The sequence below is a fragment of the Pituophis catenifer genome, unplaced genomic scaffold, assembly GCF_029215685.1.
Source record: "Pituophis catenifer annectens isolate HBS135680 unplaced genomic scaffold, rPitCat1.0.hap2 SCAF_2, whole genome shotgun sequence".
Classification (NCBI taxonomy): domain Eukaryota; kingdom Metazoa; phylum Chordata; class Lepidosauria; order Squamata; family Colubridae; genus Pituophis; species Pituophis catenifer.
Window position 1 is genome coordinate 263,437,800 of NW_027256882.1, and position 121,896 is coordinate 263,559,695.

General features: G+C 38.1%; 1 protein-coding gene across 1 annotated transcript; it reads right to left on the reverse strand.

Annotated features, from left to right (window-relative positions):
• Positions 1 to 47,907: 47,907 nt before the first annotated feature.
• Positions 47,908 to 121,258, reverse strand: ARSB (arylsulfatase B). Its single transcript, XM_070935839.1, has 8 exons — positions 120,992 to 121,258; positions 114,851 to 115,037; positions 113,286 to 113,476; positions 111,988 to 112,195; positions 93,407 to 93,650; positions 90,830 to 90,900; positions 50,898 to 51,023; positions 47,908 to 48,821 (listed from the first exon to the last, which is right to left on the reverse strand). Exons 1-8 carry the CDS (start codon positions 121,250 to 121,252, stop codon positions 48,556 to 48,558), a joined length of 1,554 nt encoding a protein of 517 aa, XP_070791940.1. The 5' UTR covers positions 121,253 to 121,258; the 3' UTR covers positions 47,908 to 48,555.
• Between the last annotated feature and the right edge of the window lie 638 nt (positions 121,259 to 121,896).

The window sequence follows — 121,896 nt, forward strand, 5'->3', positions numbered from 1 at the left end:
GGTGGCATATAAATTTATCAATAGCAATAGCACTTAGAATTATATACCGCTTCAAAGTGCTTTACAGCCCTCTCTAAGTGGTTTACAGAGTCCACATATTGCCCCCAACAATCTGGGTCCTCATTTTACACACCTCAGAAGGATGGAAGGCTGAGTCAACCTTGAGCCTGGTGAGATTTGAATTGCCAAATTGCAGGCAGCAGAAGTAGCCTGCAGTACTGCACTCTAATGGTATCAGTTCTGAACCTGCCTTTACTTTGAAACTGACTAGATTTAGTTTAAAGTCATGAACTTTATTCACACAAAAGTATAGCTGTGATTTAACAAAAGTATAGCTTTCAAACTCCTTGGCCAGCAGTGGAGAAAGAAAATGAACAAGCCCCAATGCTCATGGAAGCTTGAATATATTACAAAAAATCATGGTTAATGTTATTCGAATGCAGTCATGAGTAGGAGCCTCTAATCCTATGTGGCTTGTTGGAAATTTGGGAGGCCAAGTTACCCAAGCAGGTTATATAATATTTTCCTTAAAATATTACTTGAACAAACTTTGCAAATACTCGTTCATAGGTTTCAGTTCATCATGAAAATGTTGAAATAGTTTTCATGCCTTGGTTTTAGATACCTGTTTATTTTCAGTATGTACTTTAATGTTATCATGCTATGGAAGTAAAACATACATCTCAAAAAAGAGTTAACAAAACTGGCCACCCACGGTGCCTACAGAGATTTAAAAGTTATAATAAGATACCCACAGCCAAATCTTGCAAATAAACATTATTTCTCAAAAGAGCTATTGTAAGTTACAAACAGAGTTTAATTTACTGTCACCAAGTATACAAAACTTTTCATTATTAGTTATTTTTTTCCATCATGAAATCTAATGGGAGAAGCCCGGCAAGAGAAGCATATTTCCTATTGATCATTTAGACAGAACAGTTGCATCTGTCATTTATGCATATGGAGCTAATACCACCCTCCTAGTGTACTGGTTAAGGCCTAGGCTAGAAACCAGGAGACTATGAGTTTTAGGCATGAAAACCAGCAGGGTGAGTTGGGCCATTTAGTCTCTCAGACCAACCCAAGGATGTTTTTGTGGGGAAAAAGAGGAAAAGAAAGGAGTATTATGTTCAAACCACAGAGACAGAACTCATTCCCAACCTCTTGCTTGGAGTGACTTGCATGTGAAGTTACTTCAAGCAAGAGGTTGGGAAATGAATCCCTTTGAAATCTTGTATGAGAAGCCATACCCTATAGTGCAAATGATTGTTGTCCTCAACTAGAAGGAGCAACATCTGTTGCTGTTGTCTGCTGCTTTACATTCTCTTTCCAGATATGCCCAACACCACCAGTCAGTAGGATTGGACCAGCTTGTTCATCCATACAGAATTGAAGACGGAATTCTGTTAAAATCCTGGCTCTCTAGAGTCAAGTCCTGAGTGCATCATACACAAGTAAAAAGAGTTCCCTCTCTAGAGAAAGTCTAGTCAGCCACATAAAAGGCAGAACCATTTGAAAAACTAAATACTCTTTTTAAATTACAACCTCTGAGGCAGAGGTCTTCAAACTTGGCAGTTTTAAGACTTGTGGACTTCAACTCCCAGGATTCTCCAGCCAGCATAGTATAGCTGGCTGGAGAATCCTGGGAGTTGAAGTCCACAAGTCTTAAAACTGCCAAGTTTGAAGACCTCTGCTCTAGGGAAAAAAGGCCATTGTATTCACAAGTCAAGAGTACAGTACAGTAACTCACCACACCTATGAAGTCTTCTTCACAATCACATCCATAGACAATTGTTTGTGAAAGACTCTTTTCCTAGAGGTAATCCAAGTGGTGGGCCTCCACAAATTACACAGTTAACTGGAACTCAGATTCAATTCAAAATTATGGTGCTTGTTTCTCCTGCTATAACCAACCCAAGCTTGACTTGAGCTAACCACATATCTAGAAATAATTGGAATGTCCAGCAAATGATCAATACTCCAACTTTGAACTAGCCACATGAGCAGCCCACATTTAGCACCAAGAATAGACACATTTTTCTTCCATATCCTTCCATAGTTTATGAGACAGTCTTACATCTTGGTTGTCCAATCCTGAATAGTTGAAAATGCTAATTATAGCTATTTTATTCTTCATAAGTATGGCACTCATGAATCTGTTGTTGAATCCATTACCAACCTCTGATGAGCTTCTGTAGAGCTACAGCTTTGAAGAGATGTGCCCCATTTGGGGCCAAAATAAAGCACAAAAGGAGTGAAAAGTCAGACTACAGAAGCAATTGTGTGTCTGTTCAGAGATGTGTGTTAAAAAGGAAGAGAATACCCCTAAAATGAAAGTCTTTCAAATTATTTATTATTGAAGTTTGACACTTATCAAAGTGTATAAAAGTGTCATGAAAGGAGGGAGCTGAGGACCTGAGACTCCAACCTTGAAGCATGTGTAAAATATGTAAAAAAGGAACATTCTTTTCAGTTTTTTTCAGTCTGCTTTCGTCTTGTCTGCACAGAAACTCAGAACAGGAAGCTGCCAGAAGTTTAGCTAGACCAGAACAAGATCTGCACACTTGATAAGGACCACTGAAAGCCGACCCTACCAGAGAAACATAGCTAATACAAAGTATGCGGTTAGAACAGTACCTAGAAGCCTATTGTAGCTTGAGTTGATGGGCAAGCAGGGGTCTAGATGGTATAGGTCATGCTAAGAACATGCTAAGAACAACACAACGTATACATGTGCTTTCCACGCCGAATAGCATCACTTACTATAGACACATCAGGGGTGGGTTCTACTTACCTTTACTACCGGTTTGCAACAGGATCGCTCATGCGCATGCCTTGCTTCTGCGCATGCACATATCAGTGATGACGATATCCAGGGTGGTTGGCGGAGCCTCCTGCTGGTTTTACTACCGGTTCTTGTGAAACGGTCCAAACCAGGGGCAACCCACCACTGATACACATGCTGTATTAATAATAAATTTGTAAACAATTGTATTGCTGTTTTGAATTTCCAGCTTCCTGAGGTATAAAAACAGAATGCCAGTCCTGCTCAGTACTCCTCCCAGTTCCTTTGTTTGCTAATGGAGAGCCCCTTTGCTTCTAATCAGAAATAAACTGATAAATTTCCACTTTTCTCGACCCTGTATTATTGATTGGCTCTAGCGCCAGGTAAATGAATCACAGATTGGCTCTTGACCAACAATATGAAGGGTGCCAAGTTTAGGAAGCAAAGGAAAACAATACCATCAACACAAAAACCCAAGGGTGCCAAGGGGTCCACAAGACTGTCCACTGTCTAAAAGCAGCACATAAATGTAATAGCTAAGATTTTGTACAATTCGGTTTAAATTATTATTGTAGGCCTAAAAAGATATTTATACTGTCTCTGCATTCTAGTGCTTTAATAATGTATTGTGTGGTTTTATTTGCCTGCTTGTTTCTTGCTTTAAAAAGTTGGGTTGAAACATTATGAAAATTTGCTAACCTTAGTTTTGAGACAATGCAGAACTCATGCCAAATTTTGAAATCCACTAGGGAGAAATTTCTCTCTTGTTTAACTAAGTTTTTCCCCATCTTAAAAACTGTATTTCCTGCCTTTTTTAATTTTACAATAAACTTTCTGGTTGCTGAGGGGAAAGGTGACCAGAAGGTAAAATATCTTCTCTTCATAATGAATGCATAAGATTTCCTGTTGACTTCCACATATGCTTTTCTAAGGTTCTTAGAATGGGAAGTGAAAAAAATCCACGTTTAGAAGATTAAAAAAGCCACAAATTCCATAGCACAGATTTCCTAGCTTCAGGAGCATTCTACTTGTATATTGACCGCAATTTTTTACTCCCAGATGTTATCAAAAAGAATATAGCCTCTTAAAAACAGGGGAGGTGCAGGTAGATGAAAGTTGAAGTTGTAATATGAATCTCTCTAATAAGATCTGAAATTATGATTGCAAGAATTATGACGACACTTGTTAACATACAGTTCTCATTTTCAAAATTTCAAATGGCTGAATGTCTCCAGCAACCAGTTGTTGCTTATTCATGTTTCAAATGGCTTTTATTTTATTCATTGATCAAATTTATACCTACCTCACTATATAAGTCTCTCTGAGAGGCTCGCAAGTAAAAAAGAAATACATCTGTTTAAAACAATAGTTCCTAATTTTTCCTTCAATTAAACAATACATTATTAAGATTTTGAGAACTGCCACAAAATCTTAACATGCCCTTGGGCATCTTGAAACCTATATGGTTTGCTAGACCTCAAAATCAATTAAATTTTACAATTTTTATAAAGCAAATGGCTAGGATCTCTTGAGATGACCAAATTCCACAAGATTTTGATGCAGCCACTTGTAATCTTGTGATATTCACAAGCAGCAACATCCATATTCCCCAAGACATAAAGTGAGAATTTCAAAATTTGAAAATAATGGCCTATTTTTTTTACTGTGGTTCCTGTATCACAGACCGCATGTGATACTCTGCATGAATAATCAGTAGTCTTATACCCTAGATCAGAAACCATGAATTTAAATTAAGCATATATGTTATCCACTAAAATTACTTTGAAGAATTTAAAATGAATAAATAAAGCAATTACATATTTGATCTCTTCCAAAATACCAACTAATACACATAAACCAAAAATTCAGCAGAACTTAAACCTGATATTTCTGAGTTCACTAATCAGAAAATACCCTCTTATATTAAATATAGAAATGAAGTCCTGCAGACAAAACCTAAAATTACTGCATTATAACATCTCATTTTCTCAAAAAGACTAGATAAAATCTTTCCATTGCATTTTAATTGGTAAAATATTTAAGCAGCTTTAAGAGTTTTACTGGAAATGCAGAGCCTGGAGTTTAATCATTAACATTTGCAGACTCCAGTATTTAAGTTACACATATTTTTGAATCACTAGTACTTTTTTTCCACATGTTGCCACTTTTCTAGTGAGAAAAATTCTATCGACTACCTGATGTAAGAAATAGCTCCACACCAACATTGATACTTAAGATACTGAACAATTTAATGCAGAAATAAAATTGCACATTGAGCTACATGTACTGAAGGAGAAAAAAATTATGTGTTCATGGCAGAATAACAGAGTTGGAAGGGACCTTGGAGGTCTTCTAGTCCAACCCCCTGCTCAGGCAGGAGACTACATACCATTTCAGACAAATGGTTGTCCAATCTCTTCTTATAAACTTACGGCGTTGGAGCATTCACAACTTCTGCGGGCAAGTTGTTCCACTGACTCCAGTCCTTCTCTTCATTAAATCAGACATACCCAATTCCAGAAACCGTTCTTTATATGTTTTAGCCTACAATCCCCTAATCATTTTGTTGCTCTTCTCTGCCCTTTGTCTAGAGTCTCATCTTTTTTTATCTCGTGGCGACCAAAACTGGATGCAGTATTCCAAGTGTGGTGATTTAAAATATGCAAGTCTACAAATATAGATTCTGATGTCCAGGGATCAAATAATTGTGTCAACAGTCAAGACTGTAGGGGTTTGGAATTTAAACCTTATTTTCAAAAAATTATGGGGTCTTCCATCAAGACTAAATGGTGATGTTGTGAAATACCTATTAAGGAGAACAATGCTTGTAATATTGTAGAAGAATTGGGGAGGTAGCATCAACTACTTCCGTGTGGTTATTTAGACTACATGGTCCATCTAGCTGAATCTCTAGAGAGGATACACAGATGTCCATTTCATCACTTTTGCAAGGACAAAGGCCTCTCCCCAAAAAGTCTTCCTTTTAGGATCTTTAGATATCATGTCTCTACTTCATGTTCATGCATGTGCTATCTGTTGTTTTTAAAAGGATATGGTATTTTGAGATTAAGTATTGTTAATTGGTTTCATTTAACTGGTTTTTTTTATAAGAATCAAGAGACCAACAAAATTGTCCAGTGAACAGCAATATCAATTCAAATCCAGCTGAATTTACACATCAATGTGGTTTTCTAATATACCTGAAAAATGCTTCACAAATACTTTAATTATATTTTAATACATACTTTGATATACACTGAAACACAATAGATACAGTTGTGAAGTTGTGAGGCAACAAAAAAATACTGCACAGTCTAACCCCCTACAAAATACACTGAAAAGAACTGGATCGCCTATGAAAGGTGGCTAACCAGCTTCTTAAAATTTGCAAAGATGGAGAACCACAAGCTCCAGAGATTGACGTCTTCACTGCTGTACTGATTTTATGTTGAGGAAGTTTACTGCAATTTATAAAGCTACTAATTTGATTTATTAAGGCATTTTAAATGTTATTTATTTATAAAATTTATTTGCTGCCCATCTCACAGTTCAGATTTTTATTCCTTCCCACACTCATTTCTGCATTGAAGCTTGCCATACATCCTGTTTTCCTAAGGTGCTTATTGAAGGATGTAGTGGAATCTCTGGAAATTCTATTGTTCTTATGTGTATATTCTTTCTAAAATCGTATGAGTTGGAAGGAAGATAATATATTTCAATGTTATAAACTCAAGGTAGAATCCACAAGACCATCTCCAATAAATGACCATTTTTGAAGATCTGTAGTGAAATAGGATTCGCCACATGTTGCAGCCTGTTCTGCTGGCTGACAGTTCATACAATCAGGAAATAACTTCTGATGTCTAGCCTGAAGAAGCTCCGGTCTGAATTTACTGTTTCTGGTCCCACACTCTGGAACAATGGAGAATAAATTCACTTTTTTTTGTGTGACATCCAAGTTTATTTTAAATGAACAGCAAAATCTAACTACCGTACTTTATATAGTGGAAATGTTAAGTAGAAAAAGAACAGCCAGAAAAAGAAGAATTGTCTTTCTGAAATTATGAAGATTACTCACCCCCAGAAGTGACTAAAACAAAGATTCTACAGAAGCAGTTGCACTGTAATTTTGTTGACACTTAAAAATGTATTAATGCATGCATTTTGCAGCCAAATCTCATTACTCATCAACATTTGTCTTTAACTGCCATCTCTTCCAATTGTCTCCAGTGAACACTCTCGCCTACTTATTAATTACATGTTCCACATAATTTAGCAGGACAGCAGGAAACTGAAAAGCTGAAGGCATAATCCAGCTTCACTGGATATAGCAACAGTTCATTCTCAACACAATGTAAAGTGGAGCATTAGGAATGTATATAGGCAAGGGCATTTGATAATTCTGTAAAAGGTGAAAGAAAATAATCACAATACTGTAATTTCTATTAATTACCTGTAGAAATACAGCTGTATGTTTATAGCTTCATAATCTGAACGTTGTAGGTGCTCCCTCTATATTGACTTCATATATGTATAAAATTGATATAGTTCTATTCTAAGTAGATTCAGGGGGCTCAGGAACTGCCTCATCACCAGCATATTTGTTAGATTTTAAGCAAAACTGGGAATAAGATGAATGGATACAGACAGCTTCTGTTAGACTGTTTCAAGATTTATAGATGATCTGTACCTCAAAGAAAATCATGTTAAAATGTATAGGACCTTATTAAGGAAAGTCCCAATGGCATTTTGTTTAGATTTTTCAGGCAAACATGCTGAGTTCTCAGAAGAAACAAGAAAGAGGAAGTTGGTAACTAATAATAAATTAAAAGAGCTGAAGTAGACTGTCTATAAAATGTCATGAGGGATAAGAAGCAATGCCAAAATGTTTATACAGATAGACAGATACTGTCACATGTGCTTGCAAGAGACAAAGTAGAAAAAAAAATCCCGCAAAAGAACATTTGAGTATCTATGTATAAAGAAAATGGCAAATTGGAAAGGACAATATACAAATTTTGAATGAGAGATGCACTCAGGACAGAATAAGACCACTGCCCCAAGATAAATCAAACTTTCTGCTTTCCCTTCATCCCTCCATCAAATACTGTTTTGGAGATCTGTGAAGTATATTTTATCTTTTATTGATTTTATTTTTAATTTCAGATACTAACGGGCTGTCATATGAAAGTAGTGGGGTTGTTTTTTCTGGCTCAGGTAGCAGAAGCAGCAGATTGAAACCACAGGAAAATAAATTTGATCCAGATTAACAGGAAGAATTTCCTCACAGTAAGAGTTGTCAACCAGGAGAATGGAATATGAAGAATGTTCCCCTTCACTGAAACCTTCAAACAGAGGCTAGATATTGATCAATAAAACGGAATCAGGAAACATAGATAAAAGCAGGATATTTCAAAAGGCCTGAAAATGCAAAGATGATACTTTTAAACTTTTCAATCTATTTGCTAAAATGGGAAAAGTTGCCTTACATTATGAAGACCTTTAAAAGATAAGTAGCAACATTTGTACTTTTCTTCTGGAACACACTGCAGCTATCAAGCTGTTCCAAAGTTTCATAATGAACTAGTCCCAGTTACCAACTAAGACATAATCTTGAGCAAGACTGGAAGAGAAATGACAGATTCATCTCCAATGCTGATGACTCCCACAAGTCAGGACAAAAGGTGAAGGATGGAGGGAGGTTACCTATGAATTAGCTGTACTTGACATTCTTAAAACAGTTGGGGCAACCGATTCATTTCAAAGCTAGTGTTTACAGCTGAAGAAACACACTACCCTAAATATCTCATCTGCCATCACCAGAGAAAGAACAGAATAGCTTCTAGAACAGCCTCAGGCACTGAGGGAAGCTCCCCACTGCTCTTCTCCACCACATGTGGTCACATACCAATGCTGTATTCTCATTGCTCCCAGCCACCAATACTAGGAGTTGGATCGCATACTGTATAAAGTGGCTATGTTTTAAACTCCTTGAACCTCTAAAAGTGACATTTTTATTTGCCGACAATATTTGCAGGCAATTATTAAGGGCAAAAACACCCTCTCTACATTACAGAAGTAATTCTAGAAATAATATTACTCATATTATTGCATTTATTCCACATCTCTTCTGTGCAATTTTAAAATAGCTTATATATTATCTGTATCAGGTAAAGGTGAAATCTTCAAATTGAGCTTAAATATACAATAGTAAAACTTTAAAAGTGACCGTTATTAAATAAAATTAAAATCAACAAGTTATACCAGATAAAAGTAAAAGCATCAATTTATTTTCACTGTATTGATTTAATAGGTAGGCCCATTAGTTTTCTTAGCAACTGTTGCATGAGGGGGAGGAGCTGGGGTCCAAAGGCAGAGCTTTTATGTGATGGCCCCCACACTGTAGAACCATCTCATTCCAGAGTTTTGGATAGCACTCTGGAATCTTTTAGCAAAATTAAAATTATCAAGTTATACTAGATTCAAGTAAAATCTTCAAGACTTATTTTTACATTGGATAAACATAAAATCTTCGGGTTAATCTTCACTGATACACGAAGGGAGAGGAATTGGGTTTAAATTAACTGAAGTTATTGTCATCTTTTAAGGACACAGCAGGAATTTCAGGGAACAATACATTAATTATATTCTAATTTGAAATTCTGCTTTCATCTGAAATATTAAAAATTTATAATTTAAGGGATTATAATTTAAGGGATCTACTGCCATCTTCAGGAAATCATATATGGAACTTGTGCCAAATAACTGAATATTAAAAATATTGGATACATACATGATAGAGTATGTTATCATTAGAAATGCACAAAGATGTTTGAATGTTCTTAGGATTCACTTTCCATACCACAGAGTACTGGAGTATACGCATTTTATCTATCATTGCATGTCATTATCTTTCAGTGCATTAAAAAAATCCTTATGTGTTATTCACAATCATTTCTGGTCAGGGTGGATAAAAATCAATGATTTTTTTAAAAAATCAAAAAAATCAGATTTTTTTTAATTTAAATCAGATTTTTTTGATTTAAATTGGATTTTTTTGATTTTTATCGAATTTATTTTAATAAAAAACTTTTGGGGTAAAAATCTATCGTAAGATAGTTTTCTATTTAAGATACATAAATAATTTAGTTTATTCAGCATAAAATGGAGCTTAGTTATGTAGCATGAGGCTGTATATTCTGCAACACTGGGACTATCGGTGAGTCAACAGTGGGTCAAAGGAGTAGCAGAGATGACAGTTGCTCTTTAAAAATTATGATTTAAATCGAGTTGATTTAAATCAAGCCTTTTTACTAGTGATTTAAATCATGATTTAAATTGTGATTTAAATCAATTCGATTTAAATCAAATCCACCGTTTCTGGTGCCTGTAACTTTCCCTAAACTTTATTTTTATTTCAACTATACCCAAGATACTTTTTATACAATTACTTTTCTGTACTTTTTTCTGCTTTCCAGACAATGTTTTTTTGTAGGTGCACCTAGATGCATCCTTCTAAATATTTTTTGCATATTTTTCAATTATCTTTTTAAGAAGCTCAAGGAAGTAGATGAAATTGATAATTTACTTGACCTTTATGACCACAACTGTTATGCTCTTGAAAATCAGTTGTTTTTAAAGTCAAACTATTTTCTTCTGATCTTAAAATGAGATTAATACAACTGAGCATGTTGCTTCATGTATTCTGGGCACCTCAGCGAATGTTAGCAAGGCATGGTTTTAGTTAACTTTCTTCTAATGACACAATGCAGAAGTTGCAACATTATGATTTTTTTTTTTTTTAAATTTGATTTATATGCCGCCCTTCTCCGGAGACTCAGGGCGGCTTACAATGCGTTAAGCAATAGATCTAAGCATGTACCAGCTCTATTTTGTCTGAAATCCATAAAACTATCGACATGATGTGACAATTATTGCTATTAAGGATCCATATGTTCTTCTAGATAACAAATACTACTGTAGATCTAACATTTGAAATTTATCAATGTCAAGAATTATAGAAAACTTCTGATTTGTGAAGATTTATTGTATTTCTGCTTGTCATTATTGTTTCTTTTTCCTTAATATGCCATATATGTTTTTTGTAAGGTTCTGATATATCCAACTGCCAATCTCTATGGAGTTATAGTCATTCTTTACATATAAGGTAACATACGTAGCCTCCTTTATGAATGTATTTTTTCCTAACAAATTATTTATTTCCAGTACTAGGACACCAAGTTCTGATTGTTCTCCATACTTTGCAGTGGTATATACTGTAAGTATCTGAGCCCTTCAGAACTGTCCTTCTTAGGTTCACATGCTACCCCTTTCTTCTTATCACTTTGTTCCCTGTGAGGTTTACTATCTTAGGGCATATGCTTTCTTTAAATTTGTTTTTGTAGATGGTTTTCTCTGTATTTCTCTTTTTAAATTGCAGTGATTTTTTTGAAAAAAGTTCGCAAAACTAAAGTCTCTGCCCCCCTCATTCTCTTCTGTCTCCCAAATCTACCACACTCTCCACAACGGAAGAGTAAATCAAGAGAATGCTTTTCAGCAACCAATAATAATAAAGGAGAACAGCAAATAGAAGATACAGTCAGATCAGAATGCCTAATCAGACTTAGTTCTAAGTCTTTAAACAAACCAACTTGTATGGTCTAATTTGGATGTTTTAGGATGGTAAAAAAGAGAATTGTAATTTTCAGCAGACATAAACAAATTGGAACTTAAGTTACAAAGAAAATGAACTGAAGGCTTTTGTTTAGTAAATTAGAATATCTGTATATAGATCACAAGCTCTTTATAAAGGAGGCACAAGAAGAACTACAATTGTTATTCTGGATAATTTGTGTTTTATCAGATTGCTTCAATCCACATAGAGTTAACACATTTTGCCTTAAGATGAAAAAAGGTCTATTAAATATTCAGACATTCTTTTCCAAATAAAATATTCTGTAACAATCTTCTGCTATTATGGTGCCTTCCAGATGTCTTGGACTAACTTCTATAATTCTTAGCCAATATGGGTAAAAGCAGCAGGCTAAGGAAGGATGGTATCTCACTCAGTAAAGTCTTTGATTTTCCACAGTTAATTTGTACTGCAGTACTGTAGAACAGAATGCAAACACCAGTACAAAGTTCTTTGTACTTTTCAGGTATTATACAATTGCTGAAAAATCCCTAATTTGCATGCAGTTGGGTATTCAGAAGATTCACATCCTGATTGTTCATATCTTTTCCAGCGCAGCCCTATGTATTATATCCAGTTCCAGATAAAAATAAATACTTTTGTAAGCCTAGACTCATAACATTTAGAAATATTATATACTAATATCACAACTCTGTGCTTGTTTCCTCAGAAATAAGTCCCGTAACATTTAATGTGCGTTCATATCTATCATCTATTTGTTTCTCTATTTATCTATCAGAAGGTCTTAATTTTGAGTTTACAAGTATATATTATATTGTAAGATTCGGACATTTATATCACAGTATGACTAATATACAAAGTTAATATATTTACTGAGCATAGTCCAATCTCATCTCATTCATTTTACTCTCAAAACTACTTCAGGCTGCTTTTAGTCTTAGAAAACATTTCAAGAGGCTCAGAACTTAACATGGAAATTGTAGCACAGAACATTTTAAAATAGCCAACCATACAGATCAAAGCTTTTAAAGTATATCCAGATGTCATGATTCTTCTCTAAGAAATAATTGTTAAAGAGTTCCTAAACTCTAAAAGTCAAGTTGGCCAACTGCCTATGTAACAGCACCTACTTTTTTGCAGCTTTATTCCAGACCTCCCCTTTGCACTCTAGCTTTGCTTTATGCTCCAATTGTGGAAAGAGGTTCCAGGTAAAAAAATACACATTTTATAGCTCTGGTTTCTATGATTTCTCATATTTTTCATTGTGGGTTCAGCTATTTATTTTTTATATTCTATTAATATTAGATGTGACACAAAACATATTTGTAGGCATCTCTTTATCAAGTTGGTTGACCAGGACTGTCCAGATTTAAATTTATAGGCTGGCTAAAGACAAATCAATTCCAACTGCATTAAGTCATTGTAGGTCTTCAAAAAATAAAGGAGTATTACAGCTTCCCAGACATTACCAGCCCTAGGGATTAAAATGGGGCAAGATGAAATAAAAGGAAAGCAGCATTAAATAAAGACAATACTATGAACATCAAAAATATACAATGGATATAAAAAGTTAACACCCTATTAAAATGCCAGGTTTTTGACATGTAAAAAAAATCAGACCACTATAAATCATTTCAGAATTGTTTCCACCTTTAATGTAATGTAATGTTCAATTCAATTGAAAGGCACTTTGGGCCCTCTGCTGTGGCTCCCTGTTGGGTGATCCCACCATTTGTGGCTTGCCAGAGCTGGCAGCAGATTCAGATAGTGAGGTTAGGGAGGAACATGGGCCAGTCCTGCAGTCTGGGAAAGGCTTGGATGAGGGCTCTGAGTCGGAGGCAGAGAGGGGGCCAAGGCCATCTGGTAGTTCCTTGCTGCCTCCGGAGTCTCCAGAGTCTGACATCAGCACGGCAGAAGAACAGCGGAAGCCTGTTCCTAGTGTGCATATGCACAGAGCTGCCAGAAGACAGGAACAATTAAGAAAACAGGGTCGACTTGAAAGTAAGGCTTGGAGATGATTGGCCCCTCCCATAAGACATAAAAGAGAAGCGAACGGGACATGAGCTCTGCAGGACCAATTAGTACATCTGGTTGGTAAAAGCTTTGGAAAAGTTCTGTTTGACTCTATGCTAAATTTGGCCTTGCCCTGCGCGTGGCAATTAGTTCTCTGGCAGCATTCCAAGGGAGATAAGGTGGGTGTTTGTAAACACTCCCCTGAAAGACTGTTTGAGAAGCCTATTGGACTGAGAATGACAATAATTCACAACCATATGAATAAAAGAGGTTTGCCGGGACTAAGATTGTGCTATATACTTTCTCAGGAAGCCTAGGTCAGAACACTGGCCCCGCCCCTCGCCCTCCTCATCACTCCTTGCCTGACCTGAGAAGGGCAATGGCAGGGGATGGAGAAGCAGCCTCTCTTGCTGGAGCTTCTTCCAGCCCTTGTTGGTGCTGGGCGTGCCTCGGTCGCTTGAGGAGATGCACAACCTGCTCTCCACCCTGAGACACTAGCCCAACCCAGCCATGACTGATGCTGGCCTCGCTAACACGAGGGCTGGCAGGGTGGGAATGGGATCCTGGAGGAGGGATGACCGAAAAGTGGATGGGCCCACAGCACCCAGCTGTGGCTTTAAAACTTGCACAGGGGACTTTCGCCACCCAGAGGATGCTTTTCAATGAAAGCCACCAGCAGCACTGCTCCACTGGAGAAGTAAAGCAGCTCAGGGCAGTGGGAAAAAGGGGAGGCCCCACCGAACCTTGCATGCCCACCCCGGGGGTCAGGCTTGGAGAAAGCCGGAGTGCCCTCACCAAAGACGCTTGTCTGTCAGACGATTTCCCCCTCTCTGTATCTGTGTGTGTGTGTGTGTGTATATATATATGTATCTCTTCTCTCTCTCTCAGAAAGCCCCGGTGAGCTCTCCTTGGGGCTCTTTGCTACTCCTTTCTTCTTGGCAACTTTTTGGAAATCTGTGCTGGCTGAGGAATGAGCGCGAGCCTGAAGGAAGCTTCAATTTGGGCGACCCTCCTCCTCCTCTTGCGACCTCATCTGACTGTGGTGGGGCCAGGAGGGTGCGTACGAGCAGGGAGACCCACTCAAGCGAGCGGCTGCCTGCCCCATGCATGCCTTTTTTGCACTTTGGGCGAGCCCCCCTGCTCATGCACACCCTCCAGGCCCTGCCACAGCTAGACAGGGGGTTGCAAGAGGAGAAGGAGGAGGGTCGCCCGAAGCGAAGCCTCCGCCATGGCTCATGTTTGTCCTCAGCCAGCCCGGATTTCCAAAAAGTTGCCAAGAAGAAAGAAAAGGAGTAGTGAAGAGCCCCAAGGAGAGCTTGCCAGGGCTTTCCAAGAGAAGAGACACAGAGACAGAGAGAGACAGAGATACAGAGAGAGGGGGAGATAGAGAGGGAGAAAGGTGGAGAGAGAGAGAGATACAGAGTGGGGGAGAGAGAGACATAGTGAGAGATACAGAGATGGGAGATAGAAGGGGAGAGAGAGACACACACACAGAGGAAGATAGAGATACAGAGGGGAAAGAGACAGAGATAAGAGGGGGAGAGAGAGAGGGAGAGACATAGAGATATAGAGAGGGGGAGGGGGAGGAGGAGAGACACAGAGAGATACAGAGAGAGGGAGGAGAGAGAGGGAAGGAGAGACAGAGAGGGGGGAGAGAGAGAGAGAGAGAGAGAGAGAGAGAGAGAGAGAGAGAGAGAGAGAGAGAGAGAGAGAGATGTCAAAAGGCTTTTGGTGTTTTTAACAACCAGTTCTCTACCCTAATGACTGGCTGGATAGGCATGGCTGGGGGGGGGTTGTCATGTGACTAGGTGGGAGTAAGTGACATCGAGTTAGCCACGCCCACCCAGGTTTTGTGGCTCCTGGTGTTTTCTTTTCTGTGGGAAACGGATCCAAATGGCTCTTTTGAGTGTTTACGGTTGCAGACCCCTGTTCTAGGGGAAAAACATAAACAGGAAAAAATTACAACACCATTGCATAAATATGGAACTTAAAACTAGTACTTTATTGAAGCACCTTTTCATTTATGATAGCATTCAGTCTTTTGGGATAGGAACCGATCAGCATAGCACTTCTTCCCTTGAGAATCTTTACCCATTTTTCCTTGCAAAAACTCTCCAAATCTATCAAATTGTGATGGTATCTCCTGTGCACAACCCTCTTCAGATCACCTCATAGATTTTCAATTGTATTCAGGTCCAGGCTGTAGCTCGGCCATTCTAAAACTTTGATCTTCTTCTGGTGAAGCCATTATTTTGTTGATTTGGAGGTATGCTTTGGGGTCATTGTGGTGTTGAAAGGTGAAAGATCAAAGTTCTTCTTCTTTTTAGCAGAGGCCTGAAGGTTTTGTGCCAAAAGTGACATGATATATGGAAGTGTTAATAATTCCCTCCACCTTGACTAAAGTCTCAGTTCCAACTGAAGAAAAGCAGCCCCAAAGCTAATGCTGTCACCACCATTCTCCACTGTGGGTCTGGTGTACTTTTGGTGATTTGCATGTAGAATTTTTAAAAAATAAATAAGGTGTCCACAGTATATTTCACATTTACTGTACATGCAGCTCTTATTCAAATCCATGAGGTATCATAAAAATAAGTACTTTAGCACTCTCTTCCCATAAATAGAAAATGCTTGTTTTTCCTAAAACTAAATTTCACACATCCATATTAAAGTATCAAGCGAACTGTCTTGACTGATTAGCAATGAGTCATCCATACCTGTAAAGATTCAATGAAATCATTTTTACTGATTTATAAATGGGCACAGTGGTAAAATGGTTGGATAAATGTATTTTTAAACATCTATGTACTTAAGTTAAAGTAGACAACTCTGCTGACAAATAATTGTGATTATGTTATGCCTGTCCATAATTTTTTTCCTGTAAGATGTCACAATAAAATTGCAGTTGAGAACCAAGATAGAACTAACTGGGCTTTTTTATGTCAAGAGATCAAAACAAGATAAAATGAGTTACAATTATTTCAGACTTTTCAAACTAAAACTGTAGTTTTTTTATATGAAGATCTGGACCATAACGTGAGGGCAGAAGTTAAAAATTATCATCAAATATAAAGAAACCAATAAGTATTTGAATGAATAGGCATATACTATTATTACAAAAAAAGCTATGCTGTCAAACCTTAAAACATCTTGCATGAATTAAATAATGAGACTTGTGACCCCAGATCTCAAAAATATCCTTACGTTTTTCTTTTCTTTTAATTTAATTTAATTTAATTTAATTTAATTACTGCAACAAAATTATTGACATCTTTGGTATATTTGCTTAAAGACCATAGCAATATTTTCATGTATTTTTAAAAAAGAGTAAATTCACAATCCAAGCAAAGGAAAAGAGAAAGAATCTAACAATGAGATAAAACGTAGAATAATTATTTTAAGAAATGGCATTTAAGAAGCAAAACATGTTCCTAAAAGCACCAATCTGCTCACACCATCCAAAATTATAAATTCAGACAAATTTGGTAGGCATTACTTACGAATATCAAAACAGAAAATTGATTCTTTTATTGGATTTAAGTTGTACTGATTTAAGTTCAATGTTCTTTTAAGAGTTTATATAGATACTAAATGTTTTTGCTCTTTATACTGACAAAGTAGTTTAGTAGGCTTAGCAACAAAATGTTGAACTTGAAAACACATTCATGGACATACCACTCATTAGGAATCAAGAGGCATATAAGTTTAATAAATTATTATTAATATAGGTAGACCATGTTTATTTTTTTTCTTTAAAAACCATTTGATGTTAGTTAACAAAAGCTGTTGCAATCATGTTTATGATTGTTGGAGAGTCCCATGGTCACGATTGCCATTTTATAGCTTCTCAACCAGCTTCCAATAAGCAGAATTAATGGAGAACACAGAAGTAAAATTGCAAGCCGCAGTCATGTTGTCTTGCTTAATTATCGCAATGATTCACTTAGTGACAGAAACAGAAGTGATACCATAAGTCTAGCAGTCACATGATTTTCTGTTTAGTGACTATGGTGCTTAGCAATGGAGTTGCCACTCCTAACTGTAGTCGGTAAGTGAGGGATACCTGTATTATTATACACAACAGTGAAATTTCAGCTGCCAGTTCTTTTGTTGGCCTTCATAGGCATCAAGTTCTTCTCAAGAATTTAGGATGTCATAATGTTTTGATGTAGTATATGTGGTCTTTTGAAACTAACAAATGGAAATTTTGACAATGTACAGATTTTCTAAGTGCCATCCAATATTTTTTGCTATGGCACTCAATAACTACTGGGATCACCATGGTTGGTTTATCTTTCTATCTATATCTTTCTATCTATATTCATCTATGCCTTTCAATTTCAATTTTCAGATCTTGACACTTTGTATTATTTTCAAATTCTATTATCTCATGGTATTTCCACATCAATTATTTCCACTTTATTCTTTTCAATCAGTTAAATTTTATCATCTCGATTGCATTAGTTTTGAATAATTGTGGCTTGTTGTAGTCAGCCAGATGTTTAGACTGGATTTTGCATTTTTATCCACCTAGTGGGATAGGCAGATGTTCACATTTGAAGGTGTTCAAGGTATTGTCATAGGTTGAAAGCTGTTCCAAGTAAAGTTCCAATTGACTGATGATTTTGTCCATGCTATTATTACATTATTATCATTATAACAGATACAAAAGAATTAAGACACCTTTCTTGAGTTGCTGAAGATGAGGTTTTTGTTATTGTACTTGTGGGGCAATGGCTACAGTAGAGGGAATTAGAATTTTCCATGTTTTTCTAAGTAATTTGACTTTTTTCATTATATGAAGCCACCATACTAGGTTTACGTTTCAGTTTTTATGCATTCTATACCTATATAATGTTTGTACAGTGCCATGGTGGCACAGTGCTTAAGAGTGCAGTACTACAGGCTACTTCTGCTGACTGCCACTGACTGCAATTTGGCAGTTCAAATCTCACCAGACTCAAAGTTGACTCAGCCTTCCATCCTTCCGAGGTGGGTAAAATGAGGACCCAAATTGTTGGGGGCAATATGCAGACTCTGTAAACCACTTAGAGAGGGCTGTAAAGCACTGTAAAGCGGTATATAAGTCCAAATGCTATTGCTATTACTATACTAGTACACTCATAAAGAAAAAAGGATTTGAAGATCTAAGACACATTTAAAATTCAAATATTTGATTCAAATCTGTATTTTGAAATTCAAAGGGAGCAGGTTTTGACTTGAACAATTCAATATTCAATTTGATAAGTAATGTGACTTGTGTCTTTAATGGAGAGCATCAGTACAATTGTGGACTTTTAGATCATGGATGTCCAATCTTTCGGCTTTGAATTAAGAGGAATTATTTTGGGCAACAGAAAGTAAATAATTTATTTATAATTTATATTACTTATAATTTATAGTATCAACCTTGTGAACTCTCAAGTTATTTGGCATATTTTGGGGTAGGGCTTATATCGGGCGTATGTGTAAAATCAAGGTAGGGCTTATTTTTACAGAAACACGGTATAAAATCCTCTACCAAACCACCTGCTTTTGACCTGCCTCGCTTTGTCTTGTTGAAATTGTACAGAACTAGTTGTGATACTGGAAGAAGTTGTATCAGTGGGGATGGAAAGATTCCTCTTGTTGTGATTATGGTGCTGATATGCAAACTATTAAACATTTTGTGCAAAATTGCCCAAGATGTCTGTTTGCTTGTTCCCTAGAAGATCTACATGAAGCAACGCCAGAGGCGATCACCTAGATAGCTGAATTGGACATTCAGTTATGACGCCACTGCCAAACTGCCTAGAAGCTTTACTTATAATTACATGGACTGTGTATACTGTATATGTTTATTTCACTTCTGTCATATTCTCATCATGTGCTAAATAATAATAAGAAAATATAAAATCACATAATAATGTTAAAAGCCTTGGTGGAGCAGCGGACTAAAGTGCTGTTAAGTAACACTTAGCTGCCAGCTGCCTGCAATTACTGCAAGTGCAAATCTCACCAGGCTCAAGGTTGACTCAGCCTTCCATCCTTCCGAGGTAGGTAAAATGAGGACCCGGATTGTGGGGGCAATAAGCTGACTTTGTATAAAAAAGAACACCACTTAGGGGGGTCTGAAAGTCCTACTAAGCAGGTATATACAAAAGCATGAAGGCTATTGCTTAATGCATTGTAAGCCGCCCTGAGTCTCCGGAGAAGGACGGCATATAAATCGAATCAATCAATCAATCAATCAATCAATCAATAAAAGCTTAAGATCTTGTGGGGCCACATTACTAGCTGGTCAAGGCTGTATGCAGCCTGTGGGCCATGGCTTGGACATGCCTGCTTTAAATGATAGTTTCTTTATTAGACTAGCTTCCAAACATTGAGCTTAGATATGTTATGGTGAAAGTCCTTAAACTTCCAGGATCTCTTCCTGTCAAGCTAACCTCAAAGTTTGAAGCAATATCTCATCTAAGTTCTGACCAGGCTGAATATACTTCAATTCTGAGATTAACCAACATCCGTTAGTTACTATGGTACCAATAATATGCTAGTGACTAATAGGCAATTCTTTTATTTCATGACCTACCTAAGAAAATACAACCCGGAACATTTTTACTCATTGCATAAATGGAATGTTACCACAGCAGAACATAAAGGAAATTTCAAAGTTACTGGAAAGTTAGTTTATATTAATTAATTATTTATTTATTTATTTATTTATTTATTTATTTATTTATTTATTAATTAATTATTTGATTTCTATACCGCCCTACTCCCGAAGGACTCAGGGCGGTGCACAGCCAGACAATAAAAACACATACAATACAAAATTTAAAAAATAGAATAAAATCAAATTAAATAATTTTGGCCCCGACAAATTTAAAACCCCAAACTTTTAAAACCAATTTAAAATTGAATATATAAATACTAAAAGATATTTAAAATTTTAAAAATCTTTTATAAAGGAGGGGGAAAATTAGGCCAGGCCGGCCTGGTGAAATAGTAAGGTCTTTAAGGCGCGGCGGAAGGTGCGCAGATCCGGGATCCTCCGTATCTCTGGGGGGAGCTCGTTCCAGATAGTAGGTGCCCCCACAGAGAAGGCTCTCCCCCTGGGGGCCGCCAGTCGGCATTGTTTGGCTGACGGCACCCGGAGGAGCCCCTCTCTATGGGAGCGTACCGGCCGGTGGGAAGCTATTGGTGGTAGTAGGCGGTCCCGCAAGTACCCGGGTCCTAAGCCATGGAGCGCTTTAAAGGTGGTAACCAAAACCTTGAAGCGCACCCGGAAGACCACCGGGAGCCAGTGCAGCTCGCGCAGGAGAGGTGTTACATGGGAACGCCATGTCGCTCCCATTACCACCCGCGCGGCCGCACTCTGCACCAGTTGGAGCCTCCGGGTGCTCCTCAAGGGGAACCCCATGTAGAGAGCGTTGCAATAGTCCAGGCGGGAGGTGACAAGGGCATGAGTGACCGTGCGTAAAGAGTCCCGATCCAGAAAGGGACGCAACTGGCGAATCAGGCGAACCTGATGAAAAATCCTCCTGGTCACGGCCGTCAAGTGCTCTTCTAAAGACAGCCGTGAATCCAGGAGGACGCCCAAGTTGCGAGCCCTCTCCGTGGGGGCCAATGATTCGCCCCCAATAGTCAGTGATGGCGTCAACTGACTATATCGGGACATCGGAAACCACAGCCACTCAGTCTTGGATGGGTTGAGCCTGAGCCTGTTCCTCCCCATCCAGATCCGTACGGCCTCCAGGCACCGGGACATCACTTCAAGGGCATCGTTGGGGTGATCCGGGGTGGAGATGTACAGCTGGGTGTCGTCAGCGTACTGATGGTACTCCACCCCGAAACCACGGATGATCTCGCCCAGCGGCTTCACATAAATGTTGAACAGGAGAGGCGAGAGGACCGACCCTTGCGGCACCCCACATATGAGGGGCCTCGGGGTCGACCTCTGTCCCCCTGTCAACACAGACTGCGACCGGTCAGAGAGAAAGGAGGAGAACCACCGCAACACAGTGCCTCCCACCCCCAACTCTTCCAACCGGTGCAGCATGATACCATGGTCGATGGTATCAAAAGCCGCTGAGAGATCTAACAGGACCAGGACAGAGGAGCACCCCCTGTCCCGAGCCCTCCAGAGATCATCAACCAACGCGACCAATGCCGTTTCCGTGCTGTACCCGGGCCTGAAGCCCGACTGGAACGGATCCAGATACGTCGTTTCATCCAGGTGCTGGGGGAGCTGTTGCGCGACCACACTCTCAACAACCTTCGCAACAAAGCGAAGATTGGAGACCGGACGATAATTTACCAACATTGCCGGGTCCAGGGAAGGCTTCTTGAGGAGAGGCCTCACCACCGCCTCTTTCAAGGCGGCGGGAAAGTCACCCTCACTCAGCGAAGCGTTTATAATCCCCTGGAGCCAGCCTCGTGTCAGAGTTCATGCAGAGACAGATAATATTAACTGGAAGATCACATGTTTTGCATTATGAGTGTTTCTGATTTAGATCTGAGCAGCTGAAAAGATATCTGAATAAACTTTGATAAAAGCCCATCAAAGTGTTGTCAATAAAATCAGGTGAGGCACGGTTCTTTTGGCAGTTGCATTGGGGCATATTCTACAAATGCCCCTTCACTCTCCAAGGAAGTGGATCTGAAGGTTTGTGGATGAAAACAAAGGTGACTCAGCACTCATGACACACAGGAAATCCTCAACTTACAAGCATTTACTTAGTGACCACTCAAAGCATCTGCATAGTGACCCCTGTAACAGATCTCAAAAAGTGACTTATGACTGGTCCTCGTGCTTACAAACATCACAGTGTCACGTGTATGAAATTATGACATTGCAACATCCTGGGGACATGTGATCACTATTTGTGACCTTACCAGGGGGCTTCTGTCAAACAAAGTCAATAGGAGAAGCCATATTTGCTTAACAATCAGATGATTTGTTTAATAATGATAGCAAAAAAACTTTTCGTAAAATCAGGCACAATTCATGTAGTAACCACACTACTTAATGATGGTTCTCCACATTTCCATCCCTTCTCCACATTTCCATCCCAAATGTGGCCTTAAGTCAATGTGCTATATGTATTTATTTATGTACAGAACTTAGATGACTGTCTATCTCATATAATGATTATGAGCAACTTTTCAAAGAAACAAAGAGAAAAACAAAAATAGTCTCCCATCCCAGCCACCAGACCATCCCCCATGTTGAACCCTCATCCTAGCCCAACGCTTATGGAAAAAACAGATCTTCATGGTCATCCAGAAGACTAAAGGTCTGGTCTGGTGCAATTCTGGAATGCTCCTATCATTTAACACGATTGTACAATAATTTGTTTGTGCATGCTACAGGAATATATAAGTGTTTTTCACTGAGCGCAAAAGGAAGTCTAAAGATCCTATTTGGAGCCATAACTTCTAAATTTTTAACATTTTGACCAGTGCAGTGATCAATTTGGTTGGGGTGGGGGGATGGGAGAGAGAGAGAGGGAGGGAGGGAGAGAGAGAGGAAGAGAGAGAGATAGGAGTATATAATACTTCTCCATTTAATGTATTTTATATGGAATTTGGCAAATAATTTTTGCAAATGTACATTTTGAGTCTAAGATATCCATTCCGTGCATTCTTCTCTGAGAAAATAAATTGTATGCAATGGGCAATACATTCCACCATTCAGAAAAATACAAGTATAACATAATAAACAATTCAGAAAATAGATATAAAAATACAAACAAAGCGTTTTTCCAATGTGTCAGTTAACACTTAATGCCACTGTTTTACTTGACAGCAGTCCAATTTTCCCAACTTGGAAATACATTTTTTCTAGGGGTCATAACTGATTTTTCTAAATTTGTACTGAACAACAACTATTAATTGTGCTATCTTTCTCCATTTCCCTTCCTGACACAGCTGGCAAATTGGTATATATTAGAAGTCTAGAAAACAACAGTAGCACAATGCAGAAGAAAGGATCCAAGACAGGCTGTCCCTCTTCCATCATACAGTTCCAAAAATACAGTTGTAACAAGGTCAGGAAGTAGAAGTTGGTTTGAACAGTTATACTGCTTGAAGTAATAAAAGTTAACAAGTAATAGAAACACTAAATAACTGATACACTATAAGCTACAGCTTCAACCAGGACTGGTCTATTCATGGCTACTTCTGCTTAGGAAAAAAAGGTTAATGATCAAATTAAGTGCATATCAGGTACTCGATGCTTTCTAAAGACACTTTAGTGTCCTTGAAGAAGTTGTAAAGACATGGGTAAGATCTGCACCAAATCAAACTACAAGCAAACAGTGTCAAACAAAACACTGCAGTTATAAAGCTCTTGTTCTACAATTCCTTATTTGGCTTCATGTGCAACACAGCATCCCCAAACCTATTCTATAAGCCAACGTTTTTCCTGTAATAATTATACTGTTTATTATCCTGTTGTCAAAGTAGGTCTCCCACTTTCTCAAAACCAGGAAAAAGTACAGGGCCAAATAGAAAACAGAAGGTGGAGGAGGGGAAAGGATAAAGAAGGAAGAAAGCCCCAAAGTTTACATGGAGGCAGCTGGAGAGTCTCTTTCCTGCCAAATCAATGGAACAACCCCTGGACCTGCGGTTTTCCCCTTCAGGGCACTGCAGCCAGTCCAAAAGGAAAAACAAAAGCAGTTGGGAAGGTTTGGATGCAAGGCGTCTGGTAATTCCCCTTCCCCCTTTATAATTTATGTGTGCAAAAGGAACAAGAATGTTACAGTTCCCTGACACACAAAGAGGCGAGAAGGAAGAGGAGAGGATACCAGTATTCTGAAAGTGCTTTACTCCCAAAGAATGCATGTGCAAAAAAAACCACCAAGACAAACAAACGCCTCCTTCCCAGCCAGTCACCCAACCAGTAAGGGGTCCCATGCACGAACAATGCAAGCAGCCCCGCTTCCTTTCCGTGCTGGAAAAACTACAGCAGGAGGCCGAGCAATAAAAGGACTGGCAGATTTATCAGCCTGCTCACTTTGGGTTCAGGCAGATGGGAGGAAACGGCTTCTGCAAGAGCAAACGCGCCGCCTGGGAGAAGAACCGGGTTGGTACAAGACGGCGCAGTCCCAGCACCTTAGAAAGCCAGCTCGGTTACAGCTGCTAGGTTTGGGCTCAGGGGCTTATTCCGCAGAGGCGGAAAATCGTAAAGAGTAAAGTTGGTTTGGGTTGCAGAGACTGCATGTGGGTTTATGGTGTGTATTCCCTGTCGGTTAGGCAGAACTCCTGCGATCACCAACTGCCAAACCCCTTATCAGGATCCCAGCTTTTCTCTCCAACTGCTCCGATACGTAATCAGCCGGAGAAGGCTGCGTAATTTCATTGCCTTTTTCCTCTCTTGTTCCCACCCGGTCATCTAAATACCTGGAAGGCTGGAATTTGGGTCCGTGTTAAAACAGAACTTCTCAGACTGCAATACTACGCGGGGTTTCCTTAGAAACGAATCCCCCCGTTGAAATCAATGGGTAAACTCACTTTCTCTAAGAGGCGTCTGCCTGTGATTCTTCCTGCGGGAGCAACCTGCATGCTCTTAGGTTACCCGGCGTAGTACCCGTTTGCAAGTCACCCAAGCGAAGCAGAATCGATCCCACCCCGCATCTCGTCCCCCATTCGAAGTTGAATTACCCGGAGGAAAGTTGACTAAGCAAAAGCCGCCCGCAGTCTCCGTTCCTCCTCGCTCCCCAATTCCCCTCGATACAATGAATGGAAACGGCTGGCTTCCCCTTCTCGACTTACCCGCCGTCCACGCCGCTGCTCGCAGCCTCCCTCCCAGCCAGTCAATTCCCAGAGCCGGGAAGAAAGCGCCTCTAAGCGCGTCTCCGCGGAGCCCTTCGGGTCACCTCGGTCCCGCGCCTCTTCTCCGCCAGGCCTCGGCACGGCCAGTCCAGAAGGGCGGCTGCTGCTTCCCGCGGGAGGGAAGGAGCCGTGTAAAGCGAAGCTGCCTCGCTCTGCCCTGCCTTGCCCTGCCCTGGACCAGCCCACTCGGCACTGACGTCCCCCGCCTTCCCTCCCGGGCCCACCAAGATTAAAGCGATGAGGGTCGGCGGCGGGACGAGATGAAGGGAGGGCTCGGAAAGCGAAAAGGGGCGGGAGCCCCACGGAAGAGCCGACCCGGAGAGCGGGAGAGGGATCTCCCCACCGAAAGGCGAGGGAGGGGGCGGGCAGGACGCGGAAGAGGCCGGAGGTGGATCCGCGTAAAAGGAGGGCTCTCTGCTGGGCAGCGCTGCACCGTTCGGGCAAGTGCCGAGGCAACCGGGCGCTCCGGTGTTTTCCCGCTGGAGAGAGAGGGCTGCCCTCAGGGAACCTGGGGTGCGCCCAGACACAGAGGGAAGCCTTAGCGAGGAGAGGCGGCGGCCCCAGTTGGCCTGGAAGGCAGGGAGCGGGAGTCCTGAGGGAATAGTTAACAAAAGGGGAATTAAGGCGTCCGCAGAGGGAAACGGGGTGGCTCAATGAGTCTCGCAAGCGCCCCGCAAAGGCTGCTCCCGGCTGCGCCTAATTCCGGGGGCGAAGGGGTTCTTTTTCACGAATGGAGGCGAATGTACATGCGAATATACCGCACAGCTGGCCGATCAAACTTTAATGCGGGCCTGTTGAACGCAGCCCGCGGGATTGGTTTGTGACTGGTTGGGGGGGGGATCTAGAAATGTAGTTTACTTGCTTAAACCGAGGTTAAACTTAAGAATGGAGGAGGAGGGGGAAGAAGACAAAGCGGAGCTCTGCGAGATACATTGGGGTCCCATCTTTCAGAATAAACCTGGAGGTCCTGCGAATAATATTCCCAGCTCGCCCAGAGGGCACCAGGTTGAGGACAGACGGGAAGTTTTCTCACCGGATAGCAGCCACTCGAGGGTTGTTTTGCCAAGGCAGAGCAAAAGTGTGCAGCCTGGGCCCCTTAAGGTTGCATGGATGAGAGCGAGCACGCCTCTCTTCCTCCCTACCTAGGGGCTGGGGGTGGTGGTGGTGGTGGACGGAAACCACCCTGGGAAGGAGTTGTGGAAGGAGCAGCCGCCAGGCTCCCGTTCTTGGACCGGCGAGGCGGAGGACTGGCCGAAAATCAGGCCGTCCCCGCGGCGCAGTCCAAGCAGAATCTCGGGGGACGCAAAACGAGGTCAGCCGCTGCCTGTTGGTCGAGGGGAGGCCCCGCCAGGCGGGGAGGAGTGAGCGCAGCAGACACAATAAAGGGTTCATGCCTGGAGCAGAGCGCGGGAGAGGAAGGAGGGCTGGAGGCAGAAGAAGCGCTAAAGGGGTGGCGGAACTCCTGGGGCCCGGATCCCGCCGACGGTTAAGAGCGCGCAGGAGGGAGGGAGTCGCCTCTAGGCCGGCCTGGTGGGAAATTCAAGACGGGGGAGGCAGGAAGGGAAATTGCTGGTGTTGTTAACGAAGTTCCCGGCAACCCCGCGGTTACTTCTTATCCGCTTTCTGGGCGGGAGAGTGGGACGCGCGCGCGCGCACACGTTAATGGACCTGCCTAGGTGCCTCCCTGCCACGAAGGCTGCTAAGGATCACGTTGAGAGAATCTCCTGGAACTGGCTAATGGCTGCAATAGCAGGGAGCCCTTGAGATACAGAAGGATTCAATCAGGCCTGAGAGATCCACGATTCAGAGACCGTGATTCTTTTTTTTTTTTATGGCACCGCCATAAAATTGTTGATTTCTCATGCAAGACTAAATCATGGCTTGTTAAATAGGCCACAGTGTTGTGGTCTGCACAACTCAGCACAAATTTACAAATCATAATGTGCAAGAACGTGATCTTATGCTCGATGGTATTCTGTTACTGTTCTTTCGTTGGATGGTTGAGATTTATTTCCACCTTGTCTGGACTTTACTTGACTTGTTTTCAAACTTTAGCAGCCAGGAGTGTCATTGGTCCTGACCCTCTGACATCCGTGCTCTGTGGATCTGGCCATGGCAACACATGCCTAACCCTAATTTCAACAGGCCTGGATTGCTTTAATGCACTCTAGATAATGCTATCTTTGATAAGACAATAGTACTAAAAGAGTTCTTGCATTATCAATTCCTACTTTGGCTCTGTTGCAGCTATTCCAGGTCACTGCCAAATCATATTGTCCTGATTTGTTTGTGCACTAATCACTATAGACAAAGGAATTATTATTTTTTTCCTTTTGGGTTTGCTCATCTCCCACTTTGGCATATTAGAAAGCAGCAGGGAAAACATTCTGTGATATACCACAGGACAAATGGAGATGGTGGGGAGGTCTGTCCCTCCTCCCATTTCAGCATCTCCCAAATTAAAATAAACTGAAATAAGGAAACATGGGTAACACATTCAGAAAGAGTCCCAGAGAGGAGAAAAGAGCCTCTTGCCATGACTGGGCAACCAGCAGGTACTGAGGGGAAAGTGATTGAACCAGAGAATTACGGGGAGACTGACAAGCAAACCAGTGAAGTAAAATGAGGTTTAAACAATACAGCCAAAAGATGAACAGAGATAGATGCAAGCATTTCGTATTGACTCATGAGTACCTACGTTACAATAACACGGTTGAAGTCAGCCTCAAATATAAGACCTAGCAAGAGCATTAATTAAGCCTATAATGTATGCAGGAAAGCAACCAATGGCAAGCCTTACACCCACGGGAGGTGTAGATTGTCATAAAGCTGTTGTCAGGCTTGCCTCCATTCAGAACTCGAGAAAGAAAACCACCAACTCCATGTTTGTAGAGAAGAGGTACTTTTACTGAGTTTGAAATGATAGCAACGAAAGAAAAGCAAGATCTGAAGCAAAAGGCATGAAAGTTACCTATTGAAAGTTTCCCCAAATCCCTCCCCCCCCCCAAGGACCCAGGCTGAATGTCCAATCCCCATCCCATATGGTATCATGTAGGGCACATCTTCGGGTGTTTTTGTCCATCTGGTATTCCAGGACGGTTGACCTTGACTGGGCATAAACAACTCCAGTTGCGCACACAGGCCGTCTTCACTCCAGCTCACTTCCCCACCCAAATGCCAATCTGCCCCCCTCACCATTACTATGGCAGCCGATAGCAAGCAAGCATCAAAGAGGCTGACAGCTGTAATTATTGTAATGTAGGCACTGATGAGTCAATCCGAAATGCTTGCATCTACCTCTGTTCATCTTTTTGCTGCATTGTTTAAATTATTAAAAGGAACTAATTGTTTTTAAAATGAGGTTGATGGAATTGCCCCAATAACACCCTCTGCTTTGCCCTGAAGTAATGGATTGGAAATCTGATTGACTCTCTTCTACTTTGTAGGAAGCCTGGAGGGGAAAAAGTGATGCAAAAATATGTATAGGTAGTCCTCAACTTGTGACCACAATTGCAACCAAAATGTGGTTAAGTGAGCTGTTCCCCATGTTACCTATTGTTTTTGCCATGGTTGTTAAGTGAATCCCATGGTTGTTAAGTGAATCCAGCTTCCCCCATTAACTTTGCTTGTCAGAAGTTGGCTGGGAAGATCACAAGTTTGCACTCAAATTTTGATCACATGACCTTGAACATGCTGCAATGATCTTAACTGCAAGAACCAGCCATAAGTACTGTATTCCTGCATAGAATAAGAATCAAATGAAATGATAAGATTTTTTTTCTGTGAACACACTGGCATGCATTAAAAAATGAAATTCTGATGACAGCTCTCCAAAGAATATGAGTGTGTCTGTCTGTGTATGAATACACACACACATATACACACACACTCATACATGTACACATATATAATATGCTATGTATGTATGTATGTTAAATAGGCAACAATTTAATTAATCCACATAAACTGTGCTCCATATGTCTATAATCAAATTATATGGCTACTTTAGTAAACTTGTACTAAAACTATTACTTATTCTAAATCAAAATATATCATTTTTTATAACAGTGATCTCTTCGTTGTTTCATGTTGATGCTGCTATTAAATATTAACTCCTCAACCCACCTACCTCCATTCCCCTAATTCTATTGACCATTTATATAGCTCATTTTATAATTAGTCAATATATAGGCTCGCTTAATCAGCATAGTAACTCTTAGTGACCTGAAACAAAAGCATACATATTTTTGTTTGTACATCAGTACGGGCAGTCCTTGACTTATGACCACAACATTTCTGTTGCTAAGCAAGGCAGTTGTTAAGTTAGTTTTTTCTCATTTTATGACTTTTCCCCAGTTTATTTATTTTATTATTCATATTTCTATGCCGCCCACTCTCCAAGGACTCTGGGCGGCTTACACCAAAGACAGTATACTAAATAGCATATTGTCCCCAACAATCTGGGACCTCGTTTTACCCACCTCGGAAGGATGGAAGGCTGAGTCAACCTTGAGCCTGTTGAGATTTGATCCGCTGATCTGCTGAACTAGCAGTCAGCTGAAGTAGCTGCAGTACAGCACCCTAACCACTGCGCCACCTCGGCATCCTCGGCAGTTGTTAAGTGAATCATGTAGTCGTTAAGTAAATCTGGCTCTCCACATGGACTTTGCTTGTCGGAAGCCAGCTGGGAAGGTTACAAAGGTGATTGATTGCATGACCCCAGGACAGTGTAACTGTCATAAATACATGTCTGTTGCCAAGTGCCTGAATTCTGATCATGTGATGATGGGGATGCTGCAGCAAGCATAAGTGTGAAAACTTGTCATAAGTCACTTTTTTTTTGTGCTGGTAGCTTCGAATGATTACTAAACGAATGTTTGCAAGTCGAGGACTTTCTGTAATACAGTCGGGTTTCAAATAAACATTTCCATCCCCAGCCTCAATCTTGATGCTGCCTAAATAAAATATCCATTGGAGAGAGTTATTGCTCAATACAGATTGGTTAAGGTTCACCTCAAGACGTATGAGAAGTAGATATGATATTGCTGCCGCAAGTCAACATTTTCAGCAATAGTATTTATTTGGAACTGTCAAATTTAGATCTAACCAGAAATGAAATCTGAAACAAGTCTTATCTAGTTGATACAAATGATGGGTCAAATACAGAATACTGTAACATCTTTGTATCTCTAATATTATATCAAGTAGTATAAACCAATCTGTGCATCTTTTCTCAGAGTCAGTTTTCATGGAACCGCACTTGGGTTTATAGCCAGAACTAAGTTATTTCTGTGTTGTTTTTCACTTACAATCTATCAATTTACATATCCACACATGCTGTTAGGAATATTGGCTTTAGACTGTGATGCAAACTTGTAACTCTGCAGGACAACTAAGAAAGCCTTGAGATTGCATATCCCTCCTCTTGTGAGCTATCCTAATGTCATTTGTCTTAACAGAAAGAATGCAGTCAGGGAAGCAGCGTAAGAGAAAACATTGCACTGAATTTATGTATGAATTTACGTATTTATTTAACTTTATCAGCAACTCAACTCCATTACAATTCTGGACAGTATATAATATGAAAAATTTAAAACAGTCCACACAATGGAAATACACAAAAAGAATGACCAGAGATAACAATTATCTAACCAATCACAATAACCCCCAAGGTTGCAACCCACTCTAGGAGCCTGGGAAAACACAGAGGTCTTAAAGAACTTATCTAGATACAGTCAGGATGGGGTCATTGCATTGAAAGGTAAATTTAGTTAGCAATACATGGACTATAAAAGTTTCAGATATGAGAAGTAATATTTCTAGATACAGTTCCGTACACAATTTTGCCATGAATTACTTGTGGAACTCCCAAGGATAGTGTTCTATACTTTATAAACATAAAAGACTGCATAAAATAAAATTTAGATCAACCAAGATGCTAGGGTAGCATCTTATACTATACAAGGAATGAGAAAGCAGAATAGATTCCATGTTCAACACTCCCCTGCAACATTGTGTATTGTTTATTTGTATTCACTGCCTAATTGCTTCCCTCTGCCTTATGATAGGGAAAATTATTTCAGATTTTTTCTCTGCATGCATTAAATCCCTCTCAAATAAAGTGTTAAAACAGCATATGAGCCAATTCTATTTCTGTTTACTGAAGTATAAGTCCTGATAAAGTGGTAATTGGCTTCAGGTATACTTGCTCAGGATTTTGAAGTAGGTTTCTTGATTTAATTTGATGATTACAATGGGTTTTTTTTTTGAAGGTGCAAACGTATAGTTCCTACACATAATGTATAAATTCACTGCCAAAACAAATTATTTATTGATTGCCTTCACCTAATGTAAACCAATACTGTACAAAGCATTTACAAAGAAGAAATTAGGCTGAATTACTTATCCAAAGGTCAGGATGTTAAAACAAAATTAGCTTTTGGATAACACTAAAACATAGTGGTTCCAAAAATGATTCAATATGGCAAGAACTGCAATACCTTTTTAAACACTATTTGATTGATTTTATGAATGGTTGAATGAATCATGGTTGGCTGGGAATTCTGGGAGTTGAAGCCACACTTTTCTAGTCTCCAAGGTTAAGAAAGTGACCAAGACATAAATCAGAACAAAAGTAGACGTATAAGCAGGATTTACAACCTAGAACTCAAAGGCTTAGAATCTACAATTGTGTTAGCATGTGCATTTGGGGAAATTAATACATAAATAAATCTATAATTGTCACTGCAGAATCACACAGTAAAATTCTTCCAATATCCAAACAATGACACAACAGCTAGTATTTCAGACTTATCCAAAATTATTTGACTGATTGAAAGGACTGGAATGGAAAAAGCAATGTTTGGAGACTAGTTCAGAATCTTTGGAGGAGGCAGAGCATCTGTACAATGCTTATGAATGCTTTCAAAAGTGTTGCACACCACTTGTAAAATATTACTTTGCAAGTGGATTTACATTTTCCATTTCTAAATTTATTAACATGATGCACTATGAGGAAACTTGGATAATCTCCAAAATGTGATATCAGTTTAAACAGCTGATTCAAAATTATATATCTTCCCATATAAACCACACATTAAGTCAAGAAAAACAATAATAGTAAAATTAGGAGTTATAGGAGGCCTGTATGGAAAATAATTAGTCAGGAAATGCCTACAGATGCACATCAAAAATTATGCAAATGCTGATTTCCGCAAACATAAGACTGGGTTTTTTTCCTAAAGGGTTCCATAATGATGTTTGGCAAATCTAAAAGAAAGAGATAAAGAAAAAGCCCATATGCAGGGGTTAAAAATGGTGCAGCATCCATAGAAAACAGGCAGAGTTTTGATTGTACTATCAAACCTTGACTTTTTTTAACCATACCCTTGCCATATGCTTACTTTATTCCAAAGGTGAAATATCTTAAACCCAAATAAAATCTTGAAATAAGAAGGTAAGCAACCAAAATGCATTAATTCTCTGAGAGTTGGAAGTCCAAACATCTTAAAGCAGGGGTCCCCAACCCCCTATTACTGGGCCATGGCCTATTCGCAACTAGGTTCTGGGCCAGCATCAGTGGTGGGTTCCTCCCAGTTCGGGCCAGTTCCGCCGAGCCGGTAGCGGTGATGATATGACGTCACCGAACCGGTTCTGCCCCCCCACCCCCACCCCGCGTTATTCTTACCTTTTATTTGGCCCCACCCCCAATCTATTGCTGCCTCTTGAGTCCCAGTTAATGGGCTATAAGGAAAAACTGTTTAAACTCTTGCCGAGGGACTTCAAAGGGCCACCTACAGCTGATCAGTGGTAAAAGGCAGTTTGGTGGTAGACCAGTGCCTCCAAAAACAAATGAGTAGATCGGTGCCTACAAAAATAAATGGGTAGACCAGTGGCTGCAAAAATACATGAGTAGACCGGTACAGCTCTGCAAGCAGTTAAAAGCCTGGTAGACCAGTACCTCTGCTAAATTCTAAATAATTGTCACATGACCATCAAGCCATGCCCACAAAGTAAGCCACGCCCACAGAACCGGTAGTAAAAAAATTTAGAACCCACCCCTGACCAGTATACGTGTGCGTGAGCAGCTCAACTTATACAAGCAGTGGGTTGGTGTGCACAAGCATTCATATAACCTCAACTTGCACTTGAGTTGTGTGTGCGTGCATGCTGTCCCACCAACTCACACAAATTGAGCTACACATGTGCATGCATGCTGGCCTGCCACTCGCACGGCTGCCCTTCTGCAACTGGGCTGCCAAACCACAAAGGTTGGAGACTGTACCTGTGGGAAAAAAGAGGCCAGAGCAAGTGATGGAGGAACTAAGCAACTTATTTCCTCACTTTTGCTATTTGGCTCCAGCCTTCTTTGCACGCTTGCAGCTTGAGTGGAATGTCAACTAGGAGTATGTAATGCTTTTATTGAAGTGTTATTCTGGAACAAAATTGGATGGCTCTTTTGTGCATGCATGTCTGATACAGGTTTTCTATAACTATTAAAAGACAACGCAAATCCCTTATAGTGTTTAAGACGGCTAAAGAAGAAAAACTCCTAAAATAAACAATTCCTAGAGATAATACTAGCCCATTTCCTTTTACACATTTACTAACACAGCCAATAAATTAGAAGACAATTTGGAATTATTCCTAGGAAATGAGTCATCCATGAGAAAGAATAACAGCTATTATAATAACTAATAATATTTGGATAATACATTACAATTGAAGTTTGGATTGTGCACTTGTAATGATAGTACATTTTGCTCAGATATTGTACTACCTGAGTAAGTCAATGTTGTTTAGACATTTAACATGTTCTTTGTTGTAGAGATGTTGCCAATAGAGCAGGCAATTACAGAACTGTATAAATCTCAAGTTTTCCTTCTCTTGATAGCCAATCTTACGCTGAAATGTTTCATCATCTGTTTCAGCTGGTATCATATTCGAGATCACATTGTCACATAACAATAATAGTTTGAAATATTCACGTATTTGAACAACATAGTCAACTCCATGCCCATCAGTATTACAGCAACTTGTCATTTGAAAAATACAAAAAAAGAAGAAGTACCGTATTTTTTGGACTATAAGACGCTCTGGACTATAAGGCACACCTAGCTTTTGGGGAGGAAAACAAGAAAAAAAAAACTGCCTCTGCCTCCCAGCATCCATCTGGTATTCATCTGGCCTGTTTGCCGCTGCCCATTTGCCGCCGCCCATTTGCCACCGCTGCCTGTTCGTCACCGCTACCCATTTGGCGCCACCCATTCACCACCACCGCCTGCTCGCCACTGTTGCCGTGACCCGTTCGGAACAGCTGATCGGTGCCGTACCAACTCCCCTCCCCCCCTGCCGCAATATTCACTGTATAAGACGCACAGACTTTTCCACCCGCTTTTTTTGGGGGGGGGAAGTGCATTTTATACTCCGAAAAATACAGTAATGTGGTTTGTATGGGAATGATGTACTGTAGACTAAATTTCAGAATAGGCATTACTATAGAGATCAAAAGGTCAGGACAAAAATTTTAAAGGATTTTTTGTAGTGCTAAATACTGTTTCCCATCAAGTGTTGCAGTTTGTCTCATTGGTGGATACCGTTGACAGAGATCTCCATTGTTTGGAACATCTACTAATATGTCTACTAACCAACTGTAATTAAATGCACAAGTACCTCATTTTGAATGGGATAAATTATTATAATCCCAGATAATTGTCAACTCTGTAAAGACTGCTTGTACTAAAAACTGCACATTGGAATTCTGGTTAATAACCCCATCTGACCATATAGCTATCAGAGAAGAAACAAATCAAAAGAGAGTCTAGAAAGTCTTAGCTGTGAATAGACAATGGGGAGTCATAGCAGTGAGGCTTAGTTGGTGATAGCAATAGGTAGAAAATTTGATAAGAAACCAGGTTCTGCAAGAACTGACAAAAGGGTATAATCTGAACTTGAGGCATCATAAAGAGCAAGAGACAAACATAAAAACCAGGATTGGCAATAATAATGGCAATAAATAAAACATAAAGTCACAATATTAAAATCAGCAGATTTCTGCAAAGTTGAAGAGCTACACATTATTTTGTCACTTTGCAATGGGATTTATTCCTGAAGAAAATCTACCTGTGTGGTTGCTAAGAGCTAAGAGTGACTTGATGGCAAATAATAAAAAATAGATTGATAAGAGTTATGACCATAATACGGATTATTTTTATTTCAGCCAAAATGCAGTTGTTTTTAGCATGAATTAAGATGCTAAAATTGGCTTGAAAATTGGCTTTTGGGAAGTTATATAGGGATGGAGATAGGATATTTCATCATGTCATGGCATGGGCCCAGGGTATCTGCAGGATCACCTCCTACCGGCCTCCCACCGCCCAGTGCGCTCACATAGGGCTGCCCTCCTCTGGGTCCCCTCAGCTAGACAGTGTCGGCTGGCGGTCCCCAGGATGAGGGCATTCTCTGTGGTCGCACCGACCCTCTGGAATGGGTTGCCCACTGAGCTCCGGACGGCCCCCGACCTCCGCACCTTCCGCGCCAACCTAAAGACATGGCTTTTTCACCAACTTCCCTGATCTGTTGTGGATTTTAACTTGGGGACTGGGGATTTTAAATTGGTTTTAATATTATTTAATTCTTATTTATTGTCGGGTTGTTTTTATTGTTGTGAGCTGCCCCGAGTCCTGTGGGAGAAGGGCGGCATATAAATCTGACTATAAATAAATAAATAAATGTCCATGGAGCAAAGTACTTTGTAATATCCTGGTACTATTTATATTATGGTTTGTTGTACAAACAGTTTGTATTAATATTCTTGGCAGCCCTCCATGTACATAAACAGCTGGCAAAACCTGGTTGATTTTGTTAAAACAGGGTCAATCATGATTATCTTTTGGTTGGGAGTTCTTTAGGCTGAGAAGTAAAAAATATCTTAAAAGATGGAAATATAAAACACTATTATAAGTTAAAAAAGGCCTCCTTTTAAACTTGATATCAAGCAATAAATTACTGTCTGTATGGATGAACTACTAGACCACTTATCTAATCAAGACAAAATTATAAGTGTACATGGATTGAGACAGGCAATTAAAAGGTAACATATAGCCGTCTTAATAGATTCTCAGATAGATGCCCCTAGTATTCTGAGCAAGGAAAGACTGGGAACAATGTCAAAATGATAGAGATATTTGCACCCCACTTGTAAATAGTATTGTGATCTAAATATATATTTGTACCAGGTAGTTATGGTTAAATTTATTATGAGCTTATCAATATGGTGGATATGTGTGGAAGCTGGGGAAATTTGCCAGACTAATTTAATTGGATATGTGAAAGCTTCAACAACAAGAACTAAATCTTTTTCTGACTTTGTGAGCCATGTAAAATGCCAAAGACAGATACTTCAACACAACTGCTTTGAGCTGTTTCCATACTAAAATTGGGAGCAACTCCTGGCCTTCAAACAACAGATTTTTATGCAACAGATGGCCAGTGATGTAACTGAAAACACTTCATAAAATCCCAAGCTTCTCTTTGAGACAGTAAAAGCTTTCATGCTGGTTCTTAATTTAGCATGTATGACCATTCTGGAAATTATAATTTTGGACTATGTAAATCTTTATTTCTACTACACAGTATTCTAAAGAATTGTTAAAACAGCTTTTACCCTAAAGCAAATGTTAATGTGTTTCCTTTCCAATATATCGTTAAAAAAAATACGGAATGTGCTTTTCTGCCAATAGTATGGCATAACTGTCTTCAACTACATTCTTAATACACTTAAAAAGAGTCATTCTAATTTAGCAAGTCTTCTGTATCAGAAAGGGATTTCTGCATATAGAGTTGATAAGAATTGAGACTGCAAAGACTATCCCAGGTTTTTTGAAGAGTGTAAGCAAAAGCTAAGGAGAAAACAGTAATCATATCTACATAGGTGGGAGACAACCAAAATATTAGCTTAAGGGTAGCACATATCTTACATTTAAGCGATAAGGAGAACAGAACTCACAGTGGAAACCTTTCCAGGTATGAGATAACTATGATGGTTTCATTCCAAACTCAAGTTGCTTCTCACCAGCTCTATGACACATAGTAAAACACAATAGCCAAGTGATTATAAAGCAAGTACAATATGCACACTTCGTACATATGGGAGAAGTAGTATATGCTAGAAATTTTTGAAGAGCAGCAACATAGCAATTTTCAGGTGTTTTGAAAAGAAAATAAATCTTACAATCCCTCAGAGCAGTGGTTGTCAATCTCTGGTCTACAGACCCCTGGAGGGCCACAAGGTTGACCCGGGGGTCCACAAAGGCTTGAAGAAATGTTATGATTTAAATCTTGAGTTAAGTCTTGGGGGTTCATGGCCATGGTTCGTGATCACAAAAGGTATTTAAAGAGGGTCCATGAAGAAAAGGTTGAGTACCACTGCCTCAGAGGAAGCAGAGCTTGGGGTACAATGTCCTCCCCGGCCCCACCCAATTTGACTAGGCATTTCAGAAGCTTACTTTATCAGTTAACCCAGATTTAACCCACCCCCTAGTTAATGTCAACAATGATTCCCTAGCCTAATTTTCACATTTTACACCAGAATGTATCCTCACCAAGCTCCAGTTGACAAATAATGCAGCTCTTATAGTAACACACTTTTGAAATTAATTGAAGTCATCAAGTTGCAATGAACCTAAATCTATCATAGAAGAGGAGGAGGAAAAATCATACAGCTTTCAGGGACAGTAGCATCATAAAGTGTGCTTATGATTTTTTTGAGAGAGAATATTGGCACACTGATGAGATCTGATGTTTATATCAGTCCACATGATATTGTGTTCCTCATTAGTTGTGCCAGAATGCCTGCAATATTTGAAAGATGTTTTGCATTTAGATGATAGCACTTCTTAATATCTGAATGTGGAGAGATGGCTGGCTAGGGAAGTTGCTCAGGGAAAGCAGGGAAGTAGCCAAACACTTCTTGTTGCCCCAAGCCTAGGAAAGTGTCATTCTGAGTCAGACAACTAGTCTGTCTCGGGCTTGTAACTTTCTTGAGGTTGGGAAACTGTTCTTTTAATTTCGTTCCAAAGATTGCAGGGAGTGGAGCTGGATACATAATCGAACTTTTTTTTTTGGGGGGGGTGTCAACATCTTTGGCCTTTTTTATATTACTAATAGGTTTAGGGATAGTATGAATGTAATCTGCAAGGCTTTAAGACGTCTTTAAGATTGGCCCAAATCAAACTCCTAAAAATGAGCTAAATCTGGAAATGCAGTGATGTTGATGATTGGGGCTGCAGGTTGCATATTCTTGGTTTCTCTGGTCTGATATGGTCAACGCTGAGTGGCAGTGGCTGTTCAATTCTTCCAGCCCTACCTACAGGTGTCAAAGGTAGAACTGGAAATAACTCCTCTTTTTCTCCAAGCTACAAAAGGGCACATCCACACATATGCTACATGATACATTACAACACCCTAGGTTTTTTGGAAGAATTCAATGCATATGAAGGCCAACACTGGCCAAAGAATTGGCAACTGTGACTTCAAATTATTGTGTATAGATAATAGTTATTATTAGTTAGCCTTGGGAAAATATTATTGGAAAGGATACCTTTCATTTTGCTTAAATCATCATTGGGTACACATGAAGGTATTGGATTCTCTGAATAACCAATTTGTTAAGTGTTTCTGAAATAGGAAGTTGCAACCTTAGAAATCACCATGCAGATTAATCGATGTTGAATTCTGGATTCCAAGCTTGCAGAATCCAAAGAAGAAACATAGAGCCATAGCTAAGTCTGTTTATTTATTTGTTTATTTCTTAATTTTTTTGGCCGCCCATCTTACTACAAGGTAACTCTGGGCGGCTTACAAAGATAAAAATGTGCATATATGTTAAATAATACCCACAAACACAATGATCCATTGGGGCCCCAAGCTAACTGGCAGAACCAGTTGGGGCCAACCTCACTATGGGCAAGATGTTCCAGAGGTCAGGTGCAACAGCAGAAAAGGCCCTTTTCCTGGACCCTGCCAAGCGGCCTGAAAATCCCATGTTAAAAAGTATTTAGTTTATTCTTTTTCCTTAATTTTGAGTGTTAATCTATCAATTTCTGCACATTCTAATATTTTTTTAATTACATTTTCCTCTGTAGGGATCTCTTCATTTTTCCACTTTTGTGCAAACACAATTGTTAACACATGTAAAATTAAATATATATTCCCTTTATTGTATTTTTCTGGTAGGATACCCAGCAAAAATATTTATGATTTTAGATCTATGTGCTGCTTTACCATTTTTTCTAACCATGTATGTATTTTTGTCCAATATTTTTTGCCTTTGGGCATGTCCACCACATATGATAATACAAACCCAGTGTCTGATTACATTTCCAACATTTAGCGGACATGTCCTTAAACATCTTTGCCAGTCTTGCAGGTGGAAAGTACCATCTATAAAACATTTCATATAGGTTTTCTTTATCTGCAGTTGACATTGTTAATTTATAATTCCTATGCCACAATTTCTGTCATTTATCTAACTCTATAGTATAACCAAAGGAAATGTGGTGGTTCCTGTTACTTGTCCCAGCTTCTGCCACCCTAGCAGTTCGAAAGCATGTAAAAAATGCAAGTAGAAAAATAGGGACACCTTTGGTGGGAAGGTAACAGCGTTCCATGCATCTTTGGCATTTAGTCATGCCGGCCACACGAGCATGGAGACGTCTTCAGACAGCGCTGGCTCTTCAGCTTTGAAACGGAGATGAGCACCGCCCCTAGAATCGGGAACGACTAGCACATACAGTATGTGCGAGGGGAACCTTTACCTTTATAGTATAACCAAAATTTGTAGCCTATACTATCATTGTTTCCTTTACTTGCTCTTCTTCCATGCAACTGGACAGTTTCAATGATTAACTGGACACCTAGTTGGAACAGTAATGGAATGGAGTAAATTAGGCACATTTTACTAGATTACATTTTTCTGTCTAGAAGGATGTCATTTATGAGCTGGCAAGCAATCAACATGTGAAATAAAGGGGAAATCCTGAAGCCACACCACATTTCTCTTTTGCTTTTGAATCTGATTCTCCCCTTGTTAGTTGAGCAAGTCTGTATTTAACCATTAATTATATTCTGTAATTTATCTCTAGCTGATGTGTTTTCATGGGCTAATACAAAAAAATCCTTCATGCTGAATAGATTCCCAGGGATTGTGTTACACTCTTAACTTTTTGTTTGATTCGATAACAATTGAGAGTTGAAGCCAGATACACTTGGTCAACATTAGCGTTGGGCTAATGTTGCACTAGAACAAGAGAGAATCAGGTGCAAATTCCTATTGAGTCATGAAATCCCGACCACTTTTGCCTAAGCTCCCTGATGTGGCTGCTATGCGAATAAAATTAGAGGAGGGATACTATGTTTATGAAAGCCAGTTTGGTGTAGTGGTTAAAGTGTCAGGATAGAAACCAGGAAACCATGAGTTCTAGTCCCAGCTTAGGCACAAAGCAGCTGGATGTTCTTGGGCCAGTCAGTCTCTCCCAGCCCCAAGAAGCAGGCATGGCAAACCATTTCTGTGATCTTGCCAAGAAAACAGCAGGGACTTGCCAGGAGTCAACATCTCTCTCTCTCTCTCTCTCTCTCTCTCACACACACACACACACACACACACACACACACACCCCAAATAAAATTTACTGAATAAAGGTGCATGAGGTCTGAGTGCACAAACCTAAACCTTTATTCTTAACAGATATATCAAGTGTTCATCATACCGCATTATTTCCTGCATCAGTGATGTATAGATGCAAGAACTAAAAAGAAGAAGAAAACATTTACTAGAAGAAATAAAACAAAACACTAAACATCAGCATTTTTTTAAAAAAAGGAAGCTCTCCACTCTGCTACTTATCCTTTCTTCTGTTTGGACCTGTGGTATAAAACATGGTGTGTTTTGTCTGCATAGCTATAGTTAGAATAAGTACAGTCAAGAAGGAACACTAGATTTAGATGTAAAGAACATACACTTTAAAAACCACAACGAGCAAGGCTTGCAAAGCCGCATGGGTTCACTGTGGGCACATGTTGGCATCTCAAGCTATGACAAAAATACGGGGTTGATTTTTACAAAGGGCCTTTAATTCTTAAAATATCTGAAGGTTTTTTTTATAAAGTTATGACTTGTATTACAGTCCTCTGTGCAATGCTGAATCTCTCTGATGGGGCTTGAATGCTTATTTTGATTTTAGTACATATTGCTTTGTTTTTCCTGTATTCTATTTTAGCAATCAGCTCTGACATTCAACATGACAAGGAAGTTATACTTTTAAAAAAATCAGATGCTTGTTTAAAGATTGCATTTGCCAGTTAAACTGAACAAACAAACCTATAAGCATAACTCACCTTGACTCTTCTATGCTACCGCCTACTGATGAAATACAGGTAGTCCTTGGTTTATACCATGTGATTGTTCAAAGCTACAATGGCACTGAAAAAATGGGCACGCAACCAGTCCCTGAAATTCCAGCCATCGCAGCACTGTGGTTATGTCGCAGGGAGTCGTGTATGCTGCCTTCCTTGGCAGCATTTCAACTTCTCCCCTCGTGACGCTGCTATAAGGCATTGCATGCCAAAACAACTAGACATAAAGATAGTTTCCCACCCCCATGCCATCACTGTTAAACACCTAATCCCCACAGCACTGTCTTATGCCTAAAGATATTTACCCATGTAGAAGAGGGCTGTATTGCTTTTAACCTCATCTTCTGTACAGGTACAGTATATGTGGTACCTTGTTCAATAATAGTAACTGTGAGAGGGATCTTGGGAGTCCTAGTGGACAACCACTTAAGTATGAGCCAGCAGTGTGCAGCAGCTGCCAAAAAAGCCAACACAGTTCTAGGCTGCATAAACAGAGGGATAGAATCAAGATCACGTGAAGTGTTAATAAATACCATTTGGTAATGCCTTGGTAAGGCCACAGTTGGAATACTGCATCTAGTTTTGGTCGTCACGATGTAAAAAAGATGTTGAGACTCTAGAAAGAGTGTAGAGAAGAGCAATAAAGATGATTAGGGGACTGGAGGCTAAAACATATAAAGAACAGTGGCTGGAACTGGATATGTCTAGTTTGATGAAAAGAAGGACTAGGAATGATATGATAGCAGTTTTCCAATATCTCAGGGGCTGCCACAAAGGAGAGGGAGTCAAGCTATTCTCCAAAGCACCTGAGGGCAGGACAAGAAGCAATGGGTGGAAATTAATCCACGAGAGAAGCAACCTAGAACTAAGGAGAAATTTCCTGTCAGAAATTTCCTGACAGAACAATTAATCAGTGGAACAACTTGCCTCCAGAAGTTGTAAATGCTCCCAACACTGGGAGTTTTTAAGAAGAGATTGGATAACCATTTGTCTGAAATGGTGTAGGGTTTCCTGCCTAAGCGGGGGGTGGACTAGAAGACCTCCAAGGTCCCTTCCAACTCTGTTATTCTATTCTATTCTATTCTATTCTATTCTATTCTATTCTATTCTATTCTATTCTATTCTATTCTATTCTATTCTATTCTATTCTATTCATCTTTCCTGCTACCTTTTCCTTTTGGTATCTTATAATTTATCACTTGTTGTTTGTGTCTTATGATTTATGATCTATGACTTATCACTTTGTTGTCTGTATGTACACTGAAATTCCTTATGTGTCCAATCACAATTAGCGAATATTCCAATTCCAAATTCCAAAGGCAATGGGGAAGTTGGCAGGAAAGGTCACAAGTCAGTCCTGTAAATTGCATGCAGCACCCCATACACATTTCCAGGCCTCTCCACACTATGATATCCCCTTTTTTAAAAAAAAAACATGGGACTCCTGTCACTCCCTTTTTAATGACCTGCACATCTTAGGGTTACAATGGCATTGGAACTGCTAGAATTGCCATGGCTAAGTGATAAAGAGCCTTGGTGGCACAGCAGACTAAAGCACTGTTAAGTAACACCAGCTGCCTGCAATTACTGCAAGTTCAAATCTCACCAGGCTCAAGGTTGACTCACCCTTCCATCTTTTCGAGGTAGGTAAAATGAGGACTCGGTTTGTGGGGGAAATAAGCTGACTTTGTATAAAAAAGAACACCGTTTTGGGGAGGCCGAAAGCCCTACTAAGCAGGTATATACAAAAGTATGAAGGCTGTTGCTTAACGCATTGTAAGACGCCCTGAGTCTCCGGAAAAGGGCGGCATATAAAATCGAACCAAGAAATAAATAAAATCATGGGACAGTTACACTTTACAACCTCATTATTAGGTACCAATTGACATACTAACCTGAAAATACTGTAAATGACCTAAATAAAGTAATTTAACAAACAATTTTATAATTTATAATAAAATCTAAGGTTTAAAATCTAAAAGGTAGAAGTTGAGGAAAGAGTTTCACCAAAACAGTATTAAATGCTAAATGATCTTTTAAATCAATTAGGTCTTTGACAAAACCTTTTTTTTTGGGGAACTATCATCCAAAAGTCTATTTTTCAAATATCACTAGAGTATGAAAACAATGCAAAAATTATATGTTATAGGAATAATTTGCTTTCAGAGAGTGTATTATGGTAGATAGCTTTGATATAATTTTGACTTCTAAGATTATGGTACAAAAGAACTGATAAAAAATAATTGCCTGTTTACAATATGCCCTTTGCCTTAATTTCCTGCTAAAATATATTCATATTTCTAAAGAAATTATATCAGCAAAAATGTAAGATTTAAAAATATTGGTTTAAGATTTTCAAGATATTTTATTACTAATGTTTCCAAGTTAGATTACATTATTGGCAAGGCACTGAATCAGAGAAAAACATACAAAGCTTACATAGTAAATCAAAAACTTTAGCTGGAAAATGTATTGGTTAATAGTACTACTTTTTGATAATATGCAATTTTAATATTGAGGTAATTATTCACTTGGGGTGGGATTATGAATGGCACTGTATGTCTTATCTAAAGCCTCAGAAGAAGTGATTTTTAAAAAATTACGTTGCCAAGCACTATTTGAAGTGATTTAAAAGAATTATGTTGCTGGGCACTAATAATTACATTCCAGAGAACCCTTAAACATTCAATTTCTCTTCTGAAACATGCTAATCTGACAAGAAATAGGGGTGGTCCACAAGGAGTAATGGAACATTCCAGAATTCTCCAGAACATTTTATTTCTTGGAGTAGGTTTACACATCCCGTTAGAATTGCTAACTGTAATAAGAGGCCTAATTGATCAGACAGGTCAAAGCCAAATTTAGATCTGTGTTTTATTCCCAGAGTGGTGAGTCTAACAAAAACAGGAAGCCTTTAACAAGACATTCTTGCTTCCCTAATTTCAGATGCATATGTACTTAAGATAGGCTAAGTTGTTTTGTCTCGTATGGCATGAAATCTCATAGGTGCATCTCACCAACTGAAAAAACAACGTTATAGTACTAAGAACTTGATTGCCTTTTTATGACATCCAAAATCAATTGCCTGAAATAGCTTCCTCACAGCCTAATGGCAGGAAGCGCCTTGGCCCTCAATTATTGGATGCTGGATCTGAATTTCCAGCATTTCTTTGTTGCTACCTACTGGTTATCCAGATTTTTGTAGTTCAAATCTGATAGCCTGATTCAAGACAGACAGAGCAACAGTTTTTCCAATTAATTTGCTCAGTAACTGATATTCAGAGTCATCTTATGTATCCTTGCAAAGTTTTAACGTCCATGAATTCAACCAATCTTTTGAAAACTGACCAACTTGGGGATTTACACTTTCCTAACTGGTTGTAATTTCTACAAGTTTTTGTGTGAAAAACCATTCCATTTGTCTGTCCTGAATTTTCCCTTATCCCATTTCATTCACGAACTTGGGATTTGGATATTTTATGTAATGATTGCATAGGTAATTGCATCCACTACATACTTCCTAAGACTCAGTTTCATTTATCTTAAAAACAAGCAATTAAAATAACAACAGTAACAATTTCACTTGCCTGATAGAGAATCCTTTCAATGTGCCCTCTCTTGAAGAATATGTATGTAGTGCTAAATTTAGCTGGGAAAAGTATAGGCAACTTTACTAACAGGCATTTGGGTGCCAAGCCACAAAGGACTTTGAAGATAAACATCAACACTTTGAAATGGATCCAGAACTTAATGCAGCGACTGCAGCATATATGTAAACATTGGGAAATCTATTTCTAATTAGTTGGTGGGAGATAGCATTATGGTTCAGCTGAAGCTTCTTCAAAAATACGCTACATACATGTATAGCAGGGGTGTCAAAATCAAGGGCCGCAGACCAGATCCGGGGCGCTTAAATCTGGCCCACAATAGCAAAGGGCTGGCCTGCAGTGCCTTTGGCAGCCAAAATGGGGCCCCGTTTTTGGCCTAGACGGCTTCCTGAAGCACTCTGCCAGCCAAAATGGGGAGCAAAGTGCTGCAGGAGGCATCCGTTCCGTCTCCCCGTCCTCCCCCACCTCTGGCCCATGGAGAACTACAATGTCCTCGAAGAAATCCAGTTTGACACCCCTGATGTATAGTGTGCTGCAATATAGTGATGAGGACATGGATCATTGTTGTCAAAAACCCTTGATCCAAAAAGTCCTTCAACTGCTGCACCAACCGAAACTGAAAAAAAGTCCTCCTTACTCATGACCCCCATCTTCTCTACCAGGAGTTGTGAATTCAGGAGGACCTACCTGCTTCTTTAAGAAGAGCACAACTCACAGTTAAACATGGAATCAAAATCAAGCTAGATCGATCACCATAAATAGTACCCCCATCTTGCAAGGATTTAATTTGAGCTCCATTAGATCAATTCAGGCCTTCACAGACTTCAAAGATCAAGACAAGATTGTGACTATCTCTCGTCCAATCTGGGGTAGTACTGTACAACTGAGTATTGGAAACATTCTACTATCTCACTCCAAATTGACAAATGACTTCCCCAAGTGGGAAATCCTGTGAAATTCCACATTGGAGTAACCATGGATATGATCGCTATTTTCATATGCACACCAACATGCTTAGGAAGAAGTGGAACCACTGTAAGACAGTCTCTGTATGCTACAACACTGAGAAGGACACCATGGTTGGCGATTCTGAATCTCATTCTAATGAACCCTAGCTCTCAATTTATCTTTTATAGACGTTTTCCACGTTGGGTCAGTTTAATATACAGTCCTTGATTTAAAACCATTTGTTTAGCCACTATTTGAAGCTACAAGAGCACTGAAAAATTATTTACAACTAGTCCTCACTTACAACCATAGTAGCATCCTCTTGGTCACAGGGCCAAAATTCAGGTTCTTGGCAACTGGCATGTGTTTACAATGTTTGCATCGTGTGGGTCATGTGATCACTATTTGTGACCTTGCCTGGTGTCTTCTGACAAACTAAGCCAATGGGAGAACCAATACTTGCTTAACAACTGCATGCTTCACTTAACAACCATGCCAAAAAAGTCATAAAATCAGATGTGACTCACTTAAAGCAACCTTGCTTAGCAACAGAAATTCTGGTTCCAGTTGTGATAGAAGGTTGAGGACTATCTGTACTAAGTAGCAGAACTCTAGGAACTTTTAATAGACCATGACTTCAAGTTTAGACTATATCCATGATGGTAAACCTATGGCACGCGGAGCCATATTGGTGGGCACGCGAGCGTTGCCCTAGCTCAGCTCCAGCAAACGTGTGCGCTGGCCAGCTGATTTTTGGGACTTCTGGGCCCACCGGAAGTCAGCAAACGGGCTGTTTCCGGCCTCTGGAGGGCCTCCGGGGGTGGGGAAGGCTGTTTTTGCCCTCCTCAGACTCCTAGAAAGCCTCTGGAGCCTGGGGAGGGTGAAAAATGGGTCTACTGGGTCCACCGTGCCATCACATGCCAAAAGCAGGGGGAGCATGGAAGGGGTCACACGCATGTGTGTGTGGGGGGCAGGGCACATAGAATTATCAGTGTGGGCATGCACGTACGCAACCACCCAGCACCCCCCCCCCCACTTTTGGCATGCAATGGCAAAAAGGTTAGCCATCACTGGACTATATCAATGTATATGCAAAGTCAAAGTTTCTATATCATTTTGTCTTCATATTTTGAACATATTATCAACTACTTATTTTGGACAGATTTTCTTGATAATTATTTTTATACCATCTCCTAAAATTATTGGATGTTATCAACAATTTGTCTTCTTTGCATTTCATTACTAATTCTAAGTAATTATGTAGAAATTTAAAAAAATTCTTATAGCAGGAGAGATTGTCCCAGGATATTAGTTCTTATTTCCCTATGTTGTGATAACTGCTAATTGTATCTGAGTTTTTTTAAACCAGTTATTGGTCCATGAGAAAGCCTGTAGTCTTGTTCCAAATCTGAAGTTTAAATAAATATGTAAAGATTGCCCTGTTCAAACTGCAGAATTTAGAGACAGACTTTAAATGAAGGCTGTACAAGCAAAGACCCTGTAAATTATAGGTAGGACAGGAGTGTATGACCTCTCTTCAACCTATGAGCCATACTTTGCCTCTGAAAGTCCGATTCCACAAAGTTAACAAGGCCAGGTTTAAAACATGAAATCAGAAAAAAAGATTATTGGAATTAAAATAGGATTTAATAAGTTCTTACAGTTTGGCAGCAGTTTCTAAAGAGGTTCTGTGAATTTCTAGGATAAGACATTGTACTCATGAGAAAATTGGAATGTTCTTCTAATTGGGAAGATAAAGGTGAATGAAGAAATGCCAATACAGTGCAATAATCTGCTTCTTCACTTTTTCTTCTCAATTCCTTCAGCATCCTCCCTCACCCCCACTAATGCTGACTGCTTCAGGCAAATATTGAAATCCAGGATCTGACTTCAAATGTGAAGGAATTTAGAAGCCCCTATCATCCCACCACCACCCATGACTCAGAGCTTTCCAAATGAAATAATGTTTCCCAGCTGCTGCCCAGAAATTTTGGAAAGGCAGCATCTTTACCCTCTGCTTTGAACAAAAACTAACTTCCAAATTACAGACTTGTGATTTCGGTAGAACTTCAAGACCAATCAAATGTGAAATTAAAATTGCCCAGATTCATTGAGTAAGGAATATATCCAAATGTCTGAAATTGAAACTGTCAAGGTACAATAAAAGGATCCCAGAGTTCTTTACTTGTATCCCTAAGTTTATGGAATGGTTGTCATTATCATTATGCAAGAACACATACATCTGATGTGACACAAATGGAGCATGGCAAGCCATTTTTCAATTCCACTGCATGACATAATAATGTTTGCTGTGCAAGTTCCTACAACCAAGGCCCCCAAGCAGCTTGTGCAGATGGATCACAGCGCGGATCCTCTTCTGGGTAGAACACAGGGACAGAGTTCTTATAGTAATGCCGGAGTCGCAACAGCAGTTTTTTCACAATGTCAGGATACTGTTCTGATAAATCATTTCTTTCTTCAGCATCATGGACAACATCAAACAGCCAAAGTTTCTTCGTGGATGGATCTAATGACAAAGTATTTGACTCATTGAATAAAGACGGTGGTGGAAACCAATGGCTGCAGCCTATAAAGAGAAAATCAAAGGTTAGCTGGGAAAGTATTTGCCTCATAATTGGAATCCAATGTGTTTGCAGATCTAGGTTCTTCAATTATATTGACATAGAACTGAATTTGTCACTTAGAATTGATTCTATTGTGGTGGTAATAGGTCAGTTCAGATCCGTTAAATCAGGGGTGTCAAACTCGATTGCACTGAAGGCTGCATCAGGGTTGTGTTTGACCTCGGGGGGGTGGGAGCGCGTGGCCAGGGTGGGCATGGCCAGCTCAACCTCATTCGTGTTGGAAGCACTTGTGTGGCCCGGGCAGGCCTGGTGGGATCCTCCTGCAGCTCTCTGCCAGCGAAAAGGGAGCCTGAGCTCCATTTTCACTGATAGAGGCATCTCAGGCTGGTCCTATTTCAAGGTGGCCCCGCAGGCCAGATCTAAGCATCGCCTGGGCTGGCCACAGCCCCCGGGCCTTGAGTTTGACAAGAAAGCATCAGGTACTGTGAAGAGAAATTAAACATTAATAAAAGATAGGATTCCTGATATAACATGTATAAAAATATGCATATGACAAAGCCACTTGGCCGCAGTTCATTACTTTTTGGCTTGTTTTGGTATTTTCCTTTATATTTCACTATACCTCATTCATTCCCTGTGTGTGTACAGGAAAAAAAAAAGTCATAAGACAGAGGAAATATTTTTCAAGATACAAAAAAATGAACTTAAGTTCCACCAAGTGCATAGTCTCCCCATTAAACTGTATACTAGCGTAACTTTCCCCCTTTTCAGACTGCTACGAGTATCAATATTCAAAAGCGATGGGTTTTCCATTGATGTTGTTCTACATTATTTTTGTCTTCTCCACTTGAGATTCTTTCTTCAAATCTCAAGCTTTTTAGATGAAATCAGTTTTTTTTAAGAGATTTGATGGAAACAAGAAGATATATTTAAAGATTGGAACAAGAGAGCTTCTATTTGGCTATCTGAATTAGTTTTGAAATTCTGGCAAATTTTGAATTGAAGACAGCTTTTTAATCATATAGTTGTACTTTATATTGAATTATCATGGAATAATTGGAATACTGAAAGAATAATGTATTAATGCTTTAAGTCAGTATTTCTCAACCTTGGCAGCTTTAAGATATGTGGATTTGAAGTCCCTATTCTACTTCATCAAGCTGCTAAGATTGTGAAACACTCAATCAAGTAGGCCCAATCCGAATTCTTACATCTTCCAGTTTTTTTCCATTCTATGCATCTACACAGGAATTGATTGGGAAAGAAGAAGCTGACCTACCTTTTTTTGTGGCTAAAAATGTGTCCTTCAATTTTTCTTTCTTTTTTTTAAAAAAGGCACCCATGTAAAAACTCGTATTAGCTTTTATTCCTCCTGTATTTTCATTCAATAATTATGATCTTGTCAAGCATAGCTTCTGCATAATCAGATACTCTGAAAATACAGACTGAAGGAGAGCCCTGCACTAATACAACTATGCATGCAAGCTGTTGGGGTTGTTTTGTTGGTTGTGATTTCTGAGTAAAAGAAAGCATGAAAGATGAGTTAAAAGAAAACAATGAGTTTCAAAACAACATGGCATAAATAAGAGACTTTCTTGCAAGTATATTTGGTAATTCCAGTCCAAGCTTGGTGCTTGAAATAGAAAAAGTGGTAGCTACACTGAGCAAACATGCTTACAATCATAATCTCCTGCGGTTTTAATGGACAGAAGAAAGATATATCCATTGGCAGAAGAAGAAAATGTTCCATCTAGATTTGCCTTGTTGTCAAGGCAAGTGATCACACCTTCTGAAAGAATGGTTGGCTACAACAACGGTTGTGAGGTCTAGGCAGGGCCTAGATGCATTTTTACAAAGACCATGCTAAGGGCTGGTACTTTGTTTTAATCAACTTTAAATTTGTTAAGTAAAATAATCTTTTTTAAAAAATCATCTTAGGAAAGACAGAGAATCCGGCAGGAGCAAAACAGGATTTCAAAGGATCTCCACATTGCAAGTCCTGCTTTGAAGCATCAATTGCTTTCAAAATGAAAACTCAGTGCTCAACAAACATTTTCCAAATACCGCTAGAAATTTACCAGGATTGCCTGTGAGTAGTTTCCATTTTCCATGTCGAACTGCAGCATGTATGGAGGTATTGAAAATGGAATCTTCCCATGAAAAATAATTATTCTGTGATGAAATTTTGTGGCTGCTGATAGCACCTAAAAGGAGAAGGGAAAACTAGGTAAGGATGATTCTGCAAACATGCTATGTAGATTCAGATGAAAATTAGGTAACAATCATATTGAGTACTTCAATCTTATTTGGTATTTTGAAAGAAACACTTCAAAGTGTTCACAGATACATTTTTGCCTAAGGACAGAAGAAACATTTGTACAATGTTCAAAGCAAGCCTTCCCTACCTTGGCACCTTTAGAGGGATTAACAATATCAGATTTCCAAACCAGTCACTCTGATGATGGTTAACTGTATTCTTAAAGTTTAGTCAACTAGCTTCATCTTGAAGCCTGAATAATTTCCTCATATGTACAAATGTACTGTATATGCAAATGTGAGAAGTGGAAGCATATTAAAGATCAGTGAATAATGCACTCTTTGGACAATCTAATTTACAAGATTTATAGGGAAAATGTGTCCAGCCATATGAGAGGTTTGAGAATATTTTTCAGCTTTTAATTTGGCCCTGGCAATAATGTAAATATTATAATGAACATCTGTTCCAAGCCTTTCAGACTAAGGAGATGGATGCAACCTGGGCTAATTGCAATCCAATAATACTAGAAAAAATGTACAGTAATAATTTAAACAATTCTCAATTGTTTCTCAACCCTATTTTTCCCAGGTTTCCAACGGGCTGCTCAAAGTAGCTTGAAACTTATAATTATTCTGTCCAACCTTTCAAAATTCCAAAAATGAACTTCAAAATCCAACTAATGAAAAAGCAGAGAATTAAATCTTAAGAAGATAATGTGTCTTTGAATTCCAAGATTATCACTTTTTACCGCAGCTAATTCTTATTTTACAACCCATTTGTTCAACAATCATTCGAAATTATGATGGCACAGAAGGGATTTATGAAGTTATGGCTATTGCTGTGCCTCTGTAGTTACATGATCAACATTAGTGCACTTGGCAATCAAGTGCCAATCTCCTCAATCTGTGTCCTTTCCCCCCCCCCACTTCCCGGCCATCTTGCATTGCCCCAGCTGACTTTCGCCTTATTGCTACTGCTGCTGATGAAGCATGTCTGTTCTGGCTGCTGGGCTGTATGGCTTTGCTCTGTAAAAAAGGGGGAGAAAGCTGAAAGAAGCCTATTCATTCATTCTCTTTTTCACAGCATTAAAACAGCCCCATATAGTCCAATAGTCAGGCCAGATACATCTCGTCATCATTGGAAGCGAGAAGATGATGGCGAAAGTCAGCTGGGGCAGCAGAAGTCTCGAAGCGCAGGGTGGTGAAGGCAAGTGGGATTGGACTGGGGTGGCTGCAGCTTCCTGGGGAATTTCAAGTAGTCCCAGAGCTGCACTGTTCTGGGGCTGCTTACTGCCCTGCAATGAAGAGTGGACGGCAGTCGATAAAGCAGAGATGGGAGGGACACAGGTTGGTGGGAGTGCCTTTCCTCAGTTTTAGCAATATTCCAATAAGCTTTGATTAAATGAAACTTTCATTTAAATTATTTTAGGGTATCCTACAAATAACTCTTTTGAAGACAATCTGAAAACCATATTTGAATCAAAATGCAAAGCTTCTAGGGTACTGCGAGGAAAAGAATGAAGGGTGGAATATATTAAAGTGATCCTGAGAAAGCTGCATTAATTAATTTGGGGTCAAATTTAAGATCGTTGTATTGAATGGTGATCTCTGTATAGTAGCCTGTGTACTTAAATCTGTCAGGATGTGATGATCTTCCAGAATCCAAAATCAAACTAGATCATATCCCAAATTAACTTAATTTTTCATATGAAACAGAAGATTCTATCAGTGCAAATTTCACCTGATAGTAAGACGGATATATAAATAGAAAAAGAAACAATTTGCTGTCCTTTCATAATATTTAGAACTTGTTCGATCAACCCCACTGATATTTTATCACCTGGATAGATACTCCTACTTTCTTCAAGTATTCATGAATGTAATAAATATATTGAAATCTTATTTTCTTTAGGGTTGGATGTATTGGGATTAGCCAGCTTTTTAAAAATGTTTTTACTATTAGTGGTTTTATATTATTATGCCCTGTTTTTAAGGAAAGATGGGCTACAAATAGAAACATAAATGAATAAAAAACAAACCATACTATAAAATGCAGAGAAGCCAGTTGAAAATAAATATTCAACATTTGAGCCAAAGCAAAAGCTAAAGAAAAATTACTTCAACAGCAGGCAGAGATCAGCAAAGCAGGGACAGTTTTCAATTCCCCTAGGAAAGGCAGTTCTGCAGAGTGGAAATTCTTGTGTCTGGAAGCCTTCCACCCCTCCTGCGCGAGCTGCACTGGCCAGTGGTCTTCCGGGTGCGATTCAAGGTGCTGGTTACCACCTTTAAAGCGCTCCATGGCATAGGACCCGGATACCTTCGAGACCGACTTCTGCCACCAGTAGCCTCCCACCGGCCAGTCCGCTCCCACAGAGAGGGTCTCCTCAGGGTGCCATCGGCCAAATTATGTCAGCTGGCGACACCCAGGGGGAGGGCCTTCTCTGTGGGAGCCCCAGCCCTGTGGAATGAACTGCCCCCGGAAATACGTAAGATCTTCGACCTCCGGGTGTTTCGTTGCGCATTGAAGACCCTGTTGTTCCGCCAGGCCGGGCTATCAACATAATGATTTTAAATTGGGGTATTTTAAATTTTTGGGGTTTTAAACCAGCCAAATCTATTTAATTATTTTAATTTTTAATCATTGTTGTGTCTTGTGTTTTTAAATTGGCTGTACACCGCCCTGAATCCTTCGGGAAAAGGGCGGTATAGAAATAAAATTATTATTATTATTATTAATTATTATTATTATTATTATTATTATTATTATTATTATTATTATTAAATATAAAAATCTAGGTTCAGACTATATTTTGTCAATATAGACTTTTATTTAAGTTCTTTTTTTGCATATAGCTAAAGATAGTGTGCTATTCTTCCTTCTGAATTTCACTCATCATGTCACTGTATTCCACTCCATCCTGGAGTGGAAGAATCCTATGCTTAGCCCAGAATATTCTTAATCTTGTCCAAGATCAAAGAATGGGTCAACGAATTATGAAAACAATAGGTAGTTCATAACTGAGATATCTCTTTCATTCTCAACAAATACATCATGATTAGGGTAAGATACATAAAAGGGCTAGTTTGAATAACTTTTGAGAACTTTTATGAAAGGAATGACAATATTGATTACTTAAATGCCGTAGAACTGAAACTCCAATCATTTCCAGCCAGTATGACTAAAGATAGGGAAGCTATAGTTCATATAGTCCTCTAAAATAGCTAGCCTTATTAATCTGATCAATGGAAGCATGATGGAATGCCTATGGGCAGGATTTTTTTTTGTCACTTAGACTTAACAAGCCAAAACTTAATAGTACAGCTAGTTTACAAAATTTAATAATAAGACTTCTATACATTAATAAGGGTACACAGGGGAAACATTTGAAGCTAATTTAATGCTCCCTGCTAAGACTATACTATATAACTGTAAACTAGCCTTATTATTAAGCTTTGTACTTCTCAGTGGCTAAGTCGCTGAGCTTGTTGATCGAATCCCTAGTGCCACGTAATGGGGTGAGCTCCCGTTACTTGTCCTAGCTTTTGCCAACCTAGCAGTCCGAAAGCATGTAAAAAATGCAAATAGAAAAATAGGGACCACCTTTGGTGGGAAGGTAACAGCGTTCCATGCACCTTTGGTGTTTAGTCGTGCTGGCCACATGACCACAGAGACATCTTCGGACAGCGCTGGCTCTTCGGCTTTGAAACGGAGATGAGCACTGCCCCCTAGAGACGGGAATGACTAGCACATATGTGCGAGGGGAACCTTTATCTTTACCTTACTTTTTTACTATTATTTTTATTACAATAGTAATATCAGTAACATTACAGGTAGTCCTCAACTTATAATCATTTTTTTAGTGACCATGTGTTCTGCCCCAGCTCCGGATTCCCAAGGATTGTGACACACACCAACGGTCCTTATCAAAGTTATAATGTACCAAGAATAAACAAAGTCCAGCAAAGATTGGCAACCAGTCCAGAAAACAAGATACGATAAGACACTCACTCTCCAAAATGCTCTGTAATAATTACACGTTGTTTCCAGCAAGAAATTACTAACTGCGTGCGACTTAAATAGGCTAAGGGAGTGGCCAATTATCCTCAAACCTTACTCTCGAGGAGACCTTCTCCTCCTGAGTAGCTACTCCTGCCTTTTGGCAGCCCTGCGTGCTTGAGCATTGAGGAGAGGCTCCTCCACTTCTCTCTCTCCACTTGAAGGAGCCTCTGGAGGTTCTGAAGGCCCAGGCTGAGTCTCTGCCTCTGGCACCACATCCTCTTCAGCCTCCTCGCTGTCCGACGCGCAGGCTGCTGGCGCGACCCACACCAGCCTCGTCGTCAGGATCAGCCACGATCCGTGCAGGCTGCTGGCGGGCCACAACACCATGTGAAGTTACAACACCACTCAAAAAAGTGACTTGCAACTGTTCCTCACACTTATTATCAGCACAGCATCCCCACGAAAAATCTGGGTGCTTGTCAACCAGCACACATGTATGACGGTTGCAGAATCCTGGAATCATGTGATTGCCATTGATGACTTTCCCAGCTAGCAAGCAAACAAAGTCAGTGGAGGAAACCAGATTCACTTAATTATCACGATTCACTAAAGTGCAGTGATTCATGATAACTATGCTTGCTGGGAATCATGGCAGTAGTAGTCTAATATATTTGGAAGGCCATCATAACAACACTGGAGTGTTGAATTGGAGAGGTGACTTGTCCCAGGCTAGTTTAGAAGAGGGTTGAATTTCTCCATTCTGACTGAAAGCAATCTATCTCTGTCTTCATATACAGTGTTTCATTAGGTGGTGTGTGAAATCTTTGGTGAAAAAGTTCCTTTTCTGAAGAGTACTGGCTAATAAACAATTCCATGAGATTTGATACGTTCTTCTAGAACAGGCACTTTCCCACAGTTTTTAAATATAAAATAAAGCCAGTCCAGTTCATCCTAAAGTTTCAAGCTAAATTATGTTGGTTTATGCTTTTTCCTTGATCTCTGCAAATTTCATTATGCTTTTAACAGTTTTCTTGCTCTTCTTTTAACACAGAATAGGAAAGAAGGGAAAATAGTGCCAGATTTAGAAAAATCAGCAACAGTAAAACAACACATGGTATTTATTAACAACGCCAGAGAAGTCAGATCTTCCATCGTTTTGCATACATTCCATATGGCTTGTTGCAAAGTGATTGAAACTTTCTCATTTGCAGTGTGGAAAATCAAACATTATATAGACCATTGTTTCCCAACCTTTGCAACTTTAAGAGGTCTGGACTTCCAACTCCCAGAATTCCCCAGCTACTCAAGACTTACTCAGAATCACTCTTTAGATGGCTGTCTTCTTTCATCTGGTACTCTCCAAACTACAATGCTATTGTACAGGAATTATCAATACTTCCTATTTTTTATTTACTTGTTTGTTTGTTTGTTTGTATCTGACCTTTATTATTTTTACAAAGAACTCAAGGCAGCAAACATATCCAATACCCCCCCTCCTATTTTTCTCACAACAACAATCCTGTGAGGTGAGAGAGTGACTGGCCAAAAGTCACCGGCTGGCATTCATGGCTAAGGTGGGACTTGAATTCACAGACTCTTGGTTTGCAGCTATAACCTCAACAAAGGGGATAGAATAAAACTTTGGGGTTTTTTTTTTACCTTTATAAGAACTGGAAAATTAAATCAAATAAGTAAGTCAAGCAAGTAAGAATATGACGTACCCATTTTCTTTAGACTGCATTTCTTTGTGGAAACTCATGCAAACATTTTATGCCTAGTTGTTTGCATTTGCTGCTGAATTTTAGTGATATGATCTGCAGAGTTCCAGAGGTCAAATCAATATGTCTATGGAGCTCTCCAGATTAGGAATGGCTATTTTAGGGACTGAAATTAGTCGCAGCATTGAGTGATAGTTTTCACTTTTCTTATTTACACACCCACCATGCGAAATCCAGCAGTACAGAAACATCTGTTTTCCCTGCCTCTTCCCCTTCATTGCTTCTTACATGTGGCTTCAAAAGCTGGGATCTGGTGCAGTAGTGGGTTTCAAATCCCTTTGCTACCGGTTCGCTTGTGGATGAGTGTGTGCTTACACGACGCTTCTGTGCATGTGCAGAGACATCCGGGCGGGTGGGCGGAGCCTCCCGCTGCTGCTGCTACCAGTTCACCTGATCCAGAGTGAACCAGTAGCAACCCACCACTGATCTGGGGGGTGGGATCCCATTTTAAGGCTACCTAAGCATAAAATCATGGTCCCATCCAATTAAAGTAACTTCTGACTCTTCAAGGATTCTGGGAAGGCAAACTTCCTCTGACAGTGCAGTGACCAGATTCAAAGGCAAAAAAGTGATAGCACAGCACGTATGGGCATGCAGGTTGTACCTGTCAATAACTGAGTAAAGAAGTCATGTTTCCCCTCCACCCCCCAGGTTCATCCGACTGTTAAATAACTGCAGCCTCCTCTCCCTCTTGGCCCATCATTCCCTTGGCAGCATCTTTTCCCTTCGTCCTTCAAAATCATTCCCTCATATCATTACAGTGTCATTCTTGTAGCTTATCTTTCTGAATCCATATTCAAATCAATTTCAATCTTGTCTGATATATCTTGTTCTTCTTCTGTAATATCATTTATACATCATCTATCTATGATGTTATTCTTAAAATTAACTTTTGTGACCATTGCTCACAAATAGCAATAGCACTTAGACTTATATATTGCTTCATAGAGCTTTTACAGCCCTCTCTAAGCGGTTTACAGAGTCAGCCTATTGCCCCCAACAATCTGGATCGTCATTTTACCCACTTTGGAAGGATGGAAGGGTGAGTCAACCTTGAGCCTGGTGAGATTTGAACTGCTGAACTGCAGCTAGCAGTCAGCTGAAATAGCCTGCAGTACTGCACTCTAACCACTGCGCCACCTCGGCTCTTTTTTGTTCAAAATATCCAATGTTAAAGTATTTTGCTCCATTTTGTGTTAACGAGTTGATTTTAAGTATTCTTCTCCTTTAATTGTAATCTTCAGTTTCTTCTAGATCCCTCTGGTATTTTTGAAGTCTCATCCCATCATATATTTTCCTAAGGAATCCAAAAACCCAGCAATTTCCCACAGGAAAGGATTCTTATATTTAATTTCAAAGTCTTACTTCAAATTCATCTGGACCCTTAGTCAGTTTTTAACTTTCCAAAATCAGCGCTCTAAATATCTTTCCTTTTTATTCCAAAAAGTATTTTTTTCTAAATCCTTAGATTATTTTATTATTATTATTATTATTATTATTATTATTATTATTATTATTATCATCATCATCATCATCATCATCATCATCATCATCATCATCATTATTTTTGGTAAGGAGAAGGAGACTCACATGGTGAATATTATAAAAAGTTACCATTCAGAAAGTACTTAGTATTTGAAAAGTAAATTCTAAACTGATTAAGAAATCAGGTTCATTTGAGCTTTGTGCCCATAAAGGCTACCTTACAATTATGAATTTTGATGGTTGCTTATGAGTCAAGCAATTCTCAGTCCTTGACTCATAACCGGATTGTAAAAATCTCAGTTCTTGTAGTCTATTCAGGAGAAGAAGCTGTCTGGAGAAGATGTATGAAATCGCATGATCTCATCTTTCTCTTGCTGGCCATGATACAGCATCTGGCCACCAATAGCACCAGCAATTAACACTGAGACTTATATATCGCTTCACAGTGCTTTACAGCCCTCTCTAAGCGGTTTACGGAGTCAGCAAATTGCCCCCAACAATCTGGGTCCTCATTTTACCCACCTCGGAAGGATGGAAGGCTGAGTCAACCTTGAGCCTGGTGAGATTTGATCTGCCAAACTACTGGCAGCCGGTGATCAGCAAAACTAGCCTGCAGTACTGCACTCTAACCACTGCGCCACGGCAGCTCAATCCCTCATAAACACTGTCCCCAGTCTTGCATTTGTCGGACTACAACTTCAAGACCAAAAGCCCTTGCCATGCTATCTGGCAATTCTGGGAGTTGAAAATTGCAGGAATGCCAGCTTAGCAAACACCGAGTTACAGTTTAACAATTGCAGCATTTACTTCCAAGGCTCATTATTTATTTTACTCACGTTCATTCACTCAAAACTCCAACATTATTACTGGTACAGCCAATAAAAGAGATGAGATATAAATAGATACTCAGTATGTAAGAAAAGAAAAAGAAGAATGGAAGATAACCAAATACATTCTTTAGTCTGTGATTAAAATGATGAGAGAGAACTAGGCGGAGAGGGATTTCTTTCCTCCTCCTCTGTGGCAAGTGATCAAAGGGCACATGATTTTGGTGTAATTTAGTAAAAACTCAACCACAAAAGTTAAGGCATTCTGTATTACAGGAGGTTTGTGTTCTCTTCTTCCAATGAGTGGACAGTATATTTTGGGGCTTGAAGAAAACTGAAAAAAACAATAAAACCATATAAATGGAATACTTTGTTTGGAGGCAGAGCTATGCTCAAACATCTTTCCACAATGCATTTCATACGAACAGAATTTCCATATTTTCTCTTTAGATTTGCTTGCTGGCTACCTCCCACTTCATGGAAATGGTGGTAAGGAAAGAGTTTGTTACTAGTATAGATTATTACATGATTGCAACTGCCAAAGTATTATAGCTAACCAAAAGAGGCCATTGATCTACAAACTCTAAATAGCTCAGTTTATTTTGCAATCTTGCAAATAGTATTGGTCCAAGCATGTCATAATAGTTTACAACCTTTTTGGTTGCTTTTGGTGGAGAATGTTTGTGTGTCAATGGCTAGGACTATAAGGGAACAATTTTGTAGTTTCTGAGCATGTCTTTATGTGGGAAACAGATGAGCTATCTATTTATTTTATTTTTATTGTTCAAATTTATATACCGCCCTTCTCCCGAAGGACTCAGGGCGGTGAACAACCAAAGATAAAAATACATAGAATACAAAATTTAAAAATAGTTTAAAACAAATTAAATAGTATTGGCCCACGACAATTAAAACACCCCCAATTTAAAATCAAATTAAGAACTAAATTACTCAATTAAAAGAGTTAGGCCAGCCCGGCTTGTTGGAATAGGTCTTGAGGGCGCGGCGGAAGGTGCGTAGATCTGGAATCCTCCTTATCTCCGGGGGCAATTCGTTCCATAGGGCAGATGCCCCACAGAGAAGGCTCTCCCCCTGGGGGCTGCCAGCCAACACTGTTTGACCAACGGCACCCCGAGGAGCCCCTCTCTGTGGAAGCGTACTGGCCAGCGGGAGGCTCTTGGTGGCAGAAGGCGGTCTGGAAGATAATCTAGCATTATCTTCTAGCTAGCATAATCTCATGCTAGCTGAGATTTTAAGGAATTCTATAAAAAATGTATTAACACTTGCCAGTTTACCTGTAAATCATCTCTAATATTTGTTCACCAATCAGGACTGCTGAATGCATCCAAAAATTGTAGATGGCTTATCTAAGTAATTAGCCAATTAACTAAGAGACTGATACATTGAAAAATAACTCACTTTCAAAGCATTGCATTTATTTGTGTCAGCATTTTACATTTTCTTGGTGTTCAATTTAGTTATCCTAACTTACTCAGACTTCACTGAAAGTAGTCAAAATGAATACATGACAATTACAAATATTGATTACCACAATATATACAATTATTTTACAATAATAATGATATAACCAGGATTGGATCCTGTAAACAGGAAGTATACATCTTTATTTGTTCAAAGGGCTGCAACAGGCTTAAAATGGCATATAAGGGAGCATGATTACCAAAAGAGAGTGGGGCCACACCAAAAAGATAAACAGAGGAAGCTTGACAAAAATTTGAATAAGTATCTAAATATATGAATGGTACATATAAACATATAAATAACTAATTATATATAAATAAATATAACAACATGAGTATTGTTGCATAGGCTGGAAGGAAGACTTGAGAATGCAGGATGAGCATGGAGTTAAAGGGGTGATGAAGATAATGGAGTTGGCTGCCTGAGAAGACAGTAAGTGACAGAATGTGGCAATGGAGGATGTGGCAATGAGAAGATGATACAGAGAGGCTGCCATGGAAGGTTAAAGTGAAGAGTGAAGAAGGATGCTATAGAGCACTGCACACCAGAACAACAGTTTTTTCCTGAATGCCATCACTCTGCTAAACAAATAATTTCCTCAACATTGTCAAACTATTTACTAAGTCTGCACTACTATTAATCTTCTCATCGTTTCTATCACCCATCTCCTCCCACTTATGACTGTATGACTGTAACCTTGTTGCTGGTATCCTTACGATTTATATTGACTGTTTCCTAATATGATTTGATTGCTTATTTATATCCTATGACTATCATTAAGTGTTGTACCTTATGATTCTTCCGTCGGCCAGGCAGTGTCATCTGGCGACTCCTAGGAAACGGGCTTTCTCTGTGGGCGCACCTACCTTATGGAATCAACTCCCCCTGGAGCCCCGGGTGGCCCCTGACTTGCGCTCTTTCTGCCGTGACCTTAAGACATGGTTCGCCAGGCCGGATTGGACTAAAGGATTTTTTTAAGGGGAGTTTTAGTGGTTTTTAACATTTAATATTGATTTTATCTGTTTTTTTTATTGCTGTTAGCCGCCCTGAGTCCTTTCCGGAGAGAGGGCGGCATATAAGCTTAATAAATAAATAAATAATAAATAATTCTTGACTAATGTATCTTTTCTTTTATGTACACCGAGATCATATGCACCAAGACAAATTCCTTGTGTGTCCAATCACACTTGGCCAATAAAGAATTCTATCAGAGATGGCAGAAGTGACAGTATGCATAAATGACCTCAAAACAAAGTAGTACAATCTAAGTCATGTCAATGGATCACACTTGAAATCTCTGTAAGGTCGCATGTGGGGCCTCAGGCCATGCACCTATGCTTGCGGAATATGCAAATACATATTTTTAGCTGAAAAGGGAAACACTATGGACCCAATATATAGACAGAAATGAGCAGCAGCTTGCTCACAGCAATGATAATACAATTTTTACAGAAAATAGGATCTTTAACCGAGGCCTTCTCCTCTAGAGTCTAGTGGAGAAATCTAGAAATGCTGTCAGTCTGGCCACTTGGACATTTTCATCCTGATAATATTTAGTGGACTAGGGAAGGTAGCATGTTCTCTTTTTCCAGGGTGTCTCTTTTACTACGAAAATAATACATAACGTCACTTTGAGCTCCATTTTTTTATCTCTTAAATTCCTAGATTTCATTAATTCTATGCCTCACATAGATTAATGGTATGAACAGTATTCATAATAGGAATTCCACAGCAATCTTCCTATTCCTTGTTTGACAAAAACAAATTCTATCCCATTTTCTTTACTGATTATATTAGAAAGAGTGTGACAGACTGGCATATTAAGCATCTTTCTTTTGTGTAACATACTTCCTGGTAAAATATTATGCTACTTTAAACTTTGCTATTGTATTAATTTCACCTTTTTGTCTCTTTTCTGTGGGTAATGTGTGGGCATTAATATTCCATGTTTTTCAGTAATATGCAGATCAGTTCATGCAAGTGTTAAAAAGGATGGAGAGTAGCAGCAAGCAACGCATTAAATATACAAGATATATTTGATGCAAACATCAATTATCTGAACAAAAAGGACCTACTAAGACTTACCAGTTCAATATTTAATAACGGAAAGCCATTCTTAAAATGTCTTTTTTCCATAATATCTAATCATATGTATTATCTTAGTCATTTATTCCATACTTCTTAAATCAACTCTCTAGCTTAAATCACTTAATGTTTTAGTTTAGTTTACCATTCAAAAGCTATTATTAGTTTCTAATTCTGCTTTATTTATTAACGTACTAAAAAGATTCCAAAGGATTTAATGGGAACGTGGTCAACTACATTGAATGTATATAGTCTGTATGTATATGTATGTGGAGTCCTTGGTATTTTCTGGGGTTGGTTGTTTGCTTGCAGACTTTTCGTTAACCAGAATACATAATATCTTTGGTACCAGATGGGAGTGCAATTTGGTCTCTGTTTATATTCAATAGCGTGTCCTGTCACTGTTGATGGGAATTTTCTTTTCACCTTGATAGTTCCTTGATTAGGCTGTTGTTAAATGATTAATTGTTGATTGTTGATTGTTTGTCTGGTTTAAATTCTGCTCTTAATCCCTGCTTATCTGGTGTTGATTGCTGGAGTGGAGGTATTTTGATATTTTTGTTATCTTTTAAACTTTATTGTCTATGAATAGTGTATAAATAGTGTATCCATGTGCCCATTGATAACTGATTTGTCCGAGTGACAGGCTTCCACAAATTCTCCAGCATTTTTGGATTTAGCTTGGTTTAGGATTGTCAGAGTTTCTCAGTTGAAACTATGGTTAAGTCTGTCCATATGCTATGAAATTAAGCAGTTTTCATTGTATCTGAATTGATTGATAGTTGATCTTTATGAATGTGCTTTGCTAGTCTTGTGTCTGTCCTAAATAGTGGCTCAGCTTTACAATATATGTTGTAGATGACTTCTGTTTTATCTTCTTTTAGTTTACTTAAATGTTTTGGAGGGCTTTGGTTGGTTTGTGTGCCATGGTGATGCTATGTGGTTGTATTAGTTTGTTGGTTGTTTCTGAGATTTTTTTAATGTATGGCAATGTTATCCTTTTCATAGCTTATGTTGGTTGTGCTGCAGTGGGTTGAATAAGGCATGCACCTTTTGATAAAATTGCATGGGTATCCATTTTGTTGGGAGATGTTGTGTAGTGATCTGTTTCCTTTTTCTGGTGTTCTCGGTTGTTGCAGTGCATTTGTAGTTATCTCAATAATGTTCTTACACAGTTCCTCTTATGAAAAGTTGCATTGTTACTTTGGTGCTTCAAGAGGAGCACTTGGCTCATTTTTCAATAGACATGTATTTCTAGTTTGCTGCCATTTCCTTTGTTGATGAGGATTATCCAGAATGCATTATACGTTGTTTTCTTCTTCCCTTGTGAATTTTATTTCTTTGAAAATTTGTTTCTTTTGTCTTTAGTTGTTCCTTATTATGACAAAAGTATCATCTACACATTGGATTCATATTTTTGGTTGTACGTGTGAGAGTACCATAGTTTCTAGATGCTACATCACAGTCTGTGCTATAAGTTCTGAGAGTGGAGATCCCATGGTTATTACTCTGATTTGTTGGTATATTTGTCCATCAAATTTGAAAGTAGATAGTGAGGCAAAGGTGAGATCCATGATTCTGGGTATTTTGATCTTAGTAATTTTGGTAATGTTGGGTGTATTATTGCTGCTATGGATTCCTTTGCTAGTTCTGTTCCGTGTATTTAAAGAGCGCTGTGACATTGAATGAAATCATAATCTTATCTTCTACTATTATTAGGTCTTTGATTTTCTGGAGGCATTGTACTGGGGAGTTCATAGAACATTCACTCCCCTTTGCGAGATGTCCAAGCTTTTTAAATAATTTCTTTAATTATGTTGGGGTCCCTGGTAGTGATACAATTGGATGAAGAGGTTTGTCAGGTTTAGACATCCACAAAAGGTGGGAGGATACAAACACACCAAAAAATTAATATCAAAAACTTGGAAGCACAAAATCTACTTTATAGATTCTTAATGTAGCAAATGGAAAGCAACTATTTAGTTATATTCTAATCCAAAGGAAAAGAAGAGAGTTTCAAGTTCAAAAGCTGGTAAAATTATGTTATTTTGAGTGGTGCTTACAAAAGTATGCATGTTCCACACTCTTACACATGGCCTTGATGTTATGAGAGCTCTTTCTCATTTTTTAAAAAACTTCAGAAATTTCATGAAGTTCCTTTTTATAAGACAGTTTAATTGAGAGCAGGAGGTATGAATGGGCTAAAAAATTAAATACATTCGTTCACTGGCTAATTAAAAACATTCAAATGTATTACTTATTTAAGCTAAAGATAATGTAAACAAAAAGCCTTATATGTACAAAGGATAGAGTAGTGGGACAATTAATACAGGCTGCTTAACTGTAGCAATAGACTTATATACTGCACTTAGACTTATATACTGCTCTATAGTGCTTTACAAATGTCAGCATATTGACCCCAACAATCTGCATTCTCATTTTACTGACCTCAGAAGGATGGAAGGCTGATTTGACCTTGAGCCAGTTAGGATCAAACTTTTGGCTGTGGGCAGTTAGCCTGCAATACTGCATTCTAATCACTGTGCCACTACGCAGGTTATTTGATCAACTGATTTCATTCTTATATGTCTGTTGCTTACTAAGATCATCAGATGGTATCTTACTGTGTGGGCCAAGGTTGGCAGACAAATACCTTATGCTATTCAGCTTTCTCTAATGCTATCTCCCTCCTGTGATGCCCTCCTCCCTGAAATTCATAAGGAATTATATTGTATACATAGTTTTGTATGTTATGGGTGACTTTCACTGAGGCTTTCTTTGTAAACCTATTGAATGAAATGTTATCTTTCTTATTGGCAGTTGTTAAGTCTGGGATGTTATGTGGCAGGTGCTTATCTGTTTGAATTCTAAAGTCCCAGAGCACTTTAGTTTCTTTATTTTCTATGACTGCTTTGTGGTCCCACCAGTTCTTGCTTGCAGACAAATGATAATTCTTGCAGATATTCCAATGCACCAATGTGCTACTTCGGCATGCCAGTGTTTGTAGTCAGTCTGTGTGATCTTCTTGCAGCATCTAACTAGGTGGTCCATTGCTTCCTCAGCTTCTTTGCAGACACATCATTTGCTGTCTGTTGCTCTCCTCTCTGTTCTGACTTTTTATGCATTTGTTCTGAAGGCTTGATATTGTGCAGCCACCAGAATTAGCCCTTATGTCTCCTTCTTCAACTTTCCTGTTCTTAGCCATTGCCAGGTCTTGTTGTTATCTGCTTTGCCTGCTATTTTGTTTTAATTTACTGGTCATATGATACTTTGCCTTGCCATGTCTCCTTTCTGTTTCTCATTTGGTGTTCATGACATACTAGCTTCAGTGCCTCCTGCTCCTCCTTCTCCTCCATTCAATAGAGTTTTAAACTCTATCCTTGTGTTAAAATTACACCATCATTTAGCAGTTAAATTAAGATTACCCTTTAATCAGTGGTGGGTTGCCCCTGGTTTGCACCGGTTCTATAAAACCGGTAGTAAAACTGGTGGTAGGCTCCGCCCACCGAGCCCGACATCATCATAACACTTCTGTGCATGCGCAGAAGAGCATGCGCATGCACGAGCGAAGCAAGCATGCATGCAAGGCCCTATTGCAAACCAGTAGTAAAGGTAAGTAGAACCCACCCCTGCCTTTAATGCATTACAACAGTTTTTCCCACCTGGTGCACACCAAATGTTTTTGACTACAATTCCCATCATCCCAATTCTGGTATCAGGAAAGGTTAGATAGATACAGATTAACAGAGTTGGAAGAGACCTTGTAGGTCATCTAGTCCAACCCCCTGCCCAAGCAGGAGACCCTACATAATTTCTGGCAGATGGCAGCCCAGTCTCTTCTTGAAAGCTTCCAGTGATGAAGCTGTTGCTGCTTCAGCTTAATGGCTCTCAATGCAAGCATTGGTTTGTTTCAATGTTGGCTTCACATCAGATATACATAGCTTAAAGCACATCAAGTAAAAAAATGGAGGGGGGAGAAAAGGAATAAGCATGCAATCAGACAAGTACTGCAGTCCAGACAGATATTAAAAATAAGAGGTTTTATGAAATGCTGATGGATTGCCATATACTGTTGGTGGATTAATTTTTCCTAGATGATTTGGATAGAATTACCTACTTGCCAATTTGGATTTCTTATTTTTCCAGCCTTAAGCATAGTTCATTCTATTTCCCCATCTGAGATTTAAAGCAAAAATTACATTCGTGTATACTTTTAGATGAATTTCCCCCTAATATAAGCAGTTTTGTATGTTATTATCTCAAGTATAAGAATATTTTCAAGGTCTGACAATGCTTTTCTTTGCAGCATTGCCCAAACCAGAAAAAGTGAATGTAAGGCGCATTTGAAGACAGTCATACAAATGTACAAACATACACACAGATAACTAAAAAGATACCATTTCCCATCTTATAATTTATACACCAAAACAGGTTGGGATTGGGGAAAAGCCAGGAAAATTATGCTTCCTCTGCAAACTACTGTATTTTCTCCAGGGATAAGTGGCCCAACATGTTTGCATCAACAGTTATTATGTATTCAAAGTAGTAACTTCTACAACCAATTAAAAACACACATAAATCAATATCAGAAACTTCACAAGTTTCAATTTCAGAAACTACAAGCACAATCCTTTCCATTGTATTGTAAACACTCCCCAAATATTGGTGATCTTAAAAAAATGCTTAAAACTCATGATTCCATGACCATCTGAGTTCTAAGAAATATTGGTGCCTCAGATATTCTGAACAGACATTTAGAAATAAGAGGAAAGCAAAAAAAATAACAGAAAACCTTTGTAAAATAATTGCTTCCAGAATGTTTCCATTCATTAGTTCAAGATTTCAGCTGTGCTCTGCCAACAACAGTTTTCCTGTTCCAGTTACATTTGTATAAAAGGATGAAATATTCATCCTTTATTCCCCCCTTTTATACATCTAATAAACTCTTGAAAAAGAAACTAGAGAAAACGAAGATCATAGTATAACATGCTAGTTCACATGAAATACAAATAGTCCTCGACTTACGATCACAATTGAGCCCAACGTTTTTGTTCCCAAGCAAGACATTTGTTAAATGAGTTTTGCTCCATTTTACTTCCTTTTTTTGTCACAGTTGTTAGTTATTAGGTGAATCACTGCAGTTGTTAAATTAGTTGTTAAATGAATCTGGCTTCCCCATTGACTTTGCTTATCAGAAGATTGCAAAAGGGGATCACATGATCCTGGGACATTGCAATCGTCATAAGTCAGTTGCCAAGCATCTGAAGTTTGATAACATGGCCATGGGGATACTGCAACGGTTGTAATTGTGAAAAATAGTCATAAGTCAATTTTTTTCAGTGCCACTTTGTAACTTCAAATGGCCACTAAATGAACTGTTGTAAATGGAGGACTACTTGTATTATCCTCCATTCTACGACTTCAAATATCAGATTGTAAAGTTATATAATCTCATAAGTCAGAAAATCAAAAAGCTGTTTATTTAAAAGAAGAATCAAACCAATATTCTGTTTCAATTTTGTAAGTCAAAAAAGTGACTCCTCACACTTGTGACAGAAACAAGGTCAATGGGGAGAGCTGGATTCGGTTAATGATTGTATGATTCACTTAACAACTATAGCAATATACTTAGCAATTGCAGCAAAACAAAAATCATAAAAGTTGGCACAACACATTTAACTACTGCCTCACTTAGTGACAAACATTCTGGCCCAACTATGTTCTAAGTTGAGGACTACTCGTATAACTTTTGTGGCAGGATGATGTTGCCACTTTGATTATGCTTTTGAATTGCATCTGAGATTACACCAGAATTTGCACATGGATTTCCATATTCTCCAGAAAATTTCAGAATTAATATCTGTAGCTGAAAGTGATTATACTGCCCATAGCATAAACATTACAATAACAGAAACATCCTGGCATTATCCTTCTTGCTAGCATAAAGAGGAAGTTCAAACTACCAACGATCTACAGCAGAGAAATGCATTGAATTTATCAATATATCTGTTCATGTTCTCTTTCCACAGGCTGGCACCATAATAGAGCCATGACTGTGTTTAGTGCATGACAGGTTTCCCTAGAAGACAGATCTGCAAATAGTAATACCAGTATGAGAGATTACAAGTGTAATTCCTGCCCTTTCATAGGAAAAAGAAGAGTCTCTGGCAAATTATTTCTTTATCCACAGTTGATTTAAAATAAACATCTCCATCTTTTTTACTGGAACAATTCAAGGAGAGTAATAATATTAGCACACAATAAGGCCAATAAAACAGAAAAAAGCCAAGTAAAATGACATAAATGAAAATAATCAGACAAAACACCAATAAAACTACAGAAGAAATAAGAAGATTTTATACCAGTAATGAGAAACTCATGCAGTTGAGAGAGCAGTTTCTCGAGGCCCAAAACTGCTATGAAAAGGACTTACTGCTGAGTCAAAAGCCAATCAGCAGAAAACTAAAAAAATCTAGCTAGAGTTTAGTCAAAAACCTTCCTACACAGTGTGGATGGAGTTGAACATGTAATTTCCAAGTAAAATTTCAGATGCAAAGTGCAGAGCAAACAATTGCAAAGTAGATTGTAGAAGTATAAATGGCAAATCCAATGGCTTGCCTGGAAAAGAAACTAAGAATACCGTAACCAAATTGAAAAATCATATATCATCAGCTTTACCAGCTCACCTTCTAAAATATTTCCATAAAGCTATGAAAATCTGATTATATTCTCAAAACACCTGGCAATTTTCTTCATAAAGAAGAAATCTGCCATTTTAAAAGTTTACAATAATAAGTCTAAAAGAGAAATGGAAAGCACGACCTAGTATTAATAACGATATAATATTAATTGGTAATTGATTATTTGAAGAATGTGTATTCAAACAAAAGTCTCATAGGGATGATGACTCATTGGGAATCAGTCAGCCTATAAATTTAAATTAAAAATAGTTATTTATTCATTTATGGACCAAGTCACAAAAGTTCATTAAAAATGAAGCACATTATTAAAACATATATAAATAACATACATAAGTAATAGCACATACATATGTAAAAGAAGAAACCCTATAAAGTTAACATTTCATTGAAAAGACCAAATGGTTCTATAAGCTAGTGGTTCTTCTTAGTCTTTTTTCTTCTCAGGGTCCTCCCCCACTTTTAAAAATTATGGAAAATCCACAAAAAGCTTTTTTTTTTTTTACTGGTTATATTTACTGATACTGTAAGGACCTGCTTTAGCTACTCCCTCAGGAAAGAATGACTCTTGAAACAATTAGTTATCAAAAGGAACTTTTACTGAGTGAAAGTGATTGCAGAGATGTCAGGCAGAATCTGAAGTTCCTGTGCAAAGCGTTAAACTATTCTTCCCAATTCAAACCCCACTCTCCTTCACCAGTCCACCATTAGCCAATACAATGCCACATAGGTGTTTTGAGAACTTTGAGGCGTTAGCTTGATAACAGTTCATCCCCAGGATGCAGCGACCTTGGTGTCAGCTAGAACTGGCTGGGAGGAAGCCTATCTGTCTTCAAGATAGCCCCCCCCTCCCTTAATCCCATGCAAAAGGGAAAGCATGTAGAGAAGGCAACCCCAATAGCCTCCTTCCCTCAATTCCATTGCAATGGCAGCGTTCCAGCAGGGGACGTGACAGATATTTACCATATTAAAATTAATGTAGCCATTGTTGCTACTTCTTCTCACAATTGTTTTAGATTTTAATACTGTCTTATTTTTCAAATAATTTTGATTTTGGTTACCCGAGAGAGTCTTGGGTCACCCCCATGGGTCCTAGGACAACACTTTAAGAAACACTGCTATAAGCGAAGACTATATTTTTTTTTTAAATGCTACATCTGGCTATTGGTCATTTAATAAGAATGAGTTGGCACATTAACTTCTAAGGCTTTCATAATCATCAAAAATAAGATTTATTTATTTAATCAAAACATTTATGTAGCCACCCATCTTATACAAATTTCTGGGCGCCTTCCAATCAGGCTATCAATAACTTTATGCTCATAGATAAAATACAGGAAGCTACTAAATCCATTAAACCAATACTGCCTGGAAATTATGCTTCAAGTTGTCAAACACATCTTACAACACATTCTATCTGAAAAAGGAAGATATCATAATTGAACTTGGAATTCTACATGAGTGTATTCTACAATCAACTGCAGTTCTCAAGAATTTAACCAAATATTAATTTGAAAGTAATATTGAGCAAGCCTTAAGCACCTGTTGTCCCACAGACATTTCTGCTGCCTCTAGAATTTAAAACTATGCTGTTGAAATAGTGGTAATGTTTGAAGATACAATGTTTTATTTTCTCTCTCCTTTCCTCCCTCAACTACATCCGAAAGTTGATTGGTCAAATCTCTGGTACAGTTTTTTTTTTTATCAGTGTCCTACAATACAGTACAATAGGGGCGTGATGGCTTAGTGGTTAAAGACACTGAGCTTGTCAGCTGTCGAACTGACAGCCCAGGTTTGAGACCCGAGCTCCGCACAACCGGGTGAGCTCCCACTACTTGCCCCAGCTCCTGTCCACCTAGCAGTTCGAAAGCATGCATACACAAATAGATTAATATGTACCACTTCAGTGGGAAAGTTAACAGTGTTCCATGCGCCTTTGGCATATAGCCATGCTGACCACATGATCAAGGAGATTGTTTTTGGACAATGCTGGCTCCCTCGGTCAAGAAACGGAGATGATTACCATGCCCTACAGTCAGGCACAACTGATAGGGAAACCTTTACCTTTTACCTACACTCTCTTCAGATACATTACCACCACATTCCTTGAAACTATTGATGGCCTAAATAATAAAATATAAGAAAAAATATTGTGAGTGACTAGAGAAAAATTCTCCATTTCGATACAGATAGTCAACTAGAAGCACTTGGTTATCCTATATTGGAAGCAAAATGATGGTATAACTAAACAGTAATTCTAATCTAGAAAGGAAAATATTACAGTATGTGAGTCCAGAAAATTATTCCAAGTGTCTTGCATACTGTATATGTATTGGGAGAGATCTCGTAGATCCAACTACCAATTTTGCACAAAGAGATGCAAAAAGCAGCCATGACAGCATGGCAGGTGAGGAACTTAAGAACAAAAGGTAATACAGATGATCCTTAGACCAGAAAGGTTTGTGTTTATTTTTCACTAATTTTTCTGTCATTTTTCTAAATCATGATATATGAAAACAATTATTTCCCCTGAAGGAGGAAGATGCTGAAATGTCAAAAGCTCCTTTAGGCTCTACTGTAATAATAAAGTATTGGAGAAATAAAAAAAAAAAATTTTTTTTTGCTCCTTTAGTGAAGAAAGACATTTTGTGACCTTTTGCAGCTTTATGGCGATAATGAATTTTCTGCAGGACTCAGACAATTTCAGTTACTCTATTAAAATAAGAATGCTTGAGGAATAGCTGTGACCTTGACCTTTGAAAAAAATTAATGGAAAACTGATTTTGAAGGAACTGATAAAAATCTATTATCTTGACTGTGATTCATTACTGTTATGGCAATAATGCACAGATAACATCTGATAAATATTTTTTACAAAAACCAAACAATGTTATTCAACCTTCTTCACTCCTGAGTTGAACTATTAACAACTGATATTTAGATATAAACCCTCTACTGATTTTTTTTTCATGGTGACAGTATCAGTTTTATATAAGGATGTTTTTGTTCAAGTTGAAAGATTTTGCAAATCAGAAAAGTAACAGTAACAACTTGAACAGGATTAGTTCCAGGCCTTTTAATTCAAGTAAACTATAAAATAACCAGGATTTGTCCTTAGCAAAACCTTATCTCGTTCAAATTTCCAATTAGTATTTAACTATTATTTTAAAAGATCAGTTTAAAAAAAAACACAAAATTTTATCATTAGAGGGGCTATTGTGTTGTATTACAACACTATTTTAGAGCTTATAATTGTTTTAATTATTTGATTTTGTAAGCCCCCACCCCTGAGGTCTACTGGAATGAATGGCTACAATAAATTTAGTAAAATATGTAAATAAATCAATTTCTATTTCAAGATCACAGTGAGCTGTTTCCCAAACCTTAAACTTTATTAGAAATTTTATTTTCTAAAAGAAAAGAGAGAGAGAGAGAGGGAAAAAAAAAACACTACCAATTTATTAGTTTCTGGCTGTGCTACATAGAAACCTGAAAGAAAGTTACAGTGAAGAAAATTATACATATAAATCAAGGCAGAAATAAGATCTAGTTAAGAACATCATTCCCTCTGAGGTAAGATTAGTCCCTATAGGCCAGTGATGGAGAACCTTTTAGAGACTGAGTGCCCAAACTGCAACCCAAAACTCACTTATTTATCTCAAAGTGCCAACACGGCAATTTAACCTGAATAATGAGGTATTACTACCTAAAATAACGATAAATAAGGATGAGTTCAGCTAATTGTTCTAAGAAAAACATGATAATTGCACTTTTATGCTCCTTCAATTTTTTTCTGCTTTTGAAATATTACGTTTAGCAACAATAAAAAAGAAAAACTTTTGTAATATCATTTCTCTCTTTCTCTCCCTCTTTTTACCCCTTTCCCTCATTCTCTTTCCCTCGCCCCTCTTTCCCTCCCTCCCTCCCTCTCTCTCTCTCTGTTTCTCTCTCTCTTTCTCCCCCCCTCTTTCAAACCCCAACAAAGCCAGTGAACTCTTCTTAGAAAGATCTACTCAGGCAATTGGAGGACAAACTGAACTTTTGAGAGCGACTGCAAACTGAAGAGAAGGGAAGCAAGCTGAGTCTCTCTTGCACACACACACTCAGTCTTTCTCACTCTCTCTCACATACACACGCACACACCACCCCCATGATGGTTCCACCGTCCTCTTTCCTGCACTGGGTAAGCCAAGCCCTTCTGGCGAGAGAAGGTCTCAGCATTTGCTGGGTTCCCACTGCTGCCCTCCCCTACCCAGGCCAGATCTTTTCCAGACACTCTGTCAAAGTGCCTGGGTAGCCCATCTCCCTTTACCTGTTGCTGCCGCTGGTGTGGGGAGCGGGGGGACGGGTAAGAGGAGGCAGCACAGCCCTGTTTTGCCCATCGCTTGTTTCAGTGCAAGTCCAGCTGCGTTTAGTCTGTGCTGGGGCAACTGCGTGTGCCCACACAGAGGGCTCTGCATGCCACCTGTGGCACGTGTGCCATAGGTTCACCACCACAGCTATAGGCTTTCCAAAAATTTCTTAAAATATGGCTTTTCCATCAAATTTGGGGATCCCATGGAAACAGAGAGCCTGTGAGATGGTTACATTGTGTGTAGGATGTTGATCTATTCTCTGGCAGTCTTAATTCTTTTTATGTATGATTGTTTTTAATGGTTGCTTCAGACTTGTTTTTAAGTGTTTATTGCATGCTGCTTAGAGTTACATTTGTGAGACAGGCGGCAGGCAGGCAGGCAGTATCTGTCCATATAGCAGTGGTGGGATTCAAATTTTTTTACTACCGGTTCTGTGGGCATGATGTGGCTTGATGGGCGTGGCTTGGTGGGCATGGCAGGGGAAGGATACTGTAAAATCCCCATTTCCTCCCTACTCCAGGGGAAAGATACTGTAAAATCCCCATTTCCTTCCGATCAGCTGGGACTCGGGAGGCAGATGGGAGCGGGGCAGATGGGAGCGGGGTCAAGAGGTGGTATTTACCGGTTCTCCGAACTACTCAAAATTTCCGCTACCGGTTCTCCAGAACTGGTCCGAACCTGCTGAATACCACCTCTGCCATATACCTAGGCCTCTCTAATTCTTGAGAAAAAAATTCTTGGAACAATATTTAAATTTAATCTATTTGATTTAATGTGTGTAGTCAAATCTGCACAAATGGAGAAAAATCTCTCTCCCCATTATTCCTATGTTTTTCAAATCTGCTCTTAAGGCTTGCAGTACATTTAGAAAAAATTTGGTAGCTTTAGGATGAAAAAGAAGACTTTTGCAACTGTAATGAAGTTTTATTGACCTCCCCATTCTGTGATCTTATTGATGCATTATTTTCCCAAGACTAAACATAAAGCAAAGTACAGGAAATATGATAAATAAAAGAAAATTGAAACATATTAATAATGTGGAGATATCAAGAGGTTTCTAAAAAACATAGCTTTCAATAGGAATTTGCCACCTTCTTAGAAGTTTCTGACAAATGATCATATACAAGAAGAGCAGTAATCTTCTAATCCTCTCTTTCCCAGCACAGATAAGTATGACTTTTGTACAGAAGATTACATTTTATTGATTGCTAATTCATTGATTCCTAATTGGAAGTTCCCCAATTTATACCAGAGTAAAAAGCTTCCTCTGAAGAGCATATAAACTATTTAACAAAATAATTAAGGGAAGCCCCAGGAGGGGAGGGAGCAATTATCCTCTAGAAATGATGAAAAATATCAACCTCTTTCCCAAGCTTATATTTTGTAATGAGCTAATGGGAAAAAGTGATCTATTAAGGAAAGCAGGAGGAAACATCCTAGGATTTCAGTCCATAGGAGACACCCAGGTGTGAATGCCATTCAACTGCACTGCTGGTATTGGTTTACCAGCACAATGCACTGATTACAACTCAAATTCCCCAGTATTTGTATTATAAATTTATATTTTAATAAATATATTTAAATTTATAACATTTGAATATCTGAGAAAAATTTCAACCCAACTCTCCCTCCTCCCAAAATAGTCAGAAGATGAGGATAAGAGGAAACTTGGGCCTCTCCTATAGGTATGATGTGGCCTTGCCCATTTTCCACTGTTGTCTCATCCTCTGCAGTCCTCAGCCTTTCACCATTCAGCACCCCCTTGGTCATCCAAAATTTTGGATGCTCTGCAATACACATTTAATACAAAATTATCAGACACAGCCCCACTAATGAAAAAAGGAGATAGGAATTAAATTTATTATTTTGCAAAGACAAAAATGAGGCATTTATAAGGAACTAGACAGCTCGCAACCTGATGGGTCATCATTTCAGAGATATTTCCTTACCTAAACAGAGAAACAGAATGACCAAAGGAAAAAAAAGCAGTGAGAATGGGAGCGACTTCCTGCAGGCTTCTCTATTGCATTTCCATGAGGGAAGCTGGCAGAAAGCAATAGGAGCAGGAGCAATTTCCATTTTACAGCTGAAATGATTCCAGCAGCTGATAGTGGAGCTGTTTATAATATTTGGTCCTCCTGGGCTTCGTTTTCGCTGGCAGAGGGCTGCAGGAGACTGTCGCAGCCAAAAACGGAGCCCGGGAGGACCATGCACAGTCCTTGTGAGCTCCGTTTTTGCTGTCAGAGGCATTACGGGCCGGTCCTTCACTGTTTCCAGGGTGGCCTCACGGGCCAGATCTAAGCACCCTGCGGGATGGATCCAGCTCACAGGCCTTGAGTTTGACACCCCTGGTCTATAGGCATAATCTATTTCTGGGATCTCTAATCTTCTGGAGCTGTTGAGAATATCTGCCATAATAAGAATGTCTTGCCATGGAGCTGAGCCTTACCATCCACAAGATGTCCATGGAAGACCAAACCAATCACAGACTACCAAACCACTAGAATAAGTCAACTCTTGCTCTAACTCAAAAGCCACAGCACTATCCTTTACCTCTGCTTATCTTTGTTCTTTTTCTGGAGATAATTTTTAAACATATGTACATTTAAAAGAATAGGTACAAATTACTTTTATTTTCTAAAATAAATTTTATGAGATGCTTTGGGACCCAGAGACATTTTTGGAAATAGAAATGAAACTGGATTTTGACACTTTGCTTTGCAAAATACCAGCACCACATTTTTAACATTAAAATATTTTAATCATGTAAAATAAAATTTCAAAGGGAGCTGTGCAGATTCACTGGTTAGGCAGTAGAATGTAAGAATCAGCTACTTCCTTCAGTATCCTTAAAAACAGTACATATACCAAGTGATACTGCTAATCTACCTACCAGTATGATCCCACTAGAAAATAAGGGGGATCTAAAGGGGGATAAGTATTTAGAATTTTATGCTTATATAGTAAAATTTACTGCTGCCATACAAGAATATTATAAACTACCATGTTTCCCCGAAAATAAGATCCTGTCTTATATTTTTTTGAACCCTGAAATAAGCGCTTGGTCTTATGGCCATGCGCTCAAAAGCCCAATTGGGCTTATTATCACGGGATGTCTTATTTTGGGGAAAACACGGTATTTCTTCGTTTCCCACACATAACTTGATAAAGTTGTAGTTTACTGAACACTTTTTTAGTAGAACATCATGATCAAGTGTAAAGATAAACAATTTTCTTATGGAAGTTTTGGATTAGACAACTTATGTGTACTTGACAAGTTTAAATGCACTAAGTTAATAATAGGAGATCACTTATGGGACTTACAAGTTTTGTTAACTTTTTTCCCTCAAACAATGTTATCTGCCTGAGCATACAGAAAAATATTTGCTTCTTTTTAAGAGGCTACATAAGTGCACTCAATCCAAAAGCAGTTCATTCCATTTCCTTACACTGCATGTTTGTTCTCTTTATATCAATTTTATATTCTTCTAATATTGAAAAAGAAGTATGAATGGCACAAATCAACCTAGCTGTACAATAACTCATAGAATCATGTCTAGCTCTTGTGCACTGGATGAAAGATGGAGCCCAAAGGGGCTAAGTGTCCAATAATCAAGACAAATTCTTCTAGTATTCTTGCAGATGCAATATATAATGTCACTGGAATTCAAATGTGATTTATTATAAACTAAATACAGTACTCACATATTATAAAATATTACTTCAAAAGGTAATGGGCAATTCCATAGGAAAAAAAAAATACTGATTCAGCGGAATATAGATATGCATAAATACCATACCACAGAAACTATATTAAGATATTATTAAACACGTTTACCCCCAAAATGAATACAATTGTTAAATTATTCATTTTGGTAACTCCACAGACTTTTGATTTAATTGCTGTTGTAGAGGGTTTGTCTATTTCCCTCTTTCTCTCTAATAACCGATACTGTCTCTGAACGTCAATTAGTGGTTATCACCAACATCTGATAATAAGTTATGGGTGCTAAAATCTTATAGAAATGAATGAAACTATAAGCAAATAACTGAAAATAAAATTGTAGCCAATGCATTCTGCATTTTGCCAATATACAATGATTGTGTATATGTTTATGTATGCGCGCAAAGCAAAAGCAACTTTTCCACACACACCGAACCTACTACGAGGTTATTTATTTTAGCAGTTGTTGAGGTATTGATCTTATAGATGTCACAGTCAGTGAAGGAATTTAAATTAAATTAGTTTTTAAGTTTAAAATAGGCATAATGGATAGTGTCTCTTTTATTACAGTGTCATAGATCTATGGCTTAAAATGCAAATTTGTCCAAGTTGCAATCAGTAGACATCCAAATATATCAGATTTTTCATATAGCATCTTTTATCTTTATTTTATTACATTTTTATTTTTGTGAGCTGCCGAAGAGTCATTTAGAATAGGATGATGTATAAATTTAATATATTATATTATTCTTATTATCTCTTCTATTCATTAAACATGAAACTCAGTCAAGTGAACATTTAAAAATGTGTCACAAATACGACTGACTGGTGCTAATGGTTGACATGGGTTGCTGCCAGCGTCCTAGGTATCAACCAAGTATCTTCTTCAGCAGGGGTGAAATGCTACCGGTTCGCTCTGGTAATCCTGCTTTCTAGCTTTCTAGCGAAGCTAAATCATGCGCCACAGCTGATCCCCCCCTCGCTTCTACTTACCTTTCCAAGCCTCCTTTTGGTGAGTATTACGCATGCGTGCACACAGAGCACACGTTTGGTGCACACTGCACATGCACATGCAGCACATGTTTGGCACGCAGTGCGCATGCACGGCCAGCAAACTGGTTCGGATTTCACCACTGTTCTTAAGATGTACGATGTTCCGAGTAGCACAGTTTTTTGCAGTTCCGCTGGTGTTATTGCAGGAAGCTGCAATTTCCTGATTTTTTTTATAAAATTCTTGGACATGGTACCAAGTGTCCCAATGACAATGGGTATCACTGTTACATGTTTCATCCATAGCTGTATAGTTTCGATGGCCAGGTCGTGATATTTCGTGATTTTTTCCAGTTCCTTTTCTTCGACTCTGGCATCTCCTGGTACAGCGATATCAATAAACTGTACACTTCGGCCCTCAACAACCGTGATATCTGGTGTATTATGTTCCAAATGACGATCCGTCTGTATTCGAAAGTCCCACAAGATCTTCACTGTCTCATTTTCGATAACTTTTTCCACTTTGTGCTCCCATGACTTTTCAGATACAGGTATGTCGTATTTTTTACAAAATGACCAGTGGACTAATTTAGCAACTCGATCATGTCTAGCTTTGTAATCAGTTTGCATAATTTTGCTGCACTCACATATTAAGTGTGAAACAGTTTCAACTTTGTTGTTGCAAAGTCTGCAGTTTGGATTGCCAATGGATTTTTGTATCTTCGCTTTCATGGCATTAGTTTGTAGTGCTTGTTCTTGAGCAGCAAGTATTAAACCTTCCATTTCTTTCTTGATGGTTCCTCTCTTAAGCCATATCCATGTCAAGTTGTTATCACACTTTCCTTCAATGTTTTTCAAGTGCTGTCCATGCAGAACTTTGGTTTTCCATCCATTTAATCTGTCAACCAACTGTTTTTCGTTATATTCTGCCTTTGTTTCTGTTGTTTTTATAATGCTCTCTGTTTTCACAGCCTGCAGCAATCTTTCTGTGCTTTGGTTCACATAATCATTCAAACTTCGTTTTTCTTCTTCTACAGTTTGATGGATTTGCAATAGCCCTCTGCCCCCTATTCTTCTTGGCAGGTATAACCTGTCGGTGTCACTTCGTGGATGTAAAGCGTGGTACATATTCAAAAGTTTACACGTTTTCCGGTCCAGGTTTTCCAGTTCAGCCACAGTCCAGTTGATGATTCCAACTGGGTAGCGTATTACTGGAACTGCCCATGTATTAATGACTTTAATTATGTTTCCAGCATTCAGTTTTTATTTAAATATTTTGCGGACCCTCCTGATGTATTCCTTTCGCGTTGATGCTTTTGACTTTTCCATTCAAAATGTTATCTGCTTCCAATATGCCTAGGTATTTGTAACCGTCATCCTTTGCTAATGCTTTCATGATGTTTCCATCATCATTATTATTATTATTATTATTATTATTATTATTATTATTATTATTATTATTATATCATCATCATCATCATCATCTCTTTTATTCATTAAACATGAAACTCAGTCAACTAAACATTTAAAAATATATCACAAATGTCATTGACTGGCACTGATGGTTGATACGGGTTGCTTGCAGCATCCTAGGTATCAACCAAGTATCTTCTTAAAATGTACGCTGTTTTGAGTAGCACAGTTTTTTGCAGTTCCGCTGGTGTTATTGCAGGAAGCTGCAATTTCTTTATGTATTTTGTAAAATTCTTGGACATGGTATCAAGTGCCCTGATGACCATGAGTATCACTGTTACATGTTTCATCCATAATTGCGTATTATTATTATTATTATTATTAGTAGTAGTAGTAGTAGTAGTAGTAGTAGTAGTAATATAAAATTTAGAATAGAGAATGTTTCTTCCTGAAAAATATGCAAATAGCACTTTTTTCTGAGTTTAGTATTCAGCATTAGATGTATTTGATAAAAATCCTATTTAAAATTTTCTTAATTTTTTTACCGCTGTTATTAATAAGCTAAAATGATAACTATATAGACAAATTCTGATTAACAACCATCAGTGCCAAGGATTCAATTATTTTTATCATCATTCAATTCAGATTATGCAAAAATAAAATTGGATACAGTAGAACACAAAGTTTGAGGGTTTGTATGTGACAGGCCATAGAGCAAAGTCTGTGTGGTTAGGAATATGTTTGGTTTAGCAGTTAAGGGAATTTTGATTCAAAGCCAGCTGGTTTTTAATTCAGCTGAATCACTGAAACTTGATGAAATGCCATAAGACAATCTAAAAGAAAGCAGATCCTTCACAATGGAAGAGCTGACGTCACCCTCAAAGCTGCCAAGCCATCAATAATAACTTGCAGAGCTGTTTTTGAAAAGGAAAGATGCAAAGTTGTACCAAATGTGTATATTACATTTTGAAATATTGTTCCAATCCATATAAGTCACTTAATTTGAAACATATATTTTGTGAGTCCTTAGTATGGTTAATTTAGTATATCACCAGGGAACAGTTTGTCTTTAATTTGATGTTCGGTTTGAAATTCTGACTAAACAGAAGATCAAGAAAGCCTGAAAATATATAGATTATTGATCAAGAAAAAAAGATTTCAGTAACAGTTCTGAGTAGTTAACAACTTTCATAATCTTGATTGCTTCCAGACGTTTTAGACTTCAATTATAATGCTGACAGGACAATGTAGGTAAATTGGTAAATTTTATTGCATATAAATGAAATTCGGTCTTTAATTTTAATTTGTGAATTGTTTTCTGGTAAATCCATGTTAAAATTTGGATGTATTCTACTGTATATTTTTCAAACATATTTACTTACAATTTTGTCAATGAACAAACTTTTAAAAAATAATTTTCTCTGATATGATGCATATTAGATTGTGCCAAAGATGTGCTATGTGCAGAAACTGAGTAATTTTCAGTTTTTGATACTCATGGTACTATCATATTTCTGAAATGTCTTATTCCAGCTCTTTTATCTTTGATATTTTGCTGCTGCTTTATTCATTAATAATGTGCTGTGTTGCATTTATTGTTTTTATTGCTGTAAGTTACTGTGGATGCCACTGCTGGAAAACCAAGTCCTTATTTCTAAATTGCAATCTTACGTACGTCATCTGGATGAGAACTGTTTCCACTGAATCCCAAGTAACTTAATTCTGAACAGACATACACAAGAGTAATGTGTAGGTGTGTGAAATTCTTAAATGTGTTTTATAAGTAATGTACGGTAAATATGCAAGTTGTCAGAGTTCCAATATTTTTCATTATGTTTTGCTAACTTATTAGAACTTTCAGAAAATACAATCCAAATACAGCAGTTAATCTGCTAAAATCAAGATAGCTACTAGACAGAAGAAACTCTCTTTGCTGTTATTTTTTTTAAAAAAAATTGATTTATATGCCGCCCTTCTCCGGAGACTCAGGGAGGCTTACAATGCATTAAGCAATAGCCTTCATACTTTTGTATATTTATACAAAGTCAGCTTATTGCCCCCACAAACTGGGTCCTCATTTTACCTACCTTAGAAAGGATGGAAGGCTGAGTCAACCTTGCTGGCTAAAATGATTTAGCCATCATTTAAATGTTTGAAGTGGCAGAGAGGCAGCTCTGATTCATCAATTAAATTTGTGAACCCCTCCAATTCCAATTTGATTTAGCACGGGGTTCAGTTGCATATTGTAGAACAGATCAGGAACAAATTTTCATCTTTCAGTTAGCCTAATGGAACAGCTTTCTGTCTAGAGTTTTGGATGCTCTATGCTGGAGATTTTCAAGAAAAGACTGAATATTAATTTCTCCAGGAGGATGGTATAAGGATTCCTGCCTTGGGTTGATTGGAAGATCTCCAAGGTTCCTTCCAGCCCTGTAATTCTATAATTCTCCTACTAAGGAGCCAGGTGTCTGTGATGCTGTCATTATTTATTAAACATACAAACAGGAAAAACTATCCAAGTTTAAATAATGAGCCAAAGGTGTCTAAAGGAAAATCTGTTCATGATGCAACTGAATATTACAACTGGACCACTTAAGATAATATTATATATGGCTGTGTGCTTGTGTGTGTGTTTGTTGGCTACAAGTCACCATGCTTAGCATAATAGCCCTGGTTCACTGTTTGTACGCCATAAACTTTTGTTTGTAAACCATAGTTGTGTTCATGAAACACAACATGGTTCATTTGAGCTTAATGTGTTTCAAGAAGACAACTGTGATTTACAAATAAAAGTTTATGGCATACAAAGAATGAGCAGGCCGTTATGCGTTAACCATGGTTATGCATAAACCTTACTGGTTTTTTAAATATTTAAAACAATATCATAATAAATTGGAACTGAGGAATAATAGAATACTTTTTACAGTGGATAGCTGTGTTACACTTTTGCAGTGAAAACAGCAACTAAGATTAGATGCACAAACAATTATCCAAAAATAAATGTGTTATTCTTGAAGATAACACAAAACTGTTGTTTTTACTAGAAAAAAAATAAACTATGAGGAAATACTACTTACTGGGCAAGCACTTCAGAAAATGAGCCTATAGTATTAAAAAGGGTACAATTTCTTACATTGTGATTGCTGAAACATGTTATACAGGATGCTGCATTTTTCCATCCATGCTATCATTTTTATTGTCATTATAAAACTGACATCTCTAAATAGGGAATCCATGTCTTTCCCCCCTTTTTTTTTGCAGCTTAAAAAATTTGCTTTTTTTTTAACCTGAAAAGGACAGAAGCAGCCTTCTTCATGTCCTATCAGTCATAGTTTTCTCAAGTTATAAAAAATAAGTGTATAAAACATAACAGCCCTTATTTTGTAAGTTGGGCATCTGTTTTAAAGGAAAATGTTTGGCAATATGTGTTTGTAATTCTTCAAGAACCAATGTTCTTTTCAAGAGAAATTATATTGAGAAAATCACCAGTGTTGGATCCTCTAATCTAAACACATGTTTCGGAAGTAATAATTAATTCTAGCAATGTTTAAAACTCAATATTTGCAAGATATTTAATCTTTCAGACAAACCGTTCCAATTCTCAGCATTCAAACAAAGATAATCAACACATTTGCATATAAAATAGGGTAAATGGGAATATTTCCAGACAAATGTTTTTGCATCACTTCATAATTGTTCACATGACGTTATCTGTTTTGAAGCTCAGTTGATTTATTCCTGACTCTTCACTGGCTTATTGGAAATTACAGCAACAGTGGCTTTTGAATTCATTTTGGAGAGCTTTTCCCACAATTCTGCAGAACATGTGGGTGGTCCATTTTCCACTGCAGGAAATTCTCACCTCATCCTGCTTTGGGGTCTCAAATCAGCCAGTGCACATCAATTCCCCTTCACAGAGCTTCAATATCTTGTTCCTGAAGCCTGTTTCTATATGCATAGTTTAGAATTTATCTTCTTTCACTCCACTCCCCTCATTCACTCAACACAATAGCATCCAATCATGATAATACCCTAACAGAAAAAATGCTTATTTGCAAAATTGCAACTATTATGTCACTTTCACAAATTTCAGAGGATTTTAAAGCAGCAATCAACTAGAACGAGACGAACAAGAACACTTTAGTAGCTTTCAGTAAATTTATTGTTTTTTAATAGTCTACCTTTTCCTGCATAGGCCCCTCTTTGCTGAAACCTCTCAAATGCTTTTGCAAAATACAAACAATCTAGGAAAGTAAGGCAAAAATCTGAGTTTGATTCCTGGCAGCTTCATGGACACACTCATGTTGCTTTCTCAACATTAACACAAAGGGGCTTGGCATTGCCTTCTTCCAAGATATTTTATCAATTTTCCAAGATTGTCTACCACTCTGATATTTCCTGGTGGTCTCCCACAAAAATATTATCCAGTGTGAGTCTTCTTAGCTTTCTTTTACTAATTTTTAAACATTGGGTGGCACTATTAGCAATTTATTTTATTTATTTTTACTATTTGTTACTCCAAGTTCTAGAACATATCAGGAAACAGTGCACTTATTTGGGACTGGTTGAACATCCTAAAACTTCTAGCACAACCTTCTTTTGGCCCATAACTCTATAACTTCAGAAAAAAGAGACTGTTACTCTTGTACAGGTAACTATGAATACAAGTATTTGAGTGCACAGATACAAATCATCAGGGTCCAGTGCATTTTAAATAATATCAATAGCCAATAGCAGTAGCACTTAGCTATGAGGGCCGAGATTGTTGGGGGCAATATGCTGACTCTGTAAATAACTTAGAGAGGTGTCTTACAGCCCTCTCTAAGTTAATTACAGAGTCAACATATTGCCCCCAACAATCTGGGTCCTCATTTTACCAACCTCAGAAAGATGGAAGGCTGAGTCAACCCTGAGCTGGTGAAAATCGAACTGTTGCCAGTCGGCAGAATTAGCCAGCAATATTGCATTCTAACCACTGCACCACCATGGCTCTGTAAATATTACTTTGCATTCCTCTGACCCAATCTAACAGGAAAAAATACAGTGGTGCTTAAAGGTTTGTAACCTTTTTGAATTTTCAATATTTCTGCATGAATATAACCTAAAATGTGACCAGTTTACCACACAAATAATAAAACTAGATACAGGTAGTCCTTGACTTATGTTCGTTTAGTGATCATTCAAAGTACAACGGCATTGTAAAAAGTGACTTATGAATGTTTTTCACACTACTGTTGAAGCGTCCCTGAGGTCATGTGATCAAAATTTGGACACTTGGCAACTGGTTAAATTTATGACAGTTGCAGTGTCCTAGGGTCATGTGATCACCTTTTGCAAACTTCTGACAAGCAAAGGCAATGAGGAAGCCAGATTCACTTAACAACAGTGCCAGTAACACAATAACTGCAGTGATTCACTTAACAATTGGGGAAAGAAGGGGAATAAAATGGGGGCAACAAAAGAAATTTTAGGCTCAATTGTGGTTGTAAATTCAATACTACCTGTAGAGATAATTCTATTAAGCAAATGTGTCAAAAATATTAGACTTGTTCATTTATTGATTGAGGGAAATAGTCCTGGAGAAAGGTAAATAATGAAATCCTTTCATAACAATGAAGTAGACTTTGTTTTCAAGTGACGGTATGTCTTGGAAGACATGAATATATTGTTTCTGCAGAAATGTTACAGTGACTTGAAATGTATTCTATTAAGCAAAATTAAAATAGAAGGAGTAATTTTTACAATTATTTCTTGCCAATAATGTTAATAGAAATATCTTGTAGTAAATGTACTGAAAAAAGTATGGCCAGTTTGAGCGCAACTGAATAAATGCTAAGAGCAAATATTCGCACACCTGATCTTCATATCCACCAGCTCTGAACTCCCTGTCTTCCATAACAGAGTACATATTTAAGTTGCTCCTATATTGAGAAACAGCCATTCTGTGCCAATAGGTTTTGTTTTTGTTTTAATTGTGGTAGACATCTAAAAGAGAGCCAGTTTGTTGTAGTGGTTAAGACACCAGGCTAAAAACCAGGATTCTGTGAGTTCTAGTCCTGCTGCCTTAGACACGTACTCTCTGAGTCCTAGCAAGAAGGCAATGGCAAACCACTTCCAACGACACCAAGAAAACTGCTGTGATTAGTCCATTGCCAAGAGTCAAGAATGACTCAAAATCACACACACACACAAAATCTAAACAACTAGCAGTCATAGTGAGAAGATGATGGCTTGAGAAAATTTAAATCAAATCCCCATTCAAATATGAAACTCACTGATAACCAGCCACTTTTTCTCAGCCTTCATTCATAGAGTCATTGTGAAATAAATGTGATAGTCGGGTAAGAGAACCATATACACTTCACTGGGCATCTAGAGGAAAGCTGAAATAAATGCAATTACTAATAACCAAATCAGAGCCTTGGTGGTGCAGCAGACTAAAGTGCTGTTAAGTAGCACTTAGCTGCCAGCTGCCTGCAATTACCGAGAGTTCAAATCTCATCAGGCTCAAAATTGACTCAGCCTTCCATCCTTCCGAGGTAGGTAAAATGAGGACCCGGATTGTGGGGGCAATAAGCTGACTTTGTATAAAAAAGAACACCGCTTGGGGGGGCCGAAAGCCCTACTAAGCAGGTATATACAAAAGTATGAAAGCTATTGCTTAACGCATTATAAGCCGCCCTGAGTCTCCGGAGAAGAGCGGCATATAAAGCGAACCAATCAATCAATCAATCAATCAATCAATCAATCATCATCAATCAATCAATCAATCAATCAATAAATCACACCTTCTAGTTTAGGGATATCTTCATCCTAGAGGCATGAGTTTGTTGTAGAAGTCAGATGTTAATAAAATGTATTTTATATACTTAGAGCTAAGTAGCCGTAGCACTAAAAAGTGGCTCTGGAACCAAGGCTTTATCAAATCTGGCTCATATTAGGCACAGCATAAAGAATCTCAAGTATCTCCCACAATGACTTCCAATTTATTAATCAGCTACAAAGGAGGTCCTTTATCTAAATTAACTATTCTCTGCAGAGTAGCTATGTTCAAAGAACTAATGTACAAAATTAGCAGAAAAACTGCCATCCACATGAGCACATATTGAAAGCTGTTTCATTGTCAACATGGATTAGTATGCCTTATTACAATGTATTTAAGATAGTTCAGGACTGGATGGTCCACAGCACTTTATATGCCCATCCACCATTAAAATAACAAATTAAAAATTATTCATCCATGCTCACTAAATCTTAGGCTTTAGTCTCCCTTTTATAATCCTATCTAAAGTCTCATAATACTGTATATTGAGAATGCCCAAATCTGACAAAACTGCAAAATTTACTGAGAACATCAAAATCTTAGGATCTCGTGTAAGAACTCAATGAGATCATAAAAATCTCAGAATATTTGACCATCTTATTAAATACTAGATGACTTTATGTGGCTTACATGCTAAAATTGCAAGTAAGACCATGCTGGTCGGAGTTTAGGTAGGCAAATCCTATGCATGCCACTTTTAGTTACAGACACTAGAAACAAAATAGATATGTTTGGAGAAAACCAAAACCTTAATTCATCGGGCAGCTGTCTTTATCTCCTCCAGAGCAACTGCTTTTCTTCATAACAAATGATTTTAGGGACTCTGTGCACTATCTGGAATATACCAAATTCAAAGCAACTGTTTTATACAACACATGGCTCCCTGGTTATATACAGTACATTAATTAGCTGACATACTACCTCATAAAACTTTTTTAGACTTCCAGAAAGACCAAAATATATGCCTGGAATGCTCTCTATGACCTTGATTGTGATGTCCTTCTTGTTCTTCCACTCCTTTATCTACTTTCTCTCACGCCTGCACAATTATTTATCTTCTATCCATCTTGCACAGTTGTTTTGGGAAGAAGGAAAAAAAGCAGAGGCCATCCTGATTCTGCCCCCCCCCCCCAACATTTCTTTCTTTCTTGCACATACAGTCAGGAGTGCTGTTGACTGCACCTTTGTGCATTACGTGGTAGCTGTGGCTTCCCATATTTTATTCTCCTTTTCTTCTATAGGGCATGTGCACAAAGTAGCAACTGGATGCGCTGCTTCCTCTATCATTACTATCCCTTGGCACCCTCCATGTCATGGAACCACAACTTGCACACCTGCTTGTGGTGGGTCTGCTTTCAATTTTCTAGCAATGGGAAGATTAAAAAAGCAGCATAAACCCACAACCCTGCACGGAGGTGTCCTCTGTAGTTTTGGATACCTTTTTTCTTATTACATGTTAATTTCATTAAGAAATCTAGAGAGAATGCAAAAGTGACATGTTCCAATGAAAATTTTCTTAAAATCATTCCCATCTTGAAAAGCTTAGTGTCTGGCAAAGAAAAAAAAAAACCTGGAGAGAGTTTTGGAATAGACAATGTTTACTGGAAAAAAGATCGGGTGGAATCTCCAAATCATATTGTTACAATGCAAAAGCAACCAGAGTACTTGGAACTTCAGAGACAGAAATGGGCTCCGGCTTCCCCTAGCCCCCTCCCTTTTCTAAAGGCCAACAAAGAAACTTGATTGCATATGAAAGAGTCCGTGTATCTATCAGAGAAAACAACTATCAGAACAAAACCACTACATTTTATTTCATTTCTGGGCATTACAGGACACCCCAATCTGTTGCAACTCTAGCATATAGAAGGGCAGCATATCGAATACAAAATAAAAACAAAAGTTTTTAAAAAGGAATTACATCAGGGGTGAAATACTCCCGGTTCGGACCGGATCTCCTGATCCGGTAGCGATGGCGGCGGGTGGTTCAGAGAACCAGTAGCAAAAATCCCTGCACCTCCCCCCCCCATGCCCAGCTGAGCCGTGCGATCATCAGAGGCTTTTTTTTAACTTTTAAAAGCATTTTTTCTACAACCTTTTCGGCTGAAAAAATGCTTTTAAAAGTAAAAAAAAAAGCCTCTGACGATTGCGCAGCGCAGCTGGGATCGTCAGAGGCTTTTAAAAGCATTTTTTTTCTGCAACCTCTTTGGCTGAAGAGATTGTAGAAAAAAATGCTTTTAAAAGCCTCTGACGATCCCAGCTGAGTTGCCTGATTGTCAAAGGCTTTTAAAAGCATTTTTTTCTGCAACCTCTTTGGCCGAAGAGATTGTAGAAAAAAATGCTTTTAAAAGCCTCTGATGATCCCAGCTGAGTTGCCTGATAGTCAAAGGCTTTTAAAAGCATTTTTTCTGCAACCTCTTCGGCTGAAGAGGTTGTAGAAAAAATGCTTTTAAAAGAGTTTTTTAAAAAAAGTTGGCCACGCCCACCCAGTCACATTACCCCCCCCCCACCAAGCCACGCCCACAGAACCGGTAGTAACAAATTTTACATTTCACCACTGAATTACATCCTTAGAATGAGAAAGTCCATAAAAAGATTCCTACCATTCACAGTACCACAACATCACACAAGGTGTTCATCACTCACTCTGACCCAGGCCTGACAACAGAGCAGGTTTTAAGAGATAGTTTAAATAGGGTTGGAGGAGGTGGTTATACCTTTGGCCTGAAGTGTGTACAGGTACTCCTTGACTTACAACCATAATTGAGCCCCAAATTTCTGATGTTAAGTAAGACATTTTTGAAATGAATTTTGCTCCCGTTTACAACCTTTCTTGCCTCATTGTTAAGTGAATCACTGCAGTTGATAAGTTAGTAACCCAGTTGTTAAGTGAATCTGGCTTTCCCATTGATTTTGCTTGTCAGAAGGTTGCAAAAGATCAGATGACCCCAGGACATTGGAATTGTCATAAATATGAGTCAGTTGCCAAGAGTCTGAATTTTGATCACTTGACCAAGGGGTTGCTGGAATGGTCTTAACTGTGAAAAATGGTCATAACTCACTTTTTTCAATGCCATTGTAACCTTGAATGGTCATTAAATGAACTGTTGTAAATCGAGGATTATCTGTATCTGGGACACGTAGCTATTTATCTGCTCCACACTGTGAATTACATTTACGTTTGAGTAACTTAAGTGCACTAGTTAGGATTATAATTTCTGGGAATGGTTAGAGTGGTTAACAGTATGCAACAAGGATGAAATTACTATAATAGTTTAATGACAAAGAGATAGAATAGTTTGTACCCAGCCGTATAGGTTCTTCCCAATGGAGGGGGGAACAGAATAACAGAGTTGGAAGGGACTTTGGAAGTCTTCTAGTCCAATGTCCTGCTCAAGCAGGAGACTCTATACAAGTGATAGTTAACCTTTTTGCCGTCGTATGCCAAAAGCGGGAGGAGTGCAGGGAGGTCGCATGTGTATGTTCCCACACCCATAATTAATGCCCCCCATGCCCCGCCCCCTGTGCATGTGTGCGCGACACCCCCCTCCCCATGCTTCTCCCACTTTTGACATACAACAGCAAAAAGGTTACTGGTGGGTCCGGTAGGCCTGTTTTTTGCCCTCCCCAGGCTCCAGAGGCTTTTCTGGAGTCTGGGGAGGGTGAAAACAGCCTTCCCCACTCCCCTGGAGGCCCTCCAGAGGCCAGAAACACCCAATTTCCCAACTTCCGGTGGGCCCGGAAGGCCCAAAAATCAGCTGGCCGGTGCGCGCATGCAAGCTGCAGCTGACTTAGGGCAATGCTCATGTGCCCACAGATATGACTCCGCGTGCCACCTGTGACACACTTGCCATAGGTTCGCCATCACGGCCCTATACCATTCCAGACAAATGGCTGACCAATCTCTTCTTAATTTCTGAAGGCAAGCCATTCCACTGATTAATTGTTCTCACTGTCACAGGAGATCCTCACTTGGTCTTCAGGAGGATTCAAATAACACTCGTAGTTGGGAACCTGTCCCACTAAACTCAACAAGACTCATCTTAGTACATCTGCACAGATTTGTAAAAAGATCCAGCAATTAATGTCAGACTTACATGGAGATGTATCCACGAAAAGTGGATCTATGTTATGAAGTAGCTCCTTCCTGGGTGATGGTTTTCCTTCACTGAAATAAAAATTATTATAAAAGGATTCAATATCCTTCCATAGTTCAATAGAATCCCATTCCTCCCACTTCAATGTTTCCTTTTGAAGAAATAAAGGAATGCTTGTTAACCAATCACATTTGCAAAGTTGCTCTAAAATAAGTTTAAAATAGTGGATGCCCCTTTCATTGCACTGGGAAAAACTTTACCTAGTTTATTTCTTTATTTTAGGAAGTATGTCTGGTTTCCTTATATGAAATGAAAATCAAAGAGATTTGCATCAATCTCTTGTAATACAGTAAGCCAATTCAAGAAATTAAAAAAGCAGTTCTGGTTCATATCACACACTAAGTTATTGTGCGAGATTTAAACATACTTTGTTCAATAACTTAACATAACCAAACCACTACACTACGAGAGCTGTGGTGACGCAGTGGTTAGAATGCAGTATTGCGGGCTAATGCTGACTGCCAGCAGTTCGATTCAGAACGGCTCAAGGTTGACTCAGCCTTCCATCCTTCCAAGTCGATAAAATGAGGACCCAGATTGTTGGCGGCAATATGCTGACTCTGTAAACTGCCTAGAGAGGGCTGTAAAGCACTATGGAGTATAAGTCTAAGTGCTATTACTATCTAGAAATAAGAAAAATCATAGGAACATGATTGTTTATTTGATTAAATGATAACTAGACTTTCTTCAAGGAGCTCAAGGTGGTACGTGTTGCATTCTCTCCTTTATTTTTTCTCAGTACAATCCTGTAGAGTAACATAGGATGAGATAAAGTGACTTGCCCAAATTCTGGTTTTCTTCAATCCCTAATCCCACAGATTAACAACTACGGCAGACTAGCCCAACCCACTCTTTCTTCTCATTACATTTTCAGCTGCAAAATTGCCCTTCAGCAATCCAGGTCTCTTTCTAAGAACATCATTGGTGAGCTGGGCCTGTGGTTCAGACTCTAGGGGAGGTGCTATGGCAGATGGGCAACCAAGCTATTCTTTAGAACAGAAGTGGCCCTAGTATACACATTCACTATGCCCCTAAGTAGAAACATGGAGCAAGTCTACGTGCTATTGCTATTGCTATATATTAGCATTTTGCGTTAAACCCTATTCATGATTTATAAACCACAATGGCTAGCTTCCTACAGCATAATAATCTAAAATTGGAAACTATTAATGCAATACATCAATTCATTTTGAAGAGCTACAAGATGAAATTAAACACACACCATAAAACAAATCAACAAACCAAGACCTGGCTTCATATTTAAAAGCTGTTTTCTAAATAGTTCAAGGAAGAATCTTAGAAGACTTTTTATGGGAAAAAGCTCCAAAGTTCCTGTGCCACTTACTGAAAAAATGTCTTATCCATGTTTTGCCTTACTGACTAGACTTCTCTTTCTGACTCTCAATCCACCAAGGGCTAATCATACAAAAGATGTTCCAGCAGGTACCTAATGTATTCTCATTCTGGCTCCCTTTCCCAAACACTGCTGGAAATAGTGCGTCATAAGACTGTGGCTCAGCATATGTGAGATTTAGTTTTACAGTACTCAGTTTATACAACATTGGTTGCTATGGTGTAATTTTATTTAGACAGCCTTGTCAGATCAGAATCTTTGTTGGTCTACTGCACTTAGAAAAGTTCAGGGACACCAGCTGCCAGAGAATGCCCAATCATTCATAAAATATCATCCTTGTTTCAGATACAGAGTACCTAAAACATCCCCAGAGATGGTTGTCTGACCAAAGAGAATAACAAAAATCTTACCCTGGGGCAAGCAAAATAGTTTAAATAACTCTAATAGAAAGCTGTTGTAAGTAACTGATGCATGACAGAATCAAGCAGGAAGTAGAGTGTGGTCAATTTCATGTACTTGGCCATAATGCAAAACTGTAAGGGCAACAGATTTCTTTTCCCATGGAGGGGTGTCTCCCAATAATCCCATATCCAAAATACATCTATATGTTTAAAAACTACCTATTAAAACTCAGCCATTATATTTCAACGTTTTTGTTGAAATAATGTTAGGACTGCAAATCATTTTATGTTGCTGATAGCTTATTAAGTAATTATCATGTCTACACATTTACTTCACAATTCTGAAAACCAGTTACTTTTCTACTATGACAGAATTAATCAGGTTACATTTTTAAAATTATAAGCTCTCAGGAGAAATCTGTTCGCCCTGTAAAGTGTTATAAAGAGGAAATGTGAAAGTGAATACTTTTTCATTATTGTCATTGTCATCATCATCATCATCATTGTCATCATCATGCCATTTTCAAGATACTTTGTTTTCCCCACATTTGCTGTTTAAAAGTTCTGATGAACAGTTTTCCTTCATGTCCCATCCAATTTTGTTCAACATCTCTTTTTTGCTTTAACAATGTATTAACATTTTATGAATAGACTTTTTAACAAATTTACTTTAAAAAAACTCCTTTCATATTATAATAATATATATTTTAGAAGCATACTTTGCTTCTTGGGCTTCATGAAATTCTGCTTCAAGCATATTACCTGAGTGTTTTCCAGACATCAAAGCCATCTAAAGGCTTTGTGCCATTGGTATGTCCTCCAGCAAGCTTCACCAAAGTTGGCAGCCAATCAGAAATATGGATCAGGTCATGGCTTTCGACTCCTTTGCGTTTCAATAAAGGACTGGCAACAAATCCAACTCCTCTCACTCCTCCTTCCCATAATGTCCACTTTCTTCCTCTTAAGGGCCAGTTGTTTCCACCTCCCAGAGTTTGGCCTCCATTATCTGAAATAATTTAACAACATATGTGACTGAGCCTGAAAACATTTTCTCATATACTGTACATTTATGTAATATTTTGTATATGAAGCAGAAGGTTGGACTTGACAGCCAACTTACTCCATCTAATTCTATGATTCAGTGTAAATATTATTACTATATTAGATCAATGTTTTCAATAGGAAAATAGAAGGCTGTATTTTAATAGGGAGGGCCTAGAGTTTAACATTGGGTCACATATTGGGTCACATATTGCTCTATTGCAAATGAGTATTACTTTTGGTTTTGTTTGATAGTCTAAACCCAGAAGCTATGGTTTGTACATCACAGTTTATAGCTTAGTTTTATAATAACAATCCACTGCTGTGTAATCAATAAACCATAGTTAAATAATGGCTAATACAATATGAATCAAACAGATAACATGGAATAGTAAAGAAAGGATCAGTCCTCAGAATCTCCAGTGAAAGAAAAAATTCCTGCCTTCAATTTCATAAGCAGTTATCATCCAAATAAACAGTTGTAACTCAGAATAATAGAATAACAGAATACCTCTTGGGATTATAAAGTAGGGAGCAAGACTAAAACCTTGGATAGGTGCTCTGGATCTATATAAACAATATAATGTAAACTAAATGGATTAATTGCCTGACTGGATAAGGACTGTGTCCCTTGTGTGGCAACTATGGGTACCAATGTGTTGACATCTCTCTACCATGCCCATCATCTTTTGTGTTTCACTTCTAATGCACACTTACATTCTTTAAATTTAAAACAAAAATTAAACATAAAATTGTTTGCATTTCAGTTTAGACTCAAAACTACTTAAAATTAGTTGTTCTGTTCTGGAGGATAGATTGGCTCCATTCCTGTCAGCCTATTATAAGGTCTTAAAGACATAGTTGTGTCATTAAACCTGTAGAACTGGATGAATGGCAGAATCTTTGCAGTATTTATGTTGATTTATTAGTTGTTTTTTAACCTCTGCTCCTGAATACGTGTGTAATGTTTTATTGCTATATTTTTAATGATTTTTTTAAGTTGTTAGCTACCAAGAGTCATGAAATTGAAATATGCAGAAATATAGATTGAAATAATAATCTATCCACATATCCAAGCCAGCTCCATTAAGATTTATATTGTTCCCTTTTCCTTTAGCTTTAGAAATACACAATGCATCCATTGTTTCATACATTAACTAATGCTTTTACCATTTATTCCTCTTATTTTCCAAGTCACAATACTCTCCCTATGTTGTGGTTGCCAACAGAGGAGCCTGCAAAGCTTTGGTCAATTGAGGCTTGCACAAAATGATTTTTAATATATTAAACGGGAGAAGAATTTAAGATATTAGCTTTAGTAGTACTCATGTCATATGCCCATTCTCTGCTGCTGCTAGGGATCATTTTACTTTTGTCATTTTATCAGAAGGAACATTCAAACATTTACACAAGCATTTATGTAACCTACTATCTTAAATCTAAAGCCAACCTCCTATTGTTCTGATCTCATCAACTGGAAATGAATGCAGAAATCAAATATCATATTTACTTATCAATAGATACAAATATTATGATAAAAGATAAATATCTCATGATATGGTCCAAATCAGTCACCTTGAAAACTGTAAAGAGGCATTTCATCTGACTAACTGGCCATCACCGCCATTTGCTTGAGTTTGTGTATAGCACTAAGCCATAATTTGCTTAATTTGATGAATAAACAACATTAGACTGGGTTTACAAAATACATTAAGCAATCCCTCTGGTCTGCAAGCCATTATGGTGGGATTTTCAAATCATACTATAAACCAAATTATGGAGCAGTTCAATGTAAGAGCAATTCAAACCTATAAGTATGCATTTGTTGAGCTTTTCTCCAGGGCTTATTATGCTTTTTACAGTGCCATGTTGAATGTCTGATAGTTAAACTGTGGGGTGAAGATACCTACAGATTTTGGCTCCATATGGCAATTTCAGAGTTTCTGTTTCAATACATAACCAAGGAGTCTTTTATTTTAATATGCAGTAACAGAAGAAATGAAAATCATTCTTTCTTTGGCTATTGCAGGAATAAGAATTGCTGATGCATTAGCTCTGTCAGCTGAGTATAATTCAGTACAAACTATGTGCACACAATGTACTGAGGAACACTGGATGAATAATAATCACACTGACTTGGACAGCCAACTTTCACAGTTAGGATTACTGCTATTGCAAGTTTACTGTACTTTATGAAATTATTGAGAAACGACTTGTAAATCTTTCAAGCAGAAAGTCTCCTCTAAAATATTCCTAAATATTATCCTATGATGGAAAGGCAGAGGCTTAACATGAGACAAAAATTGTATTCATGTCTTAATCTTAAACACATTAGCTGGTACAAATATCCACTGATGACGTGTGAAAAAACCAGCAACTTTCATATTCACTGTATGTGATTAGTTTTGTGTAAAAGAAAAAAAAAGCTTCTGTGGGCAACTTGATTTTCTCATGCCACGTTCTTCTGCACAGTGCATGAATGAGGCAAATTTATTTATTTGATTAATTTATATAGCTGCTCTACATATAATAGCTGTTTTTTGAGCGTAGAAGTACAAGTCAACCAAATTTTTGGAAGGAAAGTCCACTGATTTCAATGGAATTTACTATCACATGTTTATTTAGGAATGGAGCCAAAGTCTTGTATTTGTTGCCAAAACCTTGTATCTACTGAACAAACACTCAAATGCTGCAAAATTGTGTCTGGTGTGTGTGTATATGTGTATAGACACTAAAGGAAGTTTATCTTGAATACACTGTTTGGGCATTCCCCAAAGCCTTTTGAAACATTATGTTCTTTTAGAACAGGATTTACTCATCTGATTTTTTTTAACTTAAGGATCTAATTGAGATGTATATTTATAACATCTTCAAAAGGGCCAAGGAGGAAATGAGGCTACTCTTATATACTTTTGCAGATGTTAGGTAGGAACTTCAAACAAACAAAGAAACCTCACTATCTTACACTCATAGCAACCTGAGGGGGAAAAAACTAGTCACAATTAAAAAGTCAGCTGGACAGATACAATTTTTGTCAAGGCTGAGGAAAATCCAGAACCTCTTTTGCTGTAACAGTGGTGACAACTATGCCTTTCCTGTTTGTAGATCAATGTCAGTATTGCTGCTTTCATTTTACATATGAGAAAAAAAAAAGTCAAATTGGTGGCCACAACTGCATATCTAAAGCCCTGACCTGCTTTATGTGCATCATATGCACAACACAGGTTAAAAGAAAAAGTCCAGCCATAGCCACCAGATTGATTTCCTCGGTTTAACATTAAGATGGGCAACAGAAGGTTCACTTCCAATTGCGGCCAAACAGGGCCTTCCAGGAATGAGCCTGATTCCTTAGCAAGGCAGCACTGCAGGACAGCAGTTCCTTTAAAATAAATAAACAAACATAAGCCCACTTACTATTCCTTCCATCCAAATATACTTTGGTCTGGTAAGGCTTGGTAAGGTGGGAGGGGAGAGAGGGGAGAAGAGAGATGGAAAAAGGACCATCTCTACAATTGTACTTAGGGCTTGGGAATGGCTACCGTCCCTCTCCCCAATTTACTTGAGGTGGCAGGCTGGGGCTGCACATTGTTGCCTATATGACACAAAATAAACAAAGCAATCTGGAGCTAATTCGAGCAGGATCAGGATATGGCTGGAAAGGCTTTACGGTGGGGGGAGAGAGAATGGGGAGTGAAAGGGGGGAGGAGGCTCAGGGGGCAAACAATGGCTCTGTGAAGCTGAACAGCAGCTTGGACAGGAAGGCTCTGCAGACAGGCTGGCAGACAGCTGTCAGCCATTCCAACAACATTTCCTGCAGCCAATGAAAACTGGCCAGGATCTAACCTCCCGAGCCAGCTCAGGAACACCAACAAAGGATTAAACGTTTCAGCATTAGCGGCCTGAGTGTCATGGACATAATTCAGTGTCAGGGATATTCTGACTGCACGTGGCTTCTTTTTCCCCTTCCTCTCCTTGCCCTCCCCCATTCACAAATAAAGAGCAGCTGCAATTAAAGTACCGTATCTGCAAAACACAGGCCCAAAGCCAATACGCTGGCTTTATTTACCGTGAATTGCAACTGAGTTCAGGCAGTCAGAGGTACAGTATCTACATCTGTTTTGCAAATCAGTCCTCTCCCCAGAGTGACATGTATTTTTAACCATTAAAGAAGCAATAATGGACACCAGACCAAAAACAAATTTAAAACTTTGCATCCAAATGTTTTAAAATTGACCTAAGAATTATTCTAAAAGAAATAAATCACACCTAAATATTGAGAATACTTATTATATGTATGACTTCAAATAATATCTAATGCACTTTGGACTTTTAAATATTAAAAAAAAAAATTAAAAAATTCTCAATCAAATGGTAATCTGTCCACCTATTTTTTCCCTGTTAAAGCTAAATGAAGAGCCAGTGTGGTGTAGTGGTTAAGGCTCCAGGCTAGAAAATAGGAAACCCCGAGTTCTAGTCCTGCCTCAGGCACAAAGCCAGGTGGGTGACTTTGGGCCAGTCACTTTCTCTCAGCCCAAGAAAAGTGGAATGCCAAACCACTTTAAAAAAAAAAAACTTTTCCAAGAAAACTGCAGGGACTTGTCCAGACAGACTCCAAGAATTGGACACGAGTGAACAGAAGGAAAACAAAAAGAACTAAATTGGTCATACTGGTTTCTGTCTTTTAAAAACTAGCCTACAGTAAGAACATCTTTTCCATGCACTACTTTTAAGAAATGGATAGTTATTTCTATATATTCAGAAAGAAAGTAACAGCAAATTCCACAGATGTATAATAGAGTGATATAGAGTATAGATTCAGTGGCAAACTATGTTATCACATCTCTGATTTCATAAAGAACTAAATTCCCCCCAAATAATATCTTAGGACTGGTTCCAAAGAATTGATATGTATTTACCTTGAAATAAGGAGCAAACATAATCAAAATTTCTGTAATTTGGCGTTGCTGAAGGTCAGATATCACCTTAATCACCTCTGATACAAATTCTACTTAATATTCACAAGTTATTTGAAACAGATTTAGCAGAGCAGAGTTTTCACTGACTCTTTAGTTTCTCAAGACCAATATTCCCAGATATTTATTTTCATCTGGGCTAAGGTCTTACATGCCTATTTTTTTCCAAGTAAAGCTGACTTTTTAAAAATTATGCTTACTGTATCATGTACTTCAGTTTTTACTGATTTTCAAGAATTCTCCATTTAGTTCAAAGCTTTACAACAAAGAAGCAGAGTTCTCTTTTTCCTAACATTTATTTCATAGCAGCTATTGCAGAATATAGCACAAAGGTAGTAGGGACAATACTAGGAGGACTTTCAGAGTAATTTAGCATCATACAAAAATGTATTGGTACCCATGGAAATAACATTCTCTTCCTTCCATCCATCTTCATAATGTAAATATTTTTAAGTACCCTCTTAAGCGGATTTTCAGCTGACTCTTTCCTGACTTAGAAACCAAGAGCCATACAAGAACTTTCTGTAATCTGATGGTCTCCAGATGTACAGTGCGTATATCATACAGAATTCCCAGGCAATATAGCCAAAATTGTGTCTCCAAGCACCTGATGCATTTAAACCTGGAAGTGACTGCTAATAATGAGGCTATTTCCATCCTAGTGAGTTCTGACATCTGTTTCCCACATTATTATTAAAGTCCCAGACATAATATAGGAAGGTACAGAGGAAAATAATGCAAAAGGATATAAAAGAAGGTTTAAGACAGAGGGGTTATGAAAAATAAAGCAACAGCAGAATGGGAAGGAATTGGTTCAGACATACCGTAATAGGATTAGGACAGATTAGGAAACTTATGAGATTCACTAAAACTATTTTTTAATTTAGAATGAATAAAAACTCTTTGTCAATGATCTAAATGCACATTAGAGAGAAAGTACTTTTTAGATAGCTTCATAGCCATTTTTATGGGGACACAATCCATGCAAACTATACATTGAAATGGTCAGATGGACCACTGTCGTTCACTCATGACAGAAAAATAATTACAATGTTATAACAATGTCTATACAATTAGTCCTTGACTTATGACTACAATGGAGCCCAAAAATTCTGTTGCTAAGCAAAACAGTTGTTAAGTGAGTTGTGCCCCATGCCATAGTTGTTAAGCAAATCACTGCAATTGTTAAGTCAAACATGCAATTGTTAAGTGAATCTGGCTTCCCCCATTGACTTTGCTTGTCAGAAAACAGCTGGAAAGGTTACAAATGGTGATCACGTGACCCTGAGATATGACAGTTGTTAAGTGCCTGAATTTTGATCATGCGACTATGGGTTTGCTGCAATAGTCATAAGTGTGAAAAACAGTTATATGTCACTTTTTTCAGTACTTCTATAACTTTGAATGGTCATTAACCAAATGGCTATAAGTCAACGAATGGCTGTATTTTGCATTTCCCTTCATTTTCTGGGCTATAGGCCTAGTTGAACAAAAATAGAGACAGAGAAATAATTCAATGCAGCTAGGAGAGGGGCCAAATAAGATATCCAAAAAAAGATATCCATTAAAATATCCTGAAAACCTGGATATTTTATTTTAAACCAGAGATGTTTGTCGCACTCAGACCAGAGGTGAAATCCAGCAGGTTCTGAGGTAGAGGAAATTTTGAGTAGTTCAGAAAACCGGCAAATACCAGCTCTGGCTGGCCCCCGAGTGGGGTGGGAATCAGTGGTGGGTTGCCCCCGGTTCGGACCGGTTCTATAGAACCAGTAGTAAAACCGGCAGGAGGCCCTGCCCACTGACTCTGACGTCATGAAAATGCTTCTGCACATGCGGAAAAGAACGCGTGCACGCACAAGCGAAGCAAGAGCGTGCGTGGCCCCGTTGCGAACTGGTAGTAAAGATAAGTAGAACCCACCCCTGGTGGGAATGAAGATTTTGCAGTATCCTTCCCCTGGAGTGGGGTGGGAATGGAGATTTTGCAGTATCCTTCCCCTGTCACGCCCACCAAGCCATGCCCACAGAACCAGTAGTAAAAAAATTTGAATTTCACCATTGACTCAGACCTCTGAAAAGAGTGAACTGTGCCTTCGATGACAACCTACAATATGAGGAAGAATAAAAAAGAAAATCCATATGCAGAAAAAAATGGAAAGAGATATAACAACAAAAAGTGAATGCCAACAAAAGAGTCTGGCCTGCTTGGTTCAACCCCACCTACTGTTGGCATGTATGCAATTCCTAACAGATTATTCCTGGAGGAATGTGAACCTTGAAAATAAATTATATATGGTCTTCATAAGAGGATTGGTACTCCATGTAATTATTTCAATAGGGGCACACTGGCATGAATTATACCCCGTTGAAATAAATCATGCTTCAAGCATTTTAACTTACAATTAAGTACAAGAAAGAAAATACAAATATTTTTTCCTAAAGTCACACAAATTTGTAACTTAGCCATAATATTTTCTTGCTATTTATTCAACATCTTAAACAAAACAGCAGTACCGAGACCAACAAAAACGACTAGAATATTCTGGGAGAAAAAGGACATTTATAGTGCTCTCCAAAACCTTTTGTTTGCATTTTATCATCTTATCCAAGTACCCTTGGATTTTCTCCTTATTTATCCAAAACATGTTATCTGAAACTGACTGTGACAGTACATAAAGATAAGATGATTTTGGTTGAAATGTCATTGCTAAATGTTGAAATAACTAGAATATGCAAGGCTTCAGAGCTTCAGTAATCACCTAAATGGCCATTTGCAAACCATGAGTTACAGTGTATTTTTTCCTGCCTGACATTCAGATTTTATACTCAAAATTATACAGAGATGAGCCATTAGCAAGCAAAACTACTTACTGAAAATAAATAAAAGAATACTGTATAACTTTCTAGCAGGCACAGCTATTGCTTAGAATTGTAGGAAATTCACATATCTGGAAAGCATCTGGAGAAATGAACATTCTATTCATAGTGAAACATGTTGTTGGTTTTCCATGAAGGAAATTTCTCCTAACATAAACCTTGATCTTAAACAATTGTGATACTTCTTAAAGATTGAACAATGCTAGCTGGGGAATTCTGGAGATAGAAGTCCACATATCTGAAAGTTGTCTAAGTTGAAAAATACTGTCCCAGAGTGAGCTATCACATTAATAAGAGAAATATTTTGAAAGATTAAGACACCAACCTTTTTTGGTTGAGGCCAAATGCTATGCGGTATCTCACTTTTTCTCTCCACAAACTCTCTAAATGTTATACAAAGCTGAATGTGCATTTTGTATCTTAGATGGTAAATCACTGTAAGATACCAATGTTGTGATAGGAAAGTGATATATTAATGCAGGCAATAATGAAGAAAACAATTGCTTATGTTTATGCATTTGTCTCTAAAGCAAATACAGATTCTGCAACCTGATCTGCTGGTATTTGTAACACCATACCACAATAGAAAGATACACAGCAGACAGGTAGATAAACATCTACACTGTCTGGCCCATCATGGAAAAATAAATACTGAGTTGTTTATATTTAAGTTGTTTTGAAGATCATTCTCCATCTTTATCCAACTCTTTTAGAATATATTAACTGTTGTAAGCTATTTTAGGGCTTAGGGCTTTGAGGGGATAATATATGCACAGCTCAGGAATATGCATAAACTAAAGGAAATTATCGTTCTGAATTTCAAATCAAAGTTAGATTGGATTTCATGTTGTACATTTCTTAAGTGAATTAGTAAAGTACTTTGAAAGAGTTTGGGAATAATCTTTTTAGCTTTTCAAATCGTCTAAAGTTTATAGAGCTGTGTGGGATAGGTGAATAAGAACAAAACAGAGCAAAGCCTATCGTTATATTTTCTCAGGTATTATTCATGTTCTCCTATCACATATTTAGAATATATGTCTGAAGAACTTATGCCATCTGGGTTCAAATAATTGCTGGATATTTCATACTTCTTAGTAAATTTATTTGAGATAATAATTATAGTCTAGCAATTATAATCTCAAATATGTAGCCCATTCAAAGCATATTTCTAATTCGGCTTTGCTGGTGAAAAAGTTCCATGTATCTCCACAATAATTTAGCCTTCTGACAAATTAGGATAATACTAATGTTAGGTTATCTTATCTGGTCACTGATGTTTTGAGTTCTTACAAAAGTATAAGTAACTTTCTTATCTTACCTTTTGGGGGGATCATATTATGGTATCTCCCCTCACCGTCTACCTACCAACATTTTTTTGATCATGTTTCAAAATAGGCTCCTGTTACAAGGCTTTGGCTCTGTTGCCAACACTGTCTTCTTCCACACAATTTACACACCATATCTAAAAAAATAGTGACCTGTGAAATTGTTTATTTTATTTTATTTATTTATTTATTTATTTATTTATTTATTTATTTATTTATTTATTTATTTATTTATTTATTTATTTCAATTTATATGCCGCCTTTCTCCAGAGACTCATGGCGGCTTACAATGCATTTAAAAAACCATTGTAAAAACATTTAAAATTAAAATATTAAAACCCATTCCCACCATTCATGGCCGGATCTCACAAGATTGCAACAGCGAGATCAACGGCCCCAGGCCTGCTGGAAAAGCCAGGTCTTCACCGCTTTTCGGAAGGCCAATAGGGTGGGGGTGGTCCGGACCTCAGGAGGTAACTGGCTCCAGAGAGCTGGGGCAGCCACAGAGAAGGTTATGGAAAAAACAAAACAGTTTTTGAAGAATTAAAAATTGCAGAAAAAGAACAGTGTAAATAAGCTACTCTTACAGGATATACCATATGACTGCAAGAGAAATTAAATAATGGAACGGCTTGCCTTCTGGAGTTGGGGATGCTTTGTCGCTGGAGATTCAAGAAAAGATTGGACATTAATTTATCCAGCATAGTACAAATGTCTATACTATACTATATATACTATACTATGTTGGGGGCTGGACTAGAAGATCTCCAAGGTCCCTTCCAGCCCTATGATTCTATGATTTAATATTTATTAGCAAAGCTGCCTCATAGGGCAATTGTACACAGTATTCCTTATTTAATTCTGGCTAAATGTACATTAAAACACTGTATTAGTGAGCATATTTACCGTGTTTCCCTGAAAATAAGATCCTGTCTTATATATTTTTGAACTCTGAAATAAGCACTTGGCCTTATTGCGTTATTGCGCTCAAAAGCCTGATTGGGCTTATTATCAGGGGATATCTTATTTTGGGGAAAACAGGGTACCTTAATATGTATTGGCAAGGAATTTACCCTTTTCTCTTGAGATAAGTAATTTTCCCATTTTTGAGAAATATATGATTTATGCGCTCTCCTTTTATGGATCATTTTTCGGAACAAAAAAAGGGAGGCTTAGAAAAATATCTCTCCTCACAAAAGTCCTCCTGACTTTTGAACTTTATTAGGCATTCAGGGGAGAAGAGCAAAATTCTTTCTAAAAGTGCACTTTTCAGTGTGCATTTGCTATTTGACGCTGCTGTCGTTTTGCTAAAAAGGGAAAATACATTGTAAGGGGAAAATGTAAGTGACAGTGACTGACAGAAGATGGTTATTAAATTCATATCCCCTGGGAATAAAATTTATCCAGCCCCTCCAACCTTTTTTAGGTTTATGTACAGTGAAGTCCACCAACCTCTCAAATGGTTTCTCCAAACTCAAGATCTTCATAAATAATGAGCTAAATTGAATTCCATTTCAGTTAGCCTACATCTGCTGCTATATTCAGGGGAGCTGAAATAGTAAATCCTGCTTCCAAACCTCAGAGCGCCTCTTCCAATGAGTATTTTGCCATTCATATACTGTGTCTCATTGCCAAGGCATTTCCATGCATGTTGATGAAAGAATCTCAAATGCCATCTGCTAAGCAAAATAATTCTTTCTGATGTTGAATTTAAACTGTCAAGTTAAGGTACTGGAGACATTATTACCAGTATCAAGCAGTCCTCTAAAGCCAGCACAATTTTCAGACTTCCATATACCACCCATCTCACTATCCAAAATGGCTCTGAATGCTTAGTTGTTTAATGCAACCCACAATCTTTTGTGGGTTGCATTAACTAACCTTATAAAAATGTTATGTTATATACATTTGCACACTGTTCAGCCAGTTTGCTTTAATAATTTGCTAAATAAATCACGATCAACACAGCACACTAACCCACAATCTATAGTTTATATAAAGAAATAGATGGATTGACATAAAATATGATATATTAAGCCAAGATCAAAAGAAATGCATTATTGGTTAGTGTGAACCTATGTATACATCTTCCTTAGTCTGTTTCCTCTTTGAATTCCAGGGATCATCTTGGCTAAGAATGGATGAAATATGTTCCAAAATCAGTAAAATAAAATATCCATATGGAAAAACAAGTGTTGAGTCTCACAACTTGAGATGGTAAACATAGGAGCCAACTAATTTTTTTATACATCTCTGAGTTTTCTACCACTGGCTGTAATGGCTGGTTTGAAAACAATTGGAGCCTAAAATGTTTGGAGGGCATTCAGATGCCTCTCCTTGGATCAAAACAGGGGTGCTATTCAGCAGGTTCTGACAGGTTCTGAAGAACTGGTAACAGAAATTTTGAGTAATTCTGAGAACCGGTAAATACCACCTCTGGCTGGCCCCAGTGTGGGGTGGGAATGGAGATTTTGCAATATCCTTCTCCCAGGAGTGGGGAGGGAATGGGGATTTTGCAGTTTCCTTCCCTGGAGTGGGGTGGGAATGAAGATTTTGTAGTATCCTTCCCCTGTCACGCCCACCAAGCCACGCCCACAGAACCGGTAGAAAAAAAAAATTGAATTCCACCACTGGATCAAAGGTTAGGGGAAAATCTTGGGGAACTGACAGTACTATTCTGCACTGCTTTAAGAAAATAATGACCTATTTTTAAAAAGCAATTTCATATTAGCATAAAGTTAGTTCCGTAATAAGAGATAAATAAGTTAAGAAATCAATAGCAAGAAGCACAATTTAACTATGAAAAAAAGGAATTGAGACCATCTGTTGACCACGGAGTCTGGCTATTTATATGTATATCTTAGAAGCAATAAAAAGACACTAATATGTCAAGAATTATACATGATGGTACCAATATGAAATGTCTGAAACATGTACTTATTTAAAAGGCATGAGGCTGTGGAATGAGTTTAAGCAAGGGCAAACCTGCCACCAATTCAAGTTGTTCTTCTGTTCACGTCAGCTTGGAGCATTCAGAATTGACTGCCAAAAACAGCAATGGAAGTCTCTGATTTCAATTTCATTATAAATTTTTAAACTGTGGGAGTGAATCTTTCCAAAACTTATAAAAGGAAAGGATTAGTAGTATGCACTGTATTTATTAGTTGTGCAGTGTCTATGAAAGCTTTAATTCAGAACTTGACTGAGCCATTTAATTTCTAACCTCAGGCAATCCCACTGACCTGGATTCTTGAACTTCTGTACTTCAAGGATTAAGCAGCTCCCTCCTCTCTCCCTTTTGGTCTTTGTGTATTGTGTGTTTCAATGCTGTCCACAATGAATAATTTCTGTGATAAATTTATTCTTCTCTGAGCAAGATTAGTTCCTTCCCACTCATCCTACTAAACTTTTTAAAAATGCACCCATTTTTAAACCCATACAAACAATATATATTCTATATTTTGAAGAATTCTGCTCCTAGTCTGAACTCCAAAATCACTCATACATTTTGTATTTGAAAACGTTCATTTTAAAGCCTACTTGCAGTATAGCTACAGAGTATATACTGCGGTTTTCTGAAAAACCTTAATATGCTGTTAATGCATGACTCAATGATTGCACATAAGGTATCAGTATTTGAAGTATTTAAATTACATCAAATTCAATCCTTACATAGACACATTAAGAGACACATCTTCTTTGAAAAATTAATCTAAATTGCTCTATTTTTAATTTATTTATTTGCTAAATTTATTTGCCGCCTATCTTGCCTACTCTAACAGCTTACAATAAAAAGGAACAAATGAAAAGCCTAACAAACATAAACAAAAGTAACATAATAGAACAATAGAATAAACTATGAAAAAGAAACCAATGAGAATATATCAGTATGATAACAAAAAGATGGAGAGCAGAGTGGAGAGCAGAGAGCAAGGAGTGGAGAGCAGAGAGCAAGGAGGGAAGGTGGAGTCTGCCAATCCAGCAGCCACCTCCAGCGGGGAACTCTCGCATTTGGTCCCGAGGCCAACCAGCAGAGCCTTCAGGCTCTTGCTGAAGGATAGGAGGGAGCAGATCTTACCCTAGGATGTTCTAAAGGATGGGCACTGTGGCAGAGAAGATGTTTCTTTTGGATCCCAACAGTCGGAGTTCTTTGACCAATGGATCCACAGTAGCCCCTCTCTGCCAGGACAAGTAGGGCAGGGTTGTCCAGCAGGACAAGATTTTCAGGTTCATCTCCAAACAGGTGGGGCTAAACATTTTCAAAAGAGGTCTAAACATTATAATACATCTATAGGACAGGGATGTTCTCTATTGCTGAAATGAAGAAGGCTGAGAAGCTATCAAAAATTCTTTCCTTCATATTCTTGCTCTCTTTGAACTTAATTGCAAAGTCAGAAATGTTTTCTGGTCTCTAATATCACATTGGGACAAAAAGAAACTGTGGATCCAGCAAAATCTCATTCACACTTTGCCTTGCTAATGAAGTGACTATAAGTTTCCACTGGAGCTAGCAAGTGAAGATGTTGACTCTCATTATTGTCATCATTGCCCTGTAACTTAGGGAGACTTGAGTATTAATAATTATATTCAAGATACATATGAACATATTGCTCTCGGTGTACAATAGTGCTGGTCTAATCTCACCTGTTACTTATAATTTCAATTACAGTCAATACAGAGATAAATCATTTTGAGATGGGTGCAGGACAGGAACCTGTGAAATAGCCGGACCACAGACTAATCAAAGTGGAACTCCCATAGAATAATGGAATTGGAAGAGACCTTGGAGGTCTTCTAGTCCAACCCCCTCCTCAAGCAAGAAACCTATACCATTTCAGACAGATGGTTGTCCAATCTCTTCTTAAAAATCCCCAGTGTTGGAGTCCCCATAACTTCTAGACACAAGTCTGATTAATTGCTCTATCAGGAAATTTCTCCTTAGTTCTAAGTTGGTTCTGTCCTTGATTACTTTCCAAATATCTACATTATTTGTGGATAAAAAAGCAAGGCTTATGTATTGGAACAAGGAAGCAGATCACAAGAATGGAAATATGGAGACAACATACAAAGCACATAGTAAACAACTGCACTTGTAACTTGTAGTAATATAACTAATTCGGAGACAGGTATACAAATGGCTACATTAAGGAGAGGCAGAGCAACTGTTTTTTAAATGCCAATTTTCATTGGTAAATTAGAATGAATTCTCATACTCCATTCTCTGATTCTATTAGAGAATTAGGAAGCTGGCTGGGGAATTCTAGGACTTGAAATCTACACATCTTAAAGTTCCCAAATTTGAAAAACACTGTTTTAGGTAGAAGGAAATACATATCTAACAGAAGTTCTTCAAACTTGCAGCCATCACTCCAATTTCTTACATTGCCTTGCCATAGATGATTATGGAAATTATGTGACAGCATACATTGTATCTGTATGTATTATGTATTATATTTCAAGCATCCAAAGAAAAAGTGCTAAGTCAAATGTGGTAAAGAGCAAAAAAAAAAAATGTAATTCTCAATTTATCCTCACTTCAAGAAGCTCAGGAAAGAGGATGCATTCTTTTGTTGTTTTAATCTCATAACAGTACTGCAAAGTAGATTAAATTGGGAGACTTACCATGAAATTTGAAGCCCTAGATCTTTAAATCCTAATTTTAGAAATTCAGTAACCATACACCTGGATTCATGATTTCAACTAGATTACTGATTCTCTGGTACTGTCTACTGAAACAAGGATGAAGAACATTCCTCCAGATATTGTATTACAACTCCCAACAACTTCAGCTAATATGGTTACAGTGAGGGATGCTGAATGGCTACATCTGGACAGCAATACATTTTTCACCACTGCACCAGAAAGCCAACCCAAACTACAAACAGCATTCCAAAGAAGATCAGGATGTTTACTAAATTGTACTAGCTGTTGATGGAAGAAAACGTACTCAGATTTATTTTAGATCATTGTTTTGCTACAAGAAGTATCATAACAGTAGGAAAGTAATATGGAAAAGGTTACACTTCAAAACAAAGAACAATATAGATGAAACTAATTTCTGACCATGATAATAAGTAAATTTCATATCTTGTAGCACCCTCTTCTGGAAATTACCAGATATATATAGTAAAAGGCACAGCTTTCTCCATAGTTTTATGTTTATACTTAGAGCACAGAATGTGCTAACTTCCGCATTTTGTAAGTTGCTAAAGATATAGGGTCTGCCAAGTAGCCACCTTATTTATGGGTTTCCATTCTTTTGGTTAAGATGAGAACTAAAACAAAAATTGGTCTTACTTCAATGGCAGAATCCATTTTCTGTAAGTTAAAAGTCCTAGGTTAAATCTGTTGAATACAGCCTCTCCTATTTAGAACTCAGAATTGCTGCTGAATTGATAATATTGAGATAAATTATCTGACTCAGCATAAGGCAGCTTCCTATGAAAAAAAGTACAAATCTATGTAAAGAGTTTTATAATTATCTTATGAAAATTGTCCTGTTATTACTAAGGGTGCTTTATGACAGTTAATACAATGCTAGATTTAAAGTTATTTTTCCTTAAAAAGAGGAATTCTTAAAAATACCATTACTACTTCAAAAAAAATGTTTAATTGTATAAAAATATAAATAAATATACAGGTAGTCCTTGACTTATGACCACAATTTCTGTTGTTAAATATTTGTTAAGTGAGTTTTGCCCCATTTTACGACCTATCTTGTCACAGTTAAGTGAATCAGTGCATGTGTTAAATTAGTAACACAGTTGTTAGTGAATCCAGCTTCTCCATTGACTTTGCTTGTCAGAAAGTTGCAAAGGGTGATCACATGATCCAGGACACTGCAACCATCATAAATATGAGTCAGTTGCCAAGTGTCTGAATTTTGATCACGTAACCATGGGGATGCTACAATGGTCATAACAGAGGTGGGTTCTACTTACCTTTACTACCAGTTCGCAATGGGATTGTGCACATGCGCTTGATTCACTCACGCGCGCGCCTTGCTTCTGCACATGCGCAGAACTCTGATGACGACATCCGGGGCGGTGGATGGGGTCTCCCGCCGGTTTTACTTCCGGTTCTTGCGAACCGGTCCAAACCGGGGGCAACCCACCACTGGGTCATAAGTGTGAAAAATGATCATAAGTCACTTTTTTCAGTGCTGTTATAACTTTAAACAATCACTAAATGAACTGTTCTAAGTCGAGGACCACCTGTATACGGTAAGTAGAATTCCGGCAGATTTATTTAATACTTTACCTGAAAATGCTGTTAAGGTATTTTAAAGTATACCTGGATTCATTTTGACTTTTTTACAAGTACTTTTAGACAACAGTCAAATCATGAACTGAAATGTGCTTAATATATTTAGGCTAAACATTTCTTTCTTCTCTGCTATTTTCTCTGCTTGAGAGGTGGGGTATTTGTGTCTCAGAAGCTGATTCAATTTTATTGAGCTTACAGCAAGGTAAAGGCCTGGTCTTTTTGTAACTGTCTCATTCTGCTGCAAGAGAATTTGCTTTTGAAACTTCTAAGAAAAATGAGAGAATTCTGATGGAATTCTCAGGGATGATGTTCTCACATGTCTTAGAGGCCCAGCCTGCGGATCTGTATTTTTTTGTTTTGTATAATCATCTCTCCAGAATCATAATGGGTAGGTATCTTGATTTCTCTTGTTCTAATAACATACAACAGAAAACTACAACCTAGAACTAAAGAGGCTTCTTGGATGAGAAGCGAAATGTCTTCAAGGAAAAACGAAGTCCAGTTTGCCTTTTGAAAAAGCACCTATGATCTGGATAACTGAGAATCTCCATAGACATGCAACTCAGCAGTAACACTCTTCATTATTTCAATAATAAAGTAACCTAAAATTGCTAAGAGAAATTGAAAACAATTTTAATTATGCTTAATTATGGGAGAAAAACAAAAGCCCATTTTATAGAGGAAGACATTTTTTGAAAAACTGCATGGCAATTTGAGAAAGCATCACATAAAATTGTCATTGTAATAAAATCTGGATAGCAATATTGTTCTATATTTAAAATGTCACAAGGTCAATTTTGTAAAGAACATGCCAAGCTTTCCATATATACTTTTACAGCACCTGTGTAGAGCGAAGTTGGGCAAAAGTAATGCACACCCAATAAGCAATATTTAGTCAACCATATTTTAATTTACTGTAAGTACACACAGAAAATAGGATTGTTAGAGAACAAATTCTCAATACATCCATATACAATAAACAAACATGTGTTGGAAATTGTATGTTGTGCAACTGCATCAAATGTTTGCCTGTATTGCAACATTTCCAAACATTTGGGGAAAGAAAGAGTTTCCTAAGATTTGTAAAAAAAATAAAAAATGGAATGAAAGGTATCCTAGAAAATTGCCAAATTAAACCATTTCAGCTACAAGTAGGATTAATGACAATCATATTTATTCATGTAAGTACATTAAATGTCACAAATTTCCTTATCGTGTTAGGAAAGTAAGGAATAATTGGTTCCGAATTCTGCCCTTGATATCAAACTCCATCATCTACTTATGGTGCCTCATTTTCTATAGATTTAATTATTTATTTGGATTATTTCTGTATGACCTGATCATGTCAATGTCAGGTGATGTACAGAAAAAACCGTCAATAACAAACATCTAAAAGTACCAACATATTAAATAGCTCTCCCCCATAAATAATATTTTTTAAAAATCACTGTATGTTTCTTGATAGAAACAGTGAAAGCCTATTAGATTTTTTAAAAAGTAGCTTTAATGCTTTCTGAAACCCCAGAAGTGAAGGGGCCAAAGATATCTCGGGAGACTATGGGGGAACTAGTACCAAGACTACCTTCCTTGTGGCTTACACATCGTTTATCTCATTTGAGGTTTGGATCTTGACCAGGTCTTCTCTGGACGTTTAGATAACACAGAATCTTAATGATGTAATTCAGGGCCATATCATATAGGACTTTACGGTGAATGACCACTATTCTGAATTGGGTCCGGAAGCCCACTGATGACCAGTGCAATTGTTATTCTGCAATAGCCATTTTTACAGCAATCTGGCCTCTACTTTTTGTATCAGAAGATATATCACTGCGTATCTATATATTTAATGATTCATTCTTACCTGTAGAAAAGATGAGAATGGTGTTATTCCAAAGGCCGTATCTCTTCAAAGCTGAAGTGATATTTCCTACAGCTTCATCCATTATGGAAACCATTCCAGCATATTTGCGTCTCTTTTCATCTTTGATAAAAGAATATGGTTCTATGTATTTTTCAGGCACTTGAAGGGGCTCATGGACAGATTGCAGGGCAAAGTAAAGAAATAACGGCTATAACACAAACACGCACATGACCAAAAAGAAAAAGAAAAGATACCATAGCATTAAACCATCAGAAGAACAAATGATAACATTTTCAGCTATTCTTCCTTCCTTATAGTTTCACTTGGCTAGGGTAAAAAGCATTTGAGAAAAGAACTTTGCTTTCTGTGTCTGTGAAGCTCTGATAATGAGTTTAATCTCTGAACACAACTTTTGATTAGTTTAAGAACATTTACAATATAGAGAATATGGCATCTGAACTCTGTTTGCTGCAGAAACATGTTCAGGAGCCAAAGGCACTGACAAACATTTACAATAAGGTGTGACTAGTTGAAAGACAGTTGGACCATGGTTCCATAATTCCCAACATGACTTCTGCCCTTCATTTTAGTTTTTGCAAAAAGGAAATTTCATGAAGTTTCCACCCACAACTTAGAATCCAAATTACTCAGGATTCAAAATGATATAAAACCCTATTTATGTAAGATATGACAAAGGTGAGGATGGCAGGAGAGAAACAGAAGCTCACGGATATGTAAATAAACATGTGTCCCCATTGTGCCTTTCACCATGATTAGTATATGTGAACCTAGTTAATTGTGGCTCAGCTATTAAATAAATCATGCTTTAGCATAGGAACCAGAAACGTAGAATCAACAGATGCCATGTAAACTGCATACCTCGAGGTAGCATTCAGAAGCCTTAAATAATAAAAAATCATATTCATTTTTAAATTATTCACAATCATGCACGATTACCTAAAATCTCACGAGATATTAAGGTTCCCATCTACAGTCTTACGGAATGAATCCCCCAAATACCTAACATTTTTGCCATTTTGAATTATTTATTTACTGGCACCTACAACTTCATGTAAAACTGTATAATAATAATTCATGCTTGAAACAACTGAGGACACCTCACTTCGTGCAATGGAAGAACCTAGACTATTATTTTTCTTGGAAATAATGCATGTTTAAATAAGGAACCTATCCACACAGATAGTCCTCTGGTTTTGCTTACAACAACTAATTCAGGGACATTCAAATATTTAGTTGTGTTGAAAAATAGATGTATAACCAAAAAAATACAATTATACCTTCTCAATCTGATGACTTGCTATAAGATCAAGAGCTCTTTTTGTAAATACGTTAGTAGAATACATAGTTTTAAATCCCTCAGCAACTTTTTCTCCATCTCGAAAATCAAGGGCACATCTGGTCACATTTTTAGACACAATAGGCACACAGCGCTCATGAGAATAATAATCTTCACTTCCAAGAAGGTAGCCTAAAAGCCAAGAAAGGTAGCCAAGAAATGATCAATTATGGTACGATTTCAGGAGGAAAAACTACAGAGATGCCCTAACCCTGAATAAAAAACCTTCTCAGATTTTTTAAAATAAGTAAATAAACTCTTATCACTTATTTGGCAATGTATTCCATCCTCTATTTAAAGAAGGATAAATAGATACATTATGTAAAATTATTAAAAGCAATGCAGTAATATATTAAGTGGTTTAATATATCAGAAACATGGATATTGAAATTATAGAATACTGTAGGCAAGAACAGCTGTTTTTGTTTTGAAATTTGCAGAATAAACTGAATCAGGCTTACAGCAACAGCTGCTCATGCAACTTTTGTGCTACTTATGTTCACATTCTCCTGGCAAGTGTAAAAAAAGTCTGATGTACTACTGACACCAACTGGTGATTTAGAGACTCATCAGAATCAGGAATTACCTGATTCAAGTAAGGAAAAATTCTTTTTCTCTTACAACTGCTGGAATATTATGAATCCTTCAAACTAATAAATGCATCAATGATTAGCAATTTCTGCGTAGAATGATAAACTTTGTCTTTAGAATATTTTCAATAGCTTATCCAGCTTTAAGAGAGGCAATACTAAAGTAATTAGAGTATGCATATAGTTTTCACTTCTAGTTCTTCTCTGAATCTGCCATCAACGAAACTGAAAATCATTGCACAGTAAATTTACGGTACATTATATTAGAAACTGAAACCTCTACAGAAACAACTATTGCAGTATTACCTAATTTTCCCAACTTACTGTGCTTCAAATGTTTTGAAATTGCAACTCCCACAAGAGCAAAGTATTTGGAGAGTTTCAGGCTGGAAAACACTGGTGCAGCTCTTCATAAACATACAAAAAATGTTCAACATGCCCATCGTATCAGCTATGATATGCTTCCTTTATGAATTCATACATATGTCAATTCATTTATGCTTACTGACAACCAGCAAAGAATATATTTGAATAAGAGGCAAAAGAAATCCATTTTATAAATTATACATAGTGTATGTTTGTTTCACTTTTGTGCACTCAATTACTTGTTTAAAATTTGAAGGGGTTCACTCTTCGTGTCTTGATTACCCAGTTCAATAGACTCTTCTACCTGAGGTTCACTCATCACTAAGTTTCCATGTGATTTGTGTGGTTCTGCCTTGATGTATTTAGTGAACCTGGACATCAGAGTTTGAAATCTATGGAGTTTGCCTTAACCTATAACTGATCTCAGGCAATTACAATTTGGTCAATAAAAAAATGAAATCATGACTGGGCTTACCAGTCCGGGCTGCTGGAAATGTTAGAACATTCTTAGCATTCAACATAAAGAAAGGATGAAAATAAACTTGCTTACCAAAGTAAGTATCAAATCCTCTATGGGTAGGAAGACATTCTTTTCTGTACATTCCTATATGCCATTTCCCCACCATGTGAGTAACATAGCCTGCTTCTTTCAACAACTCAGGCAGGAGTTTTTCATCCAGTGGGACACAGCTTGGCTGACAAGGCCAAATTATTTGATGCTGTAAACCTGTACGGATCTAATGAAAACAAATGTGCCTTAAATATTAGTTTCCACATAACATTAGGAAGCTTAACAAGGTCTACCTATAGCAGTGTTCCTCAACATCCACAACTTGAAGAGCTGTGGACTTCAACTCACAGAATTCCCCAGCCAGCAATATTTTGCTGGCTCAGAAATTCTGGGAGTTGTAGTCCACACCTCTTCAAGTTGTCAAACTTGAGAAATACAGGTGTAGCTCTCAACCTACAAAGGTTGAGAGCTGAGCCCAAAATTTATGTTGCTAAGTGAGACATTTGTTAAGTGAATTTTGCCCCATTTTATGATCTTTTTTTGCCACAGTTATTAAGTGGATCACTGTAGTTGTTAAATTAGTAATAGGGCTGTTAAGTGTATCTGGATTCTACATTGATCTGCTTGCCAGGTCACAAAAGGTGATCAATGACCCTGGGATACTGCAATCATCATAAATATGAATCACTTGCCAAGAGGCCAGATCATGTAGGGATGCTGCAGTGGTGGTTAAGTATGAAAAATGATCATAAGTAATTTTTTCCAGTCCCATTGCAACTTTGAATGAACTGTTGTAAGTCGAGTTCTATCAGTATTGGTCTAGAGTAGGGGTGTCAAACTCGCGGCCCACAGCCCAAATGTGTCATGCGCTGGCCACGCCCATGTCTGGTTTAGTGAAGGGGAAAAGTTGTGATACATCATATGACGATGCCATGATGACGTGAGTTTGACACCCCTGGTCTAGAGTGACATATTTTTATGTCAGCCCTGGTCTAGAGTGACATATTTTTATCAGAAGACAAATATGAATCTTTTTTAAAAAAAAAACAAAGTGTAACAAAAAAAGATGAAATGGAAGAAAGGCATCCCCGGACATGTTAAAAATATTAAGATAAAGAATGAATTATTAAAAAATTAAAGGAGAATGTGTATGATTAAGAATGGAAACAATTGAATTTGAGGGTGAAAGAAGATACTGTTTATAGAAATAAGAATAGAAAAATTAACATTGGATTCAAATATGGAAAAAGAACACTTTGGCAGAAACTGTAATTAAGTAAAATATACTTGGATATGATAAATTGTATATGATATGATATGATATGATATGATATGATATGATATGATATGATATGATATGGTCAATACTCTGTTTAAAAATATATGGGGGTGTATATGGGGGGGGAACCAATAAAACTTGTCAAAAAAAAAAGAAGACAAATCTGAATATTGGACAAAATCAATTGTGACAACTTTAAGTATAATCAATTAAAAAAATATATGAAGATAAAGAATATTTTGCATGATGTATCTGTAAGAAAACACTTAAACATAGTTAACTTGCATTTATAGGACATCTATGTTTTGATTCTAAATAAAAGGAAACCAAGCCCAGAACTGCTGCTTCCTTATTTCAGATTAGGTACAGTTATCTTATTATAGAACATGTTTGAAATTGACACATCAACTCTGTCTTCTCCTTCTTTTTAATAACTCCCTCCTTATCCTTCATTATCTTAGAGCTGGGGAGGGGAGAGGCAGAAGGGAACTATAATGGAAACTCAGCTAGAGGATCTTACATTTTATCCCGCCACTACAGATTTAACAACAGATCTTCACTGGGGCCACAAGAAACATCCTCTCTTAATTATTCAAATCTTGAGAAATCCCAAGGTTTACTGATGAACGCTGAGGCTTTGTGAGATCTTATGAGAGAATAAACATACTCCTTGTCTTACGACCATTCATTTAATGACCAAAGTTGTAACAAAACTGAAAAATGTACTTACAACTAGATCTTACACTTACGACTATTGCAGCATCCTTTTGATCACATGATCAAAATTTGGGTGCTTGGCAACTGGCATGCATTTATGAGGGTTGCAGTGTCCCAGGGTCATGTGATCACCATTTGTGACTTTTCAAGCTGGCTTCCAACAAGCAAAGTCAATGGGGAAAGCCAGATTCATTTGACAATTGTGTGATCCACTTAATGACCATGGAGGTTTGTTTAATGGTCGTAGCAGAAAAGGTCATAAAACTGGAGCTTAAGGGCCTCACTTAGCAACAGAAGTTCTGGTCCCAAATGTGGTCATAACTACAATATAAGATACAAGCAGTAATGTATTTGTACTTATTAGATTTTAAAATATTGAGCATTCCTGGATGTTGGGGAATGGGGAGAAAAAAGAGACGAGTTTATATTCATACTCAAATTCATAATATGTTCAAAGATCTGATCAATAAAGAGGATACACAGTACTAATATTACAACTCTATTTTGTTTAAAACATCTTTGTTGCAAATCTAGCTCTCTGTATGGTGAACCTAAATTGGCTTCATGTGCTGATTTGTAGTCAGAGAGAAAGCTCTCCACACACACTTTTCCATACAGAAAAGGTGAATGGTATCCAGAACAAGCATTATGACAAATTGCTGGGAACACCTTGAAGTATGTTTTTTAATCCTGGCTGTTCACTGTCCTGAGTCCTTCGGGAGAGGGGCGGTATAAAAATTTAATAAATGAAATGAAATGAAATGAAGCAACCTCTTGGCCTCCATCGCAACTTTGGGGAAAGTAAGGATGCAATTCTGACTCCTGAAGCAAGGCTTTTGAAGAAGCAAGCATGTTATCTATGCATTTTTCCCTGCAAAAATGTTCACAAAGAGAAGTTAAAACATTGTGGTCTCTTTTAGAAACCAATCAGTCTGGTGCAACTGGGGATGTTGTAAGAAACAGAAATTTCTTAGTAGTTTCTTCAGAATTGCCAAAATTCTTTTGTTTCTCCTTAGTCTATTTCCAAATGGATAATGTCAGACTTCCTAGGTGCAATACATTCACTCTAAAAAAAAGGGAAGAGGGGGAATCAATTCAAAATCTTGAGTAACAAGAAGCACTTATAAGCACAAAGTTACTTAAGTCACAGGTGGTAATTGAAAAAACTACCCTAATTAGTTTTTCTTAGTTGGCTTCTTCCCACAGTTCTATTAGTAACATATTTTGGGTATAATACTGACAGGAAAGTAGAAAAGGCTTTGTGGTTTTCTACTCCCTCATCTCCTATGCTGCAAAAGGAACTTATTACTAAGCATGTTGCTAAGATGGAAAAAATATTGGTGCTTCCATTTATAAGTTATTTTCCATAGCAGAATAGAGAAGTTTAAGAATGCACAATGCACCCATTTTTTAAAAAACAAAATGAAAAGCCATAAAAGGACTCTGTAAAAGACATTATCCATTTTGACTGTATCTTAAGAACAGTAGACAATTTCTTGCATCTTTAAGACTGATTTAACTAACAAAGCGAACACACTGAATAAATGACTACTGTGACATGGTGGTTCAGTGGCTAAGACGCTGAGCTTGTTGATTGAAAGGTCGGCAATTCAGCAGTTCGAATCCCTAGTGCTGTGTAACAGAGTGAGCTCCCGTTACTTGTCCCAACCTAGCAGTTCGAAAGCACGTAAAAAAAAAATGCAAGTAGAAAAATAGGGACCACCTTTGGTGGGAAGGTAAAAGTGGTCAGTGCGCCTTTGGCATTTAGTCATGACCATGGAAACGTCTTTGGACAGTGCTGGGTGTTCGGCTTTGAAATGGAGATGAGCACCGCCCCCTAGAGTCGGGAACAACTAGCACATATGTGCAAGGGGAACCTTTACCTTTACTGTATATTTCTACAAAGTGATGCTAAACAAATCAAAAGCATTATGTTCTCATCTCCCTTTAAGTACACTAATTAGTTTCTTTATCCAAGGCATTATTCATTGTGTTGCAGTAATTCAACATTTAAATGTGTTCTATGTGAAATGCATTCCTTCATTTGACCTGAAACTGCCATAATTCAGCATGTTGATTCTTATTTTCTTTATACTAACTATACCTGCACTTATTTGCTTTTTTTAAAAAAGCCAAAATATCCCAAATATTGCAATATTACCTGATAAGTGAGCTGGCTGTTACTCTTCTCTGCGCCTTTTCCAGCTCTATAACTTTTTTAACTATTATGCATAGAATGGTATATAGCAGGGGTGTCAAACTCACATTGTCACCGTGGTGTCACGTGACTTATCGGGACTTCTTTCTCCTTCACTAAACCGTGTGGGCGTGGCCAGTGCGTGACACATCCAGCCTGTGGGCCGCCAGTTTGACTGCCATGGTATATAGTGTTTCAGAACTAATTCATTTCTCTATTATCCCTTTCTCTATTCTACAACCAGTTTTATTTTTAATTCATTTCTTAATAACCTTCAACGCAGAACTTGCCTTTTTCATAAGGAGCTAGGCTCACCTGATATTTCCAACATTCTCCCAAAACATCTATCTATATATTCATAAAAATTACTTTCCTCTGTAACAACCACCTTGTGAAGTAGGTTGGGCTAAGCGCAAGTGACTAGTTTCTATCGTTTTCCCCAAAATAAAACATCCCCTGATAATAACCCTAATCGGGCTTTTGGCAAGTACTTATTTCAGGGTTCAAAAAAATATAAGACAGGGTCTTATTTTCGGGGAAACACGGTAATAATAATTGAACCTGGGTCTCTCCTACACCTCTTTACATTTGTATAATGTGAACTTATAAATTTAATAATTATATTTGCCTTTAATACCCATTTCCTAATTTATAGATTCTCTTTACATTCTTTAAATCTAAAATATCAGCAATTTGGCTACTCCCCTGCTTACCTTTAACATCAGGTAAAAGAACTGGGCCTAAAGAGATTCTTGGGAAAGTCTACACTTTACATCCCTCCCCTGAGAAAATGTTTACGGTAATTCAAATTTTCCACCTCGTGTCATTCTGTATTATGTAGTCATGATTTCTCCTGATTTATGAATGATATATTTTTGTCAGAAAATCATTGTGCTTGACCCGGTTCTGAAAATCAAGATAGGCTTTATAGTCGGGAGGTTTTAAATTTTGGGCCAAAATTTGTTTAATTCTTTTAAAATTTTAAATTTTGTATTGGGATGTTTTTTATTCTAGGCTGTGCACCGCCCTGAGTCCAGCAGAAGGGCGGTATAGAAATTTAATAATAATAAAAATAATAATAATAATGTGATCCAAGATTTCTCTGATTCAAGTTTAATTAACAGAATAACAGAACAGCAGAATAACAGAGTTGGAAGGGACCTTGGAGGTCTTCTAGTCTGACCTCCCTGCTCAGGCAGGAAACCCTATGCCATTTCAGACAAGTGGTTATCCAATCTCTTCTTAAAAATCTTCAGTGTTGAAGCACCCATAACTTCTGGAGGCAAGCTGTTTCCACTGTTGGGAAATTTCTCCTTAGTTCTAGGTTGCTTCTCTCCTTGATTAGTTTCCATCCATTGCTTCTTGTTCTGCCTTCAGGTACTTTGGAGAATAGGTCTCTTCTTTGTGGCAGCTCCTTAGATATTAGAACATTGCTATCATGTCATCTGTAGTCCTACTTTTCATTAACTTAGACATATCCAATACCTGCAACCATTCTTCATACCTTTTAGCTTCCAGTCTCCTAATCATCTTTGTTACTTTTCTCTGCACTCTTTCTAATTCTTTATGGGACATGGAATAATTGATTTGGAGATCTTCTAATCTAGCCCAATCCCCTATTCAAGCAGGAGACCCTATACCAGGGGTTTCCAAACTTGAGAACTTTAAGAATCTTAAAGTTCTCAAGTTTGGAGACCCCTGCCCAAACTAATATATAATAGAAGTCCTTATTATAAAACGCTCTCGCCTATCTGGGTAGCTTCAAAGCATCAGAGTTTTATTTATTGTATTTATTTAGTTTGTCAAACATGTAGGAGATAACAGGTATAAGGATAAACATGGACATGAGCACAGGTAATGAGTACAAATAAATGGGACAGTGGGAATAAATAAATTCTGCAAGAGGAGCGCGGTGAGAAAAGAACCAGCCAATGTTGTTATGCATCTCACTTTCCTGGGGACAAGTTCAACTCCTTTTGGCGCCTACCTGGTACCTGCCGGTCAGCAGCTGACTGCGAGAAGGTGTACACAGGGGCTGCGTATAGTAGCGCTCTAGGCGCACTCCGCCGGCACTCAGCGCGTCCAAGTTCGGGGTGAGGATCTGGGAGCCGTGCCAGCCCACGTCGTTCCAGCCTAGATCGTCGGCCAGGATAAAGACCAGATGCGGCGAGGAGCTTGGAGACCCTGCATCCAGACGACACAGCTGCAATAAGACCTGCAGCCCCAAGAATAGGAGCCGCCGAACCATCGCTGCTCGCCTGATCAAGCAGGAACTGTGTCGACAGCCCGCCTATAAGGAAGAACGACGGTCGAGAGGCGGGACCTCCATCAAAGTCAGCGTATCCGCCCAATCCGGAGGAAAGCAGCTTCGCCCAGGCAACCAATGGAAAGAGGCGTGGCTAGAAGCCGGCTGGTTCGCTTGAAGCGCCTTTTTTTCTAGGGGAACTTCACCGATGTGCAGTTGAGGCGATTTCGCTAATAGCTCATGGTGTGGTGCAAAATGAAGATCGGGTGCAACCCCGAGAACCGGCCGGCTTGTTTTTGTGTTCCTTAAACTGGGCCCGGTTCCCCATTTAGAGAGTTCCCCATTCAGAGGGCAGGTTTTGCACCACTGCAATCTTGCTGGAAGACAACTTCTAGTATCCCTCGTCCTCCGCTTTGGTGAATGGGGCTGTGGCTGTAGTGAACAGTAGGAGCAGAGGTCTTCAAACTCGGCAGCTTTAAGACTTGTGGACTTTAACTCCCAGAATTCTCCAATTCTATTCTGGGAGTTAAAGTCCACAAGTCTTAAAGCTGCCGAGTTTGAAGACCTCTGAGTTGGAGGGACACAATCCGCATCTTGGAGATAGAAAAGTGAGATTGGGCCAGAGGTGGGTTGCAGCAGGTTCTGAC

Coding starts and splice junctions, on each gene's coding strand:
- ARSB (XM_070935839.1), bottom strand. CDS start 121,252: ATGGTTCGGCGGCTCCTATTCTTGGGGCTGCAGGTCTTATTGCAGCTG. Junction 115,038..120,991: donor TGCTGACCGGCAGGTACCAG/GTAGGCGCCAAA, acceptor TGTTTTCATTAG/ATCCGTACAGGTTTACAGCA. Junction 112,196..113,285: donor CAAGTCATCAGATTGAGAAG/GTATAATTGTAT, acceptor TTTGTGTTATAG/CCGTTATTTCTTTACTTTGC.